Source organism: Electrona antarctica (genome assembly GCF_951216825.1).
Source record: "Electrona antarctica genome assembly, chromosome: 18".
Lineage (NCBI taxonomy): Eukaryota > Metazoa > Chordata > Actinopteri > Myctophiformes > Myctophidae > Electrona > Electrona antarctica.
In genome coordinates, this window is record NC_136799.1 from 33,794,169 (window position 1) to 33,938,347 (window position 144,179).

The 144,179-nt window shown below is 42.4% G+C and overlaps 5 protein-coding genes across 7 annotated transcripts in view; 4 read left to right on the top strand and 1 right to left on the bottom strand.

Annotated features, from left to right (window-relative positions):
- LOC306942186 (latent-transforming growth factor beta-binding protein 2-like) overlaps window positions 1–18,099 on the top strand; it is a 126,932-nt gene extending 108,833 nt beyond the window's left edge. For both annotated transcript variants that reach the window (XM_079527945.1, XM_079527946.1), the window contains 10 exons: window positions 3,688–3,813; window positions 6,265–6,399; window positions 8,498–8,704; window positions 9,943–10,029; window positions 10,976–11,104; window positions 12,176–12,316; window positions 12,519–12,692; window positions 12,931–13,221; window positions 13,318–13,467; window positions 15,025–18,099. In XM_079527945.1, coding sequence (XP_079384071.1) covers window positions 3,688–3,813; window positions 6,265–6,399; window positions 8,498–8,704; window positions 9,943–10,029; window positions 10,976–11,104; window positions 12,176–12,316; window positions 12,519–12,692; window positions 12,931–13,221; window positions 13,318–13,467; window positions 15,025–15,206 — 1,622 coding nt within the window. In that variant the 3' untranslated portion in view covers window positions 15,207–18,099. The remainder of the gene's footprint in view (window positions 1–3,687; window positions 3,814–6,264; window positions 6,400–8,497; window positions 8,705–9,942; window positions 10,030–10,975; window positions 11,105–12,175; window positions 12,317–12,518; window positions 12,693–12,930; window positions 13,222–13,317; window positions 13,468–15,024) is intronic.
- A 1,352-nt stretch (window positions 18,100–19,451) lies between these two features.
- On the top strand, window positions 19,452–30,024 carry pomt2 (protein-O-mannosyltransferase 2). 2 transcript variants are annotated; one of them, XM_079528055.1, is made up of 21 exons: window positions 19,452–19,770; window positions 20,580–20,664; window positions 20,750–20,854; window positions 21,544–21,652; window positions 22,495–22,603; window positions 23,164–23,323; window positions 23,687–23,793; window positions 24,082–24,164; window positions 24,383–24,492; window positions 24,736–24,802; window positions 25,149–25,215; window positions 26,077–26,155; window positions 26,385–26,536; window positions 27,388–27,479; window positions 27,573–27,649; window positions 27,963–28,034; window positions 28,127–28,186; window positions 28,748–28,853; window positions 29,059–29,199; window positions 29,330–29,441; window positions 29,863–30,024. In XM_079528055.1, exons 1-21 carry the CDS (start codon window positions 19,454–19,456, stop codon window positions 29,966–29,968), a joined length of 2,316 nt encoding a protein of 771 aa, XP_079384181.1. In that variant the 5' UTR covers window positions 19,452–19,453; the 3' UTR covers window positions 29,969–30,024. The 2 variants fall into 2 exon arrangements, with proteins under 2 accessions (XP_079384181.1, XP_079384182.1); XM_079528056.1 differs by having other exon boundaries at window positions 22,501–22,603.
- A 2,496-nt stretch (window positions 30,025–32,520) lies between these two features.
- lin52 (lin-52 DREAM MuvB core complex component) lies at window positions 32,521–52,014 on the top strand. The gene is made up of 6 exons (XM_079527763.1): window positions 32,521–32,600; window positions 34,060–34,134; window positions 34,222–34,259; window positions 34,429–34,495; window positions 35,495–35,578; window positions 51,565–52,014. Exons 1-6 carry the CDS (start codon window positions 32,582–32,584, stop codon window positions 51,618–51,620), a joined length of 339 nt encoding a protein of 112 aa, XP_079383889.1. The 5' UTR covers window positions 32,521–32,581; the 3' UTR covers window positions 51,621–52,014.
- A 319-nt stretch (window positions 52,015–52,333) lies between these two features.
- vsx2 (visual system homeobox 2) lies at window positions 52,334–66,054 on the top strand. The gene is made up of 6 exons (XM_079527978.1): window positions 52,334–52,450; window positions 58,427–59,053; window positions 59,450–59,534; window positions 60,023–60,146; window positions 62,562–62,742; window positions 65,109–66,054. Exons 2-6 carry the CDS (start codon window positions 58,636–58,638, stop codon window positions 65,423–65,425), a joined length of 1,125 nt encoding a protein of 374 aa, XP_079384104.1. The 5' UTR covers window positions 52,334–52,450; window positions 58,427–58,635; the 3' UTR covers window positions 65,426–66,054.
- Window positions 66,055–109,380: 43,326 nt separating this feature from the next.
- LOC306942727 (synapse differentiation-inducing gene protein 1-like) lies at window positions 109,381–123,010 on the bottom strand. Its single transcript, XM_079528760.1, has 4 exons — window positions 122,643–123,010; window positions 119,980–120,458; window positions 110,375–110,512; window positions 109,381–109,582 (listed from the first exon to the last, which is right to left on the bottom strand). Exons 2-4 carry the CDS (start codon window positions 120,406–120,408, stop codon window positions 109,424–109,426), a joined length of 726 nt encoding a protein of 241 aa, XP_079384886.1. The 5' UTR covers window positions 120,409–120,458; window positions 122,643–123,010; the 3' UTR covers window positions 109,381–109,423.
- Between the last annotated feature and the right edge of the window lie 21,169 nt (window positions 123,011–144,179).

A 144,179-nucleotide genomic window follows, 5' to 3' on the forward strand; every position in this document is an offset into this window, starting at 1 on the left:
GTCACTCCAGCGCTATCAGAGCCAGATGCATGGGGGAAAAGAAAGGCCATTATAGAGCGTTTCTCTTTGCCTGGGTATTCTAATTACTCAGAGGCGATGGTTTGAAGACATTACATATGATGCTCTATGCTACAACATGGTACTGTTTGCTGTTTTACACGGATGAAAAGCTGCACCACAGACAGTGATTATTTCATGTAGCGGATCAGAGCTTCCATTACCTTCCTGAGAGACCTCCCGGCTGGCGGCCTCTTAAGTTCTTCACACACACGTACATGTTCCTTGTGCACTGTTATACAATACATTTCACCTCACCAAAAGCCTTCGGCACATTCCCCTTATTGAGCTATGGGAATATTTTTCCGCTGTAGATGCTGTGTGGATTGCAATGTCTTTAGTCACCGTTTCCAAAGACACAATATTCATGACTACAGCCTTTTTATAATTTTCATCCTTAGTGGAGGAAAAGTCACAGGGTCACCAAAATTAGCAGGGTTCATCCTGCAAGGAGCATGAATGCAGTCAGCACATTCAGAGGTATGTTGTGTGCAAGTGGAAAATGTCACTTAAGGGTAGGGTGGTGCTAGAGGTGTCATGGAAATAACTAGGGATCAACCTCCCGTCAGAATGAAAGCGCACCACAAATGCCTTGGCAATCCAGTCATAGGTATTTGAGATATGTTGCTTCGGACCAAAGTGGTGGACGGACGGACAGAAGAACTGACATTGTGATCCTCAGAATCTCGCTGCTAACGAGGCCAAACATTTTGAGCTTGTGGATTGGTGGGTTTCAGTATGAGCTCCGGGGCCATTCATTCTCTTTTCATTTCGCAGCCATTTGAACCCACGTGTCTATTCTAGCAATGTGGGTCCTCTCGTGCATTTTCTAAGTAGGTCCTACTGTAGAAACGACAACAGCAATTCTGTCCCAGACAGTTTTATTAGCCTGTGGGAGCTCCTGTTCTCTGACCCCTGCGGCATGTTGGACAAGTGGCCAAGTCAGGACAAGAGCACTGACAGCGAACCAATCCGCTACCAAGCGTCAGAATGCAACTCATCTGGGCTGGAATGGAGGACAAGGATGCAGCCAAGTCAGCTCTGTTCCAACTGAATGGGTTGAGGTTTATTTGGCTCGTTTTGCTACTGTTTTCCAAATGACACAGCATTTATGAGAGCCCAGAGGCTAAATAAAATGCATCTAGACAATATGCAATAATGTTGTTCCTGTTTTGCTGTCAATGAACCAATTACTTGTAAAATGTCTGTGGCGCCACTGAACGTACATACTTTATCTATTCTGCAACCAACCAATGCTGAGAGAGTTGGGCAAGTAATGTGTTGCTTGTTTATTTTTTACAGTGCTCAAAATATAATGTCAATTCAAACATCTCTTTGACTCCATATATTTGTGAGTTTCATTATTCCATTCTGCCATTATGGCAACACATAATTTTCTTTTGTGTTATTTGAAAATCAACATTCATTTGTTGATTTTCAAAGTTACGTCGATACTGTCTTAAATGATAGTCATATACTGTCACTGTGTTGACGACTTGCAGAAAGTACAGAAGCCGATTCCTAACTACATGCCTGGCTGATTAGCTTTTGCTGATTCAAGCGTTTTATGTCTAAGTTGAAAAGAGAACACACCACATGTGGTTGCTACCATAGTTGATAAAATTCCCCATAATTTACCTTCAAAGGTCCCAAGATTAAAAACGAGAGAAACTGCTGAACATGCCACTTATAGGAGCATTCCACTGTAAAGGTACCTCAATAGCTACAGTAGAGTGGCTGGTTGCATGAAGCATCTTAAGCCATTTTGACCTGAGATCAGATTCTAAAAGTGTCTTCTACATCCTGACAGTTTTCTGAAAAAGCTATGTTTCTATGTCAGTCATTCTTCGATTTTTCAAAAATAGCATACAAGCTCTTAGCGCGCGCTATGAGCTTGTAGATCTGCTATTTTTCAATAGCTAAAGCATAACATAATGCTAACACCTAAAGGTTCCCGCCCAAAATGGGTTAGGCTAATATTTCAATACAAGATTTTTTTGGAAATACATTTCAGTCAAATCTGTTAATTTAACTTTTAATTTGACCCATCATGGTCCATTTCTACACTTTCATAACACTCGATAATAACCTGAAGTGAAATCTTGAGCCAAACAATTTAAGTTTGTGCCAACAGCTGCAGTCAATGTTGCGTGCTGAATTAGCAGATCTACAAGTGCAGGCTAACACTGACCACTGGTTGATAACATTGACCAGAGAACGGGCACAGATGACTGAAGCATTGTCAAACTCTCTGTTTGTTTTTTAAACAATTATAATCAGCCTTCCCTCTCGAATGGTAGGCCTATCTGTCTTTGGTGCCTGTGCACAACACGCCAAGAAATACTACATTATGTATGTAAGAAATTGCTAACAAATGTTCTCTTTAAACAGCGAGTGGTGGGGAATCAATGCCTGTGTTATATGGCCCGGTGTTAACAGCTTCGACTTCCATGCCTCTCTTCCTCTCTCTGCACACATTTGACATAATATGTAAAAAAAAAAGAGAAAAAAAAAGGTCTTTCCCCTGCTTTTATGATTTTATTACATGTTTTTATGATCTGTTTTCATGCATGCAAGGAGCTGCTGTGGGTTGCCAGGTCTTGCTCTTAACCACCCTTTTGTGTCAAAGATCAGCTCCCCTGCTCGGAAACCTTTCCATGTTGGTTTTAACTAGGAGGGACTCCATGGGATGTCGAAACACATCAAAATACATTTGCACTGATTCATCGATTAGCATGGAAAGTTATTCCAGCCAAGGGCTGTTCTCTCACATTTCTGTAGAGCCAAATCAAAACGTTATTTACACTGAACCATCTATCTTCGGATGCCTGTGAAGTGGTTTGTGTGAATGACGAGGCCCCACCAAGGCTGCAAACCTTTCCCTTACATAATCTTACCAACTGTGCCGCGAGTGCGAGTCACTTCTCACTCCACAGAACCCACTGAAGGGGCACCCAATATGAAGCTTTCCAGACATGCGCTGTACTCCAAACGCAGTGTTCACGCATCGAGGCTGACATCTCCTGTAGACTCGTCGAGTTGACTGATTACCATCGGAGCCAGTGTAGCAATGGACTCAATTAAATTATCTGGGTCCCCGCAAAGCTGAAAACATTCCAAGTGATTCCCCCGCTCCATGCGATGTTGATTCTGTTATGTTATGATGGTGGTTAATGCCGTAATGCTGTTACACTGCAAGAAGTTTGTCGCAGTAGTAATGTTTATTTTAGTAATGTAGCAGTAGAGTTGTTGGCAGGTCAGACATAAAGTACAAAGCAGTTGTAGCCTCCAGTGCTGTAATATTAACCCATTCAGGCCTGACGTCGAAATTAAAAAAGAAAAGTTTTCTAAATCATGACAATTTTCGGAAAGATTTGAGGCACATTTTAACGATTTTTCAAAAATAGCAGACCTACAAGTTCATAGCGCGCCACTCGGTGGCGCGCTATGAGCTTGTAGATCTGCTATTTTTCAATAGCTAAATTATAACAATGTTTAAAACACCAAAAGGGGTTCCCGCCCCAAAATGGGTTAATGGTTAATGTGGTTAAACGCTAACGTGACATGGATGCGTTCCAGGTCTCAATGGATTAAGATGCTATGTTGCCTCTGTATTCTCTGGCCTTACAGATATTGACGAGTGCCTCAACGACACCATCTGTGGAAATGGCTTTTGCGAGAACACAGACGGCTCATATCGATGCCAATGTCATCAAGGTTACACCAACCCACCAGATGATATGGGCAGATGTGTTGGTATGTATACTTGCTCGCTGACAAAGCTCATGATATCCAGGCTTTCTGTGTAATAGTTTTCTGTGTGTTGCTGTCTTGTTCATGTGGCTAATGTATCAACAGATTTTGTTTATTTTCACATCAACATCATTAAGTGTTTTCATACTGTCACGGCACAAACCAACTCCGGCAATTTTATGTTGATATCTGGTATCAGCACTTGTTAGACACAAGTGCTGATGGAAGCCTAGACGGCTTCCAGGCCATTTGACTGACCAATCGTTTAAGAGTCATTTAGCTGTCAGGAAACATGTGTGGTTATGTCCATTTGCCAGGGCAATCTCCTTGGTTCGACACTACAGCATCGTTGTCTCATCACATTGAAGACACAGACAAAAAAACAAAAAGTCCATTCATTGTGGTGTCACGCTAAACTAGTTCAGTTCTTTCTGTATCACTCCACTCTGTGACACACACAACTTTAGCAGTCACGTCTCTCTCCATGCTTCTTGCGTGACTGTCCTTTCCTCATTCAGTCACTTTATGACATCCACACCAGTGTGATTGTCTTGGATCAGTGGCATTAAGTCACTGGGTTCAAGCCTCATACTGTATGTCACCATGGTAAGTCCACATTACTTAAGTGTGACAGCTATGCATAATAGTATAGGGGTTTGATTTGACCATAACAATACATCGAGTCTTAAAGAGCTTTCGAAAATAAGATCTGGGTCTAATAAGGGCGTGGCTTCCATGTGGATATCAAACTTCATATGCTCAATCTATGACATCAGTACTCATTTCCATTTGGGCAAGTTCCAGGCCAATCTGACCTTCTTTTTTCCTTTTTTCCCCCTCCCAATTGAGTTGTTATACATTTTCCTGATTCCCCATATATTCTTAGTCCATTGTCACTGCTAGCTCCTACAGCTGACTCTACAGACAACACAGAGAGAGCACAGCCAACCACGTGTCTCCTCTGGTACGTGTCACGTGAAGGCTGCTTCTTTTCACCTGACAGTGAGGCGTTTCACTGGGAGGACGAAGTAGTGCATGCGTGGCATTGGAAATTGGAACATTATGAATAGAAATTCAAATTCTGTTTCTGCTAGATAGCGGAAATAGCTGTCACGAAGTGACGCGTTGTAAGCTTGGAGATCTGCTAAGTTCTGTTTTCTTTATGTATTGACATTTTTCAACATGGACACGATTATGACGTTTATGACCAGATTATTGTGATTACCTCAAATAATTGTGATTAGACGTTTATGTAATAATTGTGACAACCATACGTATGGATGCCTGTCAAGCTGCAAGCACCGCAGAGCATACAAAGCCCTAGTCTCCACTGTGGTGGGCAGGAATATTATCCTGCACCACCCGAGCGCCCAAAATTAAAGTAAAAAAATATATATATATAAGTATAGAACATATGTGAGGAATATTGGAGGAGTTACTTCCTTGGCCTACTGGCACCGTCGACTACCACCTTGGCTCCAACAAACACAGTACAGCCTACTTTGTGGGTGGGAAGTTGGCAGGGGAGTGTTATCTCTGTCACTGCACTAGTGACTCCTACAGGTTGGTCAGGGTGCCTGTTCAGCTGAGGAGGGATAGTGTGTACTGTATAGTACACATGTATGTTTACACCCTCTGTATCTCCTCACTGTCAGGTGAAAAGAAGCGGCTGACTAAACAGTGCGGGGTTAGCAGTGACAAGGACTATACAAACATGGGTGGAACTGGCAAAGACTAAATTGGGGAGAAACTGAAGACTAAAATAAAACCAGTTGATAACTTGAAAAGTGCGCTCCTCAAGTGCAGATCCTCGCCAGGCAGCGTTGCCTACCCAGAGCCCGCAAAGATTTTGGCAGTCATAGCCAACTGGAATGGAATCAGCTAAATCTGACTGATACATCATGATCACGTGACGTGATGTGTATCATCTCGTGTGAGTATTGGACAGGAGTTGCTGTGTTTGGCGAAAAATGCGAAATGGCGGAGAATCGAGTCAGATGGAAATGGATGTGGCGAAAGTGTAAATTGGTCTGTTATAGCGCCACCATGAGGCCAATTTGAAAGATTTGGGGCAGAGGTTCTCCCTTGGCCTACTGTGAGTGTACGTGCAAAGTTTCACGCTTCAATGCCTGAGATTAACTGTTCACAGACAGACAGAGAGCGAACATAATCCCTTGCCTTCGGCCATTCCAACCTCCTGGCAGGGATAAAAATAAAGGTTGACGACAAACAGATATACAACCAATAAAGGTGGTCGTTGGTTAGCAAAACGCTTGTACCGATCACAACATCTATAATTGAAGTATTAACTCAAAGATTTTCCCCATACTGGATATACAGTAGCCTACCTACAGTATAGTACATACATTCCATATTGATAAAGACATCTTTTTTATTTTGCTTATTACTGTATGTTTTATGTGTCCTTGACCTCTCCTCTCCTCTCTGTCTCAGACGTGAACGAGTGTGAGATGAGCTTGGCGCTGTGCGGGGAGGCCCTGTGTGAGAACGTCGATGGTAGCTTCCTGTGCATCTGCCCCAACGACAATGAGGAATTTGATCCCCTCACCAGCCAGTGTCGCTCCATGGGTAATACGGCAGGCACAGCACTCACAATGACTTACGGGACTTAACGTTCCAACACAGCACGGGGAGACGGAGTTTTCCCTGCTGTAATGAGCCGTCTCTCATTGTCCAAACAACAGGGTTAACGAGGAGGGTGCATGTGATGTCCCATACAGTATGTGTCAACCTGCGGCAGTCCTCTCCACTCATTTCAATCGAGCATTGCAGTTTTGTGGATACCCTAACAAGTCCACATTTTCATTTTAGGCTAGTCCCTTGGAAAGATTATCTGAACCACTTAAACCGTATATACTTTATTCCCCAGGGTCCCCCAGGGCTCTATACAAGTCCGGTAGTATTTCTCTCTCCACCAAATCTCTTCGCCGGTACATATGGTGTGTGCCAAATGTTCACCCCAGAATAGGGACACCAGGATTCATGTGGTTATGCCCTATTTTATACTTTGGATATAAATAACCGATCTACAAACTAACAATGCATTGTGTACCATTTTGAAAACTTTTGCCTATAATGATATGCCCAAAATAGGGAGGCCAGGGTTAATGTGGTTAAAACCTCCATCAGGACACATCTTCAAAAGCACTTCCCCTCAGGGCCTGTTCCACTTCCCCTGTGCGTATTTCCTTGCCAAGACAAACAAGGATGAGGTGTATTGTTGTAAGCTATTGGCGGGTAGCACCGTGGGCACACTACTCCCTCCTACACTAACATGACCTCAAGTCAACAGGTTACCGATACAAGAAACGTGATCTCCAAAATTAAGGAAAAAGCCCTTTGAGTCATGGCTTTACCATCGCGTCTCCAGCGTCATGTTTGTATGTGTACACGAATAGGCCATATTTACATTATTAAGCGGCGCGCCCCGCAATGGGGATGTTTTTTCTTCTGCCTGGGCACTAAAACCACAGCTATGCCTTTGTGTACTTTTGCGCCACATTCCGCTGTTTGCTTTCGACGTGTGCTAATCAATCATGTGAGAGTGACTGGTGTGTTGACTCACATGCCAGTGTTTCCATTTGGCTAAGCCAGCAGCTTAAGGGTGAATGCCTGAGTCCATGCCTATGGATAAATGAGCAGGCTCAGCAGAGGCAGGCGAAGGTATGCAGGAGGGATGTGGACACTCCAGGAACAATAGCCAAAGCCACTCGACACGTTACTGTGTAGAAGATGACTTTATTACACACACACACACACACACACACACACACACACACACACACACACACACACACACACACACACACACACACACACACACACACACACACACACACACGCACACAGTACTCTACAGTGTGTGCTGCTGAGGCACAAGTCCATTGTGTGCCTTGGGATTTTGTGACAACCACACATTGTTATTATTAACTATAAAAACAATTATGATTTTTTGTTTTGCCTTATTAGTACTTTAAGTGCACTCATTTCTCAATACAGAGGCAAATTCCATACCCTAAAAATATATTTTAGGCCTGGGCCGCCGGCGTGGTGGTTTAACCACTTTTAACCTGCCTTGAGGCATGTCATTATAGACGAAAATGTAAAATAAATAATGTTAAAAATTGTAATGTTTTCACAACGTGAGCTTTTTTTCCCTTTTTTCTTTTTCTTTTTACAATTTTGATCCTGACATCACACAAATGTTTTTCAGATTCAAAATACTATAATATCATTTTTTGTAACATAAAGTAAAGAAATTAGTCCAGCAATTTTACTTTAATGGTTAGGAAGCATCATAGAAAAAGTAATAATTTATCCAAAGAATAAGAAAATAAAGGGCTGCATAGAAATTGACTACTTTTCTGGCTTAGAAATGACTACATCTCCATTTTACACATACTCAGTTTTTTCTAATGTAATTTTCAACACTACTTTCATGTACCGCTGCAGATTTAACAAAATGTTTGCTAAACACATATCAGATATAACCAAATATCATCCGTGGCCTAATGCATAGTTTACTGGGGTGGTCCTTGAAATATTTGCGAACATTATCGGTGCCAGGGGATCATATGCCAGCATAATAACCTATTACTGAATTATTTAGCTTTTTACCTCTACTGCTGTTTGTCTTGAATGCACCTGTTTGTTTGTTGATTTACAGGCGAAGGCTTTAAGCCTGACACCGATGTGCCTCCGTCCCCTCCCTCCTCCGACGAGGAGAGGAAGGAGTGCTACTACAACCTGAACGACGCCAACTTCTGTGACAACGTCCTGTCACGTAACGTCACCAAACAGGAGTGTTGCTGCACAGTGGGATCCGGCTGGGGCGACAACTGTGAGATCCACCCCTGCCCCGTCCCAGGAAGAGGTACAGTGCAACGACGGACCACATTGTCACACAGCGGGAGCAAAATGGCCGCCATGTAATTATGGTCAATGATGGCTTGTTGCAACGATACACTATGTCACAGGTTCTCAACGTGGGGCCAAGGGACGTCCGTGAGAAGGTTCCCCAGTTAAATGATTCCACCAAAATGACTGTGGTTCTAGCACTGGCTCCGTTCACAAGTTTTAACCAGAACCAGCTTTTACAGGAACTATTAACGGATGCGTCATCAAGGGAGGGCATTGATGCCTACAGCATACAGATAGATAGACTTTGGCATGCATATTTGAAAGAGAACCAATATTGTAAGATATCTATAGTGTGGAAAAGAGGTGAAGAAACGAGTGCAGGCTGGTTGGAACGGGTGGAGAAAAGTGTCAGGTGTGATGTGTGATAGGAAAGTATCAGCAAGAATGAAAGGGAAGGTGTACATGACGGTGGTGAGACCAGATATGTTGTATGGTTTAGAGACAGTCGCACTGAGGAAAAGACAGGAAGCAGAGCTGGAGGTAGCAGAGACTAAAATGTTGAGGTTCTCTTTAGGATCAGGAACGAGTACATCAGAGGGACAGCACATATCAGATGTTTTGGAGAAAAAGCCAGAGAGGCCAGACTCAGATGGTTTGGACACGTACAGAGGAGGGATAGTGAGTATATTGGTAGAATGATGTTGAGGTTGGAACTGCCAGGCAGGAGGCTTAGAGGAAGACCAAAGAGAAGATGCATGGATGTAGTGAAAGAGGACATGAAGTTAGTTGGTAGGCAGAGGACAGGGTGAGGTGGAGGCAGATGATTCGCTGTGGCGACCCCTGAAGGGAAAAGCCGAAAGGAAAAGAAGAAGATTCATATCAATCTGTTATGAATTGATACTGTATGCACAGAATATCTGAAGTGGATATGAAGCTGATTTGTATGTTAGACACACACATTGTTTGTATAGCTTGGATGATGTACAAATGGATGTACAAATAGAACCAAACAAATGTGTACACTCGCAGAGTTAAATTAAATATGTGAGGGTTTTACAGTATAGATTGCAGTTCCAGAGACGAACATTTTATCAAACTGGGGGTCTTTAAATTTAAAAAGGGTGAGAAATACTGCACATTGTGCACAACTATACACATTAGGTAGCACATCATCGCAAGTATGCTACTGTGTGGCTTCACAGATGATCTGTAGATCATTTCACCAACAAAACCATTTGTATGTTCTTACAGCGGATTATAACCAGTTGTGCCCGCATGGTAGTGGACTTCTACCTGTGGTGTCCTCTCCACAAAACGGAGAACGTGAACGTTACAGAGGTATGGCATCTCAGCAGCTCTCTCTCGTCACCACACTCTCTCCTCTCTCTCTGTCCCTTCATTCTCTCTATTTGTCCCTGTGTCAGCTAAGGACATATACAGTTAATCAGACCAATAGATTTAATCAATTATAAAAGATAATCCTCACATTTAGAGGTTGGGCCACTGCGCTGCGCACCTACGTGCGCACCTACGTAGCACACCTACGTAGCACACCTACGTAGCACACCTACGTAGCACAAGAAAGCTGTTTTGGAGTTGATATTCTATTTTAGCCGAATTTGTAAAATAAATAATAATAATAAAAAAAGAAGAGCATCGCGCCTGTCATAGTCACAGACATGCCCAGAGCAAGTTCAGTCAGGAAACTCAGTGCAGTTGCCAGTGGCCGTTCATTGGGCCAGCATCATGTTCTCATTCACATGATTCACTCATCCAATCACACATTCATTCCATCTTCATACCGGCTATTTAAACTGGAAGTTTGCACTGCTCATCCTGCTTGCTTGCTGCTGCACACTGATAATGCTGCGCTGCTGTCTGCTTAAACCTGCTCAGCCTCCTCCACCCCAGCTATACCACCTGTCGTTTTGGATCTGCTGTTTAGGTACGGGGGTTTCGGAGTCCTTGTGTTTGGGACTGATGCGCTTGATCAGAGTACCTGAAAAGCAGATCCAATTAATCGCCAAACCATAATAAATGTATTGCTCTTATATTCAATAAATATATATTCCATCCATTCATGAGTTGTCCTGACTGAAATGGAGTATGTTGTCTAACCTCAATGTGGGCTAATAGACTAGAAGAGGAGCTTGTAGAACGTCTATTTTCACTAGTAAATCTATGGCTAAGTTAAGTGGGTAAGAACATTTGTTTTACAAATCGAACCCTAGTGGTGGTAATATTCCTCTGTGTAACACCCTTCTTGGTCTCTGTTTACCGTCAGATGTAGATGAGTGTGAGATGTTTGGCTCGGACATTTGTAAAAACGGACAGTGTTCCAACCTCTTCTCCACCTACACCTGCTACTGTCGATCAGGCTTCTACTACGACAACACCCGCCTGGAGTGCGTGGGTAAGAACCATGTCTAACCTCTGCTACTTACAGTAACATATCATATCATTAATACATTTCTTAGGGATATCTCGATCAAGTTTTTTAATGATTTTTCAATTAAGCATACTAGGCAACAAAGTCGTATGTACACCTGTATGGTCTGAGGCGGGTGCGTAGGCAGGGCTAAATGTATTCAGAAAAATGCACATAAAATGCACAAAGACCCGCACACCGTCTGCACTTGCAATGCGAACTGTATTGGCAACGTTTCGGTCAAAGACCTTCTTCAGGCATCAATTAAGCATACAAAATACACATGACTTACACAAAAGAAAAAGACAAGAAAAAACAAACAAAAAACAAAAACACAACTAGCAGTCAAAAACTACCCCAAATGGACAACACCCCTCCACATTCTGTTGTTGACAATAGTGATTATATCATCTGTAATGTATTACAAATACAAATTGTTAATGCAACCATCCTTTAATATAGAAATAAAAGTAGTCCGATCCGATTCTGATCATTTGATTTTGAGTTTCTGCCGATACCGATTTTTCCCGATATTTATATTTTTATAGCTTTTATAGACACAGACGATATCCAGTCTAATATCATGATATGGATATAATATTGATACTAGTAGGGATGTCCTGATCACATTTTTTTGCTCCGATCATTTGAAAATGGCGTGATCGTCTCAGATTTCCGATCATGTGATCGTATCGGGACAACCCTACAATTTCTCCCTGGCCTCCAAGTTAGGGGCATGTCATTACCGTATACAGTTGCTTACATAACAAACTCCTACACACTGTCTTCACATGCAAAAAAAAAAAAAATACTTTAATGGGAATCTAAGAATTAACAATGTTCGGTCGATGGTCTAAGACCGAAACCTTATTTTCACTATTTGTCACAAGACCAAGTATACAGGGCTAAAGTGCTTAACGTTGTCTGTGTGTCCCGTGCACATTGTGCATCCACGTGTGTGTGTGTGTGTGTGTGTGTGTGTGTGTGTGTGTGTGTGTGTGTGTGTGTGTGTGTGTGTGCGTGTGCGCGTGCGTGTGCGTGTGTGTGTGTGTGTAGATTATGACGAGTGTGCGACAGAGAACGCCTGCGTGGACGGAGCGTGCGTGAACACCGCCGGGTCCTTCAACTGTTTCTGCAGCCCTCCGCTGGTCCTGGACCACACCCGGCAACGCTGCATCAGCTTCAACACCACAGAAGGTATGTTTTATGACATGACTCACACGCAGTGGTGGACGAGGTACTCCGCAACACCACAACGTACAAGTATTCTGACTAAAACGTCCTTTATTCAATATTTGATGCATCCATCCATCCATCCATTCATCTCTCCCTCCATCCATTCATCCATCCATCCCTCCATCCATTCATCCTCCCTCCCTCCCTCCCTCACGTCTCACAGAGACGTTAGGGCCTGATCACGACATCCACATGGAGATCTGCTGGCAGGGCCTGGTGGAGGACAACATGTGTGCTGATCCCCTCCCAGGGCGCAGGACCACCTACACAGAGTGCTGCTGCTTGTACGGCGTGGCCTGGAGTGAACAATGTGCTTTCTGTCCCAGGAGAGACACTGGTGAGAAAGACACATGAACACGAGGCTGCATGCTGGATTCTGACAGGCTGGTTTTGATTTGATGTGTCCCTTTATTTCTTTCACGTTTATGGTTTCATACTTTGAGGATTTGCATAGTAGCTATTATAGTGATGTTTATGACTGCCTTTTGGTGGTGGTGTTTATGACTTAATTATGTATAAGAACAACGGCAACCACCACTCAACAACTACAACTCTGTATGTGCTGATGTCTTCAGAGGACTATGCGGTGATGTGCAACTTGCCGAGGAGAAGCTCGGACAGTTTACGAGAACGGCCAGGCTTCGAGTACAGTCCTGAGGGCACGGACGAAACTGGGGAGTCGTTTGGTCCCCCGTACTGGGACAACTACGGTGCTCCCCTGCCAGGAGGAACCTACTACAACCCTGACCCCGCACACAGTGTTCCACTGTTCAACGAAAACACTTACAGCCAACAAGAGCCGCCAGCCCGTGTCCCTGTACTTAGACCACGGGAGTTCGAGCCCCGTCCATTGGAGCCTTTCCCCGGTGGGTGCACTGTCAAAGGAACACAGATGTTTGTGCCTAATAATGAGAACTTGATTGACAACACATTCTTCTTATTTGGATTGTTTTTTTTATCAGATCGCTATGACGGCTTCGAGGGCCTCAGAGCGGAGGAATGTGGCGTCCTGAATGGCTGTGAGAACGGCCGCTGTGTGCGCGTGAGGGAAGGCTATACCTGTGACTGCTTTGACGGCTATGAACTTGACCTCGCCAAGATGGCCTGTATAGGTAGGCACCCCCCCCCCCCCCACCCCCACCCGACTCAAGCATCTCCAAAGGATCTCTCTTACAAAAACAGACCACCCTCAGTTAATCTCTCGTCTGTTGAGTGTTCCAAGTATAGATAGCAAGACTAATGGGGTTTCTGGAATCAACAGGGAATAAATGAATGAATTTAATGTCATCACAAAAGACAGTGTTGGCTCTTGGAATTAGGAGAACCAAGGAGAAACCTCCCTCCAGGTTTATGTATTTTGGAGCCAGGTCTTGAGTTCATTTCAGTGAGGCAACTGATCATGCCGTATACAGTATATATCAGAGAATTTTATAGCCTCACTTTTCAGCAGTGTTTCACAAACAATGGGTTGGGACTCCGGACCAATTTGTGGGCCACGGACCCATTTTTATGGGTCAAAGTAAATATTTATTTTTTGTTGTTGCATTTACTTACTTACTTAATGCAATGCATTATTATATAAAAATATTTTCAAATGTCTACAAATATATCACATTTACATATCTACATAAGTTTGGGTCCTGGGGAGACACCAAATTTATATTTTGTGTCTCCGCTGAAAACGTTTGGGAACCAATGCTTTACAGGACAATTATCATAGCAACTATTCTCCTCAGACACAACTGTCGCTTCAGTCTGAACCTCCATAGACAGCCAGACAGCCACACCATGTACAGCATGGGATATTACAGTACATATTTTAAGATTGCTCTGTTTTGTTGGCAGTAAGACCATTTTGGCCATCATAACGAAGAGTTAAGATTACAGTATGAAGCAGGAATCTGTCCGCGTGCAGGCCTGTCCACTCCAAGGCAGACAATCAACGCACAGCGTGAGCAATTGGAGTAAATTCTCCAGACTCGCTTGAGGGAGGTGTGTGTCCCGTGCCATGCATTCATTTTATACCACCCCTTAGCGTTTCCCCGAAAGAACACGTAATGAACAGGGGGGAGACATTTGACGGACTTTGACTGCAATGAAATGACAGTCAGACCTCCCTTGCTGAAAGAAAAAACACTTGAAGGCCAACTGGAAAGTGTATACAGTGCATCCTTAATTCAAGCAATAACATTGGTTTAGTGTTCGGTTCGGCCAGGGGATTGTGTTCAGTACCTATCAAACTGACACGCAACATGACGGCATGCTTGATTAAATGTTTATAAATATGCATTTTGCAAGATGCCTTTTTTCACATACAATATTCTGTAACATACGCAAGGACAGTGATAGCAACAATGGAAGAGAGACAGACAGACAGACAGACAGACAGACAGACAGACAGACAGACAGACAGACAGACAGACATGAAATGGAATTTAATCTCAAAGAGAAATCCTAAGTGAACGAGGCAAGGAGAATTGGGATAGATTGCAGAAGGAGAACGGCTTAAGTGATTTCAGAGATATGAATCTCCTTCAGCGTCCTCCTGTCACACCACCGCCTAACCCATAATGCAACTCAGTGGTTTGCACATGTGGCGAGAACAGCTGTCGCTGCTGTGAAATCACTCCCTGAGCCGACTAACGCTGCGCGTCTCCTTTCTCCTGCAGACATCAACGAATGTGAGGACATCAGCGACAAGGTGGCCTTGTGTCAGAACGGGACGTGTACCAACACGGAGGGCTCGTACAAGTGCACCTGTTTGCCCGGCTTTGTGGCCTCCGCTATGCCACACGAATGCATCCCAGCCCTCCCAGCCCCGGCGTTTAGACCCAAGGAGAAGGAGAACTGAGACAGTGACTGTTTGAGCGCTGGCCTCTCCTTCTCCCATAACAACACCCCAGTGACTCCCCCTCCCATTCTTACCCTTCGCCCTCCTCCGTAGGGCCTGGCACTAAACCTCCAACTGAAACGCTGAAACGTCCAAACTCGTTTCCTACTTGGCACAAAACACACACAGCACATACTAATACATTAACACACACACACACACACACACACACACACACACACACACACACACACACACACACACACACACACACACACACACACACACAATTGCATACACAGCATGCATACGGCACAAGTTCATTCATTCTGTTCTTTCGTTCACACACAAGAGGACCAGGAACTGTGCAGTGAATGTATTACATGGGATTTAGCATTTCTCCAGATTTGCATTTGCCTTAAAGGGATTTTTGTGGACTGATTGTTTTTATTCAGTAACCCCGGGCAATTTAATATGCAGATATATTTTCCACATTTTTGTCTCTGTCACTTCTTATTTGTTGTATTATTTATTTCATTTACATGACAGGCCTCTGCAAAGTAACTAAGCAAACTATTTCAGAGGGCGTACTTGATTCGTCTTGTTTTTTTGTCAAACCAATTGACCTTTGCCATTCCATAAGCGTACAGCCACCATAATCTCACAAAACACTAAGAAATGAACATTTTGTGATATATTTTGTTATGGTGGGAATCACTGTCAAACACTTAACACATTAGTAACATTCAGTCATTGTATTTGACATTTGACATTTGACCTCGGACTACATGGACCATATATTTGACAAACATCAGAATCGCCTCTGTAATCACCAAGAGACCTTTTTCTGGAATAATATTGTTCCCCTGCCATTCTATTCCTCTATAATTTGTATAAGCCTCTAAAGCTTAATGTATAGTCCATCGCAGGATGGTGTCTCATGCTCTCAAGAACTGATCTTCAAGCTAAATTTGGCTTGAAGGGCGGCCATAGCTGATCTTTCCAAATTGGAAAGTAGCCGGTTTGACTCCTGTGTACCTGAGCAAGACAGTTAACCCCTAAGAGATCTCGACCCACTTGTGGGGTGAAGTTTAGCTTAGCTGTAAAAGCAAATCTCCCTCCGCCAGGGAACAGAAAATAGTTCCTTCCTTTACCTTGAAGATAGTTTCTTTCTATGAGCAAGCGATACAGTCATACTATGGACTATAAAATTACGCTTAAAGTGAATCTCTGGACCAAGAACGGAGAATACAGCACGACCAATCTGTCACATGACTGGCATTACCCTGTTAGTGTATTGTATATGGACAAAGAAAGGCTGTAGATGTATATGATGATCTATGTAATATTTTGTAAAGGCTCTTTTAGCCAGCCTTCCTACATTTTGACCCCAGCTACTGCAGATATGTTTGATGCTAAAAATAGTTGGTGATAAATGAATAAAGCAGCAAACTTTTTGGAAAAAAAAAACAATCATATATTCAGAACAGTAATCATTTTCTATTATTTTCTCAAGAAGACCCTGTTTAAGATGGCTTATGGTTTATTCTAAGGGGGATGGTTTATTCTGCACTACCCTCTGTTTTATTTTGACAGATTTATACAAGTTCAAAGAAGGTGGGTGTAAACTGGGTTTGGCTCATTTTAACCGCCACTATGTCCCTGCTTTAATTAGAAACCAGCGTCTGTGTATTACAGTGTCACAAAGGTGAAGATGTTTCCATCCCAATTCCCATGTCAGACTATTCCCATGTGTGTGTCTCTGGGGCCTGATTTATTATACTCCATCATATGACACTGTCAATGCTGAAGATTGCCAGTCTACAAGCCCATAATGCGTAGCAATGTGACCCGTTAAGAGCTTGTAGATTGCCTATTTTCACCACCCGACAGTGTCATGTGACAGAGTATAAGGAGGCATGGACACACACAAATGCTTTGTTGGAGACATTTTGGATATTTTGTACAGATCTAGTACTATGTATTATTTTTTGTTACATATTCTACTAATGCATATAGTGCAACCAATATTTTGTTTGACCAAAAAAAGAAAGAAATGAAAATGTAAGAAGAAAAAAAAAATCTGCCATTATAGGTATGTAGATTTATATATTTCTGTAAAAAAATGTTTTGAAACATATCTTTTTTTTTAATGTATGAGCAAAGTGGCTGACACTGTACCAGAGGAAGTGTGTGTATCCTGCCCTGTGGAGCAGACAATGAAATATAATTTTTTTAGGAAGTGGCAGCACTTTTCAGATCACAGCCTGTCTGTGATGCCAATTTTGTCCGTGAAGTTCAACGCAAAGACAACAAGCTTTTTTAAAATGCAAGCATCCACCTTCTCTGCCTTAACAACTATGTAACCTAAATATTAGGTTGCGCGTTGTGAAATTAACCATTTGTTCCTTTCAAATCTCTCCAAGGTTTTCTTTTTTTTCCCTCTATGAATGTAACACAGTCATATATGCATTCAGTATACATTTTTGAATTGCATATGGTCCTCCACATTCAGGTATTAAGATGGAGCAGTGGCCTTAATCTAATGGACTGGACTTCTCTTGAGAGATCTGACCAGACAGAACTCACACTATCATTTTAGAGGATGGGTTTTTTAGTGACTGTTGCCCTCGGCTCTGCCTGCATTCAAACAGTATAAGCATTCAGTTGTACAGATGTTTCCAATGTGTGTTCACTGTACTTGCTGTGCTGTTCCATTCATCACCCCACAAACCAGTCTTACGTCAATGTCAAACTAACTCGGAAACACAATGATTTTAGTTATTTAAACTTCCGTAAACAGCAAATAATTTGAGACAAATGTTGTATTGAATTGCTGTGGTCAATGAAAATATGCTCATTCATTTTGTTTACCTCTTGACTGTAATCATGACCAGTCATAAAAAATAAAATGTAAAAATATCATACATTTGTCCTACTTTGTGTCAGATTTTGTTTTAATTGACAGATACATATTTCATATTTCTATGTTGCCTATGGAGAAGACACAACGTTTATAATTAACCCAGAAAAGAACAAAAAATAATCATAACACACAGGGCTCATATTTATTGAGATATAGCGCCATCTCGTGGCTTAATAGAATTATACGGTCAGATGTGGGTAGGCGTTCAAACCTTATATATATACTCTATGGTTCAAACTGGGAAATTGAGGAACGTCCCTATGAAGGGGAAATGGGAAGTCACAACGAATCATCAATGTTGATGATATTGGATGCAGCCAGTAGATTCCTGAAGATAGACGATATAAGTGGCGGAGACCTTGTCCTTGATAAGCTCTTGAGGGAAGGATTTGGGGCGGGCCAACTCAGGCCGCTGGGTCTGGGTCATATGACGTCTTGGGCACCAAAAAAAAAAGAGTTATACTCTCACCTGTGGGAGGCAGCATTACAATTGACAGTGTACATCTTGCCGGAAATTAAGAAGAAGAAGAGGAACGTCCCGGATGTCATGAATAATGCAAAAGAATACACGTCCCAGAAAGCACTGCGTTGCGTTTCACCCGTGTGTCATTTCCTGTCGATCCAAATGGTCTGGTTTGCTTCTTCCAAGATTACTGCCTCTATTTTGTTTGGAATAATATTACTGATCTCTCTAATCCAATTGCGCGATTTGATGTGTAGACTTTGAACTAAAAGCCTACTATTATGTGTGCACTCCACTGGTTGTGACGCCAGCTTTGGTCGAGAAGTATATGTGAGTAGATGCCAGCCAGGTTAGAATATTGCCTTAAGCTTCTTGGATAGCTACTTTGTTTTTGAAAAGGTGTTGGAATATGACAGGCGGGGTCGGGATTGTAGGCACGACATGGCATGTTTTAGGTTGTACACGCCCAGGAGTATAACGTGCATTAATGTTGACAGTTAGCATCGGGTATTTATATGTCAATGTTTGAGCTGGGACTAGCTCCTTTCGGAACCCTACGTTAAAGTTTCTGACATTTTGTTACGTCGTAGGGGTCCAAAGGAGCTCAACCCGGGGGGTCCGGAGACGGGCTAAGCTGGGACCTACACAGTAGAGGAGCACATTGAGGACTGTACGTCATCTGTCACCCTGGTCCTCTGTATCATGTTCATGCCTCATGGTTATTATGTGCTAATAATATGCGTTAAGCTGCAATGTAAGGGGGCTTGTGTCTTGTAGATACCATTACACAAGTAACCTATATGATTTTAGGCCAAGGACGGCTCTGGCAGCTATACCACCACAGGCTGGACTTTTTAGAGTTGCACTTTTAACTTACTAATGGCAAAGGAGGAATGCATTGCAACGTGGAACAACGGTACAGAAGACATTTCAACACTACGACACAGGAGGACAGCCTCGGAGAAGAGCCAGAGCTCCCAAACACCATCCACCCACCTGTCCGAAGATGCAAACACTGACAGTGATGGACAATCATCAAATGACACGCAGACCTCAAATGGGACAACTTCTCAGTGGCATCACAGAGGAATTTACCCTCCCTGCAATGAGACCCGCAGCACAGTACATCTCATACTGGTGGTGGTACTGTCTTTCTCCACTCGCCTCTACAAGATCATGGAACCACCTCATGTGTGGTAAGTAGCCATGTCTCGTAGGTTACACTTGAGCCTTGAATATTATGGCTGCAACTTTGTTTTGTCTGATGGCTCCTATAGTATAAGTCAACAATATTAGAAGGTTAACCTTGACACACACGCATGTACAGTATACGCTCGCACTCACACACCTTAACCATTAGCCTCAGACAACTTTTCTTTTTTATTGTTTTTGATATTTGTATTATCTCTGTCAGATTCATCAGCCTGTTTTATGGTCTTATACTTCTCCATACATCAACAACTTCAAAACATAAAGTTCACTGCTTACCCTCAAGCCATGGATGTTACCTGTCAAAACGAGCCGCTTGTTCTGAAATATTCCATATTGTTAAATAATGTAGTGTTTTAATCCAGTCTGTGCCTGCATTTCACTGTATTTATTTGTTTACCTTGAGAGCATGATACCAGCTTTCAACTGCGGCAACACTAACGAAACAACTACAATAATTGAGAAATGTAGGTGCAGAGAGATGGGATTCAAACTATTCTTTATTGAAAAATAATACAGAACTGACCCATAAACTTATTAACCCTAAAGGCCTATTCATAGTCCAGTTTTTGGTGAAGTGGTGGTCACCTCTAAACCGAAAACGAATAGGCCTTAGGCCCTAAGCCTAAAGCCTGGCAAGCTGAAAGTGTTGTTTCAGCCTCTGCAACCAGGAACTCAGTGTTGCACCCACAGGTGCACCACCACCCTGGTGTTATAGAGACTTCAATTGACAAGACCTACATCATTACCAAGTTTGTTTACATTATTAATATCAACCATCCGCTTGATGTTTCAGCTGGGACGAGACCCACTTTGGTAAAATGGGGAGCTACTACATCAACAGAACATTCTTCTTTGATGTCCATCCGCCTCTGGGGAAAGTAAGAAACTATTAAACACAACTCCCTGTTTTGAGAAACTGTCCGGTCCTCCGAGAAAGCTACCATTTTCCCTCCTCTGTTCCAGATGCTGATTGGTCTTGCTGGCTATATGACAGGCTATGACGGCACCTTTCCTTTCATAAAACCTGGGGACAAATATGAACACCACAGCTACTGGGGGATGAGAGGGGTAAGCGTCTTGCCCCTTGAGCAGCACCAACAGAAAGTATGGTGTGGGAAACCACTGTATAAGAGTTAAGCTAGGTAAAGCCAATCATTCACCCTTTTGAGTCATTTTGAGCTAAATGTACACTGGTATATTCATTTTAACTGGTATGAGGGTGTAAGAATTGACCTGTAAAGGCCTATTCATATTCCAATTTTACTGTTTTAGGTGATAAGGTGACTCACTGCTCACCCAAACGCATCTCTCTGTTTTTACTAACCACTAACCACCGGAAACGGTGGTCACCTGACACCTAATCTCTCAAGAACAGATTCTTTGCTGTGCTACCGAATCTGTCGGCAAGGCCATTGAGAATGTGTATACACTGTTGACAGTGGGAATGAAAACACAGGCACACCACAGGAAGTGGAGGGCTGTGGCCGGGCCAAACGGACCAACATCCTGTTATACACATTCTACTGGGGCCCCCCAGAGGCAAATTCAAAGGAAACAAACAGCAGTGGTGCTGTTTTTTTCTTTTTTTGTCGATGGGTTCCCATATTGCCTGACACCTGACCTTATCACCGAAATCTGGAGTATGAATCGGCCTTACGGGTTTACAGTGTATGAAACATGCTTTTGTGATATAGACCATGACGCAGTAAAGTTGTTCATGTTAATTTGACATGCATGCCCTACATGTCTCCCTCCAGCTCTGTGCTAGTCTGGGTTCCTGCCTCCCTATTTTTTCCTACCTCACAGTAATGGAACTGTCTCAGTCTCCATCTGCTGCTCTCATCACTGCTGCTCTGCTTGTATTTGGTGAGTGTTTGCTTGTAAAACTCCAGACACATACCATAGCTTAGATAATGGCAGTGGTTCTCAAATGTTTAAAATTCATAAAGGACCCCATAACTCTTGAGAGAGTATACAGTAGAGTTTACAAATGTTCTTTAGTTTACAACACAGAACATCAAGCAAAGGAAACAATAAAATGACAATTGTATTTCTAATATGTTCAACTTCACTCAAATTGGATTGTTTCTTTGTAATGAATTTCAAGATGTTTGTACTGCATTACTTTATCTCACTATTGTGTTTTGGTTAATGAATTGCATAGATTAAACACATGAACCCTAACATCCCTTTTCTGGGCATGTCATGATAAGCGAACATTCGGCTAAAATAGAAGAACATTTCACGTAAATAACAGATCTACAAGCTCACAGCGCATCGCAACACATTGTGAGATGTGCAGTAGCCTGTATAGGTTACCGACTTCGTTTCCCCAAAATAATTGTCGCTTCATCACCTCGTTGTAATAACACACAGTGTGCATATGTACTCAAACAGCAGTTTAAATGAATGTGAATTTATTGCAGTAAACACGCCTGGTGTGTACAGACCTTTAGTGTACTCGGCTGTACTGTATATGCTATGTAGCAATATAGCATACCAGATATTTGACATGTTATTGTTACATGGATATTAACAGTATTCCATGCAAATATCAAGGATGAGGAGTCGAGGACGCCAAAGTAATATGGCGACAGAAAAGAACAGCTAGGGCGCCCGTGGCTATATGAGTTCAATGGAGAAGTGGTGCCATGTTATATTTGGACCCTCAAGCTATATACTGTTTTATAATTTGACTCTTCTGACAGACACAGGCTGCATCTCCATTTCCCAGTACATCCTGCTGGATCCCATCCTCATGTTCTTCATCATGGGTGCAGTGCTGAGCATGGTCAAGTTCAACCAGCAGCGATACAGGTAGAACATCTGTACAAGCCTCGTGTGAATCTCATTGGTTGACCTGGCCAATGAGATTGTGACCTACTGGTACTGATGTTTACACAATAGAGCTATAATATATCTAGAGAACGGATTGAGGAGCGATAGCCCCGCCCCCCCCGCTATTCACTTCAATGGAAGTTGCTCAGTGGCGTTTTGAAGCCACGACGAATCGACAAAGTCTTCCGGGTAGTACCCCTCGAGCGTTGATATGATTGACTGGCTCCTATCATAGTACCCCTCGCGCTGTTCTTGTGGTACCTCTGCGTCACGATTCGTAAATTTAACCTGGGCCCAGCCCGCCTGCAGTACTAGTTTTTGACGGCGGCTTCAACATTGCCCAGCCATTCTGCAGACTTGGTTTACACCCAAAACATTACATCACAGTTATGTGGAACGCTTTAGTTCCATTGTGTGAAATCTGACAGTGGGATGGAACTACTAGGCTTGAGGCAAGAATTAAAAAAACACAGGTCTTTACAATATCTTTAAGCATATCATCGGTTGAGAATCTAATATGGTTGTCTATTATTATCCAGGCCCTTTAGCACCCCCTGGTGGCTGTGGCTGGTAACGACGGGCGTAAACCTTTCCGGGGCGCTGGGAGTCAAGTTTGTGGGATTGTTTGTCATCCTATTGGTGGGACTGAACACAGCTTGGGATCTCTGGAGACTTCTGGGGGACCTGCACCTTTCACTGGTTTGTCTATTTGGTCAAACTAACAACTGATACTTGATTAATATTGTATTTAATGATAATGGAATTTGGTACAGTAAAACATTGGATCGTATAGTTACCAAATATTGTTTATCATAGTTATGTTTTATTGATTCTGTAGTCTGTGAGTGAGAAACTGGAAACAGCAGTTGTTTTTCTCTAATCACAGGTCTGACAACCACACTTAATACTAAAACAAATGCACACAATGTGGATTCTGGCAAAAATATATAGTTATTATACTTGTAGGTCCGTTTTACTAAGAATAGAGGATTTAAGTTAAGATTTAACAATCCAGCCCTCTCAACATCTCCTCTTTGTCTTGTGCTCTGTTTCTGGTGCCAGGTGGATATTGCAAAGCACTTGCTGGCCCGGGTGTTTGGACTCATCCTGCTTCCTCTGTTCCTCTATGTTACAATATTTGCAGTCCATTTTGTTGTATTGAACAAAAGGTGAGTGTGACTGGTTTCTCTTACATCAGTGTTTCTCTTACCCCTCAGATGGGGTGGACATTTCCTTAACCACTTAAGCCTACGACAAACAAGCTTATAGATTTGCAATTGTTTTGGCATCATATGTACAGTAGGTGTAACATATTTGTGAAATGACCGGTGAAATGACACCAGGTAAATATGCATAAGGAAGCATGAATGTAATCTACATGAGGAACATGTTCCAAGATCATGCATGCTCAGTTAACCTGACATGTATTGGTCATGAATCCTTTCTTCTCTTACCAGCGGTCCAGGAGACGGTTTCTTCAGCTCCGCCTTCCAGTCCCGTCTAATAGGAAATAATCTACACAATGCATCCATGCCTGAGTGTGAGCTCCAGTCATTATTTTCATGAAATGTTTATAAATATTCACACGCTGGACATTTTGCTCTTATACAGTACCCTGACTCGAGGTCGGTGGCTCGGTGGCAGGTTGGTTGGCATTAGAGCAAAATGTCCCCTGTGTGAATATGGTCAATTGATTTGTGTTTCTGCCAATAGAGTCTTAAATGTTAAGTGTGTGTATTTGCTCTCACCCTGGACCAGACCTGGCATATGGCTCCACCATCACAGTGAAAAACCTTCGCATCGCTGGAGGCTATCTGCACTCCCACTGGCATTTGTATCCAGAGGGAGTAGGCGCCAAGCAGCAGCAGGTCAGACCACAGGCCCTTCTCTTCTGAGGAACATTTTTAAACACTAATCAACAGACTGTGCTTAAAAGGCCGTTGTTGCAGATTTTCTTTTTACCCGTAACCTATCGCTCTGAGGATATGCGGAAATCCTTCCATTGTTCCCTCCTCAAATGTTCTGGAGAAACCCTGCCAGCTGAGCTTGCACAATGTATTAGAGTGTGAACTCTAAACTGTCTCTTGTGCTGCCTGTGTTTCCATATATAGGTGACGGCTTACCTCCATAAGGACTACAACAACTTGTGGATGGTCCATAGACAGGATGAGAACAATGGTGAGCAGACATGTGGCCATGTGGTCTCTTAATGTTTATTACAGAGACGTATGTAATGTTCTCATGGTTGATCACAGTGGTTCTCAACCTTGTTTGAGCTCTCGACCACTAACATATTTCTTACGTTCTGCAAGGACCACCCCAACTCCTCAAACAATATTTATTTTTAGGGCATAACACAGCCATTTCTATAGCTGATCAACAAGCTCAAAAGATCGGCTTGTAGACTATTTTCGGCTATTTTCGGTGTATACTGTATTTCGTTTTAAACCTAAAAAGTGGTTGAGATTGAGAAACTGGTTTAAAAGAATGAATGCATGTTCTCATTGTTCTATATTTTCTTTAGATTTGGGTCAACAAGGCTCCTCTGACCTGGTCCATCATGGAGACATCATTAGATTAATGCATAAAGAGTAAGTCATGTCATACAGACACTTCAAAGTTTATAATTTAATTTTCATGAATAGGTCTAATATTTGAGATAGACTCAGTAGGAAAGCATGCACATCTCAAAAATTCTACGGCTGCTGAACAAAAATGCGTACAGATGAGAAGATAGGAAGTCTGCACACCGGTCTTGAGCTCCAAACTTTTAATTTATTAGAGAGAAAACGTGTCTTCGTCACTTCCTGTCTTCTCATCTAGATTTAATGTTTCTCATTTTTATTTGAGTCACCTACCTTCCAAGTAATGGGAAATGTGTGGAATAGGCCTATCTCACAGCCCGCTTTCCACGCCCACTTCCGGTAACTAGTGGTGTCATTTAATATTAGCATTTACACGTTTTTTTCTCTGGAGAATCTAAGTACATTTTCTAATGTAAAAATGTGACAGACCAATATTATTATGAAGCAAACAAGATGGTAAATCAGCTCGAACAGATAGAACAAACCTTACCTTGAGAAAACAAAAGTTGTAGACTTCTTAAATTACCTCTGTTAACATGTAGCGTCTATGGAGTGACGTCACGCTATCACCACTAACCCCGAAAGGGGGCGTATTAAGGGGGCAGGGAAATTCTGTGAGATAGGCTTATTGTCAACATGGTTGAAAAGAAATATCACTGAAGATATTGGAAATGTTCTTATTTGCAATGTGTCTTTCATCAATGTAAAATAATTGACAATTTAACCTGTGTTGCTCATAAGTCTGATTTCAGTAGGTAAAGGCATAAAACATGTATTTAACAAAGGATTACTGATCTTGAGACTTCTTCCATAAATACTGTATATACAGTACTTTTAATTTGTATTCATTTATCATTTTCTTGCCAGGACAACTCGTAACCTTCACAGCCACCTCCATGAGGCACCGCTGACCAAGAAGCACTTCCAGGTCACAGGTTACGGCATTGTGAGTAAAATAACATTAGATGGTATTTATATATTTTTAGAATTAAGAATTGCATCTTACAGTACGTGTTTCGCTGAGTCTGTCCCCTAGTTTATATTGTACAAGATTTCCTGGAAATCTGTTTATATTAGTGTCTTATGGAATCAAATTTGTAATTTATAAAATAATTATCTTAACACGTCTGAAATGTAACTTGCTGTTACTGCAATTAACTCTGTCTTGATGTTAGAATGGTACAGGTGACCCCAATGACCTCTGGCAGGTGGAAGTGAGCGGAGGTCGGAAAGGAGACCTGGTGAAGGTACTGCGCAGTAAAGTGCGCTTTCTGCACAAAGCCACCGGTTGTGTTCTTTACTCCTCTGGCAAGACCCTTCCAAAGTGGTAAGAAGGGATTGTTGTTCTGTTGCAGTGGGTTCCTTAACACCTTAACAGTGTAGCTCACACTTTTTAATTTCAACAACCTTAAAAAAAGATCTCCGAGACCCCAATCTATACTGTAAAGAGTAGTAGTAGAGCATTACATTTGGTTTATTTTTATTTATTTTAATATTTTTATTTTATTTGTTTATTTAGACGAGACAATGCATATAATAATTGTGTAATGTAATTACATCGGATTTAGCAAAAATGGTAATTTTCATTCGCAGTCCCCACATAAAAACATAAAACAAAACAAGCAAACAATACCTTACATTAGGTAACGGAGCATTAAAAACATACACAAGGAAAGTACAAAGGTGTAAAGTGCATCTATATAATTTAGCAGACTGCGACTGTGGCTCAAGAGGTAGAGCAGGTCGTCCAATGATCCATGGGTCGGCGGTTCGAATCCCGGCTCCTCCTGTCTACATGTCGAAGTGTCCTTGGGCAAGACACTGAACCCCAAATTGCTCCCGATGTGCTGGTTGGTACCTTGCATGGCTTCCGCCGCAATCGGTGTATGAATGTGTGTGTGAATGGGTGAATGTAATGCACAATCTATGTAAAGCACCTTGGATAAAGGCGCTATATAAATGCACCATTTACCATTTAGCAGCGTTTTAAGAGCGATACGGATTTGTAACTAAAGTAACTTGTGCGAGTTTGACTCTGTTCCACAGATAAATATTGTGAAAATACCTGATCTACAAGCTCACAATGCCTTGCAACGCAAGCCGTTGTGAGCCACTGGTTTAGACAAATTAATTTGTTATGAAGTTAAAGCTAACCTTTTAGATGTCCTCTCTGTCCAGGGGCTGGGAGCAGGTGGAGGTGACGTGTAGTCCATACCTGAAGGAGACACCAAACTCCCAGTGGAATATTGAAGATCACATCAATCCAAAATGTATGATGTACGCATAATATTACAGCAGTTATGTTACTTATTGTCATAAAACATAATCTTACGTGTTGGTTTGCTTTGTGTGTGTGTTGACAGTGTCCAACATTAGTTTGTCTGTGCTGAAGCCCCATTTCCTGGAGATTTTACTGGAGTCCCATATCGTTATGATCAGAGTAAGACCATATAAAAACCATAATATACTATTTTATACTTCTTTGAGCAATTGTGTCGAACACAAATAGTGAAAATAACCGCTCACAACGCATTGAGATGTGTTGCGTTGTGAGCTTGTATATTGGCTATCTTCACTATTTTGAGAATTGCTATCAATGTTAATCAAATATTTTCTTAAATTATCGATTATCAGTTCTTTTCTATGATCGATTAAATCAATTTGTTCAAATAACTGTTGCACGCCTCACCAATACTTTATTCAAATGTGTCATTGTAATGATATCATAGCCCATCATTGTGTCTCCTTTTTAGGGTAACAGTGGTTTGAAACCCAAAGATAATGAGATGAACTCTAAACCCTGGCACTGGCCCATTGACTATCAGGTACTGTGCATCATATCATATTATTATGCTACATGAATTAGTTTAAGTATTAAATCCATGCTAACTGTTACTTTTCTTTGGTTTCTATGAAGGGATTGAGGTTTTCTGGAGTGAATGAGACTGAGTATCGTGTTTACTTGCTGGGAAACCCTGTAAGTTCAATGTATGCTTGCCATCCTGTCTCTGTCTGTCTGTCTGTCTGTCTGTCTGTCTGTCTGTCTGTCTGTCTGTCTGTCTGTCTGTCTGTCTGTCTGTCTGTCTGACCATGACGTATATGTTATGTTAACATTGGTGGAAAGTAACTAAGTACATTTACTCATGTACTGGTGTTTTATCCAATTATCTGTACTTTTACTTCTACTCTACGCAAATATAGCTTTTGTTACTATTATTATTACAAAACATACATTTGATTAACAACCCTATCTGAAGTTTGAAAATATCCGACAAGCCCACACGGTGCCACGATGCGACACATTGTGAGCTAGTAGATCTGCTATTTTCAAAAGATTTTAATACATGTGATACCCTGTGAAACGTGCCATTCTGCATAAAGAATAACTTTTGGTACTTGAAGTATATTTCGATTAAAGTCAATTTTGATTGCCAGACTTTACTTGTAACAGAGTGTTTCTACATTGCAATATTGATACTTTTCCCACCATTGCATGTGAATACTGTGTTGGGTAAATGAAGTTGTAACTCCTCCTCAGGTGGTGTGGTGGATTAACCTGGCTAGTCTGGTGCTGTATGTCGTCATGATAGCTTTAGCCTCTGTAGCCCTTCAACGATGTGTCCCTCTGAACCAAAAAAGAAGAGGTATGCTGATTCACATAATGTAATATCTCACTGCAGGTTCTATCATGCACTTGTATCATTAGTTGTACGACAAATATCGGAAATAGTCACAACCTGTTGCATTGTGATCTTCATGTATCACTCGACTCATAATTCAGTTTAGAATTCTGCTGATCGTCTCATGCTAATCGATCATTCAATTAACATTTTCACCCCTGTATTTCAGAGCAATGTTGGGTGCTTAGGAAAGGAGGAGGCCTGCTATTCCTGGGTTGGCTGCTACACTATGCACCTTTCTACACAATGGGCCGTATTCTTTACTACCACCATTATTTCCCTGCCATGCTCTTTAGTAGCATGCTGACAGGTACTGACTCCTACCGTATCAAACTTATTCAATTCAATCGTCGTGACTCTTATCTAGCTTGTAGATTGTCTATCTGCTATTTTAGTAGGGGCTTCAGTGTTTAATGTAGTTGTGCTTTGCTGCTTCTCAGGAATCACACTGGACACTTTGTTGCAAAGTAGTGACCTGTTGCTCCGCCCCCCATATTCTGATTGGCTGCTAAGAGCTGGGCAGGTGGTACTTCTTTTCAGCATCCTTTACAGGTGAGCAGAGGGCCAGCAGACCTGTTACATTAGTTTAGGAAACTTTAGGATTGAGTTAAAGGCCCAATCCATGATTGTTTTGAACACCGGGTTTGTAACATACAACCCCATCATAAATTAAATATAGGTCTGTTTTAATTTAAACCAATCTTTACGGACATGAGAAACGTAAACAAACGTATTACAGTTCCAACACCAACATTAACACCAACATAAAGTTGAATTTGTGAGTCAAGCTGCAGGATATTCCAACTGACGTTCGAACCTTGTTATGCTTCGGCAGGCAACACGAACAAAATTACGCCATTCAGAATGGCAATCTACGATATAAAATGCTATTTCACAATTACTACTAACCACTGGATGCCATTCTGTCTCTTTCACACCTCTGTCACATTTCTCTGTCTGCCTTTCATTGCAGTTTCTATCTGTTTCATCCACTGTGCTATGGCATGAAAGGCCCACTGGCACATGAACCCGGCAGCACCATGGCTGGCCTCAATTGGATGGACTCCTGGGAATTCTGACCAGCTTTATTTAATGACGACAATAATCTCGCAATAAACATACGATTTTATAGCTATCTAATGTCTGGGGCACTACTGTTCAAAAGTGTGACTCTTGTGAACAGACATGAATTGTTAAACCACTGACCACCTTAGACTAGAGCCAGAATATATATATATATATATATATATATATATATATATATATATATATATATATATATATATATATATATATACACACATATGTATATGTGTATATATATATATATCTATAGGCCTGGCTGATGCAGTATTAGGCCTTTTTTAACTTATTTTGATGACATTATGCAGCCGGTGTCCTGATTTTTAACAACTTTCAACCTGGTGTCCCTATTTTGGGCATATAGTAGTTAAAAGTTTTAAAAATAGCAGCTCTACAAGCTCATAAGATGTCTCATTGTTAAACAAATAGCAAATTTAAAAGCCAACAATGTGTCACAAATTGTGACACATTGTTGGCTTTTAAATTTGCTATTTGTTTATTTCCAATTCTTGAAAAACGAATTGGTTTGATTAGAATTGATTTTATAGTTTTTGACAATTTCAATCAAAATATTGGAAATCGGTGAACTGGGACTTGGCATCAGACCCTAGCCGACTCAGATATCTGGTGTCTGAGTTGCAATACTAACCCTCGACAGCCCATTCATCCAAACGGAAAGTCCTATCTGATAAAACTCACCAAGATTGCAGCTGTGTGGAAAGCTTGGATTATCCTCTTTTTATCTGTCAAGCTTTTTGTTTCATAAAAATCCACCGTAGACAGACCTACTTTGTGTCTATAAATTCCATGCAGGTGATTATTTGTCCAAGTGTTCAAGTTTGGAAGCAGTTTGGAAGTCAGTCAACGTTCCTAGTGCATACCAATACCTCCTGTTTCAAAAAGGAGGCATTTATGTTGAAGTGCTTCCAAACTCAAACAAAAATAATCACCTCCATGGAATGTACAGTATTGACAGAAAGTAGCTTAAACAAAAAGTTGACCGCTTTCCGTACAGCTGCAATCTTGGAGAGTTTAACGTTGTTTAATACAGTACATCAGATAAGACTTTTCTGTTTGGATGAATGGGTGGTCAAGCGTTGGTATTGCAACTCAGATGCCAAATAGCATTATAGCATCTAAGTTGTGGCTAATCGAAGCACACAAATCTGGCATCGGTCAGGCTCTACTTTAGACCAGTGGTTCGGGGACCACCAGTGGTCCTTGAGGAGGTTCCAGGTGGTCCCCAGCTAAATGGAGAGTTGGTAACCAAATTGATCTTTAACTCTTGAGAGTGTAAAATGAGACCAAATGGACCCCTGCGGTCCCATTTGGTTTAATTTTACATTACATCATTTTTAAAATATCTGCATTACTTGATTTACAAAAAGTCTACAAAATTATAAAATGTAGAAGAATTGTTATTTTGATCGTTTGCCAACAGCATGGAATTGTGGACAATCTTATCCAACGACAACAAAATATTCTTTAGTTTTTGGGTCTGAGATGCTAAATGACATGAAATGGTGGTCCGTGGCTCAATTGCCGAATAAATAATGAGCCATATGAAAATGGTTGAAAACCACTAGCTTAGACCAACCAATGACTTCCGTTACAGACCACCGAAACATATACTTACCTCAAATTATCCCTGGCAAGATCTGGACATGCTGACTCATATCATGATTCAGACCCTCCTGTCACTGGACTTGATGATGTAAGACCAGAAGAGAGTAGAGACTATCATGACATCAATATGATGATGCATTCAAGTATTTTATAATACTTCATTGAAATGTCTTCACACATTTCTCACTCAGAGTTTAATAGTGTTTACAGCATTTTTCTTTTTTGTCTTGCATAAAGTACTTTTTCAGCCTGTTTACCTGTTCAGGCATTTCTGTTTCTCAACATTTTATACTGTCTTAGTTCTTTGTGTATTGAGAATGTTTGAAATTGTGCAATATTAGAGCCAGAGAGTCTTGCAGAGTATTTAAAAATTAGTATTTTGCTGATGATGATGCCGAACTGCCTTAACATGTATTACATTCTGTAATTATGTTGCAATAATAAGCTGAAGTGCCTGAAGGGATGAAGTGAAATGTAAAGTAAACCTTGTTTTTGAATGTTCTCATTGATTTTCACTCATTTCTAAGGCAAACACTTTTAGGTTACATCAAAGACTTCTGTTTCACTTCACGATGGTCTAGAATAGATCAATATTTTTGTACTGTGAATGAATGCTTTCCGGTACTGTTCGGCTTATGTTTGTTATTACAAAACTTCTACAGAATTGTAATGTGGTGTGGATATCTTAACAAGACCAATAAAGTTGTGAAAGAAAAACTAAATTTGTTCTGTTCTGTCTTTAATAGATGTTTCATAAAACGCAAACCATTGCGTTACAACTAAGTTAATTATCAAAGAAACGTAGGCCCAAGCAGACTTTATGCTGTATTTTTGTATCATTGTATACAATACTCCAGTAAATGACTCTCAATTGATATACAATCATGCCCCCTGCCGGACACGTTTGGTAACGTCCTGACACACGTGAACCCAGAGGATGGCTGCTGCCATTGGTTGTAGTTTATCACGTGTTAATTCTGAAGATGGCGTCTCCAAATGGAGGTAAATTCTAATTCCTTACTCTGCTATGCCGTGTATAATTTGACATTTTAACATCATTTCGGGCACAAAAACGTTAACGACTCTCATCAGTTCCTCCCCCGAACAAGTCAAGACGACAGAACACACATGTTAGTGCTGTATTAATATTGTTTAGGGATGTTTTTCGGAATTTTCGTGTTGGCTAAAGCCCCACATTAGCTACAGTGTTTTGTTTATCCACTACTAGTACACTGGGAAGCAACACAGCACAGGACACACACTGATCCACTAGAACAGTGAAACAAACTGATGTCATTGTTGTTTTTATTTACAGTATTGCAAAGGTTAAAGGGTTACAACTTAAATATAGATTGTTTTTTACACTTTATTAGAACAACTGGCCCGCATACTGTTACTGTATTGCGAAATGTGTTTTTTTCTTCCGTAGTTGACGCTGTGCATAGTGACGTAATGGCGACGGCGTGCGCATTGGCAACATTGTTTCATTTGTTGTTTCTGCAGTAGAAATGTAATACAACCTTTGGCAATTAAATATTAAATTAATTATGAATTATGAAGAAAGACTGCTGTCTGATACTACCTACACCTACAATCTGCTAACACATACTACCGATGGAAGGTTAATTTAAGATTGTACTCATGCACTGTTGTGTTGCTGTTGTATTATGAGTTGACCTAATATTATTACCAAGATCAAAATAAATGCAAAATCATATATTTATTTGAATATTATATAATTGATTACACAATAATTTCATTTTAGACTTTTACAGTATATCTATATAATTGTATTATTATCAATACATTATTCACATCTATCTGATTAGAAAATAAACTGAAATACCTGTATATGGCAAATGCCAGTGCTAAATAATGCTCTACTCTACTCTGATAGTTGTTCCAAGGCTAAAGGCTAAATTATTAGACATACGTTGTAGTTCAATAGTGTTTAATATGATCACTGTCACAGTTTGGTGTTTGATTCCAGCTGAGATTAGCCATGTGTAATGGTCAATTCTTAAGTTACTGTAATGTGTTTTTAGATGTAAGCATCTATCTACCACATTGCAAACTGACACTAAATAAAACTACAATTAACTTGTATAAACCCATCAAGACCTGAGCCCAATTCTACAAATGTCTTCTAAATCCTAAAACAGTTTTCTGACAAACCAATATGTTGCTATGATCATTGGTTCTCACATTTTGTTCATGTCAAGGACCCACAACATTATATGTATTTTGTCTGTGGACGCCCCTCAAAACATTTTGTCTGTGGACGCCCCTCAAAACATTTTGTCTGTGGGCGCCCCTCAAAACATTTTGTCCCAGGGACCCCAGAAGCAAAGATTTGAGTAAAAATACATATAAATTCAAAGATTTGCACAAATATATATTTTTTCCTCCAAGTTATATTTGGAAAATATTGGACGTTCACAATATTTTGTGTGTGCGCTAGGTGATGACTTTGAGTCTTCTCTGCTGAGCTTTGAGAAGCTAGATCGAGCATCACCTGATCTATGGCCAGAACAATGTAAGTTTTGATCTTCTTTTCCCATCCATGTTGAGCGATTGGTCCATTTCAATGTCATCCATCTTAATCCTGTGTTCTCTCACACAGTGCCTGGAGTTGCAGAATTCGCTGCATCATGTAAAAATGTAAGTTTATTATAATGTAAATAACTCTGAATTAAGACAATGTTTAACTATTATATTGTATTATTAAAAAAAAAAAAAAATGTAATATTATCCAAGATGTGATTGTGAAGACAATTTAGGTTAGCCGCATTGTCACATTTACACATTTTCTTCTTTTTTAACATCACAGCCAATCAGTAATTCTCCCCCTAAGTGGATGGCAGAGCTGGAGAGTGAGGACATTGAAATGCTCAAAGGTACAACACCTGATTGAACACAGCCTATGGCCCTATGGGGCAAGCAGTGGTGCTCATTTTCTGGTTCCATTCATCCAGACCCCATTCATTTTCCCCATAGAGATTTCCAAAAATATTTATATCAATTATTTTAAGCCTAGAATCAAGCCATCCAGGATCCTGGTGAATCATAACCATAAAACATTAGAAAGAGGCAAACATTTTGGAATAATAGCTGATCTACAAGATGTGAGGCGTTGTGAGCAGCTATATTCACAATATTTATCTGTGGAACCGAGTCTAACAAAATTAAATACCTCAGCTCATACAATCCAAGTGCTTATCAGGGTGGGGTACCAAGTTAAAATTTGGGGGGGTCACGAACTGAAATGGTTGAGAATCACTGAGGTATAGGACATCAGGGTTTACATTTCTAAATGGATGAGTAGATGACTTGATGTGCTGCTAGTAGATGTGCTAGTTATATGGTTATATTACAACATACTCTACCATACAGATTGGATAAAATAGCATTTCGTTATTAAAATTTGTCCCACATTGTAGCTTTAATAGTTTAGATTAATTGAATAATAATCTCTATAACCTATGTATTAAAAAAACACTCACTGACGTGCACAATGAAGCGGATAAACAAGTAGCATTGCAGTATAAGGCGCATTTTGCCGCATTTTCACGCAGAAAAGTGGCTTTTACTTTCCCTCTCCACACGCATGAGCAAACTGACACAGGCAATTAACCAGGATAAGGCGCCGATACTGTGATACAGCATATTTATTAGGCCTACTAACAGAAATCTGTTGCTCCAGCCCCCCCAGCACCCCTACTTCCCTCAGCCATGACCGCAGCACTGATTAACTACACCTGGCCTACAGGGCACCGCTCCATGGATTCGTCTATACCTTGAAGTAGCCATTGTGTTATGGCATCTAGTCATGTTGTATGTTATATTATTTCATGTTGGAATCCTCAGTGATTATGTTCTGGCCTGTCCTCCTACAGAGCTGGGCAGTCTGACTACAGCCAACCTGATGGAGAAGGTCAAAGGACTCCAGAACCTGGCCTACCAGCTTGGACTAGAGGAGTGTAAGAATTCTAATAACACATACATTACTAGGCTCAGTGTGCGCTACCTATAAAGTTGTGATTAGACGCTGTATGTAAAGGCACTGTGTCAGCAGAATTATTCTCTGTTCTCTGAGTCGAGGTGTCACAGCTAGCATTCCTAAGCCTAATTTATACATTGTTGTACGACTGTACAGCACCATTGTGCAATGAAGTACAAATTGATCAATTTAGTATCTGGCTATGTTAGTATGTTTGCACTTCACCACTAGATGGTGCTGCTTGTCTTAACAAGCTTCTTCTCTATAGACATGAGTTTTCACTGTAACTAATTTCCACCATGTACAGTAGTTCCAATTTCAAATATGGCTTTGTGTTTATTTGTCGAAGACAGATTGGGATCTTATTTTCCAAACCATAATTCTGTCATTCAGATGTAACTAACTGTGCACACTGCATTGCTGTGAAACAACATTAATGAGATGGATACAAATTTATAGATATTCGACCGTCTGGTTAAAATAGAAAATAGGACCAGAAGGAGGAGGATAAAATAAGTATTCATGCATTTTGATGGATGCAAAATCTAGTTTTTAATCTGTTTCCTAGTGCCTCAATTGTCATAATCCTTGTGGAGTATGGATTAGACTAGAGATATGGATAAGTGCTCATATTTTCCTAAGAGAAAAATGGGTACTTAGTCTGCCAATGAAAAAGCAAGAGCAACAATGCCGAATATAGATCCCTCTTTGCTGGGATTACGTGTACTATAATAATGCTACGTGACACTGACACATACACTTTAAATGCACAGTATGGACGGCGTGCAGGAAGTCAGCACTGTCATACAGCCCACTGAACATACTGTAGGTGCTTCCTTGCATTTGCCCCCGACTCATTCTACAATTTATTTCAATCAAATGCATTTGTATTTTACACAAATCAGAAGTTCATTTATTTATTTATTTAGAAGGTAATAATACTCATTAAAGAAGTAGTTCACCTCAAAAAATGCCTAAATTACACACCGCATGAAGCCTTGAATTCATGGATTTGTTTTAGTTTTTAGTTTTTGATGCATTCCTAAGCCAATAATTTGATGTGGTGTGTAATTGATAGAAAATAAGTAATTTTTGGGGTGAACTACTCCTTTAACACAACTGTAGCCTACTGTGATATAAACGTGCCATATTTAGACACATACGCATACATTTAATCTGCAGTCGTGTGTTACCTTACATCTTTGTACAGTGTGTTGGCCTTTGCTCCACCCATTTACTGCTGTGGTTGTATAGAACCTAAATGGACCCCCTAACTAACGCGTCTCTAAGAGAGTTTACAAATGGTCCATTTGGTTCCGTTTGTAATAGTGACTTTGAGAGCTGTTAATCCGTTACAATGGAAGTCAATGGACCCTATTTTTTATTTCTTAAATTGCTAATAAACAACACAACGGAGCGAAATAACTCATGGAATGGAATAGTTTGCCCATAATAAGGTAAGAAAACAACCCAAACCTCTAAAAAAGTGGTCTTACCCTTTAACTTGACACTCAGGATGTTCCAGTGTAGATTGGTATCCCAAAGGGGGGAAAAGAAAGAAAGAGAAAAAAGAGTCATGTGGATCATGAGATCTGCATGGGAACGGTGTTTCTCCCATCTTGATCTAGGTCTTCATGTGGCCAGTATATGACGTCAGTCATCTATGACATATGTTAAATATTTCAAAAGATATGTAAGATATATTTGATTCAAAAGAAAACAAATCATGTTAGTACTTCTTTCGCCTACTGGCAGCATGCACAAGACATTGGGCGCTGATCCAGGGGTTTGAGATTAGCTCTGGAAATACACAAGAACACTCATAGACTAACCCTCCTATAGCCTCTTGCAGAGCCATGCCATTAAAAACAAGTATTTTATGGGGGTCCCTGGCCCAATGGCCTATCAAACTGGGGGTCCTTGAAATAAAAATCACACCTGTGTGAAGTGAGGGGCACTAATATATTAAAGTCTAACTCATGTTGATTAGGTGATGTAATGGTGATGTAAAACAAACGGTGACAAAACAAACATTAAATTATCTTTATTGTTAATGGCATTTGATGTTGGTGTTAGGGACAAGATGACGTAAATGTTCTCTTCATTGTCAATGGCGTTTTTAAAACAAACATTGAACTAAAAACAAACATTAAATTCTCATTATTGTTAATGGCATTTAATGTTTGTGTTAGGGACAAGATGACATAGATTCTCCCTTCATTGTCAATGGCGTTTTTAAAACAAACATTGAACTAAAAACAATCATTAAACCTGTATATAGGAGGGGCTAGCGCCCCTCAAAAAATGGAATTCCTGGTGTGGTGAGGCCTTTACCGTGTACATTGCTTTAAAAAAATTCTGTAAACAACAGATGATTAAAATAGACTCCTCCAGGAGCAGATTACTTCAACTGTAATTTGTCAATGGCGGATGAAAATTGGGAGATGCATATTCAATTATTTAAGCAAAGCAGCTGATTGTAGGTGAGGGAGGTATGTGTTTGCTGCAGTGGCCTGTTGCAAGAAATACTCAAATAACTTAGTAACAGGACTTATGAATACCCACATGAGTGTAATTGCTTATAATTTACAATTAAACAAACTGATCAGATTTCATCTCATTCAGGATGGCAATATCTTGGGAGTGATCACTTCCAAAAAGTGCTCATTTTTAACCTAAATGTAAACCATCTTATGTTCCTCTTATCAAGAGATTTCTTTTTATTTCTTCCCAAGAAATATACAGAAAGCATAGCAAGAAAATAAATGTTAAATTCTAGGCCTATTATGCAAGCTTCTCTTATTTATTCTTCAATCTGGGTTTATGGGTGGAAACATACTTGGTTTAAAGGAAGCATCTTTTGCATGCATAGTGTGCATTTATTATTTTCCGAGCCTACTGGCAACAATGTCGTTTGGTTGAGAAAGTGTCTTATCTCCCCTGCCCTCCCTAAACCCCTGAGAAGTGTGTAATCTGGCTGGTATAAAGATGTTAGCTGTCATGCAGTGAAGACCGCGGGCTTTGCAACCATGTCATGCACCTCGGCACGACGGGACACAATGACGGTTATTATTGGTCTCGGAGCAGCACCGTAATGGGTGCCTGTTTAATGCGCTCCGGTTTAATTTTCTCCTTTTCCCGGCTGTCAGGGGAAGTCTTGTAAATCTCAGCTACTTTTTCATCATGTTTGTACGCTCTTCAGTGGCCATAAACGAGCTGCCGCAGAGGCCCAGCGTAGTGCCGGGCAGGGGGGGGACAGGATTTACTGCCCCCACCCACCCCCCAACATGTGGGCCATTAAAGAGGGGGCTGGTGAAATGGGCACAGTAACAATCAAGCAGCGAAAACTCACCCACCCCACCCCACCACCGCCGGGGAAAGAAAGGGGACCTGGAGCAGTCATAACTAAAGGACACTCACTCTCATCTCGTACCTTCTGGAGATTGCTGATGCTTCATGGACATAGTGAATGTGGAGAAAAAGGCTATAGAGGAAATCTAAGCATTTGGAGCATTGACCCATGGCAGGTTTCGATGGCGGCATGTGTTTATGTGGGTGGGTGTGTATAGAGAACGTGGCACACCCTCATCCCCCTTGGGAGACCCCCCCCCCCCATCCCAATCACGGCTGTGTAACGCCAGTCCGGACTGGTCCCAGCGGGGTTTGACGCGTGCCTCTTCCTGCAGGCCCCAGCTGCTGCTCCGCCCCATGATGAATGCCCCTGTCGTGGGCCACTGAGCGCAGGCGTCAGACCCCCCCTGGAGTCACTGGGGAATGCTGAGGACGCTGATAAGTGCTGTTATTGGAGGTAATTGAAAGCTGAGTGTTCCTGTGGGATCAGCTGGGAACCCTCAGGCTGGAAACACTGCTGGTAGAGTTAGTGGTGGTGCTCTATCATACCTGTGGGTTCAAGGCAACTGGTCCCTGTAACAGTAAAGTATTAACCTGCAGCTTACAGATTCCCTCTGTCCTAAAAGAAGGAGCTATGTCAATTAGCAATGGCTTTCCTCTCCAGACTGTAGCAATTACTTTTCAATACATGAAAAACTTTGCTAATGTGTTGCCAATCTTGCTTCAGTTACAGCTTAGTGAGTGACATAACGTCCAGAGCGTGTTTTTGTGCTCCAGGTGAGTTCAAGCTCCAGGGAGTTCAAGAAAGAACCCCAAACACAACTGGCTAGATTCTGGCCCACCTGTTGTCTTTTCCCTGGTGCCCCAGCCATGCCCGTCTACTACCATAATGCTACCTAGCCAACCCCTGGCGTGATTGGCCACGTGAAGGTGAGGCTGAAGGTCGCCCTGCCTCTGACATCGCCGAAAGAAGGCTGGTGTTCACTGCCTCCTCCTTCTCCCAGTCACCCTCAGGATCAATCTCCTGCCTATTAAGAGCGCTGTGCTACTGAATATGATTGCATTCACCGGGCTCCACTGTGCTAATGTACCTCCATCAATCCATCAGGGCGGGCTGACCGCGGGGCGGGCGGTTATGAAGTGCCTGTGCTGACAGCCGCTGAATGAGGAACAGGGGACGCCCCACCCCAACCCCCTCTCCTCACCGCTGCTCTTCCTCCTCACCTCTTCTTCGCCACTGTCCTGCTCTCCCCACCTCTCCCTGGCTTCTTTATGGGCTCATAGTGGAGATGGATGGCAGTGTCATGGCGTTTCTCTGTGAAGGTAGCACCAGCTTCCTGGCATGTTAAGAAACTGAAACAGGAGAGAGTTGTTGGGAGTGTGTGTAAATCAGGGTTCAGGTTTCAGAAGCAGCAGCAGTGAGCATAAAGCTTCTCGTGACTAGATGGGCGGTGACATCATCAATCGACACAGGCAGCGAGGCGAGCAGCCTTTGCAAATCACTCTAGAAATTTCAAGAACTTTGCGCCACCTGGGATGATCGGTTGTCTCTCTCTCTCTGCTTCATTCAGGTACCGCCTTGGAGATTAATGCCAGATTCTCTTTTTGAAATGGCCACCAACTTTTTTAACATTATCGCCCTGGCCTGTCACTGTCTGTAAATTCCACAGCGTACATTTTGCAACAGAACGAGACAGGCTTTCTCCCAGCAATGCAGCAGGTTGCAGCTGTAGCTGCTGTGGCCTGCATGTCAGCTATGGTGGAACAGAGAGAGACAGGCAGAGCTGCGCACACTGACATGCAACCCCGCTTCAGCTCGGCTCGCCTGCCGCCTCCCTGAGCAGATCGGAAATGACACCTCATTTCCATAAAGGCATTAGGAATTCATTGGATTTTCTTTCCCAGCTAATCATAGCACGGGTGTAAAACCTTTTAGGCTTTTTAATGAATGAATTTTGACTGATTGCCTATTAATAAGGACACCTCTTGAACAGGCGTAGGCTGGAGAAGGGGTAGGGAGGGGCTGTGTGTGTGTGTGTGTGTGTGTGTGTGTGTGTGTGTGTGTGTGTGTGTGTGTGTGTGTGTGTGTGTGTGTGTGTGTGTGTGTGTGTGTGTGTGTGTGTGTGTGTGTGTGTGTGTGTGTGTGTGTGTGTGTGCGCGCGCGCACCACATGCTTGTCTGTATGTCAGCCAGGCGAGAATGCATGAGGGGGGGGGGGGGGCAGAGAAGAGGGGCCCTCTCAGTTGGGACATAAAGAGGAACCAGTGGCTCCCCTGGGAAATCACAGCCCGTGTCTGCATCTTAAATATCCCTGTGAAGTATCAATAAGTGGGTAATTGAATTTTGAACACAAACATGAGCGTCAGGTGTATGTGTAGCAAGGCACTGGTGTCTGGGTGTGTGTGTGTGTGTGTGTGGGGGGGGTTTGTATGTGAGTGTTTCAAAACGTGCACGCGTGTGTTGAAACACTCACATACAACCCCGCCACCCTTGTTTGTGTGTGTGTGCGTGCATGCATGCATGTGTGTGTGCACGTGTGTCATCTCCTCTGTGCCTCCCTCCATTCCCCCAGGGGAGGAGGGTGGTGAGAATGGATGTTAAATCCATTAAATAAAGCTTACAGGCCGTAATAGCTGAGTGGCACTCGGAGATGGCTGGTGGGGGTCACATAAGTCCTCTTGACTCTTAATGAAAGTGAACCGGGGCAGTCAGGGCTTGGGTCCAGGACTCTAGTTAACCCGAGTGGTCATCTGTCTGCGGGGCTAACCATGGTCCCACCTGCTCACCAGGGGCATGCCATAGTGGAGCGAGGTGCGAGCGGAGGGCTCAGTGATGATTACTCTCATTTTATACACCAAGGAGCCTGGGGAGGGGGGGGGGGGGGGTGGGTGACAATGACACGCGGATCACTCACTGCAAATGAGGGGAGAGTAAGATGTTACACTGAAGTGTTTCCTTTGCATCTCCATAGGCCTCCCTGGAATTGCAGAATGGAAATGACTTACCAACACAGAGCAGAAAGTGAAGGGCACAAACATTTGAGTTACACGGTGGATTCACTGCAGAGGTTCCAGAGGTATGGACTTAAGCTCTTAGTCTAATTTAGGGGGAAAAAAGACAATATTTTAAAGGATAGCCCTGGGCCATATTTGGCTGTTTGTAGATATAGGTTAATCCCTCAGTGGAGCATTGTACCTGTACAGCAGTAATCAGACTACATCCAGGGGATTACTGGTGTGATGTGAGAACTGGGATGGTCCAGGCATCCGAGTGGATTACTGGTGTGATGTGAGACCTGGGATGGTCCAGGCATCAGAGTGATTACTGGTCTGATGTGAGACCTGGGATGGTCCAGGCATCAGAGTGATTACTGGTTTGATGTGAGACCTGGGATGGTCCAGGCATCAGAGTGATTACTGGTCTGGTGTGAGACCTGGGATGGTCCAGGCATCAGAGTGCTGTTACTGGTCTGATGTGAGACCTGGGATGGTCCAGGCATCAGAGTGCTGTTACTGGTCTGATGTGAGACCTGGGATGGTCCAGGCATCAGAGTGATTACTGGTCTGATGTGAGACCTGGGATGGTCCAGGCATCAGAGTGCTGTTACTGGTCTGATGTGAGACCTGGGATGGTCCAGGCATCAGAGTGCTGTTACTGGTCTGATGTGAGACCTGGGATGGTCCAGGCATCAGAGTGATTACTGGTCTGATGTGAGACCTGGGATGGTCCAGGCATCAGAGTGCTGTTACTGGTCTGATGTGAGACCTGGGATGGTCCAGGCATCAGAGTGCTGTTACTGGTCTGATGTGAGACCTGGGATGGTCCAGGCATCAGAGTGCTGTTACTGGTGTGATGTGAGACCTGGGATGGTCCAGGCATCAGAGTGCTGTTACTGGTCTGATGTGAGACCTGGGATGGTCCAGGCATCAGAGTGCTGTTACTGGTCTGATGTGAGTCCTGGGATGGTCCAGGCATCAGAGTGCTGTTACTGGTCTGATGTGAGACCTGGGATGGTCCAGGCATCAGAGTGCTGTTACTGGTCTGATGTGAGACCTGGGATGGTCCAGGCATCAGAGTGCTGTTACTGGTCTGATGTGAGACCTGGGATGGTCCAGGCATCAGAGTGCTGTTACTGGTGTGATGTGAGACCTGGGATGGTCCAGGCATCAGAGTGCTGTTACTGGTCTGATGTGAGACCTGGGATGGTCCAGGCATCAGAGTGCTGTTACTGGTCTGATGTGAGACCTGGGATGGTCCAGGCATCAGAGTGCTGTTACTGGTGTGATGTGAGACCTGGGATGGTCCAGGCATCAGAGTGCTGTTACTGGTGTGATGTGAGACCTGGGATGGTCCAGGCATCAGAGTGATTACTGGTCTGGTGTGAGACCTGGGATGGTCCAGGCATCAGAGTGATTACTGGTCTGATGTGAGACCTGGGATGGTCCAGGCATCAGAGTGCTGTTACTGGTCTGGTGTGAGACCTGGGATGGTCCAGGCATCAGAGTGCTGTTACTGGTCTGATGTGAGACCTGGGATGGTCCAGGCATCAGAGTGCTGTTACTGGTCTGATGTGAGACCTGGGATGGTCCAGGCATCAGAGTGCTGTTACTGGTCTGATGTGAGACCTGGGATGGTCCAGGCATCAGAGTGCTGTTACTGGTCTGATGTGAGACCTGGGATGGTCCAGGCATCAGAGTGCTGTTACTGGTCTGATGTGAGACCTGGGATGGTCCAGGCATCAGAGTGCTGTTACTGGTCTGATGTGAGACCTGGGATGGTCCAGGCATCAGAGTGCTGTTACTGGTCTGATGTGAGACCTGGGATGGTCCAGGCATCAGAGTGCTGTTACTGGTCTGATGTGAGACCTGGGATGGTCCAGGCATCAGAGTGCTGTTACTGGTCTGATGTGAGACCTGGGATGGTCCAGGCATCAGAGTGCTGTTACTGGTCTGATGTGAGACCTGGGATGGTCCAGGCATCAGAGTGCTGTTACTGGTCTGATGTGAGACCTGGGATGGTCCAGGCATCAGAGTGATTACTGGTCTGATGTGAGACCTGGGATGGTCCAGGCATCAGAGTGCTGTTACTGGTCTGATGTGAGACCTGGGATGGTCCAGGCATCAGAGTGCTGTTACTGGTCTGATGTGAGACCTGGGATGGTCCAGGCATCAGAGTGATTACTGGTCTGATGTGAGACCTGGGATGGTCCAGGCATCAGAGTGCTGTTACTGGTCTGATGTGAGACCTGGGATGGTCCAGGCATCAGAGTGCTGTTACTGGTCTGATGTGAGACCTGGGATGGTCCAGGCATCAGAGTGCTGTTACTGGTGTGATGTGAGACCTGGGATGGTCCAGGCATCAGAGTGCTGTTACTGGTCTGATGTGAGACCTGGGATGGTCCAGGCATCAGAGTGCTGTTACTGGTCTGATGTGAGACCTGGGATGGTCCAGGCATCAGAGTGCTGTTACTGGTCTGATGTGAGACCTGGGATGGTCCAGGCATCAGAGTGCTGTTACTGGTGTGATGTGAGACCTGGGATGGTCCAGGCATCAGAGTGCTGTTACTGGTCTGATGTGAGACCTGGGATGGTCCAGGCATCAGAGTGCTGTTACTGGTCTGATGTGAGACCTGGGATGGTCCAGGCATCAGAGTGCTGTTACTGGTGTGATGTGAGACCTGGGATGGTCCAGGCATCAGAGTGCTGTTACTGGTCTGATGTGAGACCTGGGATGGTCCAGGCATCAGAGTGCTGTTACTGGTCTGATGTGAGACCTGGGATGGTCCAGGCATCAGAGTGCTGTTACTGGTCTGATGTGAGACCTGGGATGGTCCAGGCATCAGAGTGCTGCCAGACAATCCTCTGTTATCAACCCCCTATGCTGGCCATGCCACCCGCTGGTGCTCAGCCCGCCGACCCCCAATGCCTTCCCTAAGCTCTGTTTATTTACATAATGCAGTTATTTGTGGCCAAATCTGGATACATTCCAAAGGAATGTAAATAGAATACAATCAAACTATGTGGATTATTATTATTTTGTTTGTTTGTTATTTAGTTATAACATTTGTTTTAGATTGTCTCATTTCTGTATTTGCGTTACGGTTTGTTTCTTTGTTTTATTCAAAACACACATTACCAGCATGTGATATAAATAGAATCTCTGACCATTTAGGGCTAAATGATAATTAGATAGTAACAAATCAACAGGGCAAGGAGATGGCCCTCAGAATCCATAAGGTATCATTTAGTATGGATGGCAGCTGGAACAAGTTGCTGATTAACTTAGTGCAAAATTAGTAATTGACCTTTCTAATCAACTAAACAAATCTCTAAGTCCCTCTAATCAGTATGGATGTCTCCTGGCCAGTAACAAAGCTTGTGGGTGGGTGTTTTTGCAACAATATTTCTCCACATCTGTCTGTGTGTGTTTTATTATAAGTGCTTTGTGGTTATTCGTGATCACTTTCTCCACATCCTAAAGAAACCATTATAAGAACAATTATACTCTTTTAAACATCTAAGAAGCAATGTATCTTGCCATGAAATAAAATAACACACCAAGGAGATAATAATACAGATAATATACCACAGAAATTAAGTAAGTGTGTCTGCACTTGCATTTAAAACACCTCTGTATATTTTTTTTCACTACAAACTACAATTTCTGACAAGCCACCCTGTGCTCATACAGTAGGTGAGGTGATTTGACTGACAACTCCTAGCTCCTTACTCAATGTGCATTACTGGGTTTTTGCCAGGCCAAAGCACCTCTTTTTTTAATTTTTGACTGAGACTCTCAGGCACCCGTCGCTTCGCTCTGCCTTCATATTAGCTTACCGTTCGATTAGCTGTTAGCGCGGCAGAAAGAATGCCTCGTCTCTCCTAATCCAGGGCGCTCTCCGTGGTTTTGATCTGATGGATATACTACGCGCTTCATTTCTGACTTCAACATGCCTCTTGTTCAAATAATGAATGCTTTGGAGCTTCTAGCGATATAATAGACTCGAGACCAAGTAAAGCTAACAAAATATTTCTCCGGTTTTCTTCCGGATTGTTTCCGGGGGGCTTCAGAGTAAAATCGGCCAAGTCTTTCCGGCACCCCAGAGCTCCTATTTTGAAGGCATCCTGGCACCGATTGTGTTAATGCCATTAGGAAGGGGAAAGTCCCTCAGTGTTTACTTGTTTGTTTCACACTTGAGAGAAAAAAAGTATGATATGCTGTTAAAATAATCAGCAATGTTTGGCCAGCTCTGTTTTCATCATGTCCTTAACCTTCAACTGGTCTGGCCCAATGTTTTCCTTTTTTTTCTCCCCCTTTTTTTAATAAGAGTAGAGCAACATGTCATAAACCAGGCTCTGATTTGTGTTTGATAGGGTCTTTAACCCATTCAGGCCTGACGTCGAAATAAAAAAAATGTTCGCTTTGAAAGAATATATATTCAAAGATTTGTGCCGCATTTTTACGATTTTTCAAAAATAGCAGACCTACAAGTTCATAGCGCACCACTCGGTGCGCTATGAGCTTGTAGATCTGCTATTTTTCAATAGCTAAAGTATAACATAATGCTTAGTTAAAACACCAAAAGGGGTTCCCGCCCAAAATGGGTTTAAAGCTATAATATGACACACATGCGTCCTCAGGTCTAAATGGGTTAATGTGATCATGTAAATGATACGAGTTGTCAGACAGGGAGAACTTTAAAATCCTTAGTATTAATGTAACTCTGAAGATTGTACAAATGCAACAAAGTTGACCATTTGGTTCCATTTGTAGAGTAAAATGAACACTGTGGATTTTCCTGTGAGGAGGCTGAACTGAACTCTAATTAAAGCCATCCCTGATCGCTGTGGTTAAAGTAGGGCTTATCAAGTGATTTAAAGAGGAGAAAAGAGAAAGACTCTGAATGTTCACGTACCCGAAAGATAGACAATCTATAAAAGCCACAACCCTTTGCCATCCCTATGATTACCTAGGAAGATAACATCAGTGCACCCATAGTTATGGGGTCATCCAAAAGGAATTGCCTCGCACTCTGCCTGCTTGTCTGTCCTGGGGCTCCCCCCGGTGATTTTGTTTGGGGTTATTTGAAGAGACAGCGTGCCGCAAAATGAATCCATCCCATTCCAATTAGCGTCATGTTTAAACCGATGATGGGCACCTCAAGGTCACGTGGCCCGACGCCCAGATGCGCCATTATCATTCCACGCTGGGGCAACTCATCTAAATTACATACCTACCGCCTCTGCTTTTTCATTAGCCGCCCTCCGCGGAGGAGGCGGGAGAACCGTCTCACCAGTTCAGTGCCACACGGCAGCTCATCAGCACCAGTGTCAGGTTCAGCTTTGTCGCTGTGCACCCAGCAGCCCCTTCTTTAACACAATCAGTGCCGGAAGTCCTTCAAAATAGGAGCTCTGGGGTGCCGGAAAGACATGGCCACTTTTACTCGGAAACCCACGACCCGGAAACAATCCGCTCAAAAAAGTTCTCTTTACATTGCTAGCTTACATTGCTATCGTTTTAATTTATACGATATATGATCCAAAAAGCGTTCATATTTTGCGGGAGATACGGATGAGGAGCAGCAATGAAGTGCTAGTATATCGATCCATTCAAAACCACGGAGAGCGCCCTGGATTAGGAGAGACGAGTCATTCTTTCTGCTGCGGTAACAGCTAAGTCAATGGTAAGCTAACAAGAGTCTAGAGTGTAGCATACGGTAGCCGAAAGGTGAACTGACAAATAAAAAATCAGAATATTCTTATCTCTCCCGGTATCATTGAGGATGCGCTAGGACGTCTGAGGACGTCGTATGTACGCGTCGATTGGGACCCCTAGGACGTGTGGCGACGTCATACGGACGGAAACGGTTAACTCTGGTGGGACAAAACAGGCCAGTTAAGATACTGATCACATCCTCCAGTAGGGAAATTGGATGTCTTTCTGTGCAATAGCCATTGGATATTTGTCCTTGTTCTGCTGCTCTGTATTTTTACAGGTTGCCAAACCTGTCAATGAACAGGCTGAGTACCTTTTCATCACTTTCTATACAAATGAGTGTCTAGTAATCACTTTCTATACAAATGAGTGGTCTACTTTTAGATCATTGGCTGTCCTTTAAGCCAATGGAAAGAGACCTCTGAGACATTAATGGTCTCAGCTGTGAGAACAAAATAAGCTGCTTGAATGTGGAATGTTTGGAATGTTAAGGACGCGTCATTCCTACTAGGAAGTAGTCAGGTGACCACGGGGCGCTGCATTCTCACATTCTAATACAACTAGAAAATCCCATTCATTTCTTTGGCCGATAAAGTATAGTTTTAGACCGCGACTGAGGGGCTCCGTCACCAGAGACACCACCGAGCGCGCGGGTTTCCGTGTCGAACGTTGTGAAGTTCGCTTGAGCCGACTCAGCCACGTTCGAGTTGCAATCTGATCAGAATTGTAAATCCTCGTCCCCCAAAGTAGGGCGTCGCCATTTACTGGTACTGTGACACCGGCACCATTTTCATGCTTGTGAATGTGACACATGCCTAAAGGTGAAGCAGTTCCGCGTGGGTCACAGTATGGGGCGCTCGGTAAGACAATCAGAGGCATGCGGGGGCGGGTCTTTACCCAACCGTGTCGGTATCTTGAATCACGCGTTAAGGACATGTAACTCTCTCTCTCTCACACACACACACGCACGCACGCACGTACGTACACACACACACACACACACACACACACACACACACACACACACACACACACAATATGCCAACAGGTCAATATTCTTGAGTAGATGTGTCTTACTATACTTTCGTAGTTTTGTTGCTCGTCTCCGTCTCATGTTCTTTTCCATGTCCAAATGAACAGATGTTGGTGTAAATTACCTCCCTGTTTGACATTGCACAAATTAAAGATTTGCATTTCCAAACAAGTTCTGAAGTTCTTGTAGACTTGCAGTCTCAATGAATTTCTTGTAGAACTGAATTTGACTGATTTCAGACAGAGACTTTGAAAAGTTGTGAACTTTTGTGAAATCATCACCAGCATAAGAGGCACTTCAAGTCATTAGTCTCTCAAATGTTCATTATAAAATAAAATTGTTTCATTCCTTGATTATTTTTGGCTGAGCCACATTCAAAGCTGTTTAGATACACGCGGACATAGACAGGATGTGGAACGTCCAAAAACGTCACATCCAGTTTTAGCCTGGGGGAATGAAAATGCTCTTCCACATAGAGTTATAATAGTGTACGCTCCTTTGGATCACTTTCAGAGTGATTTGTGATATAAATATTGACAGCCAAGAGAAATCCATTAGAAGGACATCTGGGGCCCAGGCGGTGGCGTAACCGTCTGGGCACCCGACTGGTAATCCAGTCGCAGTGTGCCGCGGGTTCGACTCCCGAGCCCGACACGGCCTTTACTGCATGTCTTCCCCCATCTCTCTCCCGTTTCCTGTCAGCCTACTGTCTGTCCCTTCAAAAACCAATAAAAGGCGTAAGCCGCAAAAAAAACATCGTTAAAAAAAAAGAAGGACATCTGGAACGCAATCGTTCACTCACCCCCTCAGAAAGTTAACTTATTAAAAGATATACGAGACGATTTAGCCATGGTTCACATGTCGCTCGTCTGTCATGGCGGAACTTCAACCTGTTTTAAGCACTTTTTCTATTTACAACGTTAACATCTACATAAATGTTCACATTTTTAATATAAAGTACTCACACCAGGTCCACGGAGGTTACAATTCTGCCCAGGTGGGTATTAGCACCCGTATCTAGCGCCTTGCTGAACAAAAAGGGTTTGAATCTGATCGGTGGCCATTTAATCATAGAGCTATAATGTATCAGGTAATGCAGTACACCTACTAACCGAGGGGGCGCGTCGAGTTGCGAAGCATTGTGAGCTGAGCTTGTAGATTTTTTGTTTATGCCCCCCAGAATATTGAAGCTGGGGTTCAAGTGGTTTATAATCAGTCAGATTATCCTCTTATACTTCATTGCATGCGACAAGTTGCACAAGCACCACTGAGATCGGACATCTGAGACTTTCCCTCTCCAGATCTCCCTCTGTACACAAAACGTTGTGCAGACAGTGTGTAATCACCTGGTAGAGACACTCTAGTCTCTAGTCTATAGATATGATCAATTAAACTTGCCGTAATATCAAAACCCAACAGCCATCAATAATGTTTAAAGAACACGTAGTGATTTCGAAGTAGTTTAGAGACAGAGTTTCAACAGGGAGCCATTATTGTTTGGCAATTAAAGTGCCGTCGACTCGCTATTTAATACCATGCCGGATTTACACACTGCTTTAGCTCATATTCATTGACATGTTTTAAACTGTATTTTCTGTAGGTTTGAAATGAGGATAGGCTTGTGTTGTGTGTGTATAACTATAAACTGTCTAACTATAAACTCTCCACTTCCAAACTAATGGTGTGGTAGCCTACTTGGAATTCACTAAAATGTGTTCTATAAACATCATTGATGAATTAATGGTATTTAAAAATATAATTTAATTTTAATTTATTTTTAATTGATCATATCTATAGAAAATGTATTGTCTCTTACCACTTACCAGACGAATATATCAGGCCATTGTGTGGTGTGGCCATTGTGTTGTTTATTTGTTTAGTTTATTATGGTGTTGGATCATGTCCAGCAGTCAAGGAAAACATTCCAATCGGACTCTAGCTTGTTTAATTTTCTAAAGTAGCATTCCAAACAAAATGTTGTTGGTTTCTGGTTCATTTTAGGTGGGAAATGGACCATGCAGTTGCAACATTTACAACATATAGTTTTAGTTTGACTTTCTGAATTTTCCCTTCACTAAATCCCACCCCAAAAAGCGATTGTCCAATGCCAATCCAAATAGTTTAGCAACGGTTGCTATGCAGGTCAAGCTTTCTTCGCTGCTAACGTGCCTATTGGACAAGGATGGGTTGGGGAGGGACTTAGTGAAGAGATTTTCAAAGCATTAAGCCATGGTTCGAAAATTCTGACATCAAAACTCCAATATGTTGAAACAAGAATGACTCAGTCATAACTGCCAGCAACTCTGGCACTGTGCAGCAACTCTCAGTTAGCTAGACTACGGTCGTTAGTAAATGTAGTCCAGGCGCTTTTCAAGCACCTGGCAAAAAGTAAGTAGCCTATTGTTTTCTATTCATTAACAGTTGTGCTAGTCAATTCTTACTTAATTTGTTTTAAAGCTTTACAGAGCAGTATGTTTTCTCTCAAGTACCCCCTGTAGCATTTCTCAAATGGGGGTACACATACCCCCATTTGAGAAACACTGCTTTAAATCACAGGCCATGGTTTACAGTGATTTTACAGTCAGGACGTTTCGGCCCGAGAGCCTTCTTCAGGAGATTTACGCTGAAGAAGGCTCTCGGGCCGAAACGTCCTGACTGTTGTTTGCTGCTGGGGGGAAACAAAATAAAACTTTAATCCTTCCAGGAGACTACGTGAGTGCTGGTATTATTTTCTATAAGACTGTATGTTCCGTGACATTATGACGTGGAAATACTCAACCGAGTGCTTGCTTTTACCTTCCTCTTCAAGTTACAGTGATTTTACAACAGCTAATATTGATTTGGCAATATGATCTCTTGTTCTCCAGCCAGGGAAATGACCAGGGGGAAATTCCTGAACATCTTGGAGAGGCCAAAGAAGTGATCATGGAACAGCCGAGTTGGGATGAAAACATGGATCTCGTCCATGCTTTTATGAACACTTGGGACAACTTCCCGACCTCCATGACAGAAGTTCAAAGACTCTGCATTCAAGAGGTGAACGAGATAAAATATTGCTCACTCGCACAGCTGATTTCTTCACCGAAGAACCCAAGGGCTGCAAACACTTTTATTCTTACTTCTGTGTACACATTGTTGCTCTCACCTATAGAAGATAGTTTCTTTTACTATCTTTAATTTAAACTTTCACAGTAGATTGTAGATTTGCCTTGAAAGTACTGTAGGCCTATGTACCCTATTTATTGTAATTTCTATTTTAAACCTGATTTTTTTGCAATTTGTGAGGTTATATAATAAAGTTTTAAAATGAAAGTGTTTCTGTGATGCTGAAAATGTGATTAAGTGTTTAACACAAATGTTTGCAGTTCTCAGTGGAAACTGCAAACGTGTTTTTCAAGACCCTTCACCTTTTTTATTTTTAATAACTTCATGCTTCTCACTATTCCACAAAGTGCTCTCTGGCTCTGCACATGCCAGCAGCTCCAACAGGACACCGTCATACGTCTAAGTATAAATCAGGCTTTTGTTCCTTTAATGAGGATTGGAAGTTGGGTCCCCAACACAAAACATTGCGTAAAAAAATAATATTGCTCATTGTCATCCCCGTTAATGAGAGTTGACATAATTACTACGACCGTTTCTTTTCTAATTAGCACACTTCCAGCGTTGCCGCAGCTAGTGGCCGGTGCAAAAAAGGGAATCAGACAGGCATGCTGAACGGGAAACAAAAAGAAGTCCATTCGCTATAATTAGGTAAGACATGAATGCCTTGGACTGTTCTCAGCTGGAAATGAATCGCAGGGGTTCTGGTCGTTCCCAACAAGTTACATTTCTACCCACAGTCCACTAATAAGCCTCTAATTGTCTGTGCGATCACACAGACAGGCAGCCACTGCCTCCGTGGAAGAATTCCCTGCCTCCACCACGGGCCCTCATTCAACGCACCAAATTATATGAGTTATTATTTATTAATATAACCAGTTAAGCCCTATATACTTTGATGTTTGCCAAATAGGGAAAATAGCCGTAGTTCAGCTATTTTTGCTACTTTGGAAAATCATGACAATTTTGAAAATCTTTGAAGATTGTGAAACTTTTTTCTATTTTTCCCAACATGTTCGCCTATAATGACATGACCAAAATAGGGACACCATGATGCAAATAATTAACCTTTAAATCCCAGAATAAATCAAGTATAAATCAGGTCAATATAAAATACCCTTGGTTCGTTGTGGACTGTTGTTTTCTCACTAAATTTACTGTAAGAGCTGATGTTATGGTTCAAACCAGTTGATGACAGATCCACTGTTGAATACTTGTGGATATCGACGTATGAACATTGATCAGTCTTCTGAGTGTTGACATGGTAAATGACCCGACATCCACAACATGGTGCATTCACTGGTGGCTGCCTGTCACCCTTAAGCCCCAGAGAAGGCTCTTCAAGCGACGGGTCATTCCACATGGAGGGTGGGGTCATTCCACAATCCTCCATCCAGCCACAGTGCATTGCACTGACCTCACAGAGCCTCGGTGCACCGACAATATGTCAATCCGATGTGCCCTAAGGCCTTAAATTAGCTGTCAATTAGTGCAAATTAATCAACTCCTCGCCTAATTAAGCAATGCCAACGGGCAGCTACCAAACATGCCATTGTTGAAAAGACGAGAAGCTGGAGCTTGAAAACCTACACTGTGAAATCCTCAGTGGTAATGTAACTCTGAGAGAGTGTAAAAACAAATGGACCTGTAATGTAAGGTTACGTACGGACACACACAGGACCACTGCACCACTTTTCAACCCATCTTCATATAATTGGTCCTCAATAATGTTCATGATAAAATACCACAATTTTTTCTGGTGAAACCTGACATATGAATTAGTCAAATTTAATGACGACCTAGTCCCTATAGTCACCACCTAGTCCTTATTGGCTGCCACGTCTCTAAGCAACGGCATGCCTCTCTAGACTACCATGGCCCGTACTGGCAACCTAGTCCTCTGGCCTATGGGACTAGACCTGCCATATGGGACAGCAAACAATGGCATGAACAGTTCACTCACTGATCCATGTTCCGATACAGGAGGGAAAAAGTAAATGTTTATTTTCTACTCGGTCTGTGTCTCATAGGAGGGCTGTGGGCAATTCAGAGACCCGTCCACCAGCAACATCATCGTTGGGCAAATTTATTTTTAAACTATTTGTTTTATATAGGCCTATATATTTAGATTTGTATTATCGCCTGCAGTTTCTATTAGCTTGGATACCCCATCGATGATGTCACTGGTGGACGGGTTTCTGTTAACTGCCCACAGTCCTCCTATGGGACACAGACTGAATAGAAAGAAATTGTGCTATTTTATCATGAACATTAATGAGGACCAATAGTAGGACCAAGTGTGTGTGTCTGTACATTTAGGGCTTGTTTGGACTCAAGCACATGTTCCGAGTGTGTGGGATATCAAAAGCAAGTGAAAAATATTTGTGCCCTTGATCATGTATTTTATAAATGTGGACTCAAAGAAATTGAAGTGTGTGTGCGTGTGCGTGTACGTGTGCGTGCACGTGCGTGCGTGCGTGCGTGCGTGCGCCTTTCGTACACACTAAAATCCTCATGTATCCATTTGTAACCAAAAGTGTACAACTGTTGTAAATGTTGATTCCTACAAGGACCATTTGGTTACATTTGTACACTCTTAAGAGCTATTTAACACTGGATTTTACTGGGTATAAGTGCTTTGGGGAAAGCGAGCGGCCAATCCTCTAGCAATGTGCTTCAATGTTTTTCTCCTGACTTACAGCTCTAGATGTATGCCGTCATCAAGTTGCCTCCTGCACTCACCCTTCAGCTTGATTCAGCACTGCAATGGCTGAATCCCACTGTCTTTGATCTATATATATATACCAGCAGTACATCGTCACTCTGTGTGTATGCTTTAGGACGAAGCTAGATAGATGCATGGCTAGTTGAAGAGCGGGCGGTGATCATTCATTCTGATTGCATATGTGAAACATTCAGCATTGGAGGTCCATGGTGGGGGGGCTGGGCTAATGCATAGTTATGTTTCAGGGTGCAGCCCAGTGCAAAAACCCCATTATCTTATGACCTTCGTAGGAAGTGGAAGTTCTTTATTCATCCTGGCAAATAGATGTCAACTTTTCCCAATCACCATGAGACAGGGATGTAATATTCAGTGTATTTTTCAGCTGTTTTGTATCAGTTTATGACCTGCTGCAAGAAATGCTCTCTGAAGGTTATGTCTGATTATACTTGGGTGCCGTGTTGTGGACCGATCTTCAAGCTCACAGCTTGAGTGAGCTTGTAGATCTGTACTCTCGACAGATTCAGCTAATTGAAACTAGCTTAAAAATATAACTTTCTTGATTCAGTATTTAGATATTTCATATTCATCAGACACACTCCCTTCCTATATAAATCCGGTGTAGTTTCAAACTAAAATGTAACCATGTTAGACTCATTTTAAACATACGTCCCTGCTTCTGGTGACTGATATTGTCCCTCTAATGCATGAGGTGGCTGTGTTCTTTTTAATTACTTATTTTATTTATTTCATTTTCCAAAACAAAAAACATAATTGAAAAAACTCAGCCCCCTCATGCATTAGAAATGGGTACAGTGGGTTTATGGTAGGCTAGGAACCCACATGTCTGATGAAATGGATATCTAAATACTGAATCAAGAAACTTTCCTGGGGTGCACACAAATGCTTGAGTAGATGTTAAAATGACCCCAAACGTATGTTTGAAGGTGAAATATTAAATATTTCATATTAGTATAAAACATAGTATGTGAAATTATGGTGATGTGCTATATACTTAGTGTTTTACTGGCAGTGGGCCACACAAAATGTGGCACTTATCAGGAGTTTATATGAGATTATCTCCAGTCCAGACACATGGACACATTATAAACGGCTAGACTGCTACAGAGCCACACTGTAAAAAAAAACTGTAAAAACAAATTCACAATTAAGATGTCAATCTTGTGGCTATAGGCTAGCATAATGTATATGCCGGCAGAGCTGCTTTGCCTTTGTTGAGTTTAGCCTCCACACAAAGTGCCCCATGACCCTGGGTTTGAGGACATCCTGCAGATTCCTGCTCATAATGTTACATTAGGACTTAAATTGCCAGGGTAGAAATGAGAAGAGTGAAGGGAGGTGGTGGTGGTGGGCATGCAGATAAACAAAAAAATTCCAACAGCTGTTTGCTTTTTAATCTGCAGCCCTCAGATCCTGAAGTCTTTGATGGGCAGCCCACTCTACGCGAATGACTGAACTAAATCTTCCCTTAATCTACAGTCTTATTAGGCAGTCTCTCTCCTGCATGTAAATCAGGATGCAAGGAGCCCATTTTCATATGGAGAGATGGATTATTAAAAGCCACCACAGATGAAACTATTTCACTATACTAGCCTATACTGTTGGAGCCAAAATGCCCTTTGGTTTATTTTGTTTTGTTGTATTTAAATTAATTGTTTGGCCATGATGATGATGATGACTTTGATGTCATTCTAATCACAGTGGGTGGCCCTAATATATACTTCAGGTGGAGAAGTGTGGAATTACTACTCACCATGGCAACCAACGGGGTGGTTACTTTACTTATACTTGGTATAGTAAGTGATGTGACCCATGGTGTGCAAGGGGGAAAGCCAAATAGTTTTTGACCGTGATCTTGATGCCATGCAGGTCGGCGTTCAATGCATTTCGTTTGAGTTGTACATGTATGGTGTACACATACATATCCGAATGTTACAATTCTCTGGACATTGAAATTGAATTACTTGTCTCTACTCAACCCCGTTGCCCCTCGGTACACCTACCGGTATTATATTCTTCAACAAACAAAACATTACTATAGCTTGCAGCAGAAGGAGAAAAGGTGGCCACATTTATGTTTCGACGTTTGAGGTTGTCGCGCGTCCAAAATATAGCAGATCTACAAGCTCACAACAATGCATGACCATGCGATGCATGAGCATATAGATGTATATATTCGGGGCGCAACCACCGTCTTAGCGTAACCCAATTGCCAGGTCAACCTGACACTTCCCTGTGTGAATAAATGGGATGATCATCCCAACAGGCTGTCATTAGCATATCCTATCACCGATTTCTCCATTAATGAAATTTTCCACTTAATAGGCCCTAATTAGTTTCAACTGGTCATCCTGTAATTGCAACAGCAATATTTGTTCTCCCGCTTAATCAGTAGCTCAATTTCAACTCTTTGATGTAAAATATGACTTTGCAAGGGGATCAGTCATGCTGTCTGTTTATTGTGTCCCTGTTGAGTTGACTTTAAGTCTGTATGGGTTTAATATCCATATCCCTGCCCCTGTTAAAATGTCTTAATGCAATTTGCAATGCATGGAGCAGTTGTTTGTTGATTGATTCATTGATGTATAGACTATACAAATACTATGGAGTATATTTGTAGTAATTTATATAGACTATATAGCCTATAGATTTTGTTTGTTTGTTTTTGTTTTAATGATGTAGCCCAATATTGCGCACGGTTGTAAACTCGAAAGCATGCAATACTGACAGAGATGACGACAGTGTTGGAAGATCTGTTCTTTTCGGTAAAAGACACCGCTGTATGTTGGCTCAAATCAAGGCAGAGGCGAGGGTGGGTGTCTAACTGTCTATCCTGTTAAACCTCGTTTCTCTTCATTCATTTGGACTGCAACGACAAGACAAATGGACTAGACTATATGTCTGATTCCACTATCCGCGTGTAGCCTATGTAACATATTTAAAAAATGCTTATTGCATTAAAGATTGGCCCGTGCCTCCCAGACATCCACTATTACACTCTTTTGAACAAATATTATTATAATGGTTCAGATTCACGCATGCTATATGCCCTATATATAGCCATAATTAGCCAATAATAGGCAGCATACTCAGATTTGATATAGATTTGATATAGGCCTACTGCACATTGCAGTAGGCCTTATATAAAAATAGCATATAGTTTGGGATAATAATAATAATAATAATAGGCTAAATCGAAAGATTATGCATTTGGCCCATGCATACTTCTGAAATATCGCTTTGATTTAATCTGATCTGTCGAGGGATTAGCGGTCTGCAGTGCCAGGGTGTCCCAATATCGTCCAGCTGTCGTTTCCGAGGGCCTTTGATATATGTGATTTTTTTCCCCCTCCCATAACATCTGGAGATCAATTATCCATCCGTGGATGGGCAGAGATCATCTGCGACTGCCAGTGATATGCTATATTTATTTTTTCAGTGCAATGGGATACTTTGTGTTTGTGAGCAGTATAGGCTAGGCTTTCAAAAATATTGAAGTATATACAGCCACTTCCCTTCGGGAGTAGGTATATGCCTATATATTAAAAATAAAAAAGTATATTAAATGCACTATTTTATTCGGTCTGCAATTTTCAATGCATTTTTATTTTATTTTATTTTTTAGCTCCCCGTCATATGTTATCTTCATTTATATCTATATAAATACGTTCCCTTTTATCCAAAGCATATTCGAGAGAGAGAGAGAGAGATGGAGGGCGTCTGATCTGATGCATCCTGCATCCATGGTGCACAGGAATTCTGCCCAGTAAAATCCAGTGTTCATTTATCTCCGAGTCTGAGAGTGCACAAAGTGAACCAAATGGACCCGTTTGGTTCCATTATTATGCGCTCTCTGGGTTAAATGAACACTTTTCATTTTACAGATTTTACAGTCGGGATCGCTCTCTTGCAGCTGATTGGCTACCGAGTCCCGACTATTGCTGGGATGGACCTGTTGGATAAAAAGGACCATTTGACGAGGGGATCTTGTGTGTGTTACAACAGTGGAACATGCACTGTCTGGGGACCAGCCTGTGAGAGGAAGGTGAAATAGGGAATAGGCCTATAATAATAGCATCAAAATAGCTACAATATGACAGGGAAACAAGGCGCTGTGTTGTCGGAAAGTTTGAATATATCGAAAACCTCCGTGGGTCCAAATGGAGGAAGCAACAACTACCTCCAGTCGAAGAGCAGCTCAGCCCATCCGCCTAGCAGGTGCACGGGCTTCGGCATCCACGAGATTCTGGGGCTGAATAAAGAGCCGTCATCCGCGGCCCCGAAGACTCATCTGGAGTGTCTGCCGGCCGGGGCGCACCTGCTCGCCGCCAGGTCCATGCTCGGCCCCGCCGGCATCGGAGTCGGGATGGGATTTATCGGCCCCGGTGGGATTCCTTCATTCTACGGTCAACCAGCTTTTTTGGAAGTGTTGTCAGACGCGCACAATCTTCACCTCCAACCCCATAACAGAACTGTAGGACCGCTGGAGGCCAGCCAGTCTGCCAGCTCTGGTGATCTTTATAGCGAATTTCACTTAACACGTCTGTCTGGAATATGGCATTGTCTGTGATATTGTATAGGCTAATGTAATTGTCGCGTGTAATATTACATATTTTTAGACTGCTGGTGTATCTTGTAATAATAAATATATGATTACCGGTAATAAAAGTTTGTATAATGTCATTATTATTGTACAATTATAATTATTATTAGCCTATATTGTATTTTCTACAGTGGAATCTTTAACCATTGGTTGACATTGGCCTATAAGAATATCATAATGGACGGGATGATGTTAGCCTCATTTTAAGACCTTTTCATGTTGCTATAGAATAACTGTATAATGAATCAGGGATGCTTTATATTAGTGGGTGACTTCTTAATGTCTTAATGTCTTTTTTTAACAGATTCCGATGATTTGTCTTCAAATGAAAGAAAGCTCTCAAAGTCGTCTTTATGTCAGAGCAAGAAACGCAAGAAAAGACGTCACCGGTTAGCATTTATTTGATTATATTATTATTATTATTTAAGGGGTGATTTGTTTTTTATTTTGTTTTTTAAATGTAAAGTTTAGGGGGGGGTCTAGCTTCGTTATAAATGTAGCTCTTATTATGCAACATTTTCTTTAATGTTGCAGGCTAATTATTTCTCTCAATTATACCATTGTTGACGAAAGAAAATCCTTGCAAAAATAGCTTGATATTTTGATTTCTCATTCAAATGTGCCCTTGTTGTCTGCATGGGGGAATCAGATATCAAATAGAATATTTGTAATACGTCTTTTTAACGTAAATATAGCCAACAAGTCTAGTTTGTTTTGCAATTTTAGGGTAATCGAAAATTGTTGTTTATAGGCCTAAACAACAATTATCTTCTGAGTAGGCTATAGAACGTTACATTCTGGTCCACTTTCATACACTCACGGGTTTAAATTAACACGGATGATTTTTACATTTAGCTAATTATGACCCTTTTTCCAGAACGATATTCACATCTTATCAGTTGGAAGAGTTGGAAAAGGCCTTTAATGAAGCACACTATCCTGATGTATACGCACGAGAGATGTTGGCTATGAAAACAGAACTTCCCGAGGACAGAATACAGGTAGGCCTATACAGCATAATTATGTATCTCTACTATCTCCATTTATCATTCATTCGAGGGGCCAATAGACATTTGATTGTAAGCCTAATCATTTGGTCCGTGATTAGTTTGTTGAAATTGAAAAGTATAGGCTAATATATAGAGCCTGGAATTGTTGGTTTTCTAATTAATGGAATGATAATTGTATAGCAATATAGGCCTAATGAGGGAAAAACCATGCCATGATATATAAATGTTGTATTATTAAAAGATGGCGCTTCTGAATTAGTTGTATAGCGGGCTTTGCTCATAATACTGAAATGCAAAGCACTTGTCTCAAAACACTTAATAGGCTTATGGAATTTTAGGGTATACGGCTACATAGTCAGAGTTGCATGCATGTGGTGCATATAGTAAGGCAGGCCTACTTGACAAAATAGTTAGCCCTCTAATGTTTGGGGGGGCAAGATAAGTAAGCCCACGTCAATCGATCAATGACGCTCCATTCCTGTCTGAACAAAGATCCTCGCCAGAACAGATCATCTCTCATCAGGCGCAGTTGGATGTGAAACAATTTGTTCTCGGGGAAGAGCACTAACGACCTAATCAAGCTATCAAGGCGGAGGAAGATTGCAGTGTGACCTGCACCATCCATCTGCCCGAGCGCCTTTTAATTTCGTTCTCATTACGGCGGCTAGCCGCGAATAAATAATAAAGGAAATAAATAAATAAGCCCAGCCAGCCGTGCATGCCGAGCCAGGCCTATTCCAATCCTAAATAAAATTAACACCCAATTTTCTCATTGAGTGTAATTAGTTAAATCAGACGAGCTTGCCACGTACCGGGGGAGGCAGGCTCGAGACGCGGGGAGTTCAAATGAAATAACTACATTGAATTTATTAGCACGGGTCAATAGCGCCGCTCCCCCGAGTCCTGCTCGTTTAATTTCCCGTGATATTTGCCCGCCTGCCCGCCATCGATTGGGCCTGAAATTAACTTATTTTTCAATCAGCCTCAGAGTGCCCTGGGGTCGCTTCTCCTCACAGCTTCCACACCGGCTTCCCTTTGAGGGCCAGAGAAGCAATTTCTCATAAAAAAGTATCTTGTATGAAATAAGCGTTATCACCGGAATTACCAGAAAATGGGTTTTGATCATTTTCAATTTAATAACGAATCTTGTTGATAGCCACTCCCTTTCTTCTCTCTCTCTCACACGCACACACACACGCACACACGCACGCGCACAGCCATCAGAGGTGGCCAAGTAGAGTGTTCAACAGCTCTGTGTTGTGGTATAAAATCAATTTGGCCTCTCACTGAGCTGACAGATAGCCAGGGGCCCCTACCAGTTGTTGGCTGTAGCCGAGTGAAGTGTCTTAATGTGTCAAAGCATCTCTCCGCCACCACAGGTTGCTAGAGATAGGCTCTGACAGGAGGCAGGGATCCCTCACACCTGTAGCCAGTATATAGGTATGGGAAATCAATGGACTCGAGTGAATGCGCAGTTGCTTTTTATCTCAAGTATCACCCGAGAGATCCACAAATAACTGGGATAAATATCCACTGAAATACTAATAGTTTTCATATGCGAATAAGAAAAGGAACCGTTGAATTGAATCAGCTCCGTCCACTGTTTTGCTTGTACAGTACGATTCTCAGTGTTCTCAGAGAGTGTGCAACTTAATGGTTATTTGTACACTCTCAGACCTAAAGTTTTTAGTATAAGCCTTATTTTAGTATAGTTTCGACGTATAGTATTTAGCTAAAAACAACTGTAGCGGTGTCCATGCTCTGCTATTGACATCTCAGATCTGAGCTCAACGTGCAATAGCCTATCTCCCCTGCCCAAAGAGGGGTTTGGTCTTATATCACCAGTATGTTGTGCGAGAGACCTGGGTTTGAATCCCATGTATAATTCTTATGGAATTTATAGGACGGAACCCCTTTTGGGGTTCTTGTTGCCATCTACAATATATAGCAAACATCAGCCTCAGTCCTAAATGGGTTAAGGGATTTTACTGTGCTTGATTTAGTGTAGATGGTGTTTCCTGAACATTGCTAGTTCATAGGGTTGGACAACATAATATTTATATCATTTATATCGTTATTTCGGTATGATGATATGAGGGTGTTGTCCTTTCCTGGTTTGAATCACTTACGCTTTATTGTATACTTTAACAAATTGTAACAAGTAGCAAAAATATAGAAGCTCAACAACATTCACCTGGTGCGCTGTGAGCTTGTAGATCTGCTATTTTTGTTATTTCTAAAGATTAAAAATGTAATTGATATTTTCGTCACAATATTGATGTTGAAGCACTTGGACAAACATATCATGATATATATTTTTTTATCTATATCATCCTATTAGATTACTGCATGGACATGTGATTATTAAATTTGTCAGTAGCTGATTAATGTGTCCCACTGTGCCAGGTGTGGTTCCAGAACCGTAGAGCCAAGTGGAGGAAGAGGGAGAAGTGTTGGGGCCGCAGCAGTGTGATGGCTGAGTACGGCCTGTATGGGGCCATGGTACGCCACTCCATCCCTCTGCCCGAGTCCATCCTCAAGTCTGCCAAGGACGGCATCATGGACTCCTGTGCTCCTTGGCTGCTTGGTGAGGCTTCTTTTTTTTTATAATATTTATTTTATTTGGAAAAAGCAGTACAATAACAGAATTTCTATGCATACATAGGACACAAGTGCAGTTCCCAGGATTTTCTTTTTCACCCCTCTTCCCTCCCTCCCCCCTCCAAGTGACTCCATCTCCAGTGTCTCTGTAACATCCTTGCTTTCTTCAGGACTACATATGGCATCAGGTCAACACTTAACAGGGGCAAAGGGCAATATCGCTTCAGAGTGTACATTTCAGAAGGAGAAAAAGAAGAAAGAGCTTGGTGAGGCTTCTAAAGATGATTCACACAGTAAAATCCTTAACCCATCAAGACCTGAGGCAGATTCTACAAATGCCTTCTAAATCGGTAGTTCTCACACTTTCAATCATTTAATAAATAATAATAATAATAAAAAGCTAGTGCAGCTTTTGTATTTTCAAATAACCAACGCTAAAATCTAAAATGACACAAATTATTTGCCGGTTAAAGGGGTTGTAAGTGATTTGTTTTTGTTAAAATAAGTGATAAATAGCTCTATATTCTCACATAGTAATTATAACTATAGTGTTCACAGGCGTCTCTCCAGCTCTTTAGTAAACATCATGCAGGAGAGGAAGTGATGAAACAAATAAAAATAAAAATGAGTAGACAACATTGGAACTGGAAGTTCTCTCTCCTGATTAAGATTGGTATCCCTATGAACATGTTTAGTTTGCTAAAGAGCTGGAGATCACTGAACAAACACTGTACACTAGTAATGCTATTGGAATATAGAACTTTAACTTTTATTGCATTTTTATACATTTTTTTAAATTATTATTATAGTTATTATATAGTTTATTTTTTGCAAAAACATCACTTACATGCAAGCTTTGAACAACTGTAACGTAATGGATCCATAAGTGTGAGTATTGGGAGTATTTTATGATATGAAGATGTGACAATTGACAGTAATATCAGGAATTCTTTTCAGTTTGAACATTCTGGAAGTATAGGATTATGCCACATTCGCTCTATCTTTGAACAGCTGTTCATAGCATTTGTATAAAAGGCATTGTCATACTGATTAGATTATAATTTACTGACCACTCATGCCTACAAAGCAGGAAATTAGGCCTATGGATTCCTGTATTAGCAAAATATACAGGCCTCACTCCTCAATGCCTATTCATATTCCAGTTTTGGTGACCAGTGACCACCGAAAACTACATGACGTCACGCCGCAGTGATAAGAGACTCACCGCTCACCCTAAAGGTTCATACATAGTCTGGATTTTCGGTGGTGAGGTGACCAGTGACCACCGAACTACAACATGACGTCACGAGCCGCGGTGAAGAGCAAACCACCGCCACCGCTCCAGCCCTTCTCTCTGTTTTTACTCACCACCGCTCAACGTTATTTCAGCTCCGGTGGTCAGCTCACCACCGGAGCGGTGGTCACCTCACCACCGAAAATCCAGGCTATGAAAAGGCCTTAACACATCTCTCTGTTTTTACTAACCACTGTTTTGGTGGTCACCTTATCACTTAAAACTGGAATAATCCAGAGCAAGAACAAAAAAGCATGGGAATACATCACATATATAAAATGCATTTATCAAGAAACATGCGTAAGCTAAGAACGTAACTAGAACATATCTATATAATGATACTATACATATATACTTGCTGTACATATATACTATTAAGTGCTATGACTACATACAATGTAATTATTGTGCTTTCTACATGACATGCTATAAGTCTGTTTCAAATGCTATCTAAGTCTAAAAAGTGCTGTCTAAGGGGGTAGGGTAAGTGCTATGGGCCATGATGGAGTCTGAAAAGGTAGGTTACCATGTGACGCTTTGAGTATAACCACTTTAACCTATATACTAGTTAACTGGGGTCCCCCAGGGCTCTATATATGTCTTCTAGTATTTCCTTCTACACCAAATTGAGAAAATAGCAGATGGATGTACAAGATCACAAGGTGAGCACACATTGCAATGTGTTGTGAGCTTGTAGATCTGCTATTGCTCCAGAATCTGGTTAAGCTCTTCATATTTCAACAGGCTTTTTTTGGCTGATGCTATTTTTTCTGTCCAGCACCTAGCATTGGATCTATTATACATGATGCCTTATTTAGAACAACATTTCCAAAGAAAAAAAACAATATTTTATTGGTCTTATGGTGAATTCCTTAAAGTAGATAAAATATCTTCACCAACAGATACAGCATGTATCTGTTGTCGTAATCATGAATTGACACCCCTAAATTTAACATTGGATTCTAAACTAGAACCTTTTTGCTTACTGTTTTCAGTTCAAGATGGCTTTCCAAACATCAGATGCAATTCTAAATCTGAATACCCGCAATTCTTTGCAGGGATGCACAAAAAGACCTTGGAGGCAGTGGTCGCCCCTCCAGCCTCAAAGGCCGACACGCCCCAGCAGCCAGCGTCTCAGAGGGAAGAAGAGGGCGAGGCAGAAGAGAAGAGGGCAGAAGGCAAGTCCTCAATTTCTAAAGAGGAACTGAGAGAAAACAGCATTGCTGCACTCAGGGCCAAGGCACAGGAGCACAGTGCCAAAGTGTTGGGGACAGTTTCTCATGACAGACTCCTGGAGGGCAACCAGGAGAGACAGGCAGCAGAGGAGAAAGCAAGTGAGCCTGTGAGTCCCACAGAGGACACAGAAGGTCCCTAGAGACTCTAATCTCTAATATCTTAGTTACTAAGGACTATTGTTCTCTTGAGGCAATGTAGTGGCCTGACACTGTTTTCAGCCTTTGAGGACTTGCCTGGGTTTATTCAAATTCATTGTACTCCACAAGGTTTTACACGTTAAACTCATATTAGATCACTACTGTAATTAAAAAGATAACTTAATTGGCCACCTCTTGCTCGCTGCTCTCAACGATTACACCTTTGCACTTTTTCTGTCTAACTTTCAAACTTTCTTAATTATTATTGCTTATGCATTGTAGGCTTTGGTTTGAGAGATCATTTCAGTGTATATAGCATCTACAGCTGTGTATACAACCAGATGAGTGAGGTTTTAACCTACTGTTTAATGTTTATTATAAAGGACTAATATTTACAGGTAGGATTACTGATGACCAATGAGCGGCTAATTTCTCAAAGTTCCATTTTAGTGTCTTTATTGATTGAATAACTTGTATAGTTACTCAACGGTGACATATGAACCATCCCAAGACAAGAAAGTAATTGTTGTCCTGTATTGTTCTGTATATAATGGAAATGATAATGACACAAGACTTCTTGTAGTCTTAAAAATGTTTGTGTTTTCATTTCATAATCCGTATAATACAACATACAAAAACATGAAATAGAAACCAGATTTTATTTTTTTATGGATTATTGTATCATTCTTCAAGAGGTCTAAATCAACAAATTAATTAGGATTTAATAATCTCATACAGTAGCTCCTGAAAGCAAAAGGCGAACTCCTTCCAAAACATAATACGCTAACCGGATAGTGATACAAAGATATGTTTCTAATCCCATGAGTAGTTTACTTGCCACTTGGTGCTCTGCTAGCTAAACTCTACTCATTGAGAACTTGAGAAGTCTGTCCTTGGGTGCACACTTGGACTGTTCCCAATAATGTGTTATATCTCAGATTAAACTAGGGGACCAGTGCTTTGGGGATGGCAGCCAGAACGTTTTATTGAGTGGTATGAATGGGTACATTTCAAACAAAAGCGCAAGTCAATACAAAAACTACGAGGATGAAACCAGGAAAAGCACTATAAGACATCAGGATCCTCCATTTTCAATTCATCAGAACATTTAAAGACATACAAATATACACTTCTATAAAAACAGGAAATCGTTCAGTTAAAGAAAGTAAAAAAGGGAAAAACATGTACAGTATGGGGCGGGAAAAAGGAGGGGGGACTTTGACTTTTTTACAGGGGCCAGTTTCGAATTGCAGCTGTCCGTAGGTGCTCTTTGAGTGCGGATTTGAAGGAGTCTATAGGGATTCACATTTCGAAATTAATGTAATCCCTTATTCAAATCTGGGTTGCACGTGGTTTGTTGAACTCCTTCTGGTGTGTTTGTGGACTTTGTTGACATTAAGGAAGGATGACAGGTACATGGGTATCTTTCTGGTGTAGAGAATCTTGTAGACCAGGCCCATTGCAAGTTGCTGTACTCCGTTGTCAACCCTAAGCCATTCCAGCCTATTCAAATGGGCAGTGATGAGGTGGGTTCTGGGAGTAAGGCCAAGTAGTAGCCTGACCAATTTGTTAGGAGAAGTCTGGAGCCTTGTTTTAAGGGCCTTTGAGGTGCATGCATAGTCGAAGAAACCTTGTATGAGGGTTCCTGTTGGGTCTTCAAGGTGGTTTTGTTGACCCGTGAGGAGATCCTGTACAGGAATCTTGTTCTTTGGTTGACTTTTTTTGATTACATTGGTGGCCATTTTATCACAGGAAAGATTTGCCTCCAGGATGGAACCTAGGTAGGTAATTTCATGTTTTCGTGTGATAATATCGTCACCCACTTGGATTCAGAGAATGGATTCAGTTTTTTGATAGTTTGTTATCAGCGAGCCAGGTGGCGGGGATGGCCACCTTTGAGATTCTGTTACCATGAGGTAGCACTCAAACTGTTTTATCCTCTTATCTAAACACTTAGCCAGAGTTTATCAGCTTTATTGGTAAGCAATCTTTATTTTGATTGTTGGGCTTAGTATCTACAGTACTCAAAACTTAATTGCAGGTGGCTTGGGGTTTTTAACACTTTAAATTAAAAAAATCACACTTGTGTGAAGTCAGGGGCACTCTTATCATCATCATACATTCCGGCCAATCACTTTTGGCGTCCTCACTTTTTTTTAAAGATTTTTTATCCCACGATTTTGTAACCCATTTTTCACCCCTGTGTCAATTATCTAATCCTGGGCTCTGCACACCCTCCGCCAACCTAGTCCCCATATATGGGGGACATGGGGAGAGCAACGGACTTGAACTCATGCTTCCTGAATTCATGCCTGAGTGTCCAAGTTGCTCCTTTACACCTGACAGGGGGGAGTTTCCCTGGTTGGATTTAGCGCGTGGAAGGAACACGTTATTCCAACCAGTTCCTTTCCCCTCCATCAGGTGCCCCGGCTGGCCAGGGGAGGCAGTTTAGAGACCAGGATTACTGCATGTTTTTTGTGAGGGTACCTACCCTAGGGGACACGGGGAGAACATACATGCAAACTCCACACAGAAAGGCCCTTTCACCAACCCCGCCTCGGGTATGGGCACTGATGACGCGGAGGAGGAAGCACGCCGCCAGCACCCACAGCGTCCCGAGCGGGAATCGAACCCAGGACCTTCTAGCTGTGAGGCGACAGACACTAGACACTACTAACTGTGCCACCGTGCCCCTGTCCTCACTTTTTATCCTCACATTTTCGCTATGGGGTGCACACAAACACACAAAGCTGGGCATAGGAGAAAAAAACAGAATATGTCAAAACGACACATTTTAATAACTTAGATCTACTGTACAAGCTCACAACGCATCGCAGCGCATTGTAAGCTTGCACTTCAGCTATTTTCACTTCTCAGTGTTAATTTATCTCTTTGTACTCTCTCTGAGTAAAACTGACATTGAGGATTTTATGTGTACACGACACATCTGCACAAATTGGAATGCCTCACAAAATGGAATCATAATGTCATCAGTGGGGGGAAAGGTTGCCTATATCAATATTGACAGAGATAAGTATGCACTTAGTAATTAATGAGAAATGAACTTGAAAGTGTCAGAGTAAAATAAATGTTTTGATTGAATACTTTATTAGACAAAAATTGCAAACAGCAAAAGTACAGTCATACACCTGGTATAAGGATAACCCAGAGAACTTGTTTTCATTGAGGAGGCACCAACAAAACTATGTTTGAAGAGCCCCAACATTCAGGAAACATCTAGTACAGAGTGGTGTTCAATACGGGGTCCGAGACTCCTAGGGGGGTCCTCAGAGTTACTCCAGGGGGTTGGAGAGTTGGTATAGAGGGAAACTGTCTGACATGATCGTGAAACTAACATATTCATAGAAAAAATATATAATATATATAAAATATAATATAATATATAATATTGTATGTCAAACAAGCTCTATGAAGCTTACTGAAATCTATGAAAAAGTTTAATCTGCTACACAATTGTATTACTTGTTGCACCAGCAGAGCGCAAGTAGGGTGATGATAGCTGCTGTGGGTATGTGGTTGGGTATGTGGCCAGATCTTGTTCGCAGCATAGCTCGAAAACAAATAAATCATGTATGGCGTTCTTACTTGGTACGTATGCTCCGGCCCTACCCTATCTCTGTGTTTCTTGTCTCTCACCACTCTACCTATCAATAAAGGCTCAGAGAAACCAAACACAAACACAAAAAACATGGTACAATCTGAAATGTGGGGCTTGCTGTTCAGGGTCTTGCATTCAGAAGCTGGCTTGTATTTACAAATCTGTTTTGACACATGCACTTTATAAGTGACATTCAGTCATGCAGACACAAGCATAATATGAGGTTAACTGACTGACAATTTTAGAATAGAATGAGCCCTCTATTCCACAAACCCTATATGTCCAATGGAATTATTGAGACCAAGACATGTAGAGTGAGGATTATTCCTCCCTTAAGTGCAATGCTATTTAATCCTCTGAAAGTGGAATTGATGCTCCTGGTAGATCAGATTTGTTGAAGATCATGGCGTTTACATTGGATATGCAGAGGTAATTCAGAATATCCCTCATGATGGAGTCAGAGTGCAGTGCTTGATGAAGACATAAGAACACCTCAATCCATGCAAAGTGAGATCAGACAGGGTTCATTATTCTGACTAATCTATCGTTAACATTCAGTTTCTTTTGAGGGGAATTACATGCATTATGCCTTCAGATAATTTTGTCAAGGCTCTGTGCTAGAACTGCTATGGTGAGTTGAAACATTGACTCATGTTGAAATGTGGAGCTATTCTGCCCTCTGCTGCATGTACTGTAGTAATGAATCTATCCTCTATTTGGCTTGTGTTACATTACATAGTGTTATTGTATCCGAGACTATGTTTTGCACCCTGTCGGTCCATATCTGTGTCCGTCTGTAAACAGCTATTCTCCGGCACTGTTGGCTTGATCGCAGTTGAAACACCAACCATCAGATTGTGAAGTTTTTCTTGTGCCAACTATGCCTTTTTAAGTTTTTAAGTTGAAGAAAGTGCACATTTACTCATACACTGATACGAGGCGACTGTGGCTCAGGAGGTAGAGCACGTAGTCCAATGATCCGTGGGTCGGCGGTTCGAATCCCGGCTCCTCCTGTCTACATGTCGAAGTGTCCTTAGGCAAGACACTGAACCCCGAATTGCTCCCGATGTGCTGGTTGATTCCTTGCATGGCTTTCGCCGCAATTGGTGTATGAATGTGTGTGTGAATGTAATGCACTATGTAAAGCCCCTTGGATATAGGTGCTATATAAATGCACCATTTATTTACCAAAGGATTTGAGATGTAATTCTCAGTAATGTCAGTGGCGATGTGTGATCAATATAGTGTGGGGTGTTGCAGAATGTGTAAACTCAGGAACTAAATAGAAACAAGCAAAAAGGTGCTGTCATCTGGAGAGGGAGATATGGCTGGCACACACTCTTTTATAGGACTCCAGCCCAATGCACCTAATTGGGAACCCCAAGTTAGCCAACGCCTATAGGATCTGTGACACAGGGGAGTACGCTATATACACAGACAACACAGGCCCTGCATGCCAGGCTAAAGATCGAGGCGGAGGCTGTGACACACTTATTTACATTTCAACAGTAAAGTGTAGTAAATGTACTTTTCTCTTACACCATCAGACTTTTCACACTAATAAGATTTTGGAAGTTGTATTTAAAGGGATAGTTCAGATTTTTTTTAACTTAAGCTGTATGAAATACATACATTAATTCATTTTGTGGGGTGCACAGGGGGGTATGCATTAAAAGTAAATTAATCCACAAAACTAACGTCATAAATTTGTATTGTTGACCTATTTCTAAAATATTCCGTTCATTTTTGACCCCTCTATCACACGGAACTATGTTTTTTGTGTACGCCCAAAAAATAGTTCCATGTGATAGAGGGGTCAATGTTGAACGAAAGTTGCGCTAATATTTTAGAAATAGGTCAACAATACAAATGACGTTAGTTTTGTGAATTAATTTACTTTTACTGCGTGGCCCCAGTGCCCACCACAAAATGACCGGAACTACTTAATATTGACCAAAACCAGAGCAGAACTCCCACCATGGGACTCAGGCAATCAATTAATACAGTTGCAACCACTATATTAAGTATTTCATACAGCTTAAATAAAAAAAAATCTGAACTATCCCTTTAAGGTTGAAGGGAGAGGTGAAGTTTGAACCCAAGAGTTTGAAGATTGAACCCAATCTGGGAATCCATTGGTGAGTCAACAGTCCTTCTCGAGAGAATAATAATAATAATAATAATAATAATAATAATAATAATAATAATAATAATAATAATAATAATAATAATAATAATAATAATAATAATAATAATAATAATAATAATAATAATCAATTTTATTTATAAGGCATCAAGAGAAGAAACAAATAAAATAATGCATAAGTAGATAAAATAACTAAAATAAGGACAATTCATGCATTTCGTGGTCAAGTCCAACTAGGCAAATGCCTTGTTAAAAAGAAAAGTCTTAACCTCTTAACAGGGGGGTCCAGGGGGAAAATCTGCAACATCGGAGTTGGAACCAGAGACCAATTGGGTCTCCATTGACCCGCTGAGCGCTGTTCAGAGGTGGACAGCAGCTGCCCCTGCTGGCGGGGGCAATGGGGTTCAAGAGGTTTTTAAGTCCCCTTTTAAAAGCGTCCATGGATTGTGGTGCTCTCACTAGTTTGAACCTGAAAGAGAACATTTTCACTGTGACACTGTCCATCTCAATTCTAAAAGGTTGATTAAGTATTATGTTCTCAATTTCATCATTCATGCTTGTGTGGGTCAACAAGTAAACTGTAAGGTTGAGAGTTCATACCCGGCAAGGATCATTTTCACTGATTAAGATTATGTTCTCAATTCAACCATTCAAGCCTGTGTGGCTCAAGAGTAAAATCCAGGGATTTTCAATGTCTATCTAAATTATTTTCTTTTCAAAATCTTTTTATTTTGGTTTTATAACAGTATGGATGTCAAGTCATAGAAAAAATAAAACAGATTTTAGTGTCAGTGACTCAGAGGTAAACAAACGTATAAATCACAGAGATCATGGGCAGACATAATGAAAAGATGTTGTTGTGCAAAACATGCCCCTTCAAGACAAAAGAAAAAATTCTCCCCTTCAAGTCCCAATTTAGTAAAGCCAATTCCCAATTCCCCAGCCTCTCTACAAGTATCCATCTCTGCTAACCACCACAATCAGTCATTGGGAGGGTGAAGAAAGCCTCGGGTCTCCTCCGATACCCGGGTGTCTATCTAAATTCTAAAAGGTGGGTTAAGTAGTATGTTCTCAATTCCATTACTCATGCCTGTGTGTATGGAGGCAGAACAGTCTCAAAAGTTTCACAGTCGCGATCAAAGATTTGTAACTGCCCTGCTGGCAGTCACAGAAGCACTACATGCTGCCCAGGCTGCTTCCCACTCTGCAGTCCTGATTCTCCTAGACTTATCAGCAGCATTGTGCACTTAAGCCTCTCCAACTGATCCAAAATGTCTTCAACCAGCCAAAATTGTCTCCCCCCTGCTCCGCTCCCTCCACTGGCCCCCGGTCGCTAGTACCCGCACAAAATACAAAACTCTGATGCTGGCATTCAAAGCAACCAAACGTATGGCTCCCCCATATCTTGCAAGTATGATTGAACCCTACAAACCCTCCCGCGCACTCAGATCAGCCAACGCAGGGAAGCTGGAAGTACCCTCACCTCACCCTCACAACGCTCTGTACAGTACAGTACAGTACAGTACAGTACAGTACAGTACAGTACAGTACAGTACAGTACAGTACAGTACAGTACAGTACAGTACAGTACAGTACAGTGGAGCACAGCACAGTACAGTACAGTACAGTACAGTACAGTACAGTACAGTACAGTACAGTACAGTACAGTACAGTACAGTACAGTACAGTACAGTACAGTACAGTACAGTACAGTACAATACAGTGGAGTACAGCACAGTACAGTACAGTACAGTGGAATACAGTACAGTACAGTACAGTACAGTACAGTACAGTACAGTACAGTACAGTACAGTACAGTACAGTACAGTACAGTACAGTACAGCCGAGTACAGTACAGTACAGTACAGTACAGTACAGTACAGTACAGTACAGTACAGTACAGTACAGTACAGTACAGTACAGTACAGTACAGTACAGTGGAATACAGTACAGTACAGCCGAGTACAGTACAGCACAGCACAGCACAGTACAGTACAGTACAGTACAGTACAGTACAGTACAGTACAGTACAGTACAGTACAGTACAGTACAGTACAGTAGTATGCCGTCCGAGACCATGGGCTATAGTCCACATGGTCTCGGAGTGATTTTCGCATTTTTTTCAAACCCTCAAAAATGATGAAAAACGGCATGCTAAAGTATGCCGTCCGAGACCATGGGCTATAGTCCATGGTCTCGGAGTGATTTTCGTCTTTTTTTCAAATCCTCAAAAATGATGAAAAACGGCATGCTATAGTATGCCGTCCGAGACCATGGGCTATAGTCCATGGTATCGGAGTGATTTTCGTCTTTTTTTCAAATCCTCAAAAATGTAGAAAACCGGCGTGCTACAGTATGCCGTCCAAGGCCATGGTATAAACTTGAACCCATGAGCTGTGGCTCACATAGACAGCAGCTTAACAGAGTGCCACCATGCTCTCTGAAAATCTTCTCAGCTTACCATCTCTTTCTAGTGTTCTTCTGGATGTTATTCTCCAAAACGTGCTGCAGAGTGAAAGTAGGAGGAACTCAGCTGGATTTGAACTCACAACCTCTGGCTCACATGGATGTCGTCTTAACAAGGGTGCCACTGAGCCCTCTGTGTTTAAGTTGTTCTTCTTGGTGTCACTTTTCAAATGGGGCCTTGGGATCATGTACAGAGCATTTTAATGGTGTTTGCTGTGCATCAAAGGTGTCTTTTAGTGCTTTTAAGTGTTATCTTGGATTTTAATCACATAATATAGAGGAGAAACCATGACAGAACAAAGAAAGCCTGGTAGCTCAATGTGTTAAGTGGCTGTCCACATGATCCAGACATTGTGGGTTCAAATCCCACTCTGGTCTTTACTCTGAAACTTTACTTTGAAGAAAGAAGAAGATGAAAGCGCATGGAAATCTCACTCAGTCAGGCTAAGGTAGTGATGGTGCAGCTGGTACAGAAAAGGACCTTGAAGTCAAAAAATCACTTTCACCTAGAAACTCCATTCACACTTTTCATAATTCAGCTTACTGTGGAGACACATGCTGGAACTTTTTACTTTGAAATGTTTTGTAGTTTCTGAGTTATTTAACTTAAAGGAGCATTCAGTGATTTGGGTGATTTGGAAAAAAAACCCGGTCCACCCGGTAACAAGATGTGCACATGCACACGCTCTACAGTGGGGGAAGTACAACAGACCAACAGCACATGCACCAATGCCCGCCCCACTTGATCATGATTGGAGGAAGGCCCCTCTCATCCTGATTGGATGAAGGCTTTGCCACCCAAAGCCCAAACCGAAACTAGGGTTTTTTGACCCCAGGGGCTCACTGGGGACAGGGAGGAACTCCTTATATGGTCAACACACTTTATAGTAGGGAGGATTATCCAAAAAATAAGAAAAAATAAGTGATATTTGAATTAAGTGAAATCACTGAATATACCTTTAAACGCTCAATGCATTCTCAATGGCAATAGCACAAACTTTGGCATGCTACTAGTCCTACATACTTACACCTAGAAACCCCATTCAAACCTATTTAGGTTCATCTTACGGTGGACATGTTTGCCTGAAAATAAATCTTTGAAATGTTTCATAGTTTTAGAAATATAGTGCTTTCAAATTTGAGAAATTCACAATGGGGCTCAATGGCAGATATTGGCACGTCAAAAAAGCACTTTTACCTAGAAACTCCATTCACACTTTTTATAATTCAGCTTACTGTGGAGACACATGCTGGAACCTTTTACTTTGAAATGATTTGTAGTTTCGGAGTTATTTAACTTAAACGCCCAATGCATTCTCAATGGCAATAGCACAAACTTTGGCATGCTACTAGTCCTACATACTTACACCTAGAAACCCCATTCAAACCTATTTAGGTTCATCTTACGGTGGACATGTTTGCCTGAAAAGGAAATTCACAATGGGGCTCAATGGCAGATATTGGCACCTCAAAAAGTCACTTTCACCTAGAAACTCCATTCATACTTTTTGAGTGGTGTAAACCACTCCTACAACTGGCTTTTGTGTGCAGAAAAAAATGAGCATGGTTGCTATGTTCAAAATAATTTCTGACGTAATTAAATCACACCCGGGTGAACTGGACCGTAGCAACCATGGTCATTTTTTCTGCACAAAAAAAGCCAGTTGTGAAATCACATCCGGGTGTGATTTCATTACGTCAGACATTACGTCAGACCACAGCTGATCATGCTATATAAAACCTTACACCACTCAGTTCACACGGGTGTGATTTTTATAATTCAGCTGACTATGGAGACACATGCTGGAACTTTTTACTTTGAATTGTTTTGTAGTTTCTGAGTTATTTTCGTCTTTTTTTCAAATTCTCAAAAATTAATACCAGCCAGCACGCCCACTTGGGGCCCATGTGGTTTCAATGCGGGATACATTGGTACCAAGTGGGAATGGGCTTGAACTGGGCAAATTATGAGGGTCCCACGTGGTCTACACGTGGGTTAACTGGGCATGGGTTGGAAGTGGGCAAGCCCATGTATATCCAACATGGTCTGCATGTGGGCTAACTGGGCATGGATTGGAAGTGGGCAAGCCAATGTAGGTCCCACGTGGTCTACATGAGGGCTAACTGGCATGGGCTGGAAGTGGGCAAGCCCATGTAGGTCCAACATGGTCTACATGTGGTCTAACTTGCATGGGCTGGAAGTGGGCAAGCCCATGCAGGTCCCACATGGGCTACATGTGGGCTAACTGGCATGGGTTGAAAGTGGGCAAGCCCATGTAGGTCCCACATGGGCTACATGTGGGCTAACTGGCATGGGTTGAAAGTGGGCAAGCCCATGTAGGTCCCACATGGTCTACATGTGGGCTAACTGGCATGGGTTGGAAGTGGGCACGCCCATGTAGGTCCAACATGGTCTACATGTTGGCTAACTTGCATGGGTTGGAAGTGGGCAAGCCCATGTAGTTCCAACATGGTCTGCATGTGGGCTAACTTGCATGGGCTGGAAGTGGGCAAGCCCATGTAGGTCCAACATGGGATACATGTGGGCTAACTGGCATCGGTTGAAAGTGGGCAAGCCCATGTAGGTCCCACATGGTCTACATGTGGGCTAACTGGCATGGGTTGGAAGTGGGCATGCCCATGTAGGTCCAACATGGTCTACATGTGGGCTAACTTGCATGGGTTGGAAGTGGGTAAGCCCATGTAGTTCCAACATGGTCTGCATGTGGGCTAACTTGCATGGGCTGGAAGTGGGCAAGCCCATGTAGGTCCAACATGGTCTACATGTGGGCTAACTGGCATGGGTTGGAAGTGGGCAAGCCCATGTAGTTCCAACATGGTCTACATGTGGGCTAACTTGCATGGGTTGGAAGTGGGCAAGCCCATCTACAAGCTCACAGAACAGGTCACAATGCAAAGAGCCCTGGGCCCAGTACAAAGCCCTGCATTGGAAGTTGGGAACCCCGGTCAAGAAAGTATACAGCTCAAGTTCTACAGACAGGCAGGCAGGCAGGCACTGCTAGCAGAAAGGATCCATATAGATATTCCACTATTCTACTATTACACTTATTACACTATTACCTTATTACACTATTACCTTATTACACTATTACCTTATTACACTATTACATTATTACACTATTACACTATTACCTTATTACACTATTACCTTATTACACTATTATATTACCTTATTACACTATTACCTTGAGAGACAGTGACGCAGAGAGAGTGACGCAGAGAGAGTGATGCAGAGACAGTGACGCAGAGACAGTGACGCAGAGACAGTGACGCAGAGACAGTGACGCAGAGTCAGTGACGCAGAGAGAGTGACGCAGAGACAGTGACGCAGAGACAGTGACGCAGAGAGAGTGGCGCAGAGACAGTGACTCAGCTCAAGTTCTACAGACAGGCAGGCAGGCAGGCAGGCACTGCTAGCAGAAAGGACCCATATAGATATTAACTCTATTAAATTAACTCTATTTAACAGGTTGGAGGCCCCAGACGGAGATCACCGTCAAGTTCAAGTGCATGGTCAGTTGCATCAAGACGGAGATAAATAGGACGGAGATTAATGATATCAAAACCGGTCGCATCGCTCCACAGCCTAGGAGCGCTTGTTGCCCAATCCTCGGTGTTGCACAACAGTGACACGTCATCAAAAATGTTCCCTGCCTGTTTATTACACTTATTGCACTTATTACACTATTACACATTCCACTATTCCACTATTCCACTATTACACTTATTACACTATTACACTATTACCTTATTACACTATTACCTTATTACACTATTACCTTATTACACTATTACACTATTACCTTATTACACTATTACCTTATTACACTATTACACTATTTACACTATTACCTTATTACCTTATTACACTATTACCTTATTACACTATTACCTTATTACACTATTACACTATTACCTTATTACACTATTACACTATTACCTTATTACACTAGTACACTATTACCTTATTACCTTATTACACTATAATACCCTATTACACTATTACCTTATTACACTATTACACTATTACCATATTACACTATTACCTTATTACCTTATTACACTATTACCTTATTACACTATTACCTTATTACCCTATTACACTATTTCACTATATTTCATTGTATTTCATTATTATATTAAAAAAAAAAGTCTCCATAAAAAATATACCCACCCTGACAAAATTTATTTTTTCACACCCCTTTCTTTTTTTTTACCACCTAAAAAAAATCTACCCACATGTCCCCTTAGGTCGGGGCACTATTTCAAAGTCGACTTTGAAATAGTCGACTTTTAAATTTCAAAGTCGACTTTGAAAGTTCAAAGTCAGAGACAGTGACGCAGAGACAGTGACGCAGAGACAGTGACGCGCAGAGAGAGTGACGCAGAGACAGTGACGCAGAGAGAGTGACGCAGAGACAGTGACGCAGAGACAGTGACGCAGAGACAGTGACGCAGAGACAGTGACGCAGAGAGAGTGAAGCAGAGAGAGTGAAGCAGAGAAAGAGAGAGAGAGACGGCATACTATAGCATGCCGTTTTTTCATCATTTTTGAGGATTTGAAAAAAAGACGAAAATCACTCCGAGACCATGGACTATATATAGCCCATGGACTTGTAATACACACACGCATGTGCGCACACACATACACAGGGCACAGCGGCACGGTACAGCACAGTATGCTACAGTACAGTACAGTACAGTACATTACAGTACAGTACAGTACAGTACAGTACAGTACAGTACAGTACAGTACAGTACAGTACAGTACAGTATGGAACAGTACAGTATGGGACAGTATTGTACAGTACAGTATTATACAGTACCTTATAGTCCAGTATGGCACAGTTCAGTATTGCCTTCTTACCATTTGCGACGTGTGGCGCTAGGATGAGCGGGCCAAAGGCCCGCTAAATTCTAGTTCTTATAATTTACAATAGTGCAGTGATATTCAAACTATTCAAATCAATCATGGTTAGGGTTCATTTAATCAATCATCCACTTGTGTTATCAACTCCAGCCTACATATTCTGGGGGAACATTAGCCAAAAAAAGACCCGATCTACAAGCTCACAATGCATTGCAATGTGAGTTCCAGGGGGTCCCCAGCTAAATGATAGTTTGGAACCAAATGGACCCTTACAGGTCTGTAACTCTGAGAGTGTACAAATGGAACCAAATGGACCCGTTTGGGTTAATTTGGTTCCATTTGTATGTGAGAGGGTCACGGAGAAGGGTTCTCTATGTTTCTTTTTTTTGTTGTTGTTTTTCTTTATTTCCCTATGCTGGATAAATGTGATACCAATAATGATGATAATCTTGGCGCAAATGCATTGTGTATTCTGTATGTAAATGTGATGATGATAATGTCTGCCTTCTCCCTGTTGGTTAACGAGCGCCGCTCAGGGGCGGGCCTAGGTGCCTTGAAATGGACGGCCTCAGTCTGCAGGAAGGCAGCGAAGAGGAAGGTTGTGTGACAGAGAGCTCCCAGGAGCGCCGTAACAGAGAGGAGTGTGACGGGCGGAGAGGACTGACCCATGGTCAAAAATGATGAAAAACAAGGATTTGAAAAAAAGACGAAAATCACTCCATGTCCATGGTCTCGGAGTGATTTTCGTCTTTTTTTTCAAATCCTCAAAAATGATGAAAAACGGCATGCTATAGTATGCTGTCCAAGACCATGGGCTATAAATGATGAAAAAGAAGGATTTGAAAAAAAGACGTGAATCACTCCGAGACCATTTGCTATAGCCCATGGTCTCGGAGTGATTTTCGTATTTTTTTCAAATCCTCAAAAATGATGAAAAACGGCATGCTATAGTATGCCGGTCAAGGGACCTTAGTATAAGTATGTTTGTTCAATTTAATCCAGCAAAAATAAATTTGCTATTTTTTCCTTTTTTTGTTCAGAATTGAAAAATGGGAAAACACTAACCGAAAAATCTCAAAAATGGTGGTGCCTTAGTATAATTCTGTTTGAGAATTCTGAATTCTGTGAATTCTGTTTCAATATCGATTTTCAATCGATATTGATAGTTTGTACACAAACATCGAAACAGAAGCGGGTTTACAGGCAGTGAAGGAAGTCTTTAATAAATATCCAGATGGGAAACGCCCTGACGCAGAACTACTGGAACTATTGAACATAAATCTGACCAAAAATGATTTCGAATTTAACAAGAAATTCTATCTCCAAACCAAAGGCACAGCCATGGGGAAAAGGTTTGCCCCCTCCTATGCAAATATCTACATGGCCCTGTGGGAAGAGACAGCACTAAACACACCAAAGAGGATTTCCAAGATTTTATTAATATACTAAACACACACCATAGATCAATTACAATCAAATATGTGACGAGCAAGTGGTAAATTAGATTTCAAAGTGTATTTTAAAGAAACAGACACACACGCTCTCCTACATAAAACCTCCTTTCATCCACCACACACTTACAGAGGCATAGTCAAATCACAGCTGTTGAGATTCCACAGAATCTGCACACAACAAAGTGATTTTAAAATAGCATGTCAAACTCTATTTAACGCCTTGCGGAAACGGGGTTACACAAGAACCTTCCTTAGAAAAACACATGACACATTTCTAGAGGTGAAAGAAAGGGACCAGAGTCCCAAACTAGCTTTGGTTACTACCTATTCGACCCTAAGCAGATTAACAAACATGAAAATAAAGAGGAATTTTGCAAATAGGACGGATGACCTACTTAACGGATACAAAATTATACCAGCATATAGGAAGAACAAAAACTTGAAAGATTACCTTGTACATAGCAAACTAAAGGAGACAGACAGACCGATACGCAAGAAACCGGATTACTTCAGACCTAAACAACAAGTGAAAAATAGAACCACAATGAGAATGGTGGGAATAAATCAAATCATACAGGCTAATACTAGTAACTGTGTCTATCTAATTACATGCAACAAATGCAACCTACAATATGTGGGTGAAACTAGAAACACAATAGCAGATAGACTAAACCAACATAGATATAATATAAATAATGCAAAAGAAACAACTTTATTAATTGTTCAACATTTCATGACCCATGGGATTAGTGCCTTGGAGGTTTGTGGATTAGAATCTAATCAAACCTGGACAGAGGGGGAAAGGAGATATGCAGAGAAACAGTGGATTTTAAAATTAAACACCACATTTCCACACGGCTTAAACAATACCAATCCAATAGGCCTACAGGGAACAGGATAGTAAACAAACCCTTAAATGCTAAACTCCTAAATGGCTCTTAATTAGAGCAGAGCCAGGACAATAGCAGTAACACAAAGCCATTCAGATTCAAAATCAGACCATCTTGGTCTGAGGTTGACACTAATGGGCTTGATGGGTGGACTTAATCCCCACAAAGGTTTAATCATCAAGGTTGAATCATCAATCAACACTTTAATCGTTGACCTCAGAGGTATACGACTAGATTAAGCCGGACTAAAACTAAATATAAGATTGAGACATTTTTTTAAACTTAATTGCCCAGACTCTTCTTCAACCAAGATGGCGAACATTCTTTGTTCGGTACTCATACAATAGTTTGGTACAAAACACTGAAGTCCTTAAACCAGAAACCTAACCCTAGTTGTCTGGTACCAGATGGGTTACCAGATGGTACCAGAACAAAACAAACAAAAAAGCAATGTGGATTGTCTGGAATCAGTGGAGCAGTGTGTTAGAAAGCTGCCACATGATCGGGAGATGGTGAGTTCAAACCCCGCTCAAGTCTCTACTTTCATGACCGATTTCAGAAGAAGAAAACCAACAAAAAAGCAGTGTGAATTGTCTGGACCCAGTGGGTCATTGTGTTAGGACGCTGCCACATGATCGGGAGATGGTGAGTTCAAACCCCACTCAAGTTCAAACCAAAAAATAAAGGTCCAGGTTGCAATCCCACCCCAGTCTTTACTGTGACACTTTGCTTTCCATACTGACATCAAGTAGCACAGAAAAGCTGTGTTGTACTAACCAGCAGTTAGCTCAGTGTGAAGAGTGGCTGTCCTTGGGAGCCACAGGTCCAGGGTTCAAATCCCACATTAGTCATAACTGTGACACTTTGCTTTGCACACTGATTTCCAGAAGGACAACTTTAAAGCAGCCCAGAAATTCACCATGATTGTGTGCCGTTAAGTGCACGCAAAAAAAGTTGTTCATTCCAAGCTTCAAAATGAAAAAGCTGGTATACATAGAGATAACATGGGAGCACGAAGCAAGAAGCTGCTTCTAGCTTCCTTGGTGTTAACGCGGATTAAGTCTGATTATGCCTTTGGTTTTTTTTGCACTACTAATTGTTACCCGTTTCCTTGTCAGTTAAAATCATCATTCATAATCACTTCCATCTTGTCCATCACCTAACCCTAACCCTAACCCTAACCCTAACCCTAACCCTAGTTGTCTGGTACCAGATTGGTTACCAGATGGTACCAGAACAAAACAAACAAAAAAGCAATGTGTATTGTCTGGAACCAGTGGATCAGTGTGTTAGGACGCTGCCACATGATCGGGAGATGGTGAGTTCAAACCCCACTCAAGTCTTTACTTTCATGACCGATTTCAGAAGAAGAAAACCAACAAAAAAGCAGTGTGAATTGTCTGGACCCAATGTCTCAGTGTGTTAGGACGCTGCCACATGATCGGGAGATGGTGAGTTCAAACCCCATTTAAGTCTTTACTTTCAAGACCGATTTCAGAAGAAAAAAAACAACAAAAAAGCAGTGTGAATTGTCTGGACCCAGTGGCTTAGTGTGTTAGGACGCTGCCACATGATCGGGAGATGGTGAGTTCAAACTCCACTCAAGTCTTTACTTTCAAGACCGATTTCAGGAGAAGAAAACAAACAAAAAAGCTGTGTGAATTGTCTGGACCCAGTGGGACAGTGTGTTAGGACGCTGCCACATGATCCGGAGATGGTGAGTTCAAACCCCACTCAAGTCTTTACTTTCAAGACCGATTTCAGCAGAAGAAAACAAACAAAAAAGTAGTCTGAATTGTCTGGACCCAGTGGGACAGTGTGTTAGAATGCTGCCACATGATCGGGAGATGGTGAGTTCAAACCCCACCCAAGTCTTTACTTTCAAGACCGATTTCAGAAGAAGAAAACCAACAAAAAACCTGTGTGAATTGTCTGGACCCAGTGGCTCAGTGTGTTAGGACGCTGCCACATGATCGGGAGATGGTGAGTTCAAACCCCACTCAAGTTCAAACCAAAAAATAAAGGTCCAGGGTGCAATCCCACCCCAGTCTTTACTGTGACACTTTGCTTTCCACACTGACATCAAGTAGCACAGAAAAGCTTTGTTGTAGTAACCAGCAGTTAGCTCTGTGTGAAGAGTGGCTGTCCTTGGGAGCCACAGGTCCAGGGTTCAAATCCCACATTAGTCATAACTGTGACACTTTGCTTTGCACACTGATTTCCAGAAGGACAACTTTAAAGCAGCCCAGAAATTCACCATGATTGTGTGCCGTTAAGTGCACGCAAAAAAAGTTCATTCCAAGCTTCAAAATGAAAAAGCTGGTATACATAGAGATAACATGGGAGCACGAAGCAAGAAGCTGCTTCTAGCTTCCTTGGTGTTAATGCGGATTAAGTCTGATTATTCCTTTGGTTTTTTTTGCACTACTAATTGTTACCCGTTTCCTTGTCAGTTAAAATCATCATTCATCATCACTTCCATCTTGTCCATCACCTAACCCTAACCCTAACCCTAACCCCAACCCTAGTTGTCTGGTACCAGATTGGTTACCAGATGGTACCAGAACAAAACAAACAAAAAAGCAATGTGTATTGTCTGGAACCAGTGGCTCAGTGTGTTAGGACGCTGCCACATGATCGGGAGATGGTGAGTTCAAACCCCACTCAAGTCTTTACTTTCAAGACCGATTTCAGAAGAAGAAAACCAACAAAAAAGCAGTGTGAATTGTCTGGACCCAATGGCTCAGTGTGTTAGGACGCTGCCACATGATCGGGAGATGGTGAGTTCAAACCCCACTCAAGTTCAAACCAAAAAATAAAGGTCCAGGGTGCAATCCCACCCCAGTCTTTACTGTGACACTTTGCTTTCCACACTGACATCAAGTAGCACAGAAAAGCTTTGTTGTATTAACCAGCAGTTAGCTCAGTGTGAAGAGTGGCTGTCCTTGGGAGCCACAGGTCCAGGGTTCAAATCCCACATTAGTCATAACTGTGACACTTTGCTTTGCACACTGATTTCCAGAAGGACAACTTTAAAGCAGCCCAGAAATTCACCATGATTGTGTGCCGTTAAGTGCACGCAAAAAAAGTTCATTCCAAGCTTCAAAATGAAAAAGCTGGTATACATAGAGATAACATGGGAGCACGAAGCAAGAAGCTGCTTCTAGCTTCCTTGGTGTTAACGCGGATTAAGTCTGATTATGCCTTTGGTTTTTTTTGCACTACTAATTGTTACCCGTTTCCTTGTCAGTTAAAATCATCATTCATCATCACTTCCATCTTGTCCATCACCTAACCCTAACCCTAACCCTAACCCTAACCCCAACCCTAGTTGTCTGGTACCAGATTGGTTACCAGATGGTACCAGAACAAAACAAACAAAAAAGCAATGTGTATTGTCTGGAACCAGTGGATCAGTGTGTTAGGACGCTGCCACATGATCGGGAGATGGTGAGTTCAAACCCCACTCAAGTCTTTACTTTCAAGACCGATTTCAGAAGAAGAAAACCAACAAAAAAGCAGTGTGAATTGTCTGGACCCAATGGCTCAGTGTGTTAGGACGCTGCCACATGATCGGGAGATGGTGAGTTCAAACCCCACTGAAGTTCAAACCAAAAAATAAAGGTCCAGGGTGCAATCCCACCTCAGTCTTTACTGTGACACTTTGCTTTCCACACTGACATCAAGTAGCACAGAAAAGCTTTGTTGTAGTAACCAGCAGTTAGCTCAGTGTGAAGAGTGGCTGTCCTTGGGAGCCACAGGTCCAGGGTTCAAATCCCACATTAGTCATAACTGTGACACTTTGCTTTGCACACTGATTTCCAGAAGGACAACTTTAAAGCAGCCCAGAAATTCACCATGATTGTGTGCCGTTAAGTGCACGCAAAAAAAGTTCATTCCAAGCTTCAAAATGAAAAAGCTGGTATACATAGAGATAACATGGGAGCACGAAGCAAGAAGCTGCTTCTAGCTTCCTTGGTGTTAACGCGGATTAAGTCTGATTATTCCTTTGGTTTTTTTTGCACTACTAATTGTTACCCGTTTCCTTGTCAGTTAAAATCATCATTCATCATCACTTCCATCTTGTCCATCACCTAACCCTAACCCTAACCCTAACCCTAACCCTAACCCCAACCCTAGTTGTCTGGTACCAGATTGGTTACCAGATGGTACCAGAACAAAACAAACAAAAAAGCAATGTGTATTGTCTGGAACCAGTGGATCAGTGTGTTAGGACACTGCCACATGATCGGGAGATGGTGAGTTCAAACCCCACTCAAGTCTTTACTTTCAAGACCGATTTCAGAAGAAGAAAACCAACAAAAAAGCAGTGTGAATTGTCTGGACCCAATGGCTCAGTGTGTTAGGATGCTGCCACATGATCGGGAGATGGTGAGTTCAAACCCCATTTAAGTCTTTACTTTCAAGACCGATTTCAGAAGAAAAAAAACAACAAAAAAGCAGTGTGAATTGTCTGGACCCAGTGGCTCAGTGTGTTAGGACGCTGCCACATGATCGGGAGATGGTGAGTTCAAACCCCACTCAAGTCTTTACTTTCAAGACCGATTTCAGGAGAAGAAAACAAACAAAAAAGCTGTGTGAATTGTCTGGACCCAGTGGGACAGTGTGTTAGGACGCTGCCACATGATCCGGAGATGGTGAGTTCAAACCCCACTCAAGTCTTTACTTTCAAGACCGATTTCAGCAGAAGAAAACAAACAAAAAAGTAGTCTGAATTGTCTGGACCCAGTGGGACAGTGTGTTAGAATGCTGCCACCTGATCGGGAGATGGTGAGTTCAAACCCCACTCAAGTCTTTACTTTCAAGACCGATTTCAGAAGAAGAAAACCAACAAAAAACCTGTGTGAATTGTCTGGACCCAGTGGCTCAGTGTGTTAGGACGCTGCCACATGATCGGGAGATGGTGAGTTCAAACCCCACTCAAGTTCAAACCAAAAAATAAAGGTCCATGGTGCAATCCCACCCCAGTCTTTACTGTGACACTTTGCTTTCCTAACTGACATCAAGTAGCACAGAAAAGCTTTGTTGTAGTAACCAGCAGTTAGCTCAGTGTGATGAGAGGCTGTCCTTGGGAGCCACAGGTCCAGGGTTCAAATCCCACATTAGTCATAACTCTGACACTTTGCTTTGCACACTGATTTCCAGAAGGACAACTTTAAAGCAGCCCAGAAATTCACCATGATTGTGTGCCGGTAAGTGGCCCAACGGATAAGTCAGATGATATCCGTAGTATACCTAGTAGAAGTGTGCCGGTTCAAACCCGACATACTCCTAGTAGGCGGTGATGTTTCAAATCACCGACACCTAGAGTAGGTGTGGCCCAGTGGATAAATCAGATGATATCTGTAGACTACCTAGTAGAAGTATGCCGGCCGACATACTCCTAATAGGATGGTGCTAGTTCAAATCACCAACACCTACAGTAGGTAGGAGTGTGTGCAGTTAAGTGGCCTGGTGGATAAATCAGATAAAATCCATATAATACCTAGTAGAAGTCTGCCAGTTCAAACCCGACATAGGATGGTGCTGGTTCAAATCACCTAGAGTAGGTAGGACCGTGTGTGGTTAATTGGCCCGGTGGATAAATCAGATAATATCCATAGAATACCTAGTGGGATGGTGCTGGTTCAAATCACCATCACCTAGAGTAGGTAGGACCGTGTGCCGTTAATTGGCCCGGTGGATAATTCAGATAATATCCGTAGAATACCTAGTAGGATGGTGCTGGTTCAAATCACCATCACCTAGAGTAGGTAGGACCGTGTGCCGTTAATTGGCCCGGTGGAAAAATCTGATAATATCCGTAGAATACCTAGTAGGATGGTGCTGGTTCAAATCACCATCACCTAGAGTAGGTAGGGGGTCAGGTAAGAGTATGTAGGGGCAGAGTAGGTTGAGGTGTAGATAGGGGGAGAGTAGGCGAGGGTTGGTCAGTTAGGGGGAGGAGTAGGTGAGGGGCGTCAGGTAGGGGGCGATTAGGCGAGGGGTGCGGGGCAGGCGAGGTGCAGAGTAAGAGAGGGGGTGGCAGGCAGGGGGAGAGTAGGTGCGAGGGGGGCCAGGCAGGGGGAGAGTAGGAGAGGAGGGAGGCCAGGCAGGGCGAGAGTAGGAGAGGAGAGAGGCCAGGCAGGGGGAGAGTAGGCGAGGGGGTGGCAGGCAGGCGGGGAGAGTAGGAGAGGAGAGAGGCCAGGCAGGGGGAGAGTAGGCGAGGGGGTGGCAGGCAGGCGGGGAGAGTAGGAGAGGAGAGAGGCCAGGCAGGGGGAGAGGAGAGAGGCCAGGCAGTGGGAGAGTAGGAGAGGAGGGAGGCCAGGCAGGGGGAGAGTAGGCGAGGCCAGGCATGGGGAAGTAGTTAGAGGAGGGTGCAGGCATGGGGTGTCTTCCTGATTTTTTATAATTACTAAATTAATAAAAATATATTTTTTTTTCTTTTTTTTCTTAGAAAATTATTTAAAGAATAGGCAGACACCCCCTGCCTGCCACCCCCTCGCCTACCCTCCTCCTGCCTGGCCACCCACCTCTCCCCCTGCCTGGCCTCCCTCCTCTCCTACTCTCCCCCTGCCTGGCCTCCACCCTCTCCCCCTGCCTGGGCTCCCTCCTCTCCTACTCTCCCCCTGTCTGGCCTCCCTCCTCTCCTACTCTCCCCCTGCCTGGCCTCCACCCTCTCCCCCTGCCTGGGCTCCCTCCTCTCCTACTCTCCCCCTGTCTGGCCTCCCTCCTCTCCTACTCTCCCCCTGCATGGCCTCCACCCTCTCCTACTCTACCCCTGCCTGCCACCCCCTCGCCTACTCTCCTCCTGCCTGGCCTCCACCCTCTCCTACTCTACCCCTGCCTGGCCTCCCCTACTCACCCCCTACTCTCGCCCTGCCTGGCCTCCCCCCTCACCCCGGCCTCCACCCTCTCCTACTCTACCCCTGCCTGGCCTCCCCCCTCGCCTACTCTCCCCGGCCTCCACCCTCTCCTACTCTACCCCTGCCTGGCCTCCCCTACTCACCCCCTACTAACCCCCTGCCTGGCCCCCCTCGCACCTACTCTCCCCCTGCCTTCCACGCCCTCGCCTACTCTCCCCCTGCCTGGCCTCCCTCCTCTTCTACTCTCCCCCTGCCTGGCCCCCCTCGCACCTACTCTCCCCCTGCCTGCCACCCCCTCGCCTACTCTCCCCCTGCCTGGCCCCCCCCTCTCCTACTCTCCACGTCACCTGCCCCCCCCTCTCCTAATCAACCCCTACCTGACACCCCTCCCCTACTCCTCCCCCTAACTGACCAACCCTCGCCTACACACCCCCTATCTACACCTCAACCTACTCTGCCCCTACATACTCTTACCTGACCCCCTACCTACTTTAGGTGATGGTGATTTGAACCAGCACCATCCTACTAGGTATTCTACGGATATTATCTGATTTATCCACCAGGCCAATTAACGGCACACGGTCCTACATACTCGAGGTGATGGTGATTTGAACCAGCACCATCCCACTAGGTATTCTACGGATATTATCTGATTAATCCACCGGGCCAATTAACGGCACACGGTCGTACCTAGTCTAGGTGATGGTGATTTGAACCAGCACCATCCCACTAGGTATTCTACGGATATTATCTGATTTATCCACCAGGCCACTTAACTGCACACACTCCTACCTACTGTGGGTGTTGGTGATTTGAAGTAGCACCATCCTACTAGGAGTATGTCGGCCAGCATACTTCTACTAGGTAGTCTACAGATATCATCTGATTTATCCACTGGGCCACACCTACTCTAGGTGTCGGTGATTTGAACCATCACCGCCTACTAGGAGTATGTCGGGTTTGAACCAGCACACTTCTACTAGGTATACTACGGATATCATCTGACTTATCCGTTGGGCCACTTACCGGCACACAATAATGGTGAATTTCTGGGCTGCTTTAAAGTTGTCCTTCTGGAAATCAGTGTGCAAAGCAAAGTGTCAGAGTTATGACTAATGTGGGATTTGAACCCTGGACCTGTGGCTCCCAAGGACAGCCTCTCATCACACTGAGCTAACTGCTGGTTACTACAACACAGCTTTTCTGTGCTACTTGATGTGAGTGTGGAAAGCAAAGTGTCACAGTAAAGACTGGGGTGGGATTGCACCTGGACCTTTATTTTTTGGTTTGAACTTGAGTGGGGTTTGAACTCACCATCTCCCGATCATGTGGCAGCGTCCTAACACACTGAGCCACTGGGTCCAGACAATTCACATAGCTTTTTTGTTGGTTTTCTTCTTCTGAAATCGGTCTTGAAAGTAAAGACTTGAGTGGGGTTTGAACTCACCATCTCCCGAACATGTGGCAGCATCCTAACACACTGAGCCACTGGGTCGAGACAATTCACACTGCTTTTTTGTTGGTTTTTGTCTTCTGAAATCGGTCTTGAAAGTAAAGACTTTAGTGGGGTTTGAACTCACCATCTCCCGATCATGTGGCAGCATTCTAACACACTGTCCCACTGGGTCCAGACAATTCAGACTACTTTTTTGTTTGTTTTCTTCTCCTGAAATCGGTCTTGAAAGTAAAGACTTGTGTGGGGTTTGAACTCACCATCTCCCGATCATGTGGCAGCGTCCTAACACACTGTCCCACTGGAACCAGACAATTCACACAGCTTTTTTGTTTGTTTTCTTCTCCTGAAATCGGTATTGAAAGTAAAGACTTGAGTGGGGTTTGAACTCACCATCTCCCGAACATGTGGCAGCATCCTAACACACTGAGCCACTGGGTCGAGACAATTCACACTGCTTTTTTGTTGGTTTTTGTCTTCTGAAATCGGTCTTGAAAGTAAAGACTTTAGTGGGGTTTGAACTCACCATCTCCCGATCATGTGGCAGCGTCCTAACACACTGTCCCACTGGGTCCAGAGAATTCACACAGCTTTTTTGTTTGTTTTCTTCTCCTGAAATCGGTATTGAAAGTAAAGACTTGAGTGGGGTTTGAACTCACCATCTCCCGATCATGTTGCAGCGTCCTAACACACTGAGCCACTGGGTCCAGACAATTCACACTGCTTTTTTGTTGGTTTTTTTCTTCTGAAATCGGTCTTGAAAGTAAAGACTCAAATGGGGTTTGAACTCACCATCTCCCGATCATGTGGCAGCGTCCTAACACACTGAACCACTGGGTCCAGACAATTCACACAGCTTTTTTGTTTGTTTTCTTCTCCTGAAATCGGTCTTGAAAGTAAAGACTTGAGTGGGGTTTGAACTCACCATCTCCCGATCATGTGGCAGCGTCCTAACACACTGTCCCACTGGAACCAGACAATTCACACAGCTTTTTTGTTTGTTTTCTTCTCCTGAAATCGGTAATGAAAGTAAAGACTTGAGTGGGGTTTGAACTCACCATCTACCGAACATGTGGCAGCATCCTAACACACTGAGCCACTGGGTCTAGACAATTCACACTGCTTTTTTGTTGGTTTTTGTCTTCTGAAATCGGTCTTGAAAGTAAAGACTTTAGTGGGGTTTGAACACACCATCTCCCGATCATGTGGCAGCGTCCTAACACACTGTCCCACTGGGTCCAGAGAATTCACACAGCTTTTTTGTTGGTTTTTGTCTTCTGAAATCGGTCTTGAAAGTAAAGACTTTAGTGGGGTTTGAACTCACCATCTCCCGATCATGTGGCAGCGTCCTAACACACTGTCCCACTGGGTCCAGAGAATTCACACAGCTTTTTTGTTTGTTTTCTTCTCCTGAAATCGGTATTGAAAGTAAAGACTTGAGTGGGGTTTGAACTCACCATCTCCCGATCATGTGGCAGCGTCCTAACACACTGAGCCACTGGGTCCAGACAATTCACACTGCTTTTTTGTTGGTTTTTTTCTTCTGAAATCGGTCTTGAAAGTAAAGACTCAAATGGGGTTTGAACTCACCATCTCCCGATCATGTGGCAGCGTCCTAACACACTGAACCACTGGGTCCAGACAATTCACACAGCTTTTTTGTTTGTTTTCTTCTCCTGAAATCGGTCTTGAAAGTAAAGACTTGAGTGGGGTTTGAACTCACCATCTCCCGATCATGTGGCAGCGTCCTAACACACTGTCCCACTGGAACCAGACAATTCACACAGCTTTTTTGTTTGTTTTCTTCTCCTGAAATCGGTAATGAAAGTAAAGACTTGAGTGGGGTTTGAACTCACCATCTACCGAACATGTGGCAGCATCCTAACACACTGAGCCACTGGGTCTAGACAATTCACACTTCTTTTTTGTTGGTTTTTGTCTTCTGAAATCGGTCTTGAAAGTAAAGACTTTAGTGGGGTTTGAACACACCATCTCCCGATCATGTGGCAGCGTCCTAACACACTGTCCCACTGGGTCCAGAGAATTCACACAGCTTTTTTGTTGGTTTTTTTCTTCTGAAATCGGTCTTGAAAGTAAAGACTTAAATGGGGTTTGAACTCACCATCTCCCGATCATGTGGCAGGGTCCTAACACAATGAGCCACTAGGTCCAGACAATTCACACAGCTTTTTTGTTTGTTTTCTTCTCCTGAAATCGGTCTTGAAAGTAAAGACTTGAGTGGGGTTTGAACTCACCATCTCCCGATCATGTGGCAGCGTCCTAACACACTGATCCACTGGTTCCAGACAATACACATTGCTTTTTTGTTTGTTTTGTTCTGGTACCATCTGGTAACCAATCTGGTACCAGACAACTAGGGTTGGGGTTAGGGTTAGGGTTAGGGTTAGGGTTAGGGTTAGGGTTAGGTGATGGACAAGATGGAAGTGATGATGAATGATGATTTTAACTGACAAGAAAGAAAACGGGTAACAATCAGTAGTGCAAAAAAAACAATAGTTATTTTTGGGTAAGCCAGACAGGAGAGCATTACAATAATCAAGCCTGCTGTTTGTTTTCTTCTTCTCAAATCGGTCTTGAAAGTAAAGACTTGAGCGGGGTTTGAACTCACAATCTCCCTATCATGTGGCAGCGTCCTAACACACTGACCCACTGGTTCCAGACAATCCACATTGCTTTTTGTTTGTTTTGTTCTGGTATCATCTGGTAACCAATCTGGTACCAGACAACTAGGGTTGGGGTTAGGGTTAGGGTTAGGGTTAGGGTTAGGTGATGGACAAGATGGAAGTGATGATGAATGATGATTTTAACTGACAAGGAAACGGCTAACAATCAGTAGTGCAAAATCAGACTTAAGCCGCGTTAACACCAAGGAAGCTAGAAGCAGCTTCTTGCTCCCATGTTATCTCTATGTATACCAGCTTTTTCGTTTTGAAGCTTGGAAAGAACAGCTTTTTTTGCGTGCACTTACCGGCACACAATCATGGTGAATGTCTGGGCTGCTTTAAAGTTGTCCTTCTGGAAATCAGTGTGCAAAGCAAAGTGTCACAGTTATGACTAATGTGGGATTTGAACCCTGGAACTGTGGCTCCCAAGGACAGCCTCTCATCACACTGAGCTGACTGCTGGTTAGTACAACACAGCTTTTCTGTGCTACTTGATGTCAGTGTGGAAAGCAAAGGGTGGGATTGCACCCTGGACCTTTATTTTTTTGGTTTGAACTTGAGTGGGGTTTGAACTCACCATCTCCCGATCATGTGGCAGGGTCCTAACACACTGCTCCACTGGGTCCAGACAATTCACACTGCTTTTTTGTTGGTTTTCTTCTTCTGAAATCGGTCTTGAAAGTAAACACTAGCAGGGTTTGAACTCACCATCTCCCGATCATGTTGCAGTCATTGCAAAATCCCCAAATTGACTCAAATCAACTCCTGTACGATCATGAGTCAAACAGTGTGTACAGATAACAGTTAATATAGCTGTCTGTCAATCAATCAATCAATCAATCTTCAAGCCTGCCTAACTTCTAGTATTTTATTTTGAAGTTCAGTCAGACAACTCACGAATAGTTAAACCAATATTTATTGCAGAATGAGTAACAAGTGTGCATATGATATTAGACTTGGCGTTCGGCTCTGCTGGATTTCTCCCTGCTCGGCATGGTTAAGCAATAACACAGAATATAAAGAGCAGGGAGATAGATATACAATAACCCCCCATGGGGAACATAAATAGCAGAGCCCACTGGTGGTGCTGGGGAGGAGGTGGGAAAAAACATCACATACAACCGGGGACCATATGCAGAGGAAGGCAGGAAGAGCATGCAGACTGGTGAGCTTAAGTAGCCCGCCCAATTGGTCAGCTGACTGCCACATCAGCGAATGACGTGAGGGACTGCACACACTGTACACCCACATAGTAATGCAGCATGTTAACCCCTTGAGTATAGTATGCGCCTTGAGCATGGCATGAACCCCCTTGAGGTTGTCTGAATGAACTAACTTCGCAAGCTACGTCTCATTTCAGTCAGACAACTCACGAATAGTTAAACCAATATTTATTGCAGAATGAGTAACAAGTGTGCATATGATATTAGACTTGGCGTTCGGCTCTGCTGGATTTCTCCCTGCTCGGCATGGTTAAGCAATAACACAGAATATAAAGAGCAGGGAGATAGATATACAATAACCCCCCCAACACACATACTTTCGGTGAACTCTCACCGTTGATCCGGGCAGGTGACCCACTATGGATACACAGTGACGAAATGCAAATATGCATTTCTGGAACCTGCCGGATATGCTAACCCCCCCAACAAAGCAGAACCGGAACGCCCTACGGGAATACTCAACCGATACACATCCGTGCAGATGTCCCACTGAGAATAGTGACGAAATGCAAGCTATGCATTTCTGGATTTTGCACGGATATTTTAACTTTTACGTGAGCTATGTGTAGCCATGACTGCACGCCGAGCCGTGAGGCTTACCTCTTGAGAAAAAATAATGTGTGGGGCCCCGGCCGATACCCCCCCTTTTCTTTTTTGTTTTGTTTTCTTTTTCTTTTTTTCTTTTTTTTTTTTTTTCTCCCAGCATGAGAGACAACCATCTGGGATCGGCTGGGGCATACTAACCTTAAGCTTAAGCTGAAAAAGGCCTGCTTGGCTGCGCTCGCCGATAGGCCATTCCTCTATTGCCACTATAGAGGAATATTCTACGCTGCTGCGCGCGTGTAGTGCAACCATTCACCGTTACGCCGACGTCCTCAGCAAGAGGAACGCCACCGGCCCTCTGTCAGCAAGAGGAACGCCACCGGCCCGCTGTTTCAGAGCCGCTATGAACATAAGCTTGAGATGAGAACCGGTATGCTACTATAGCCATTTAAGCTTGAGATAACGACCTGTAAGCATTCCACCCAGCGACCACCGTATATGCAAGGTAATAAGATTACCATTCCTGATCGGATACAGCACTTGCACACTTGCATTCATTACATCCTGAATAAACAACTGAAGCTCTTCTGATTAGATGCACGTAATGATTCATGGGCAGCTGAGGACCATGGCCTGAGTTTCAGTTGGCGACTGGCGCATCAGCGTGGCAGTAGAATCAGGAGTAGCGAGGGAATGAGCTGAGAAGACCGATAGCCCTGGCTTAGGCAGGGCTCGCACCACCTTACGTAGTCCAGAACGCAGCCAAAGCAGGTTGCCCAATGCAGAACTAAAAGACACAAGCAGAGACAGAGTTACTTATACTTCATCCTGTCTGAATGATTAAAAGAGTGAATAGGGGATCCTAAGCACGGATCGGAAACAGAGATCATGCTGAGGGTCAAGATCAGCAGAAGAGACTTCCCACACCACACGAGCCCGATAAGCCGTTTAAAGAGAGAGAAACCGATATTTAAAGAGAAAAGCCTTAGATCTTAATCCTAGTCTATTTAGACACCCACGTGATAGATGCCCCTAATGAATTAACTTACATGAGCGGCATATGCTCTTCATGAGGCCTTTGAGCAATTGAATATGAGCTTAAAGAAGTTAAAATAGCTTCATGTCATGCAGACCCGAGAACTGTTCAAGACCACCCTCGTCCAGAACTGGGATGAGATACACTACTATGTTCCATACAAGCAATCTATAATCATGCTGCAGAATCAACGGCACTGCACATGGGTGATGGTGATGGACTTACTTCTTCGCAAGATACTAGAACCATCACTTTCGAAGAAACCCCAACCGACCAACGCCGGCTGAAGAAGCATTGGTGAATCTCCTGACTGAGCGACCTTAGGACGTCTGAGACTTGTGCTGAAAGAAAGCTTAGGACCAAGAGAATATCTGAGGGTCATGAACCTGTTGAACAAATGAGCCACAGATAATAGATAAAACATGATCTGCTTTGAGAGAAAGCAAGATATATGCCTGTCCTGTATAGCCACTTATTTTTTTGAGTGGTGCAAACCACTCCAACAACCAGCTTTGTCTGTATTTGTGTACCTGTATACCTACGTGTCCGTGCAAAGGTGAGCATGGTTACTATGGTTAGTGTGTGACGTCACTGACATAGCTGATCAGACTATATAAGACCTTGCACCACTCAGTTCACACGGGTGTGATTTTTATTATAATAATTAATATTGTTAATACATGCATTAATTAATTTAACATGACACTAAACAGCTTCTATGAGGAAGCGATGACAGATAATTGACGACATCGATGCCATTAACTATGAACTTATTACTGCATTCATTAAGATTTCCATCCAATGCCATTTGAAGCAATAACTAAGATGAGCAGAAAAACAAGCCTTGCAGAGTCATGAGGCCCGGGGCAGGAGCCCAACTCTTGATTCAGAAGTGTGAGGCGGATTGATGTACGCGTACAGCCCCTGGACGTGACACTGGAATGACGCAGGGACTTACTCCAGTCCGACCATTGATGCAGAGTGCCGAGGATCGGAGGAAGCACTGGGTTCCCATTTTCCCGGAGTCTTTGGTATGACCCAGCCGGTGATCGAGCCACAACCTCCCAGACCCTGGGCGGACTCGACTAGCCGCGAGGCCCCTGAGCTGGTACCAGAAAATGAAGGCTTACAACAGATTTCACCTGATAGTAGCTACCAAGTAGCTACCAAGCGGCCACGAAGGAAATCGGCCCCATCCCTACTAACTGCAACGTTAAGTAGATTAACAACAAGATTTGAGTGAGCGAGTGAGCGAGAGGCCAAGGGTGGCGGGGGACACCCGACAGTCAGCCAGCGCTCGGAGGCCCCCTGAGGGTGGAGGCCCGTTTCAATTGAAACTGGAGAAACAAGCAAAGGCCTCCTATGCAAGTTGCAACTAACCCAACTTATGATATATCCACTGCGGAATTAAATAGACATTAAACGTCATCACTGTGATATTTGCCTAATGCTGTTACTCAATACTATAGTGGTACTGAGCGACATCAAATCGATTACTGGTCTGAATACAAACTGGCAGACTACATTTCCCGGCTGCACCGGGGAAAACACAACCAATAGGGTGTACCAAAATCTCCTGGAGGGGGCATCAACACATGTGTCACATGGTAGCGGCCGCCATACTTGCTGGCTTGTTTACATTGAGCGACTATCTGTGTGCTTGTATACGACTGACCTCACAATGGTGCAGACTTGCTCTGTAAATAAGTGCCACAGCAGGTCACGTCGAGGAAATGAGCCAGAAAACGGAATTAGATGTTCAGCTTTCCAGCATGGAGACAGCATCAAGGAACCCAGATTGACGAGTTTACAAAAGACGTAGAATGGCTTGGATCGGCGCACGGGCGCAGAGACATAATCTTCAACAAGTATCTAAGCACAGCCGTGTTTGTTCACAACATTTTACTTGTCCTTGTAATGCATTTGGGCCCGACGTGGTGTTGGTTCACTATGTTGTCGCCAAGAACGAGCTTAATATTTACAAATACATACCACCGTCACTCTATTCTGAGTGATGTGGGCTAGAATTTAATGCCCACGAGAGGGCCGTCCCAAGCTTTTCAGACGCCACCCCCTCTTGGTGACGTACACGTTTTCCCACGCTATAGGTCGCACAAGCACTGCGACACGGAAGCCAAGCTTGCTGCGAACATAGACATACGTCTATGGCTGCCTTCCTTCATCCCAGGTCCCCTCACGGATAAGTGATGAATTAATGCTTAGGAGTTTCACTTTAGAGCTCCTGGCAGTGGATGTTAGTTGTGCAGAAATGAAGCAATACGCAAGCTGCTAGCCTACCACCTTTTGAAACATCTTCAGTCCCACAAAGCAACTGCCATTACCTAGTCCTACTCAAGGACTGATCAACAGAACATACAATATGAATCTGAAACATTAAAGGTGACAAATGGGCAATGGGACACACGGTGACAAGACGCTATATATATATATTGATCTGAACTTCTGACCTCAAAGAGAGTGAGGGGGGTATACGCTGGAGTGACTAGACCGACAGCTAGATATGCTTGAAGAGGCGGACGGATCGAGGCAGCAGTTTGTTAAGGCTTTTAACTCTTCTCCAAGACATGGATAGTGAAGCTGAGACATGATACAACGAAAAGAAAGCACTAATTAAATGATGCCCATTGAGAAATACGTCCGAAAATAAACAGCTAGAAACGAATCTACAGATCTACAGCAGTAGACAGTGTAGGCTATGTCACTTGACATGAGATTACTGCAAATGCATTTGCAATTTTAACCTACTTTAGAATGACACTGCACATAACTGAAATGGATTGAGATGAATTAACCATAACGTATGATACTGTCCTTAAGAATAGAAAACATGGAATAACTTTAAGATTAATAACTATGCCACATATGACTTGACAGTCAGAAAGCTCTTCTAGAGCTGCATAAATGTATTAGTGTTAACCAGGCATAAAACTGAAGCATAATAAATCACAGGCAAAAGGGTGCTAGCTTTAGCATTATTTTAGCATGAACAAACCCTCATGGCAATGAGGAAAACTCAACACCACATGGCTACAAAGCACCAAACCTATATCAAGATTGCAATTAGGGTAGTTACCTCACAGACAACACTTTCCAAAGCACATATAGAAAGTGTTTTAAGGAATACTTGGTAAGCAGAGTGTGACTGAAGTCTTGCTCCAAAATGAATGAAACTGCTAGGAGACACAAACAGGCAGCTGAGTTGCCAGATCTTGAGAAAGAAAGCAACCAGGTGTAGAACCATCCTGTACCCGACTAGGACTCGCCACGTGACAACTTAACTTACAATATATACCCTACTGACTACGACGACGTTGAAACAATACAGTTCATTGGACAAGGTCATTTGGATCCATGACAGAACACCAGAACCGAACAATTGACTACAGAAAACAAGCCCAACATTGCTTATAAAAGCAGACGTGGCAACCACTGCACATGAGTTGAGGACCCATCACTTAATGGGAGAAACACTGCACCTGGGCTGACTTGGCAAACATTAGCAAATGAGAACTTGGCTATAGAACACATACCATGTTACAATAGAAGCTGCAGCACTGACTGTGCATCCGGCTTAATTACCAAGGGCTATTATGAAGCTTGTTGAAGCCACATAGTAGAACTCAGCAGCATTAGCAGAATCATATCAAACTCAATATTTGCATACAACCTGCAGGCCCTTATCACAGCAAGGACAGTAGCTGAGAAGCATAATTTAAGCAGAAGTAGCTGCCCACACGGACAGCAATAGCAGCAGCAACAACCACGAGGAACAAAAACATCACATACAACCGGGGACCATATGCAGAGGAAGGCAGGAAGAGCATGCAGACTGGTGAGCTTAAGTAGCCCGCCCAATTGGTCAGCTGACTGCCACATCAGCGAATGACGTGAGGGACTGCACACACTGTACACCCACATAGTAATGCAGCATGTTAACCCCTTGAGTATAGTATGCGCCTTGAGCATGGCATGAACCCCCTTGAGGTTGTCTGAATGAACTAACTTCGCAAGCTACGTCTCATTTGTAGAAGGACCAAGACCATGTGATTTAACCATGTGACCAGGGAACAGAATAGACACGTGACTTCATTTTTTTATTCAGAAACAAATGGAGCAGTGTGTGGAATCAGACTGAATATTTTAAAAACAGAAAAATAAGCCACGTTTTGTTTGTGGGATTCAATTGCAATTCAGAAGAAAAACAAATAGTCCATGGTCTCGGAGTGATTTTCGTCTTTTTTTCAAATCCTCAAAAATGATGAAAAACGGCATGCTATAGTATGCCGTCCAAGACCATGGGCTATAAATGATGAAAAAGAAGGATTTGAAAAAAAGACGTCAAATCACTCCGAGACCATTTGCTATAGTCCATGGTCTCTGAGTGATTTTCTAAAAAAAATTAAAATCCTCAAAAATGATGAAAAACTGCATGCTATAGTATGCCGTCTGAGGCCATGGGCTGAACTTGAACCCACGACCTGTGGCTCACATAAACAGCAACTTATCAAAGAGTGCCACCATGCTCTCTGAGAATCTCCTCAGCTTTCCATCTCTTTCCAGTGTTCTTCTGGATGTTATTGTCGAAAATATGTTACAGAAAATGTGTCACGCTTTACCGTCACGCAAAACTACAGGATAAAACTACAGGATAAAACTATAGGATAAAACTACAGGATAAAACTATAGGATAAAACTACAGGATACAATTATGACTACAGGATAAAACTACAGGATAACTACAGGATAAAATTATGACTACAGGATAAAACTACAGGATAACTACAGGATAAAACTACAGGATAAAACTACAGGATAAAACTATAGGATAAAACTATGACTATAGGATAAAACTATAGGATAAAACTATGACTATAGGATACAACTATAGGATAAAACTACAGGATAAAACTATAGGATAAAACTACAGGATAAAACTACAGGATAAAACTATGACTACAGGATAAAACTATGACTACAGGATAAAACTACAGGATAAAACTACAGGATAAAACTCTAATAAAACTATAGGATAAAACTCTAATAAAACTAAAAAGAAATCGTATTTTTTAAAATAAAACTATAGGATAGAATTCAGCTAGACTTGAGCCCACAACCTGTGGCTCACAGTCATAGACAGCAGCTTATCACAGAGTGCCACCATGCTCTCGAGAATCTCCTCAGCTTTCCATCTCTTTCCAGTGTTCTTCTGGATGTTATTCTCCAAAATATGCTACAGAGTGAAAGTAGGAGGAACTCAGCTGGATTTGAACTCACAACCTCTGGCTCACATGGATGTCATCTTAACAAGGGTGCCACTGAACCTCGGACGGCATACTATAGCACACCGTTTTTCATATTTTTTTTTTGTGTATTTGGGGAGTTTGTTTCCACATCCTGACCAAGTTTGCATTTTTCATATTAATTTCGCTTACAAATGATACACAGACAACAGTTTGGTTGAAACATAAATGTATTGATTTAACAGATCTCATCATTGCTAAACAAACACTTACTTCCTGTTACTGGTCTCTGATCCTCCTAAAAGAGTCAAACACGATTCCAGTGCTCTTTTTATAGGGAGGGGAATGTAATTGGAACGTACCACTTGACTAGCCTGGCTAATAAGCCAGACTCAAATCACACTGTCGGAAGGCAATCTTTTTTGCCAACGGCTGATTCGGTCTGGCTTATTAGCCTACCACTTGACTAGCCTGCACTTGACAGGGGAGTTTGCATTTGACTTAAAACTGGTGTTGCTAAAAATATGTAGGCTATTTAGAATACTTACCGTGTGCATGGTGATAATGTACTATGTGACCTAGCTCTGGTCCATAGCTCTAATGCGTTGCGCATTAGAGTTATGGACCAGAGCTGTGCATTCAGGCTTACATACAGATTTATAACCCTCCAACTCTACAGATTTTGTACAGATTTTACCCATTAATTTCTGGAGAATGTCGATGATGTGATGTCATATTGATGACATCGGTTATCTCCAAATTTGGGCACGGCTTCAGTCTTCCAAAAATAAACATGTAAAAATGTATGGAGGTACGAAGTTGGCTTTCTAGTGTTCTAGAAGTGTTCACAAGGGCGCTGATCAGTCTAGTGGGTTGTGTGAGATTAGCCTCCAGACAGACAGACAGACAGACAATCTCTTATAAACTAAGTAGCTCTTACAGAGCCATGCGTTAAAAAAAAATCACACCCTTGTGAACTGAGTGGTGCAACTACACATTTATTGTTATAGTGACGTCACATACTAACCATAGCAACCATGCTCACCCGTACAGGCACAAACACACACGGGTACCAACAAAGCCAGTTGTTGGAGTGGTTTGCACCACTCAAAAAAGAAGAAAAATGAAATATGAAGAATATGCAAGAAAAAGGAGTCAAGTAAAGCAGTTCTACACATATCTTTAATAACAAGTCATTGCAGTGTGAGTGTCAATATGATTTTTATGTGACTGCAGACCATTTACCATTAGGATTTATTTTTCAAAATTACAGAAACAAACAAAAAGTCTGGTGGTGCAATTCATTCTTTTGGCCATAAGGTGGTAATCTTGAGCTTTATTAAAAAGGAGAAAACATGATGTCACACACTTGATGTATGTATGAACCTTATGAAAGGATATCTCGTATCATTTCGAGGGGGTCCAAAATCCCAATCCTGACAAAATAAGTGGTTCTGATAGTAATATTCTGGTGTTGTGAGAAAATGTCTCATATCTTTCAAAGCGAGAGACAGGGTACATGACAAGTGTTTGACACACTATAATCACTATAGTCAATATTTGTCATTTTTTGTAGTCATTCTTGGATTGCAGTAGTCAGTGATGAGGCTGTCTGTGTTGAGGATTAACTGAGCGGGGATTGATACACCAAATGGTCTGTCGTGGCCCAGGAGATGATTTCATCTCCAGGGTTCATTTGACCAGAGCTCCCTTGGGTTTATCACACCTGACTTTATTCTTTTATTTTTTATTTTTTTGGCAAGTTTTCTAAATAATCTTTGACAAAAATTATACAAATTAACATTTTATTACTGTGATAAAGGATTATAGTATATTCCACATTTCATCCTGTACATAATCATTCTACAGAAAATATGTATACTATAGGCCTACTGGTTACACCAATACAGTACACAACCTTACCCAACCCCACTTGAATGTTGCTTCTACAGTCAAATTCTACTCTTTACCTTCACTTTATGATGAAAGTGACACTGAAAATCATATAGTCAATATGGGTCAAACTAACTTGTTATTAACCACGTGAACCATCAACTACTTGGAAACTTGCTTTGGCTCTATACGTTTTCTCTCTACACCAAATATTTTGCCAAAAATAGCAGATCTACAAGCTCTCTGTCTCTCTCGCACGCACGCACGCACGCACGCACGCACGCACGCACGCACGCGCGCGCACGCACGCACACACACACACACACACACACACACACACACACACACACACACACACACACACACACACACACACACACACACACACACACACACACACACACACACACACACACACACACACACACACACACACACACACACACACACACACACACACACACACATTTTGTCCACAAATCAACAAATCAACAAAGTGATAATCAGTACAACTACATGCATCATTCAGATTTGTCATTTCGTTTTGATTGGCTATAACTGCCTTCCAAAGTTTGTGGGAGGGGCCTATTTGATGAAGAAATGTCAAAAGTCACGACAAGTAGCCTAACCACATAGGCTGAGCAGTGGAGTGCGCTTGGCAGAATGTTGCCTCTGTCGGCGACTCCTGACACTTTACAGTACACTACACTGTTTACCCACCACTTATTATCTATAAATTGAACAATTAAAAACACAATGGTCATGCGCTAGATCACGCTCTGTCCTATCCTGTGCAAAATCTGCAAAAATCAGCTGTTGGACCAAAACCTCCTGCTTTTACAATTTACATTTTACAATTTAGGCATTTAGCAGACACTCATTAAGCAAGAACAAAAAAAAAGCATGGCAATACATCACATACATAACAAGTAGTAGCATGAAACATGCGAAAGCTAAGAACGTAACAGTGGAATATCTATATAATGAAACTGTACATATATACTATAAAGTGCTTTGTCTACATAAAATGCTATTGTAGTGCTGTCTACATAAAATGCTATAAGTCTGTATAAAATGCTATAAGTCACATAAAGTGCTATCTAAGTTACATAAATTGAGCCTTTGCATATGCCTGTAAGGCATATGCCAACCAGGCCGTGATTGGACTGCATCTGGATTGGTTCACCAATTATAATCCACCACAGCTCCACACACGTCTGCACTCAATTGTTGTCAATGACACACACACACTACATACTGCGTACATATAGCCACTGAAACATCACTGACTGGTCATCAGTCAGTGATGTTCCTTGAATCATAACGTTTTGTGTCTTCCAACATCATACGTCCAAATGGTTTTGGATCCTTAAACATGGTAAATGTGCATGGCCGTGATGTTGACTCATTGTCACACATGTGACAGATGTGATTGCTGTGACTGTCCCTGGGTAACCTTGGCTGCCAGCATGCCACCCAGGCCAAACTCTGCAGACAGACCTCAGCTCACTGGCACTCTGTTGCCTGGCTGCTCTGGTCTCGTTCTGGTCTCGCTCTGGATATTGGTATGTCTTGATGTGAAGTTGGACTTGACGGTCTGTCCTAGAAAGATTTGAGGTGTGGCACGGCTCGCCAGCAGCCTTTCATTTCACCCCCCAAACCTCAGAGCTAAGTATTATCAGCAGGCCATGCATTTGTGAGCAGTTATGGATGTCAGGCGGGAAGTCTTTGGACCAAAAAGTGAATTGATCCTAGTATCCGAATCGATATTACCGTAATGGTCTTTATTACCCAGCCACCTACCCTTACATTAAGTTCAGTCAGATAACTCACAAATATATTTAACCAATATTTATTATAGAATGAGAATACAAGTGTGCATATAATATTTTATCTTGGCGTTCGGCTCTGCTACATTTTTCTCCCTGCTTGGCATCATTAAACATTAAGAGCAGGGAGATAGATTTACAATAACAACCCCCCCATGGGGAACAGAAATAACAGATCCCACCGGTGGTGCTGGGGTGGCGGTGGGAGCAAACATCACATAACAACCAGGAACCATTATGCAGAAGGAAGGCAGGAAGAAGCAAGCAGTCTAGGTGAGCTTAACATCAGCTTAACATCAGTGAATGACTGTAATGACATGTGGGTCTTGCACACACTGAATACACCCACATAGTAATGCAGCATATTAATCCCTTGAGTGTATGTATGCTCCCTTGAGCACAGCAAGAAAGAAACCCCTCGAGTATATCTGACTGAACTAACTCCGCAAGCTACGCATCGTTTATAGCCTACCCAAACCAGCTTCCCCATCCACTCCCTCCCCCTCTATGAAGTGTCCTACTGTAATTCAGATACTGATGTAGCAATTAGAGCCCATTTCACATCTCTTTATCGCCTTATCTGAGAGAGCCACATTAGATGCTACGGCTGTAACATGGCAAACGTTTTGGGGAACGCTCAGAGCACAAATGTGTCCGGTCTGTGCTTATCATGACACATGGTCAAAGCGAGGAGGACTGATAGACAACAATGCTTCCTTGTTGCTCCAGAGAGATAAAGTCAAAGCCCAAGAGATGCGTCAGGGAGGCTCTTATCAGTCCAGAGTGTGTCCGTGGCTAATGCTGTTGCCACAGTGAGAGGCATGCGTTGCTGAGCGACAAAGGTGTGGCGGGGCGATAAGCGTTACATAGGCAAAATGCTTCAAAAGATGAGCTGTACTTTTAAGTGATGTTGTGGCTTGGGAAACTGGGGTAGGAGGGAGGCGGGGTTTATAAATGGATGCTGACCTGATGCTGACACCTGGAAAACTAAACGGCGCTTTGAGAAAATGTCTTCCCTCTGCATGGCTTGGTTGCTTGCCAGTGACGTGCATCCAAATAGTGATATAGTAGATTATCTATTTTCTGTGCGATACGTGCCAGCGTGCAAATAAGTATAAATCAGGCTTCAGAGTTCACAGACATGTTGGTGAATGCTAAGGGGAATCCTTCAGTGGAGATTATGTTTTCACCCCTGTCTTTGTGTCTATCTGTGTGCCTATGCACAGCTTATCTCAGAAACCTCTGCACAGCATTAAATGTTTCCTGCAAGCTGCCAATATGCCAAGGAAGACACTGCATTTCCTTTCGATTCATAGGACTCGACAAAAGTCATGAACTCATTGTCCGATCAATCACATATTGGGGGCTATGCAACGCAGAGACAAATGCTGACAAACTGTGGAGATATCAAACAAAGTGGGGTATAAGTGGGGTAGGCCTATAGCCTACATGTTAACCATAAACGGCTGTCAGATTTGTCAGGTAGTTTTGAACTAACTATGCTAGGAAATAATTATAATTCAATTATATTATTAACACATTGATGGGTGCCAGGCAGATATGGCAGCTTTTACTCTGAAAGACCCCCCCCCCCCTTTCCGTTCCGTACAAAAACCGGGAGGCATAATGTTGCATCATTACCTCGTGATGATTACGCTAAAGTCTCTCTAGAAGCGTTGATATTTTAAACGAGAGGCATGTTGAAGTCAGAAATTAAGACAGAAGTATGCCCATCTGGTCAAAACCATGGAGAGCTCCCTAGATTAGGAGATACGAGGCATTCTTTCTGAGCCGTAAACAAGGAAGTGAACAGCAGCACGCATGCGTGAAACAGAAAGGAGTATGGTGCAGAAGGAGAGGCCAACCCAAAAACCACACCCATGTGAAGTGAGGGGCGCTAATATATTAAAGTCTAAAGGCCTATTCATAGTCTGGATTTTCGGTGGTGAGGTGACCACCTCTCCGGTGGTGAGCTGACCACCGGAGCTGAAATAACGTTGAGCGGTGGTGAGTAAAAACAGAGAGAAGGGCTGGAGCGGTGGCGGTGGTTTGCCCTTCACTGCGGCTCGTGACGTCATGTTGTAGTTCGGTGGTCACCTAACCACCGACAATCCAGACCATGTATGAGCCTTTACTCATGTTGATTGTCTCCACCAGGCCGAAGGCATGGGGAGAGAGTATGTTTTGCACTCCGTCCGTCCGTCCGTCTGTGAACAGCTAATCTCCGGCACTATTAAAATGATCCCTGGCTAATATGACAAATGTCTTAAAACATTATACTTGTCTTTCACTCAATAAGGACTGCTCCCGTCGCAAGTTGATGATGTCATATGCCCATGTGTGGTCTAGCCCTATGGAAGTATGGAATGCATATGCTAATAAAAAACAACTTAATACTTCCTAAAGTTAATATGAGCATCAAAGTAATATTTAAAATGTTTGTTATTAGCACGTGCATTCCATAATTCCATAGGGCTGGACCACACATGGGCATATGACATCAACTTGCAACAGGAGCAGTCCCTATCGAGTGAAAGATTCTCTATTTATGAAAGAAATAAAATATTCAAGGTGTTTATTTTTTAGTAATAGAGGGCAAGTATAATGTTTTAAGACATGTCGTATTAGCCAGGGATCCTTTTAAAAGATTATCCGAGGACAAACTTCAAACACCATGTTGGGGTTTGTAATCTAACCAATGAACAGAATAAAGTAGTGATTTCATTCAGTACACAATTTCAACTGTCTTTTCTCACATCCTGATAGATTATTCAAACTCTCTTAGAGATATTAATAATAAATATAATGTTGGTGTCACAAACAAGGTGGATGAGGGTAGCAATAACAATATAAAATGACACAATAAGCCAGTGCAGAGTAAATTGCATTTTGAGGAGCTGCAGCTGGATATAATAATTCAACCAAGTTATTTTGCAGAAGGAGAAGTACAAAAACACATGCTGTTATTTGTATGCAACTGTTGTCCATGTGAAGAGATTAGTGACAGGTATTTAATCAAGGAAAAGATCAAAATCGCAAAGTGCCTCACAGTCGTATCATATGGCCATGCAGTCAAGAGCATCATGCTTATTAATGAAGCTCTTGGCTGTAATGTCTTTCCATTCCCTTCAGCTTCTTATCCAGTTGGTTTGTGCCCATTCATCACGGTTTCCCTCCAGACAGAAATTAGTTTTCACTTCAGTCAGTCGAGAGCCCCAAGGCCTATTCATTTCCCTCTAGATATGCTCGATACGAGAAGGCAGGGCAGCGATTTTGTCAGCTGGTAAGAACACTCAAGACATTTATATTTAAAATGACAGTAAAGTGTTCATTTGAACAAAACAATGGCTTCACCTCTTTTATTGCCCCCCAAAAAAAAGACAGAATAGATATCATGAAATATTGAAGGTTCATCTTTATTCTGCAGCCACTTATTTAAAAGCCCAAATAGAGAAAAGTGCCAAGAAGCTCTCAATTCTTGTAGATGTGCTTGTGGATGTGCTGGTTTTTTTTAAATTTAATTATTCAATCTTTGTATAATTTTCACCCATAATGACATGCCAAAAATAGGGACAAGTTTATTTATTTATTTTTGCATAAGACTTTTATGACTAATAGAAAGTGTGGGTGTTGTGTCCTCCTACTGAGGGATAGAAAACAGCTCACTCAGTGAGCCCTCTTCAGCACCCCTTACAGTTCCCATTGATGAGAGCGCACTTTGCCCCCCCAACCACCACCCCCACCCCCCATCACAGCCCAACTGAGCCATTTCATGCATTAGTTTCTGATTGTTCTCTGCTAGCGAAACAGGCAGATTAGGAGGCTAGGCCTTTCCTGCTGTCCTGTAAGAGTTGCTTACCTAACCACCTTCTCGATTTGGCTTGGTGCAGTGGTGTTTTTCCGCATTACAGTCCTGTTACGGTCTCCAAACAAATATGTAAAAGTAACAAGTGGCTCAAATTGGAGACCTCAACATAAGGAAGGACATCACAGAATTAACAAGTTAACAGGTTTTATTAACCAACTGTTCCCCACAGGAGTATTGAATCATTGCAAGTTGAATTTAATTTGCAGACAAATAATATCAATAGTACTTTACCAAACCAAGAACTCAGGAAACAAAGAGGACCTGGAGATGCCAGCCAAAACAGGAGTGGCCCAGGCCACCCCCTACAGGGACGTCAAAGCTGTTTCCCCCACTACCCTAACTTATAAAGCCAACTAACTAATAATGAAAACAGTGACTGCCGGCCATCTCCAGACCAAACTGGCTGGCTTTTATAGCAGAGGGCTGCATCAGAGGACAATTGGGGAATCTGCTGCAGGTGTGCCAGCCTGGGTGTGTCAGTCTGAGTGGGGAGGAGAGACAGAGGGGATTAGGCACAGACAATGATTGAATGATTGAGTGACTGAGTGTGTGTGAGTGAGTGCAGGGTGATGTCATGCCCACACGCAACAGTCCTATCCTATTAACGTGCTTCCTGCAGTTCAATGTGGGGGTTAGTTGTAATACTAGTATCCTCATAAAAACGGTTTGCCCATTCCAGGCTTCTAATTTTGTGCAGTTTGAATGTTATTGGAGTGGTACAATACGTGCTGATGAGATGCTGGGCGCGGCAGTGAAGGAGAATGATTCCTTGAGGAGAATGAAGGGCTGCCCTCATTTTGTTTCCGATGTCCTGACTTCAGAGTAACAGGCTTTGTCTTCCTATAAGGATGCCGGCAACATGGCAGCTAAAGTCACCTCAAGGCAAGACATTGAGTGATTCTGGAGAGAGAGAGGAGAAAGGACCTGTGCCGATCGCAGTAGAGGCCCCCCATCTGCAATAGCAAATAGTCAATATAACTCACAGCTACCAACAATACATTGTGACAGCAACGCTATGAGCACACAATCAACCCACCCCCACCACCACCACACACACACACATTGTCTCTGACAGTGAATAACAAGAAGTGAGATAGGACATGACATGAGTTCATTATTCATGCCAAATATATTTATTGACAAGATTTACAGTATACAATAAACATTAACTGTTATTTTGACCACTGCTCAGCAGCCTACACTCTGTGACAATTCCCTTTGTTCTGCGTAAGTGGATTCGATCCACTCATTGTCCCAATCTGTTCACCGAATATATGGTTCAATCTCCTGGACATTTCCAGGGTAAACGATCATAAATGCCACATTTTTTCCCCCATTGAGCTCATTTACAACTTTAACACTTACAATACATCTCTGTAATCGTAATGACGAAGATCACATACAGAGTACTAAAAATGGCAGAGTACACTGCAATAACAGTAAGCCCAACCAATTTGACACAGAGATAAATGAACACTCAGGAGTTTGCAGTGTTGAGGTGGGTAAGCGGTACTACAGTTGGTATATTGTAGGTAGTTTCAGAACTCTTCGTGAAAGACCAGTCTCCGTTTCAACATCGTCTTTCCGTCAGCATTCTTCTCTAACTGTGATGGAACACCTCGATGGGATCATCGAGTCCTGAAATAATGATACAGTCCCGAATCCCGATCAATGTGAATGCAGTCCAACTATTCAGTTCACCAACCAATTGTGGCTCCTGGATACCTTATGCATGGACATCTGTCTTAATTGCCACTTCCCTGGCTCTCTCTCTCTCTCTCTCTCTCTCTCTCTCTCTCTCTCTCTCTCTCTCTCTCTCTCTCTCTCTCTTATGTCTCTCTCACTCTTTGATCCGCACTAAGACACCTAGTCCCACTGCTATACAGGCCCAGGCTTGGACAGATAGGCTATAAGTGCCACCACCACGCCCACGTACATCCCTGTCCCGATGGTGATGGAGAGAGCAGACAGGAACAGGGCTCGTCTGGAGCTCATGCCAGCTCTGGAGAAATCTCCTTTAGCGATAGCCTTGCCAGTCTGAGGGGAGGGGAAAGGAAGCAGTGAGTGAAATGATTCAAATGTTACCCATCAGTGCCAACTAAAAGTGAACATGAGTACGTATGTGTTAAGCCACAAACGCTCTGAGGGAGCCATTAGTTGCCATGGCAATTAGGTCATTATCCCTTAGACAGAGACAAATGTGTTGTTTGGCCGTTTTGGATTCCTCCAAAAATAGATAAACAAACAGGTCTTGCCCTTAATCTGTTTATCGTTTTGACACATTTATTTATTTCAGTGTAATTGTCTCTGCAATTAGTATGGAAGATGTGGCAAATTGCTGAGATAAATGATGCTCCAGGGTGCCGTTAGACCTGATTCTTTCAGCTAGTGATGTTAGGGAAGGAAAAGCTATTAGCGCAGTAAGAAGCGAGGGCGCAGATCAGCCGTGTGTATATTTTTCTGATAGGGACAAACGGGACAAGACAGTCAGTTTTGAACCCGGGTCCTCGCGGTGCTAAGCCACCAGGCACCTCGAATAAACATGATCTGAATATTAATGACAAGTTACAATTCTTTGTTCTCACCTTTCATTATTTGAGGAACAATAAGCCGTGTGTCTGCAGGGGTTGTAACGAGAGCAAAACCTGCAGTTTATGTAGCCAATGGTCTGAAAACAATTTGCAGCGTGTGGAAAATGTATAGTCTTAACACTCGACCAAGCACTCAGGCTTATACTGACCTTGAACAGTGCGCAGTGTAATTAGCATTTCTAACACAGGGCATGACAAAGTAGCTGTGAGGACCTTTATTTATTATTCTTTTTTTTACCTTATGAGAATAGTAGAAGGCAACAATGCCCAGGGGCCAGAAGCAGCAGAGCATTGAGAAGATAGCCAGGCCAAGGTGATCCCTGGGGGGCAGAAGAATGAAGTTGTCCTCACTCTCACTGTCAGTGGAGCTGTCACTCTAGCAAAGAAGGTGAAAAAGTAGAGCAAATCACACAGATATAGTTGGCACACTGCCTTTTTGAAATTTGAATTGCTCTGCCGAAGACAGTGGGTTGGACGCAGGACGCTGGGCCCTGCCAAAGCTCATTAGGAGAAAAACGGAGAGAAAGAGTATAATAAGCCTCAGACAGGAACAGGCCATTGAAAATGGCAGACCTCAGTCTTGGATGTAATAGTTTGTAACTATCGTTGCCAAATTCAGATAGAGACTACAGTATCATTTTGAGGCTTACATGTTACAACAATTAAAGTAAACTAACTAATCTATAGGCAAGGCAACTCAAGGCAAGGCATGTTTCCAGTATAGTATCCAGTATAGTATAGTAATTCAGTATTTTACTGTACATAAAACATTAAGTACTAAGAGGGTCCAAAAGAAATATATTATAAAATGCATTAAAAGAAAATGATATACATAATTATATACGTAAAAAAGAAAACCTCAGTAAAAGGCAGTGGCAAACAGAAAGGTATTTTGCTTTGAAGAATTTTGCTTAAAAGAACAGAGTTGTAGCAGACTTGTACTTTTCTGGGAGATTGTGCATAATATATGGTGCATAAAAACTGAATGCTGCTTCTGCACATTTTGTTCTGACTCTGGGTTCAGAAAACAGACCCTGTTCACAGAACAGGTATTCAAATGCTAATAAGGTGTTTTTTGTTCCAGTGACCGCACGGTTCATTCACACTCCTGCAGCAACACTACACTGACACGGTCAGCGGAGAGGCTGCTGTCTGTGTGCCGTCGGCCCCGTCTGTAAAGAGCCATGAGACGGGAGGGAGGGGAGGGGCAGCAACACAATTTACAATTTACAATTTAGGCATTTAGCAGACGCTCTTAATCCAGAGCGATTTACATTAGGCACAAATGTACATAACACAAATGTTAATACGTTTATAAACACATTTATTTTGCGGAATGGTGTCTTGAATAATTTAATTGTTGACTGAAGGAGTATAATCATGTTGTAGGTAGAAAGGAAACCCAGAACCATGGAAAGTTGAAATAGAAGGTGTTCATAAACACATTCAGATAATGTAATGTTGTCTGGTAAACCCACATTTGTGATGGTGTGAATCTTTACAGAGTAGAAAACGTAAAGCTACAACTGCATTTGACCTTCCCTTATGTAGTGTGAAATGTGCAATAGAAATAAACTAGCCTTTCCTAGTCATGCTAGAGAGAATCTTCTTGATACTTAAATTAATTTAGTTAAACACAAAGATTGTCTTGCATTGGATGTTCAAATGGACCAATTTATATGAGATTATGTTTTATTTTTATAATGAATGTCATAATTTGAAAGCTGAGAATAACCTTGGTGATTCAGAATACTAAGTATGTTATTTAGATAGATAGGCCTACTTGGTTTGACATTTCCCTGCTATCAAAGTTACACTTGTTTTCTTGGTACTCTATTTACCGTTGATGGTTGACTAGTGTTCATGCCACTTATACTCCAATCTTGGATTTTGTAAGTCACCCTGGATAAGAGTCCAGCTGAGCATATCACACATAACAGTTTAGATTTTAGTTAATTGCCTATAGTAAAATGTACTAATATTGACACATACCGGAAACATTTTGACAGTTTCAAATCCTACGATCATGAATCAACCATACAAGCAGGAGAGTGAAACGTGCATTACAGTAGATCTGGAGTCCTTTGTAAACCTAAAGAGTGGTGCAGTTTCACAGCTCGTACCCCCGGACAAGCCTATCTGCCCTTGTTCTGCTACCACCCAGCACATGATGTACTCAGCCAGTCACAGAGGATTTGGTACCTCTGTCAACACCCATGAGCAGCCCGACAGATAACGTAGGATGAACGGATTGTTCCATCATCGCGGCGTGACAGCACTCAAGATCTCTCCTCATTTCAGCCTCAAGATCTCTCCTCATTTCAGCCGATTTCACAGGATCATAGGATGTCTCCCTATGATGTCTTGTATTGGTCCTCCATTTGAGGCTAATTAATTGTAATGCTACTCTGGCTGCACCGGCACAACTTAAGGTGGTTGACCTTTAAGAGAGGACGGTCTTACCTCTCTCAGTTGTCCCACAGTGTTTGTTTAAATAAATTACCCCCCATAAGGAATAGGCTTAATTTGTTAGAGTTGCCGTTACCTGTGGGGATCAAACTGGCTGCATTCAAAGTGTGTATGTATCGCACTAATCTCCACTGCAGGGATCAAACCGACTGCCTTCAGTTCAAAGTGTGCTTGTATATCACACTCATCTCCAAAGCAAGATATCTGACTTCCAAGGAAGCTATTAATTGAATTGATTACTTTGGCATTAGGCTCAGACATAACTATACTGAGACAATGTGCTTTAATTTCACCCTGATTAAGGCAGTGCTTTGGTTATTGAAGTGGTCACCATTATCTCATTTACAAAATTGGGAAAAGGTCTTAATCGGTATAACAGGGCTGGACTGAGACAAAAATGAGTCCCTGACATTTTTGCGGAATTTGGCCCAGACTGGGCCACCACAACCAGCTCGCAGAGTATTCTACCGACTTTTCGGGTCGAGGCACATACAAAGCCACATATAAATACTTGAAATACATGATACCCTTAATACCACCACTTTTACAGAACAACATAATCCGGTCGTTGAGATGGACAGACGTGTTTCGTCTCGCTCCTGCGCCAAGTCACAGAATGTTGACAAAAAAGCGTATTTTCTCGCTCATTTTCTTTTTCTACTCCTGTGGATTATGGACTTCTACTCCAATTCACCCTGGTACTACCATCACGTGGATATGAGGAAAATTGATTACGAGAACAACACCAGCGTAAACAACGAACAACACTGGATCAACCGGTAAACATCTCGGGCACGGCGCGGCTGGAATCCACGCGCTGTTAACCTGCAATCCGGCCAAAAGAAACAAACCCCTGCTTGGCAAGATCGACAGACGACTGTTCTGTTGTATATTCTTGTTAATGGCAGGAGACATCCAACCTAATCCTGGTCCTGTATTCACTAGACTTCAGGCGAGGAAACTAATTTGCAGCCAGATGAACACGGACGCAAGGACAACACAAGAGATGGTCACGGCCACACAGCCAACGCAAGGTACGGGCACGGAGCCGACTTGCGGACCCAACGCAAGGACAACAAAGGGACGGTCACGGCCACACAGCCAACTCAAGGTACGGGCACGGAGCCGACTTGGGGACCCAACGCAAGGACAACACAAGAGACGGTCACGGCCACACAGCAAACTCAAGGTACGGGCACGGAGCCGACTTGGGGACCCAACGCAGATCCTCCAAGGCAAACAAACAAAGGAACGGAACTCAATCCTCAACAACAATGGTATTCACCTTTTTCATCTCAATATAAACAGCCTTTATTCCAAACTGGCCGAAATTAGAGAATTATTCCTTACCGGCAAGGCAAACATTTTGTGTTTTTCTGTGCAGAGAAAATCCTGATGGGCGATCTGAATACAGACGTACAGCGTAAAGAGGCGCCTGTTTTCAAATCATTTAGTAGGTTTTGTGATCTGCATAGTATTAGCCAGCTTATTACCCAAACCACTAGAGTGTGTGTTTCTACTCAAACTGTCATTGATCTCATTCTGACCTCGGACAAATCCAGAATCTCCAAGAAAGGTGTTATTGTATGCAGGCTTAGTGATCATTTCATGATATTCTGTACCCGCAAAAAACCAAAACCAAAGTCTGGCTGCCACAAAGCAGTCATATCAAGGGACCTCAAAACCTACTCTAGTGAGGTCTTTAACCAAGAATTGGAGAGTCTGGATTGGTCCGATGAGCTTAAAAGCACACTTGTCGAAGAAGCTTGGCTTGGCTTCAAAACCAAATTTACATCAGTACTGAACAACATGGCTCCTCTGAGAACCATCAGGGTCAAAACCCGCTCGGAGCCATGGATGAATTCGGACATACTGACTGCAACGAATGCCAGAGACAAAAAATGCTCTGAATTTCTAAAATGCAAGTCAAAGCTTGCCAAGCGCTTCAACAGGGGTCTCCAAGCTCAGCTGGACAACCTAAAAACCCAACGAAACAGGCTAAGAAATATTGTTACTGCCATGACCAAATCCGCCAAAAGTAACTTTATTAATAATAAAGCTGAGGAAAACAAAAACAATCCTCGAGAGCTCTGGAAGCTACTCAACAACCAACTAGGCTGTGGTCAGAAACTGAAAACCAGGTTTTCAAACATAAACATTAAAGCGAACAACACTCTCATCACTGACAAGCTTGATGTGGCCAACTACTTGAACATCTTCTTTACAAACATAGCAACAACGCTGGTTAACAATCTGCCCTCCCACTCTGGGCTCTTTGGTGTAGAGCACATTAAAACCTTCTACAGAAACCTAGGTGTTTGTAAAGACGATTTTAAACTAGTTATGGTAACAACTGATGAGGTACTTAAGAAACTGAGTGCCCTCCAACCCCACAAGGCCACTGGCCATGACAATATTCCCTCCAAATTTCTCAGAGACTCAGCCATCTCTATAGCTCCAATCATCACCCACATAGTAAACCTCTCCATCAAACAGGGACAGGTCCCCCTAGTTTTCAAACTGGCCAAAGTAACCCCCCTGCACAAGAAAGGGAGTAAATTAGACCCCGGCAACTACCGCCTTATTTCTATTCTAAGCTCCATCTCGAAAGTGATGGAAAAAATAGTCTATGAACAGGTTGAAAAGTATCTTGCCACTAATAAATTATTGTACGAGTTCCAATCTGGCTTCAGAACATCCCACTCCACTGACACATGCCTTCTCTATTTGAGCGACCACATCAAACAAGAGGTGGATGCTGGCAAATACTGCGGCATGGTCATGCTGGACCTCCAAAAGGCTTTTGACACCGTGAACCACTCCATACTGGTTAACAAGCTAAAAGCAATTGGTTTCGATAGCACATCAGTGAGCTGGATGCAATCCTACCTGGAGGGGAGAGAACAGATGGTGGAAGTGAACGGAACACTGTCCCCCCCCCTCCCAGTGAGCTGTGGCGTTCCACAAGGAAGCATACTAGGGCCTGTTCCTAATATATGTAAACGACATGACTTCAGCTTGTGACTGCAACTTGTTCCTGTTCGCAGATGACTCGGCACTGCTGGTCTCGGACAGGGACAAACTGCAGGTTGAAAATGCCCTCAGCTCTGAACTCGGTAGAATCTGCACCTGGCTCGCTGATAACAAACTATCTTTACACCTGGGAAAAACTGAATCCATTCTCTTTGGATCTAATAGTAATCTCAGCAAGGCAAATGGCTTCTTGGTTAGAGTGGGTGACAATGTTATCACACGTAAAGATGAAATTACCTACCTAGGTTCCATCCTGGAGGCTAATCTTTCCGGTGATAAAATGGCCACCAACGTAATCAAAAAAGTCAACCAAAGAACAAGATTCCTTTACAGGATCTCCTCACATGTCGACAAAAACACCTTGAAGACCTTAACAGGAGCCCTCGTACAAGGCTTATTTGACTATGCATGCACCTCCTGGTACCACAGCACCTCAAAGGCCCTTAAAACTAGGCTCCAGACTTCCCAAAACAAACTGGTCAGGCTCCTACTTGGCCTCACCCCCCGAACCCACCTCACCCCTGCCCAGTTTGACAGACTGGCATGGCTTAGGGTCGGCAACAGAGTACAGCATCTTGCAATGGGTCTGGTCCACAAGATTCGATACTCCACCAAGATACCCATGTACCTGTCTAGATACTTCCTTAATGTTAACGAAGTCCACACCCACAACACCAGAGGGAGTGCAACGAACCATGTACAACCCAGATTCGGCACAAACAAGGGACTAAATTATTTTCGCTCCTATGCCACCAAAATGTGGAACGCCCTACCAACAGTCATTAAGACATGCGAATCCCTTGACTCCTTCAAAACCGCTCTCAAAGGGCACCTACGGATGGCTGCAATTCGAAACTGGCCCCCGTAAAAGTGTAATGCTTAATTGGGTCGTCCACTCACAGTTAACAGCCTTTGTATTGAGTTTGTGCTTGAAATGTAAACTGTTAATACAATTTTCAATCAATCAATCAATCAATACACAACCAACAGTGTAAGGAAAAGCTGCGGCGCCGTTGCATTTTGTCTTTTGAGTTATTTGGGCATGTAATCGGTTTTGTCTGATTCCTTTAGCATTAACTGTGTGTGTCTGAATATGAAGAAGACATACAGTGAGCACTTCACCAGATAGTAAGTATTTTACAAGTTTATTTTTACACGTATTATATATTTACATTATGGATTCATATTTCTTATATTGTATTTATGTTATATTCTCTAGTTTCATAATTTTCCATATTGTAAACACCTAAATCAGCTTAATGCAATAAACTGTTGTTCCCAGTATTTGGGGTGTGTATGCAAAGTCAACTGTAGTCTGCTGACAAACTGCCCCTGACACAGATCCAAGCCAATACAGTGTTTTGACACTGACATTGATTGATTGATTAATTGATTGATTGATTGATTGATTGATTGATTGATTGATTGATTGATTGATGGGACTCACTCCACCTCGGGCATAGTGCATTTAAGGACCCTCCAACAGCTCTCCCAGAGGTAGGCTATCGTTAAAGTCAGCAAAGAATAGTGGGCTACACCTTTTTTTACAGTCTATGGGCTACACAGACCAGTGGCATCACACTGGCACCCCAGATCCAGACCTATAGCTGGCACTGGCACTAACACATTTCACAATTTCTATCAAAATATTTCAAGATTTGTCAGCATTTTGTCTGATTTATAATAGTAATCTAAATCTGCAGTAACTAGTATTTGTTTTTTTATAATAATTGTAGTGAAGTAAAAAGTACAATACTTTCCTCTGATATGTAGTGGAGTAAAAGTAAAATTTATCAGAAAAAGGGGAATACTCAAGTAAAGTCAACATTGTACTTGAGTAAATATACCTTTCACAGTGGAGTATATTTACTAAATTGGTGGACGTTCCACCACTGGCTGGTATCTCACTAATCACCAGCAATATCCTTTATGCTCCATCATTGTCACATGCTAAAAACACACACGCATGCACGCACGCACGCACGCACTGAAAAGCGAGGATAAATCATGTGCAGAAGCAACAGACAAAAATCCCTATGGACTGAGTGGCAGGACTTTAGCATACGTGAGAAGCAGCTAATAATGAAGATCGTCTCACTCTCCCTTTCCAGGTCATGTTCTATATAGCAGTAAAAGCCCTTGAAATGTTTGATCTAATGCCGTGGGGAGTTGTTTCCAGCACACCTAGTATTCTACCCCTGTCCAGAGAACCTTACCACTTGCAAATACGTATATAATTTACATACAGAGGCACAGAATGTGTGTATATGTTGACACACAAACTAAGGCTGCAACGATTAATCGATGAATCATTATCGAATCGATTATTAACTGCCAACTACTTTAGTAATCGTAATCGAATCGGCAACTAATTGCAGGAGTTTTTTTTTTACTTCACCATAGATTCTTCCAGTGTTAAATGTACTGTAACTAAGCTAAAGAGTAGTGACTAGTGAGCCATCCCTCTTCCCTTACAATCTGCTGATAGTTGCACATGCCACATGCACAGTAGCAACTGCAAAGCAAAATATGACACATAACAATGGTGGCTTTATTTGAATAGCAGCCTAATCAGCATGATTTTTTTAATGAATTATTAATCTTTAATGTATTTTTTGTTAGTTAGAAAATGCCTAAAAGAACCGAAAATCGTATGGTAATTATTGAAGAAATATATCTCATGGAGGAAATGACTCATAATCTGAGGACCAAGGCGGAGCTATTTGAAAAACGTTGGGAAAAATGGCATTTATACAAGAGTGAATGGTGTGTATCCCCCCCCCCCCCCCCCCTTTTTGTTTTGCATTGTGTCTTTGTACTGGTTTGTCTTTGTTTTTGTTTTTTGTTTTTTTTAATGTACCTATGTTTTGTTTGTTGTTTGGAAAATAAAAACTAAGTTTAAAAAAAAAGAACCTAAAATCAAATGTATAAAGTAATAGCTAAATAAGTGCCATAATCCGATTAATCGATTAATCATTTAAATAATCGGCTGATTAATCGATTTTCAAAATAATCGTTAGTTGCAGCCCTAACACAAACACACAAAATACATTTGAAGCGCATATGCATGGAGGAGGGGCCCGAGAAACACAGGTGCAGAGTAGAAAGTCTCTTTTACTTTCATCCGAGGAGCGTTAATCATATTAATTTGATCCACGTAATTGAAACAGAATAACTTTAGCTCCCAGCTCACCTGCTCAGAGGGCCATGCATCAGAGGAGTGAATCCCTGCTTAATACGCTCAAAGGGCAGCATTAGTTATGGCATAAATGGCAGGCAGTACCTCTATCCATCTGCCAGCCCTCCGAGTGACAGGAGCTGGACTGATGGTCCAGTCCAGTTAGGGAGCGATCGTTCTCCCAACTTAGAGCAGTTGGGCCTTTTCACAACTCACCCTGCATGAAATTAGATTTTCTTTTTTATCACTTCTGAAAAGCTCTTACCCCGTCTTTCTTCTGCTGTCAGAGTTTTCTTTGCAAAGGGTAGTCAAAGCCACAGTGGTATAATAGTGTGGGTTAGATACTATCAGATGATGTAACTTTTGCAATGCAATTATATGCAACACAACACAAACAGTGTCATATAAGTTGCCTTTACACAACTAAATTTTATTGAATCATGGCTCTGACAGTTCTGAATAAATTATGAAACATATTTCACTCAAGATAGCCTTGGTATAGTCTAATTGCCTCACACAGCATTGCAAAGCAGCTCCCACCTGTGCAAATTGCCTCTTTTCAATGAATATGTTGGTTGGTTGCAGTTAGTTTTCTTTTTTCCTATATAGCTGGTACTGTAGCTGAGGATAATTATGCAGGTGCACATAGTGTTAGCTCCTTTCATGTGCAGATAGAGTAAGCATCTAAATATTGAAATATGCTGAAGGATCCCAGGACCACAGCACACTCAGTTCCACTCAGCATCATAACCACTTCCTCAACTCCCTTTGTACAGTTGGGTGCCACCGATATTGTCCCTTATCATTTGACCCAATTAGGCCTGACCTCAAAATTTTAAAAAATCTATTCTAAATCCTCCAGTTTTCTGAAATAAATATTTTCACGATTTTTCAAAAAATAGCAGACCTACAAGCTCGTAGCGCGCCACTCGGTGGCGCTCTATGAGCTTGTAGATCTGCTATTTTTCAATAGCTAAATTATAACAATGTTTAAAACACCAAAAGGGGTTCCCGCCCAAAATGGGTTAACTGTCCTTTTGCGCAGATCACGCAAACCTCAGCAAAAAGAAAAGGACAATATCGATGGCCTCCAACTGTACCTGTGCATACGGCCAAACCTTGCATGTTTCTCATTGGGGAGTGACCTCTCTGTGACCTCTCACCTCATATTGGTGACCCTGCTCCTCTTCCACGTCGTAGCACACCGTCTGTATATTCACGTCCTTGTCTCCTGGTGCATTATCCTGCAGACCCTCGGTGGAAACACCCACGTCCAACACAGTGTCCTTGCTCTCCGTGAAGGTCGTCTCAAAACTGTCGCTCTTGGACTCCTTGCTCAGAAGGCTGACATCGTCCTTGCACAGGATGAAGCTGGGTCTGTAGAAGGCCTCCACTGCAAGGTGCAAGGAAGTGGCATCCAGGAATTGATGAGTCTTATGCTGGCCATCGGTCCCTGTGTAGAAGTAGCCAATGAGGTTTTCCTGGTATGGGTGGCTGGGGTAGTCACACTGGTAGCCCTGGTAGTCATTAGCGACCACATGTCTGCTGGTCTTTTCCAGCAGAGGGTCCTGGAGCTCACTGAGGCTCTCCATGGTGGTTGGCAGGTAGAAATGTCCAGCAGATCACAAAGGGTAGAGCCCTGCTGGTGGAACACAAGGAGTACATGAATGGAATAAATCAGCTCAACAACATGCAATTAAATATCAGAACAGTAAAAATAACTATAGGGGAGTGGCTCAGGAGATAAAACAGTTGTCTGGAATGGCAAATTTCTCAGTTTGATCCTGCTCCGCCTAGTATCCTGTTTGAGTGTCCTCAAGCAAGCCCCTAAAACCATAACTGCCCCAAAGAGCATTTACAGAATAGTGGTACCTTGCATCGGTCTGTGTGTGAATGGGAGCAATATAAATGAAGACCTTCTTCTATGCAGCTAAGTGTGTGAACCAATTTGGTCTAATGTGGATAGACACTAAACAGGAATTAAGGAACAAGACATGGAAACATGCTGTCAAGTAGTCAGGAACAGTTCACCCTGTCTTCAATTCATATCAGCATTCGTCTCACAACCATTCACTGGCATCGTCGTTCCAAACCATCTGCTGAATGTTCAATTCTTACATCCCTGGACTCGCATTAAAAGTGGTGAAAACGCAATCTTGACCATATGCCCAGAGTGCCTATATGATCAGAACACATGGCAGATGTTGCTGTAATGAATACTGATAACTTAAGAATTGGCTGGCTGGCCCCCATGGCACTGCAATTTTTTTCCCCTTTTTAATCAGGGAATAAGCATAAATAGCACACATTGTAAATAGGCTGTAGTTATGTAATTTATTACTATTATTATTATTTTCATATTAGGTCAAAAAACATTTTAAGTGCTCATTTACATAATTGCATTGAAACTGTCAGGCAAGCCTATCGCTAAGGCAACACATCCTCCAATTAGATGCTGTGCATCATAATCATGTCCAAAGGTGAGCAAGCAAGTATCGCTCTCTCACACAATGAAACAAGAACATTTACATCAGCGTAAGGAGCCAAAATTACAGCCAAAGGAGCCAAAATTACAGCAGCCAATAGAGACTCACTTAGGGTGGGTCAGGATAACCCTGTTGTATTTGTATCTCAGGAGCTTGACAGAACCATGAAAGGTTCTCACAGCAGGCATAACATCTTTTCACACAGTTACAGTAAGCTATCAGCTATCAGAGAAGTAATTTGATATTTTTGTGTTAAATGCAATACAGAAAAATATCCACTTGTGAGAAATGTGAAAATCTATTTAGTGATCGCACGCGCACACACGCACGCATGCACGCACGCGCGCACACACACACACACACACACACACACACACACACACACACACACTCACATTATATGGACATGCACGCACATGTAGCCTGCACACTATTACCTGTCCAGAAAGTTTATAGTCAATATTGTATTGTGCTTCCACATTTATTGGAACATATTTATACACATTAGGAATGTTTATCATGACATTTTCTTCCTGGAAATAAAAACGTCTGTGTTTCCAAGGCGAATCTGACATTATTTCAGTAAAAGCCAATGCAAACATGACGTTGTCTAGACCTAGATCAACAAGACTAGCATAGAACATATGGATCTGTCCCATCTGTCCCATCATACTGCAGCATTCATGAGCAGCAGCATGCATGCATGCGACACTGGCACTGCAGGTCATTATCATTGCTTTTCTTTTTCTGTCATTGTGGTCTGCATACTCGCATATGCTTTTGAAGTTGTGTGCTGCTTTCTAGATAAGAGGGAATTCCATTACACAGTAGACCAGAAGATTCAGAAGAACCACATCCCATGTCCACAAATAATTCATCTGACACGTCGCGAAATGCATTACGCTCGTGGGAATGTTGGATGGATGGACTGCACTATTATTATTATCCGAGACCAATAGGCAGCTATACACATAGGCTACCCCCCCAACTTAACTTAGGCTATCAATTTTTCTCACGCACGCGCGCGCGTGCGCACACACGCACACTCATACTCACACGCACACACACACACACACACACATATATTTTCAACAGCAATTAGGCTAATTGACTTTTGAACTGATCGTTTGCTTATTTAAGCCTTAATTACGTGTATGAATTCGTCCCTTAAAGTAAAGTGTTACCCTTATTCTTCAATATAGTTAGAAAATACACCCAATTTCGTTTCCCTGATTATGAAGGATATAGGCACTATAGGCAGCTGCCGATCCATATGAATGTCCAGACCAAATATCCTACACCGTTAAAATATGATATTTGTAAACACGCTCTTATCTTACCTGTCAAAAAATGTCCGGTCGCGAATTTCTTTAACATAATTCCTTGGCGCTTGCGGCTGAGTCGATCCATTCCAGACACAGGGACCCACCTCTATAGTTCACATGATAACATTTTGGGAGAAATTAATTGTTCACTAAAACTAGTACGAATTTATATGACAAAGTTATTTGGTCTGAACAATCATAAGTCTTCGAATCGTTCGCGAAATTAAACAAGCGCAAAATCAGTAGCCTATAGGATAGGATTTACGCGCACATATCACATTGAGCTCCGTCCAAAAAAATCCGGTGTTGGCACAACTGAGTCTAACAAGTGATTGGCTGCAGCCAGGGAACACGCTGTAAACTCCACAACCGACCACATCATACTTCAGACTTCACAGTCACTCTCCAACCGGTCTTGGGCGTCTTCAGTTCACGCTCATTGCATTGCTTTCTGGTGCGTCCAGTGTGGCTTCCTGGCTGCGTTGGTTTTACGCCTCCCGGGTTTGTATGATTGCGCGTCATTCTAAAACCAAATCCATGGTTCCATGCACTTCCTTTCCTTAGAAAGAGACAAAATAAACACAGCCTTTATCCATCCAAGACTATTTTGTGACTTGTGCTGTGCGGTTCCATGTTATAATGATGACAATAATTATAAATTTTTTGCTTCAAAATCTGCTTGTAATTCAATTAAAGGCTGCCTTTAAGGGTAAGGCTGTACCCTGCAAGGCTGCATGCATCTCATATAAATAGGCTACCAGCAACATTTATATTGCAGTTCTTTGTAGTGTAATCTTAGCTCTGGTCCATAGTGCACTAATGCAACAGCATTAGAGCTACCTATGGACCAGAGCTAGTGTAATCTCTAATTCCATCATCAAATGTAAAGATTTTCTCCAACACCCCAAATGTCCAAAGGAATGGGTAAGACCTGTGGCTGAAGGTGCACCACCCCATGGGGGCCGGATTAGCTACAAATCGATCTGGGAATCCAGATGAACCCTAATTAACCCTTGGTTAAAAAATAAATACAAATCTTAGAAAATCTATCTTGAGAGATTAGCTAGAAATAGTAATTTGATTACAATATGAGCCTACCAATTTTGCCATCCCTTTTTAAGTGGTGCAACCACTTCCTTAAGTGACTATGTGTGTGGCTGGCTGGCTGGCTGGCTGGGTGGCTGGCTGGCTGGGTGGGTGGCTGCCTGGGTATGAGCACGAAAATAGCATGGTTGTTTCTCACCACCTGTGCGCAACCTAACACACACACAAACACACACGGACATATTAACTGTATACCTGTATATGGTGATTTCGGGTGTGACAGTACAGTACAGTAGAGGGTACAGTAGAGGGACCCCCACACGGTAACTCTGTCATTTCTCAACCGTTTCGCGACATGATAAGAATCAACCCTAAATCAATCTGCTGCTGAATTGATGTCAACCACATATTCCATTTACATATAAGACGCCCTGAGGGCCAGAAGCGACCTCGCCCTTAACACCATGTGTGGGAATGCCAATATGGACCTTTTTTTAATTTAATTTAATGTTTTCGTTTTTGGGCCGGGTAGGGCGTAAAATGTGTGCTAATTAGTAAGGCCAGGCGGGGCCTCTGGCCAGCCCAGTTAGGGCAGAGGTAGGGCCGGGCCTTAATTTTCGGGTCTGTTGAGAACTCTAGTTTTTGCCGGCTGCTGGGTGTGGCTGCGCTAATGACTTTGGGGCAGGCCCGTCTAGAGTTTTAATGGTATCAGGGCTTAATATTGATGACATCAGGGATCTCCATATATGGACATAACAGAGATTGTAGGCGTGAAGTCACGAGGTGTGACGTCACGAGGCGTAATGGACTGGCAACCATATATGGAGGCGTGTCCGACCGAATGACTGCCGGGTTTTGCAAGTTTTCATAGTAATCTGCGACCTTCGGTCGCAATTACTGTATATAGAAAATGTTTGAAAACAGGGATGCCAGGCTGAAAGTTGTTTACATGATGCAAGCGCCATAACCAAATGTGAGCACAGTGTGGTACTGTATAATGTCCACAGATCCTCATGATTTCACATTCCCAAACAACACATGCTGCGGGGCAAATCCCTTATTCTGAGAGAGCATTGTGCTCCATTGTCTCATAGAAAGCAATGCACTGTTAATGATGTGCAAATGGTGCCTCTGAGAGATACATTACAGTACTGATGGAGACTTTATGGTAGATTCATTGGGCTGCATTTTGAAGACTAGGGCCTCATGAGCCATGTCTGTCCTCCTGGTGTCACCTTGTGCTCAAATGGACAAAGCAATGTGGTGGAACAATGCTCACATCTTTGTGATGGACATTTCTCCTTCTTGAGGGGGAGGGGAAGTATATTAGAGAAGAGCGTAGAGCAGAGGAACGGTTCATATATTAGTTCATCTGCCGCCCCCCTTGTCTCTCTCTCTCTCTCTCTTTCGATTTAGAAGACATCCACAATCACGCTGAAACGGGATACCTCTGCTGTGCCAAATTAAACGTAGTTTAGGAGAACAACACGATTTCTCCTTGGAGTGGTCTTTTGACAGCACCGCTGGAGCTGGACTGTGAATATTTATGGCCCTCGCTGTTCCCCTGTTCTTCTGCTCTACTTTCCACTCTATATTTAGGCACTGTTTGTGCCACTACACAGCACTTGGTCAGGTGAATAGTGGCATTTCCGAGTCATTTCACCGCCAAAGGCTTTCTGGAATTGAACAATGTGCCAGATTGCATCCGGGCACATATATCATCTTCATGGTTACTGACAGCGACATAAAGGAAAGCAGAAAAAGCCTCTGCCCTCTTTGTTTGTTGCAGTCATCTCCCATACTGACATTCGCCTCACTATCGCAGTCAACTTTGACACCCTCAAACAACTTTACTCGTTTAAACATGTTTTGGGGAATTTAATTCATTCCGATTTAGAAAAAGTATCAAATCACTTAATTGATCTGTCCTCCTTGTCAGGTTTTGTCAAGACAGGAGAAATCTAAGCAGATTTTCTCACAGGTTCTGCCAAGCCAACACATGGGAAAAATGATGAGAGATCCACAAAACTGTCTGAGTTTAGTCAGTGAGTTTAGTCAGTATTTGCAGTAAGTCTGGTTCAGACATGCTTGTCTAATTATAAGATCCTTTTGGGCCCTGATCTGCTCATCTCCTCACATCCATAGCAGACCATGAATCTTTCAAAGCTACCCAGAATCAGCATACCGGTATTATAAACAAAAACAAAAAAATGGACTGTATAACATAATAACCAGATTTTAAAGATGAGCTTTTTTGCTGTAGTAGTAGATTTTCTGTAGATCTTGTGTGACAAGCTCATCCATCTGGCACAAGGTTTTGTTTCACTTAGAGAGTAGTCTTCCCGCATACACGCTATTGCCAGCCCCTTCATTTCACCTGACAGTGATGGTATTGGTAACTCATGTGGAGGAACATGTTATTGCTCCCAGTTACATTCGCTGCTAAACAGGCCAATCGAACATCAATCCCCACGGTGGTCAGACATGGGCATTTATTTGAAATACATTCTATACATTTTTCCTATTGTAAATACATTGTAAATGTATTTTCTGTATTTTAAAATACTGAAAATATGTATTTCAAATAAATTACATGCCCATCTCTGACGGTGGTGGAGCAGGACCTTTACCCTGTACCACCTAAACCTACTTTGTAATATCCTACTGTTATATTTGTATACTTATTTTTCTTCTCTTATCTCGCTCACTGAATATAATTGTGTCCAACGGCAATGCACCAGGTCAAATTCCTTGTGTGTGAAAATGCTTGGCTATAAGAGATTATGATGCTGGATCTTCTTCCATACCTGGGGCCATACTGCAAGCCCTTATTGTCCACTCGCAAACAGTGCTTCGCATTTCCACAGTTACTGAGGTACAGATAAGATAACTGCAGGAAATGAACGAGGGTGTCGACTCCATATGAATGTGGACAGCAGGGAAGAAAGAGAATGAGAGAGTGGGAGAGGGAACAGTCAGATTAGAGAGTGTAGAAGCTAAATAAGAGGATATTAGAGGGTATAAATGAGTGACGCAACAGCTGCTTGCATCTATTGGTCAGCAGTGGCTCTTTCCTGTAATGGAGAAAATGAAGCTTAACCTATTTGATGTAGAGGGGGAACAGACCTCCCTGGGGGACTCTGGTCAACTAAGTATACATACATGTAATAGGGTTTAAGTGGTTAAAAGCTGAGAAACATATGGAGAGGCTGGGGAATTGGGAATTGGCTTTACTAAATTGGGACTTGAAGGGGAGAATTTTTTTTCTTTTGTCTTGAAGGGGCATGTTTTGCACAATAACATAGTTTTTTCATTATGTCTGCCCACGATCTCTGTGATTCATACAGTACGTTTGTTTACCTCAGTCACTGATACTAAAATCTGATTTTATTTTTATTTTTTCTATGAACCTGTGATTTGACACCCATACTGTGTCATTGTATTGTAACCTTGGCTGCATTGAAAATGAAGGCCTGCCCTCAATTGTACTCCCGAGTATAAATAAAGGTGATGATGAATGCCGTATTTTAGTTATTTGTTAAGAGTTTCATAGAAAAACTCAGTGATCTCAGGGGCATACGAGGAAATTGATTGATTTCCCTCTCTTGCATCTTTTGCAAGTAAATAAGCATCAGAGAATGCCAACATTATGAGAAGCAATTTCATTAATGTGTTGAATAGTGTTTGACTCTTCAAGGTCCTCCTACAACTGTTCAATCATCACAGTATTAAGCTGTAGGTTTTTGGAAGCTGGCCAGAGCAGTTTGCGGGTGCTAAGGGAACAGAAATTGCAAAGGGACTAGCAGAGTTGCTTTGGCATTGCAAGAATCTGGCACATAAATACGTTGGGTTCCATAGCTTAGTAGGTGAAAGCTCTCCATCAGGAGAGGAGCATCAAGGAAAGTTTGTGTGTATAATATACATTCTGTATGCAAAGGCAATTCTAAATGCTTTTCATAAAGCATAAAAAAGCATTGTGTAGTTTGGTTATATTCGGTAAAGAACTTGAATCCCACAAACTCTGAAGAGTGGAGCCAAATGGACCCGTTTTTACTTTTTACACTCTCAAGTTAAATGAACACTCATGATTTTGCAACTTGGTTATGCAACAAATAAAACAAACCCACATATATGAGACTTGAACCCACACAATATTAAAACTGCGCTTGTTATCTCGAATTTCAGAAAATCACCAGTCTGTACTCCAGGCCCTAAGGCAAACATCTTTAGCAGTAGATAAATCCAGGCTCCAGCCATAAAAAAGTTATGTTGTGCTGCTGTGCATCCTGGGATTTCTCCAGGCTGTTCCTACAGTAGCTACTTAACGTCAGTCATAATTGGAGTTTACAAACTTTGCGTATCTTTGGCAGTGGTACAGTAACTGGACACTCCTCTCCAGAGAGTGGCTGAGTATAGATTAATGGCATCCTCCCTGCTGAGATTTGAAAAGTTCCATTAATGGAACACCAATGATAATTTATTTGGACAGCCAAGCTGTTTCTCTGTGAATAATGAAGTGGCCTCGGGATCATTACTATGATGGATTCCTTCCAACACAGTGATGCTGCACCAGTAGTCTTCCCTGCAGGGAAAATAAAGAATAGCTAAACACAGATCCATACGCAATGTTTGCATTATTGATTTTCACAATGAAAACACCGTCATTCAAGATTTAGACCCCATCCCATGTTTTTTGTATTAAGCGCATTTCCAAAGATTTTCTGAGTAATACGGCTGAGGATTATCGCTCAGCGCTAATGAACAAAATCCATGCTCATCCTGCGGATCAGACAATCCCACATGGGGTACGCAGAGGACTCGTGCTTAATTTAGCCTTTACTCTGTCGTATGACAGTGTCGCTCACCGGAAACATCAGATCTATAAGCTCACAATGCGCCACACCATGATGCGCTGTGAGCTTGTAGATCTGATATTTTCGGCAAGCAATACTGTCATGCGGCCAAGTAAAAATCAGGCTTTAGGTGATGGTGAGTCAGCCAGGCAAGGCAGTCTCATCTGTATCACTTGGGCTATAGTTTTATTCAGTCCACCCCCATCAACCTAATAATAAAACAATTTAAAGGTATCCAGCCTTGGGACTGCCTTGTGTCTGCATTGTGGGAACTTGAACAGTATTGTGTAATCATGTATAGCCAATGTCTAACGCTACTACGGCATCTGATATTACTTTGTGAATAGCGTTCTTCTGAGCAATATTTAGTCCTGAATGAAGAACCCTGAAATAGCCTGTCGAAAGCTGCATTATTTGCGTTCATGGTATAAAATGATAAGGAATAGTTATGTCATATTTTAGGAGACACTTTGGGTTAAAAAAGGAGCCGAGCTCCTTCTGGGCTGAGGGGACTGGTTGAGCTGTCTCTTTACATTATGTCAATAGTCTGGATTGCTATATCTTCTCTGCCTCTGTGTTCTGTAGCCTGCCTCTGTGTTCTGTAGCCACGCACGCACGCACGCATGCACGCACGCACGCACACAACACACACACACACACACACACACACACACACACACACACACACACACATACTCACATTATATGGACATGCACGCACATGTAGCCTGCACACTATCTACATCCATAAAAGCAAGTTTACCTGTAAGGTCCAGAATGAAAATAACAATATGCGCAGTGTGATGTTCAGACGGACGGTCTCTTCCTGCCACCATGGTGCACTGGTGTTAAACCTAGAGGCAAAACACAGTAGCGTATGATGGATGTGAATCCTGGGGTAAGGCCTCCTTCCCCAGCATTTTCAGCTGAAACTGAGGGGTTTTAACAGCAGATTTGGCATGCTCAGTCTGCCCCAGCCCTATTGCAATGCTGGCATTGGCCAGGATTAATTAATTCAGGATTAAGCCAGGATTTCCCCCGTTCAACCCTTATTTTGAAGAGCCAAAACCTGCGACCGGATGTTACAAATGTTACTACTACTGTGTGTGTTGTCTGTTGTCGCATCCACTCCCGATCTCCCGATCGGGGCAGAGAAAGCCTCATCGCGACCATCACAGCATCGGCTATGGGCCGTGGAATATAGACTACCTTGTTTTGACCAGAAATGCCATCTGGGACAAGGAATTGGAGATAAAGGCGATTGAAAGAAACAGATAGAGTGGCCGCGGGTGCACGAGAAATTCAAGATGGCACGCTCCAGTCTTGTTGACATCATCAGCTAGCAACCCGATGCTAATGTGAGTAGCATCACGACTCGATTGTTCAATTGGCGTGAATCTACGCTAATGGCGGTGTGCCAGATTAACCGCACAAATGACACAAATTCACACTAATTGCGGGCTCTGAGTTAATGCAGTCTAATATGCCTTCCTGCATTCTGTAGATGTGGAAATTAGTCTGCCTCTGTAATGATCCTATAGTGTCTGTCATGAATCCTACCGTGGTACACATGGTGCACAACAACGCTACAAAACTGCTGATGTGAAGACCTCAGTGATTGCACATCTCCAGCAGCACTACAGTGTATGATGACTGTAATATATTACATTGAGTCAACAGCTGAAAGTAAAACAGCAATTATTACCTTATAACTGCAATGCAATGCATTATGCTCTTTTCCTTGAGTTTGAATCAATATAGTCTCTCAGCTCCCCACAATCTCTGAAGTTCTTGGTGTCGCCGACGTCTGAAAGTTCTTATCCCTCCTCCGGTAACAAGTAATGGTCGGTTGTCCATCCATGACGTACCAGAGCCGTAGAAGGAGAGTTCGCCAATGACATGGCAGAAAACAGCACAGCGCGCGAGAGTGACAAGCGGGAGTTTTAAATACTTTGTTTTCGATGAGAGCGGCACAATTTGGTCAAATATCTGCAATTTTATTTATGTGTGCAACATGACAACTAAAGTATTTTACAGTGACAACTAAAGTCTCTGTAATGTCTATTTTATACTATTACTAAAAAATCAGACCTGTCTGAAGTGAGTGGTGCTGTACTGTACTTGTGCTGTATGTACTGCACTGCACTGCACTGTACAAGCCTGTGTGTGTCTGTATCTGTGTGTTAGGCTGTGCAACAGTGACACTTGGTGGTGAACAAACGCTATAACACTATTTTTGTGCTCAGACACATGTACCCAGGGACAGACCCAGCCACACACATAGCTGTCTATAGGAGTGGTTGCACCACTCAAAAACTAAAATAAAGTCATTTAGGATCATTAAAGCTGGGCTGTTGCCTGGCAGTATCGGAAAATAACCTGTGATACAGTTGGAGGCCATCGATATTGTCCTTTTCTTTTTGCTGAGGTTTGCGTGATCTGTTTTAAACATTATGTTATAATTTAGCTATTGAAAAATAGCAGATCTACAAGCTCATAGCACGCCACCGAGTGGCGCGCTACGAGCTTGTAGGTCTGCTATTTTTGAAAAATCGTGAAAATATTTATTTCAGAAAACTGGAGGATTTAGAAGGATTTTTTTTAAATGTTGAGGTCAGGCCTAAATGGGTCAAATGATAAGGGACAATATCGGTGGCACCCAACTGTTTGTTCATCACATGCCTTGTCTACTCGGCTCTCATAGATTCCAGTCAATTACGCAAACTTCCGGTTCAGGGCTTTGTCACTATTCGGCCACTCCTAGCCACCCCGAGCAGCCACTGGACTGGCCTGATGAAGTGAACAGAGGTGGCACAACTCTCTCTCTACAGCCCTGTTACATACTTACCTTCCAATGGCGTGAATGTGATCTCTAAATGAGCGCCTTGAGTGAATTTATTCTGATTTTGCACAAATATCGACTTGGACTGAAGGATGAAATTATTAGAATTTGGTGGCCAAAGGTCGAAGGTCACTGTGACCGTCACAACATAATATTAGCTTCACGTAGCGATACTAATATCACAGCGTGGATATTAGTCTCGTCCCTCTCAGTATTAGATTGTTTTTGTGCAATGTCCTGCCCCATATTTGCATACTGGGCCCTGGTTGGTTATACCGGTACCTGGTTCCAGACGAAATCTGGTTGGCTCGTCATCAGTTCGGCTGTGAAGTCCTCCCACAATTGAGAGGGGCCAGACTTAATCTGCCTGGGGCAATACGCATTGCAAAGGCAGATGCAGGCTGGCTACGCAAGGCTAACAGAATATTGTCGCTGTCGGGTGGAAACCTTGTACGATCAAAACTGTTTAGGAATGGAAAAAGAGACGTGTGTTCCAATGGATTCAATGTACAGTAGTTATTTAGTCCCATGCTCTTGTTAATACTACTCACTGTTTCAAATTAATACTTATAAAACCCACAGACAGACTAAACCACTTTCACTCAAAGTGATGACAATTTTCTTTTTGTTAACACTGTAGTACAAGTGGGGCATTCATTAATTTACTAAAAAGATCACACTTGTGAGAAGTGAGGGGCAACTCACTTCTTTAAACAAACAAAGTCCATAAACTTGGTCCTGTTTTTTTTGGGGTGCTGTTTGTTATAGCAAACATTAAAACATTAAAAGTCCATAGCCTTGGCTGCCACATGTCTGACGTGGTGGGGCTAGCGCCCCTCAAAAAACATATTGTCACGTGTAGGTGAGATAAGGACCCAAACGCAGGACAGCCAGGCATGGTAGTGTTCAAAACCAAGAAATGGTGTTTTAATACAGAAGACAGGTGAACATGAACCACTTAAAACAGACTGAAACAGGTGACAGGATACAATGACTCAACAAGGACTGACTGGGGAACAAGACTGATATACACATGAGGGTTGATTACATAATGAGACACAGCTGGAGCAAACAAACATAGAACCAAGAAAACTAGACCAGGGAACAATACATAGAAATACAAGACCTAGACTGTACAATGAATGACAAAAGTCTGTGACTGTGACAGTACTTCCCCCTCAAGGGACGGCTCTTGACGTCCCACAATGTCCATGAAGAAGAGGGACTTGGGGATTGTAGAGGGGGGCAAGAACAGGCTTGAGAGCACAGGTAGACATGAGGGCAGGCAGGGAAAGGGGCTAAAACCTCCCAGAGCGTTCTTCCACTGCAGTGCTGGGACAAGGATGGGGCATAGAGAGTAGGTCCAATGAGCAGGGAAAGGGGCTGAAACCCCCCAGAGCTTTCTTCCACTGCCGGACAGGAACAGGGCATAGTGAAGTGGGTCCAACGGGCAGGGAAAGGGGCTGAAACCCCCCGGAGCTTTCTTCCACTGCCAGGACAGGAACAGGGATTGACAATGGGACTGAAGTGGCATAGGACAGTCAATTGCATGACCAGGACTTCGAGCGGAGATATTGGAGCCATCACGACCAGGACTTCTAGGAGTGACACTGGAAACTTGCACAACCAGGACATCACAATCAAACTAGCATGTGCTTCAGTAGTATCCCCTCCAAGTAACAGTTGACCAGCCGGTGTATCAAACAATATCCCCCAACAGTCGACCAGCCAGCTGTAGCACCAACAATCCATTTGCCACTCATAGGGCTCGTACTGCAGTCACAGAACCATACAGCTCACCGGGTGAATGGCAGCCTGTGTGGTAGGTGGGTGCTGTCCGCTGGGTCCATTTGGGTTGAGTCATTCTGTCACGTGTAGGTGAGATAAGGACCCAAACGCAGGACAGCCAGGCGTGTTCAAAACCAAGAAATGGTGTTTTAATTCAGAAGACAGGTGAACATGAACAACTGAAACAGGTGACAGGATGACTCAACAAGGACTGACTGGGGAACAAGACTGATATACACATGAGGGTTGATTACATAATGAGACACAGCTGGAGCAAACAAACATAGAACCAAGAAAACTAGACCAGGGAACAATACATAGAAATACAAGACCTAGACTGTACAATGAATGACAAAAGTCTGTGACTGTGACACATACAAAGTTGAAATATAAATGGAGATACAGTATGAGGTCTCTGCTTGACAGCAACGATATACTACTAGTGTAGTACTTGGAGGGTGGCCCGGGCCAGCCTAGCGGTCCAGGCACATACCTAGGCTGCTAATCCAGCCCTTTTCTGCATGTCACTCCCCATCCCTCTCCCCCCATTTCCTGTCACCATACCGTGTACACTATCCAATAAAGGCAGAAAAAGACCAAACAATATCTAAAGAAAAATAATAATATATATAATATCTTTAGAGTACTTGGAGGGCAGTGTGGATGTTCTACAGCCAAGTGGATCTCCATATTTGGGCAAGACGCTGCAACAGCAGGGGGTGTTTCTGCAGTAGGTACTATAGTCATATGTCAGCCAAAACCTCAATATCGCGACAGAGATTTGTAGAATGTATAGATTGATGATAATCATGAGACAGACGTACAACTATGATGATATTTCATATTTCTTAGCCAATTGGAGAATGTGTTGTTTAATGCCCTTCCTCCAAAACCTTTATTCAATGCACGTTCACTGTGACTTGTGCTGCCCGCCACTAATCAACAATAAAAGAGGGTATTATTATGAATTCTGTAAGTGTCAAAAGGTCAGACGGGAGTACTAGTTAGAGAGCGTTTGTAGCCTACCATTACATCTCAGCTCGCTGCACGTCTTTAAAAGCCTGTAATTGGTCCACACAGGTGATGTGTGCAGTATTCATAGCGAAGCACCAATTTGACCATAATTGCACTCAGCTAAAAATCCATGACTTTCTGTCACAAAATCTTTGTGTCAATACCAGCCCTGTATTGCTCAACGGGACATCTGTGTGCAGTCAATGCTCACATGTGTAAAATTGAACCACAGGGACCGGGGTGATGATCGGAGTCTCAGATGAAGAGAGATGAATTCTTTTAACTGCTCATATGTTGCAGCAAGCCCTTCTGGTCCACACATTAAATGACCGCTGTGCTCCACAGCATGCTCCTCATCCGTCTCCAGGTCGCCGTCTGCTCCGCTAGATTGATCCGGAGAGAAAAATGCAACACTAATGGATGGAGGAAGGACCTTGGAGATTGTACATGCTGGCATGGTCATGTTATCCTCAGTAGGGAACCCTACCCTACTAGGGAACAATAATGCTTAATGTATGTTCCGTCGCATGACGCCATTGCGCGTGTCGGAAATGGTAACCTAGTCCTAGGCCCAATCCCAATTGCCTCCCTCAAGCCCTGAGCCCTCATTGACTTTAGTGACGTCAGCTGTAAGTGCTTGAGGGTGAGAGGCTGCAAGGGCTCCAAATTGTTGTGAAAGGAATGGGACAGCACTTTGAAGATATGAGTCCGCCATTCACTTTGCATCACTTTATACAAACTGTCCTTATTCACAGCCAGTGCCTACATGCTTGGCCTTTTATACATGTCTATCATGTCTATTTTAGTATTTAAGCTGATCGTTTTATTATTAGTTTCATAAATACACTTTCCTGTGTGATAGGGGTTATAATATTCATATATAATAATATTCATTATAAATTGCATTTCCATATTCTTTTACTTTTCTCATTAGTAATTTCTCGTCATGTTTTCCTTATTATTATTGTTATTAAATATATAGCCTATCCTTCCATTCCGTCTCCCTTTGAGAACAGTGAGAAAGCACTATTGTGTTTGTTGACATTCTAACCGCGATACATAACTAATTTGCATACTTAAATGATTGACGTTCGGAGGATCCCCCTCATTCACCTGGTAACGCTATGAACTGTGGGTAATTTCTTTGCCAAAGTCAGCATCGATGCTGACTTTGGCAAAGGGCACATAAAGGGGCGGGGCTGAGCCCGCACTGACTTACCGATTTCAAATGGGACATCCCTCAAGCCCTCGCAGACTTCACATGAACGCGCAGCTAAGTCAGTGAGGGCTCATTGAGTCAGCAAGGGAGTGGATTGGGATTGGGCCTAAGGTCACAGCGTGTAGTGGACGCGATGCCTTGCAGGCTTGTTGGTCTGGTATTTTTGGCGAGTGATGCCGTCGTGCAACAAAGTATACACCCCACTTGAGGTTCCATTTGGTTCTATTTGTATGTACTTGGAATTTTATTGTGTAGGAAATTCTGACTCAGGTGAATGTTGATAGGTTATTTTTATAGCCTATCTGCGTAATGCATCACTGTGAGATAGCCAGAGGCATCATCACATGCTTGCTGGGAAATAGAAATGCTATCTATAAAAAAATAAATCATAGGTGTTCACGTGTGTACTGAATGTTACCAACCCTTGTGAGAGTTGGTTACTGGAGGCTTTTATAGCCATATGTAAGCAGAATGGATGCTTGAAAACATGTCAATGCCACTTGTAAATCTGAATAATAGATGTTTTGTCATGCATAATTCATTAGCTGCAACTGTATTTGCAAATAAATGAATGTTTTATCTCTCAACATCATAGACTTTCTTTGCTGATGATACAAGCATGTACTTCCCTGAGTGTATTGCAAGAGTCGGCTCTGTCAGTGTCGATTGGTTCATCTGTACATCAGGAGAGAGTCTGTGCATGGTGTGGCTTTAAATTGAGTTTAATGAGAACATACAGCCGCTATTGAAGCAATGACGTAGCCTAACAAACCATACAAGCAGAGTTACTTTTTTCCTTCATCGGTACATTAGTAGACACATTGAACATCCAGGCATGTGACAGGAATTAGGCCTCTGTCCCTAGTGCTGAGCATGGGTTTATTAGGGTAATCTTAAATCGTTAATGACTGAAAAGAGCCATACTCTATAGACCTACATATATTATAAACTGGGCACCGAATTTAGGTCCGTTCCCATAACACTGAGGTCTGCATAGTATACATATTTTATTGGCATATCCATATTTTATTGAAGTGCTCATTAGGTTGAGTGATGGCTCGGTTGGAGATTTAATCAGGTCTTTTTTAATCTCTAACTCAATGCATAATGACCTATTTCTCACTTGACATTGACTCAGAGCAGGTGCGGGGATTAACCAAGAGATTTCCATATTGATGTCCTATTTGCGCACTGGAGACAAAAATCCAACACAGCTTGAACATTTTCTCCCCTTGCAGTATACTATACAGCATTTCTCTGGACTGCAGAAAACCTGCAGCTTCTCATCTTACTTCAAGGCCTGAATAAGATCTTCTCTAAATTGGATAAAAAGGATTTATGTTATATGATATGTTAACTAAGCTTTGAAGAGAGGATCTGTTGCATATTTCTGTGTTGGTCTTTGTGAACCCTAATATGGCTTGTCACTGTGTTTACAAGGCCCCTTTTCCACCGGTTGGGAACCGGTTCAGTTCTTTTTGTTCTTAGTCCATGAGCCAGAGCTCCAAAATTAGAACGTTAATTATGAATTGAGTGCAACATAACACCATACCTATATTAAATTGTTATCACCATGACATTTCCCCAGTTGATTACCCACACAAAGACGATGATTTATTGTTTTACAAATTAAATGAATTAATTAAATATGCAAATTAGGCATTATAGTGTAGGAAAATATGCAAAATAATTAAAATATGAAAAAGCTACTACTGTGGAAGGTTTATCATATATTAATTTACTTATATTGATCCTATAAACAATATAGGTATGGTTTTGCCCACTCAATTCATAATTAACGTTCCAATTTTGGAGGTCTGGCTCATGAACTAAAAACTGGTTCTGAACTGAACCGCTTCCCAACCGGTGGAAAGGGGGTCTCAATGGCATAAACAGATTAGCACGTGTATTAAACATTACATAACTGAGCAGACAGAGTAGCAGTAGGTGCCTCCTCCAAGTTGTGTATTAAACATTACATAACTGAGCAGACAGAGTAGCAGTAGGTGCCTCCTCCAAGTTGTGTATTAAACATTACATAACTGAGCAGACAGAGTAGCAGTAGGTGCCTCCTCCAAGTTGTGTATTAAACATTACATAACTGAGCAGACAGAGTAGCAGTAGGTGCCTCCTCCAAGTTGTGTATTAAACATTACATAACTGAGCAGACAGAGTAGCAGTAGGTGCCTCCTCCAAGTTGTGTATTAAACATTACATAACTGAGCAGACAGAGTAGCACTAGGTGCCTCCTCCAAGTTGTGTATTAAACATTACATAACTGAGCAGACAGAGTAGCAGTAGGTGCCTCCTCCAAGTTGTGTATTAAACATTACATAACTGAGCAGACAGAGTAGCAGTAGGTGCCTCCTCCAAGTTGTGTATTAAACATTACATAACTGAGCAGACAGAGTAGCAGTAGGTGCCTCCTCCAAGTTGTGTATTAAACATTACATAACTGAGCAGACAGAGTAGCAGTAGGTGCCTCCTCCAAGTTGTGTATTAAACATTACATAACTGAGCAGACAGAGTAGCAGTAGGTGCCTCCTCCAAGTTGTGTGTGTGGTACTACATACAGAGTATGAGAGATGATGGATGATAGTTTTTTAAAATAGAAAAAGTGACACCTAAGGTAACCATGGTTACTCAATCTCGGAGAGCTACTGGAGGGTGGAGGTATGACGGAGAGAGAGAGAGAGAGAGACAGCCTACTGCTGATGAAGATAAACCAGCAGATAAACATATGGGCCACCTTGCTGCATGGTAAAACCCTCAGCGTTAATTTAACTCGGATAGAGTAAAAATGTGCCTTTGAGTTTATGGGTCAATCTTTGTTCAGATAACGGTATGCAACAATATGATACGCTGGAGAAGAAACATTGGTTTAAAAAATACTATATTTAGATTATCCTGCCGTGGGCAGTTAGTTATTTTCAAGGACATACAGTAATGAATCTGTAATGATGTTCTTTAGAAAACCTACTTAGATGATAAGTTAATTGAACATCACTCCGTTGTTATGGAACCATTTTTGAAATGTGATGCCACTGCTCATCAGATGGTGTTTTTAACGGTTAGCTGTTTTTTAACTGCCCCTGGTGGAGTCCTCATCCCAAATTAACAATAATATTATAATTCTGCTGTGTACACTACTTGCTAGGTATAACTATGCACTCTTACCATTTTACAATCAGTGGGGGGATGGGTTTGTTGTGCCTGGGTGCTACCTACGCGTAAAGTGAGATAAACGTACATTAATTTAGCTGAAGTTGACAAGCATGCAAACAGACAGAAGAAAAGAAAATATGTAAGAAAATACAGTAGATGATTACACAAAAATATTTACAGGTAACTTCTACATGCGAGTCCAAAATAAGCTATTTCATGTGTTCAATAGGTACAGTAGCAGCATGGATATCTACAGTTTCCTATCTACAGTTTCCTAACAAGGTAAGCAGCACAGTGGAAAACTTGTTACAGCGCTGACATCTTGATAACCAGTTGAGCTAATAGAAATGAGTTTGTTTAGATAGAGTGGAAAGTTCCTTCCTCAGTGATGGCTACCTTGTTTTCCAAGACTGACTGAATTCACAGCCATCCAAAAGAAACCTGCAGGTCAATTCTCGATTCTTTTAAATCAAAGCCTAAAACGTTTCTGTTTGTTGCCGCCTTTTTGAGACGTTTGATGAATTTCTTTTGTTTGAGCATATAGAATATAGAATTTCCGGCAAAATAATTTGTAGACTCTACACCAAATTAGACTAGGGGTGTCAAACTCATTTCAGGGTGAGGGCCACATTGCACGAAAGGTCACTTTATGATGGCCTGGACTAGCTACTTTAATTATCATTATTGGTTATTTGGCTACAGGAAATTTGATATGAGAGGTGAAACAAACATGCAATTGCACCAATAAACCAATACAATTTAGTGAGTTAAACTTTGTAAAACAAATGTATAATGTAACTAACCTTTTTTATGTAGGCCTACATTCAGTAATCAAAGTCAAACAATTTGATGGGAAAAAGGAGTGGGCCCAATAATAGACCCTATGGGAGACCCTGGTCAACGAAGTACAGTCATATGGTTTAAGTGGTTAAAAGTAATAGATCCTTAGCATGTACTTCTTCTTTGACGATTTTTGAGCGGTGCCTCCACTCCATTACGGAGCTATGTCCGTCCATCCATCCGTCCGTATGTCCGTATGTACAGCACAGAGTAAAGTGGCACAGAGTACACTACAGTATGAGCCCTGGGCTGTTCCTGGGGCTCTGGATGTTCCGGGGACCCCCACCCGGACCCCCCAGGGACAGGGTCATTTCTCGACCGTTTCGGACGCGGGCCGGCTCGCCGGAACCGGGCCGGCACCCTGCGCGCGCTCATGGTGGTCTGGATGTTCCGGGGACCCCTGCACAGTACACTACAATACAGTACAGAGCACAGTAACTATAACAATAAATCTATAGTTGCACCGCTCAGTTCACACAGGTGTGATTTTTTTGTATAGTCGAGATGTGGCTGTACATAGAAACTGACCGCTGCAACAAAGCAGATAAGGTCCAACGGAATACTTGGCTACTGGGCACTAATTTTAAGTGATTTACCTCAGTCTCCTCACAACACATATATAAGGTTCCTTTGCAAAGATGACTTCCAGCTGAGGTGTCCTTTACTTGCTGAAAGATACAGTATTTCAGTCATGAGATACTGTATACTAACACAGAAAGTGCATCTGTCTGTACTCTGTAGTACACAATAATGGCCAGAATGCTGTTAAAAGCTGATCTCAATCATCTCACCTTCAAGGACCAAGGACTCAGTTGGAGCTTTCAGAACAGCTAGCGCACATTGTTTTTACCGAATGTTTTTGACATTGCTATGAATCTATCCAACCTTGAGTCAGCGTGTTCATTTTCTAACCTCTCCGTGATTAAATACAAATGAAATCGAGCATTGAACAAAACAGACTGAGTCATCTGACTTGCATGTCTTTAGAACGTGACTTGTTAAGTGGATATTTCACTTAACAAAAAAACTATCGTCTACTCAGGCTTATGTGAACACCGTAGAAGTTGCTCGATTCAGTATTTACATATTTGATATTTATTGTAGCTGCTTTGCCCCCTTCCTATACAAACCCATTGTAACTACTAACTCTAACTTCTAACTTAACCATGATAGATTACATTAAAACGATGAGAAAATGAATTAGCATAATAGCATCTCAAACCTTCCAGCACTGTATCTACCAGAAAAGCTTCCTTCTATACTCATTTTTCATGTGTCTATGAGGTGACATTAGACACCCTGGAGTCGTTTTTATGTGCAACAGTGTTTTAACTTTGTATTTAGGGTTTCTTCCTGGAGGCTAAACCCTTGACAGTCAAACGGGCCAATGAAATAAACAGTAATATAGTGACATCATACTATCAGCCCCTCCCCTAACCCCTCCCCCTTTATCATACAAGTACGGCTGTGGGTGGGGCTTCAGTTCAGGTGGATCACCACCCATCACCACCCACCAGGCAAACCAGGCATACTTAATGAACTGGTGGGCGTGTCCACATAAAATCATGATTTTAACAAATACTGTACACTTTTTGGAAAATGTTCTTCCTCCTTATATTATAATAATACCTGATGATCATGTTTTAGGGTGATAAAAAATCGTGGCACTCCATCTTTAAGGTCTTCAGTTGCACTCCAAACACATACATATTAAAACATCTCTTAAAACTCCATGAAGAAGCCTAATTTAGATTGTGGAGTTCTAAACAATTACAGATATCAAATGTCCCTTCTAAGTAAGATACTCACCAAATAAACATTCAAAATGAGGACAATATCTGTTGTGTCAGAGCTAAATCATATCAGAAACAGCTAACTATTATCTGATATCAATTTGATTCTTCCTGATTTTAAGTGCAGCATTCAGTGCTGCAGGAAGGAAGTGTTGCATTGGTCATGAAGAACAAATATCAGAGAAATATGGCATAACTTTGGTGTTGTGCAAGGGAGTTGCGTTGGGCCTTTGCTGTTCTCATGCACTACTGTAATGCCTTCTGCTAATGTAGGTGATGTCTAAATTGTCTGCAATTTGGCTAAATCACCCTTTAGCCAAAAGAAGCTGCACGGGGGATCGGGGGTACTACCCCTTTGGCATTTTTTCACTTCTAATCGTCATCACTTAAACATTTCAAATCAAAACTTACGTTATCCCTGCTGAATAAAATACACACCCTGGATGGCTTCAAACCAGCCTCAATCCTGTGCCACAAACAACTTGTTGGAACTACTCCCGGGTGTCCCGGCCCTCACTCCTCTGAGTTGTGGAGAGTGGGAGCATTTTTGACATGCTAGGCAAAAGGTTCTCAGATAACTTCATGCATAAATGAAGAGCTCTGGCTCCAATGGCTAGGGCTGTCAATTCATATTACTTGTGGTTTTCGCCGCCTGATGCGAAGACCTGGTTAACACACTGCTCCGGGCAGCGCTTCCCCCGCACCTGTACTGATAAGGACAGAAGTCAGTCATATTCCTGCAAAACTTGCAGTCTAACTTCTGAGTAGCCTGGCCTTTAGGCTAGCATGCTTTCTGGTCTAGAGGGGCAGGTGCATTTTAATTTTTTGAGCCGAACCCGAACGAGAAAAAAAAGCCTGGGTACCGAGGCTAACTTCTGAGTAACTTCCTGTGGGTTCACTTTCAGACAAACAGGCACACTTGTGTGTTGCTGCAGTTTACACTGACTACAGAGTGCAACAATGCCGTAGTATGTCCAATTTTTGCATTATCTATATTGCTAATTGGTCTGTGAAATGTATGATACATAACATGCCTTATCCCATCATAGGGTATACTATATTCACACTACGTATGCTCACACTTGTTGGTCTGACCCTTCACTCCTTACATACGTTTTATACTTTTTTTATATCCTTGTATTCTTCTCTCATCTCACTTTATATCATGTTTTCACCAATGCACCATATCCAAGTCCTTGTATTGTGAACACACAATACTTGATCTGATTCTACCTTATGATCAGATATGATTACATTTTGGACCTCTGGAAAACAAAACAGAACCACCCATCATTCCCTATTAGGCGGTTCTGAATAAATTTGAATACAATGCCGGTGGTCAATCTCCAGGGACGTTTTCTGAGAAGAAGATTTCATATCACATTAAGCGGAACAGTTGGCCTCTCCCTGTGGGTTGGCTGTTCACAGATGGTAGAGTGTTGTGTCTGTGTGATGTGTTTAACTCCTGAGGTTGACCCAAATTAACTTATGCCCATCGCACTACTGGCTCCAGGGATCAGCAAAATGAGCCTTAAAGATATTGGATTGGAAAACAAAGAGATGGGAAATAAGCCCAAACAACCATGCTATTTCTGTGGTGACTTTTAAGTGCCTATAAGACTGTCAAATATCTACTTAAAGGTTAGAGGTTCACAGTTAAAGGCTTAACAATTTAGATATTAAAATAATATCACTCCTTCTATAGCTAGCTTAGTCTATTGTGACGATTCTCTTATGAATAGTGACTCTGCACATTAGTTTGATAGTACATCAAATAAACTCCCTCAATGCTGTAGACTAATATGTTTGTCAGTGTGCATCAGCTCATCTTACACAGTCCTGCACTGTAAGGGTGCATTTGGTTCCATTTGTAGACTGACTACTGTATATGACACCGTGCGTGAACGCACGGTGAATTCATCTCCCTGGTGAATGGAGCGTTGCAATGAATTAGGAAACTGCTCTCTGACTCATTGAGGGGTAATACTTTGTGCTTGCTGCTGTTTTCAGAAGAATTAATCCAAGGTTTGTCATATATTATGGTTTAGTAGTCATACACTTTAGCTGGTCAGTCAGTGTGTGCAGACTCAGAGAGAGAAGCAGCACTGCTCTGCTCATTAAATTGATATGACGCATATGCGCATCTGATCAAGATAATTAGTTATTTGGCAACACCTGTGTGAAATACCAACGCTTTCATATAGCCTACTTTTAGAATAAGCTTTTTTTTTTTTTGTGGCCATCTACAGGCCAGCCATGTGTACTGCATCTTTATCTTGAAAACGAAGCAGTTTACCGGTCTCGAGTGGACGTCTTACATAATTAACATAACCGCAATGTAGACGCAGTAAAGTTTTATATCGTTCGCAAACTTAGGCGGGGAACAGCCCGCGACGTCCTCGTGTACCCGGCCCCTCAGTCACTCATTCAGTCTGTTTATTTTCATTATATGAGGTAACACGTTTTCACTTATTGCTTGTTTCTACTAAATATCTGACCTTCAAAGAAGGATGTGGCCAATGGAGTCATCGCCTAAACATCTGTCTTGCCTTGACGCTACGTATGGACAGTAAGTGACAGATGTAGTCATGACTCGTGGTCAATGAAGTACAGTATAATCTATCATTTCCATAATCGATTTAAGATTATTAACTCCTGTGGTTTTATGGTGGAATTATCATGATATCATCACATTGTAATGTCCTCAGTGTCTATTTAACACTCCATTTTGATCAAGATTGTACCGTGAGGGCTTCGGCTCTGAGCTGACCTTTAATTGGTGGCTAACCTTTAGTCACCTTCTGTGGCTGATCTTTAATTAATTTAAAGTGCCGTTCCAGGGCAGCAGTGTTGAGATCAAAAGGCTGCACACACTGTCACTATGGCCCACTCTGATCCATGGCCTCATTAAACACAATCTAACAGTCTCATCATAATCTACAATACATTATTAAATTATTCTGCTATAGATACCACTGTGCAAAGCTTTTCTAA

Excerpts from the sequence above, each read along its gene's own strand:
- LOC306942727 (XM_079528760.1), bottom strand. The coding sequence starts at position 120,408 with ATGGAGAGCCTCAGTGAGCTCCAGGACCCTCTGCTGGAAAAGACCAGC. Across the intron at positions 110,513-119,979 it reads AGCAGGGTCACCAATATGAG|AGTGACAGCTCCACTGACAG; the intron begins GTGAGAGGTCAC and ends CTTCTTTGCTAG. Across the intron at positions 109,583-110,374 it reads CCTTCTACTATTCTCATAAG|ACTGGCAAGGCTATCGCTAA; the intron begins GTAAAAAAAAGA and ends CCCTCCCCTCAG.
- vsx2 (XM_079527978.1), top strand. The coding sequence starts at position 58,636 with ATGACAGGGAAACAAGGCGCTGTGTTGTCGGAAAGTTTGAATATATCG. Across the intron at positions 59,054-59,449 it reads CAGCCAGTCTGCCAGCTCTG|ATTCCGATGATTTGTCTTCA; the intron begins GTGATCTTTATA and ends TTTTTTTAACAG. Across the intron at positions 59,535-60,022 it reads CGCAAGAAAAGACGTCACCG|AACGATATTCACATCTTATC; the intron begins GTTAGCATTTAT and ends CCCTTTTTCCAG.
- lin52 (XM_079527763.1), top strand. Across the intron at positions 34,260-34,428 it reads TCGCTGCATCATGTAAAAAT|CCAATCAGTAATTCTCCCCC; the intron begins GTAAGTTTATTA and ends TTAACATCACAG. Across the intron at positions 34,496-35,494 it reads GGACATTGAAATGCTCAAAG|AGCTGGGCAGTCTGACTACA; the intron begins GTACAACACCTG and ends GTCCTCCTACAG.
- pomt2 (XM_079528055.1), top strand. The coding sequence starts at position 19,454 with ATGGCAAAGGAGGAATGCATTGCAACGTGGAACAACGGTACAGAAGAC. Across the intron at positions 22,604-23,163 it reads TTCAACCAGCAGCGATACAG|GCCCTTTAGCACCCCCTGGT; the intron begins GTAGAACATCTG and ends ATTATTATCCAG. Across the intron at positions 27,480-27,572 it reads AGATCACATCAATCCAAAAT|TGTCCAACATTAGTTTGTCT; the intron begins GTATGATGTACG and ends GTGTGTTGACAG.